The sequence below is a fragment of the Calonectris borealis genome, chromosome 7, assembly GCF_964195595.1.
Source record: "Calonectris borealis chromosome 7, bCalBor7.hap1.2, whole genome shotgun sequence".
In the NCBI taxonomy this organism is placed as follows: Eukaryota; Metazoa; Chordata; class Aves; order Procellariiformes; family Procellariidae; genus Calonectris; species Calonectris borealis.
Window position 1 is genome coordinate 24,878,619 of NC_134318.1, and position 144,179 is coordinate 25,022,797.

The following is a 144,179-nucleotide window of genomic DNA, read 5'->3' on the forward strand; positions in this document are numbered from 1 at the left end:
TGACGTCTGGGTCAACAACAGGTAATGCTTTCCTCTCTGTGGTGTGGGAAGGATATGGTCAGAGCACTGCAGAACCACACCGTGTATTGTACACACCAGGAATACACAGAGAGGCAGTAACACTGCTCATACTCTGCTGACCTGGCCATTGGCACTATAACAACTTTAAAACACACTTTTGTGCTATTTAAATTTTTTATAAGTTCATTTTCAGCACTGAAGTATCACAAACTAGGCATCACCAAAACAATATGCATGACTTCATTTGGCTCTTCGGAGCAACAGTCTAACAATAATAGAAATACAAGGTTTTGGTTTACGTTCGTGTTTTACACATTCATGACAGGCTTCCTCTTGTCACTGCTGGAACAGTTTTTTCTCATGCAAGTTTCAACTGCTGACATCAGATAAATGATCGATTGCACTGCTCCATCTAGCAGTTTGACAAGGAACACAATGTAACTCACCTGTAATGACCTTAATACCTCCAGGGTTGCAGGACTATGCATGTTGCTCCTCTAGGACTGCTGTAATCACAGTATCAGAGGAGTACAGTCCTTCACCTGGAGTGCCTGACCAGGCAAAGAACATATCCGGGAAGGGGGTTGTTTTGGTTTGGTCCCCATGCAAACAAGAATAATACCTTTACACTTTTACACTTTCCAAACCACAAAAATAATCAGAAACTATAACACTATGGAATTTAATGGGTAAGACAAATGATTTTACAGTTTGGAGGACGGTTAGGTGCCATGGTATAGTCGATGGATGGCCTTCCTATGCATGTATGTTCTTAAAGTATGTTCTTTAATTGAACCTTTATATACAATTACCTGTGGTAAACTGAAAACCCCACTATCCTCCTTCCTCTGCCCTCTTCTTCCACCTCCCTAATACAGCCAGCCAACAGTACAGGATATACTGTAACGGCATGCTGAGAGTAACATTTTCAGATCTGGTCACTAACATTTGGATCTACAGCCTTTGGCATCCTATAGCCAAGAGGACACAGCTTCCCCAACATCTCTGGAAATTAAGCCAGATCTGGAGAAACAGCAGTCCCTACGGTTCCCTCAGCTCCCCTTCGGCAGCTACAGTCCAAACCTTGCTGACTCCAAGGCGAAAAGGTAAAGTACTCACTTACCACTTGTGAGCGGAGGCTCCTTTCTGAAGGTGAAGGCAAGCTCTGTGGCTTACCGACGTACAGGGCTTCATCAGAAGATCAAAAGACTCTGATGAATTCCTCAAAATGCGTGGCTGTCTAAGTCATATATGGAACCTGGGTTAGAAAACACAAGGTGTGTAATTGTTATTCCATGGCCTCCTCACTTTTTACACGGACATTAGCAATTCCTGGAACATAAGACCATCATACAGCATCAGACCAAAACATGCACTTAAAGCCAGCTATGTTTCTAATGACACCCAGAACTAGATGCAGGTACATCTTGCAACCTATTTTGCCTCATCAAGCGTATCATCTTCCAGAACCTTTGGAAATTCTGGCAGAAATATCCTCTTTTTCTTGTTATAAACTAAGTATAGGCAGATCAATGCTTAATATTAGCTGAACAGGAGGATGATTCATCTCCTTTTAGTGATTACAAGCTTGACATTTCAAAACTCTTGCCTTGCTGCTGTTTATCTGGCGATTCCTTCTGGCCTGTCATTGAAATCCTTGGTCCGAGCACACACAGTAAGCTTTTTGGACACATTTTGATGCATGTATTTTAGAAAGATCAGCTCTCCAGCTAGCCAGAATTTTCCAGTGCAACAATTTTTCACTAGAAAACACAGATTCACCAAAACAAATGTTCTATGGAAATGTGGTTCTGTGGCTATATAAAGGCAGGAACTTTAAAAAAAAAAACCCTTGTCCGTCAAATGACTTTCTTTTGGCAGCCTGCTAGGCTTCCTGCTAGCAGCCTTTCTGGTGGAAAAAGGGAAATTTCAAAATGTCTAAATTTCATTTCACATCAGAAGAAAAACTTAATTATATGTTGGAATTTTTCACAGCATGGGAATAATAAATTTGAATTAGTTGTACTTGGAAGCAAGCCTTTGCACAGCCATTCCAGTCTCTTCCATAGCCACTTGTCTGTGGAGCAGAGGCTCGGGCTATTTCAATCCATACAGGAATCCGACACCAAATTCGGCCTGTACTGCTGCTCTAGTCTTGAGGAGAGCTAACCACTTCCATGGCTCTGCGACTTTTCATGGCAGTATGTTTTTGTTCTCCCTGCTGCATGACGAGTATGGCTTGCTGTGCTCTTCTGCAGAGCCGGTGTTAGCAGCTTGTCCTGCTCACCGTCAACACCCTCGCCTGCGCCAACTCTTGGTGAAAAGCACAAGCTGAAGAAGGCTGAACTGGGGTTCAAAGCCTGAAGGCAGCGCAGGTCGTCTTTATCCTATTCCCCAAACCAGCACGATACCAAGTGAAAGAAGATGGCGAGCCACCACCGATTCTCCACACCTCCACAACACGAAGAACCAGTCCCTTGGCAGGAATTGGCTGTACCTCAGACAAAACTCCGGCTGGCACTCGCTGACTGCTGGGGCTTTCAGGGAGCGCTCCTCACCCGTCCCAGGGTATGCCGTGCCTCCGGACATTTTTTCCCTCCAGCTCACCTGTAAAATGCACAGCTTAACAGCTACAACTACTTTCAATTCAGTTTTTACTACCTAGTTTTTGTATTTGTTGTGTTCGCAGGCTGGGGGAAGAGTTTCTTTGCTTTAAACTTTAATATACTCCTTTAAATAAAATATGCCTATTGATAATATCTACAGCAAACACAGAGTTAAACACAGAAACTATTGTCATTCCAGCCAGAGAGGAAGTTTGACAAGCATCAACGATTTCTGTTTTATTTGGAGATGTACCAGATCAGTTCCAGGGGCACTTATGCAAGACACAGCCTTACAGCCGATTTTTTTTTTTTTTCTTCACTCTGTGCGTGTGCAAGGTGGTTTTTTTCTTTTCCTCTGTCTGTTTGGTTTTTTTCTCTCTGAGTTAAGCATGTGTGGACAGAGACCTAAACCAGAGCCACCTAAAAGTACATCAGAAACTATCTGCTCTGGGTAGCAACATATTTTTTTAAATATTGCAACATTGACTCTCCACAGCCTTGCATTTCGGTATCGGGCTCGTGGCTGCAAAGCTGGACAAGCTGCTGCCATTCTGACACTGAGATGGTTCGGTTCCCTCTGGCCACACGGCAGTGGCTAAGCAAGGTGCCTTGTGGGTTCTCAGTGAGGTATTTTTAGTATGGAAATTCAGCAGCCCCTTGAAATGAGACGTACTTTGGAGAGAAGCCTTCCCCAGGGAGCCGGGGGCAGAGGGGTGCCGGGGCTGGGTACTGCACCGGCCTCGGGAGGGGCAGGGGCTGAAATCGGGCTGGCGATGCCATCCGGTGGGAAAAACGGCATCAGTGCCTTTTTTGTGCCGCCGGTACCGTTCGGTAGGAGGTGGTTTGAGGCATCATCCCTCCAAGGGCTAGCAGGTCAGCACAAACCAACCCACCCACCTTCTCACCAGGTTCTCCCGCTGTAGAACCACCCCGATGCTGTACGAGGTCTGCGGGCTCGGCAGTGGACCTGCAAAGGTAAGGGACGGCCATCTTTTGCGCAGGCATCCTTCACTGCTCTTGGTGATGAATACATGTCTGCATAAAGGCTTGAAGCCTAATCTTACCTGCTCAAGACGTGAAATTTAAAACCGTAAAGAGACATGGAACAATATTATCTACCATTTAATTGCTATAAGACTAATTTTATGACTGGTGACATTGATAGATTTCAGATTCAAGCCTGAGTAATATTTTACTAATTAAGGTGTTTTGCTTGTTTGTTTTTAAAAGCAGTTCTCTGATGTTTGTGTATTCAGCCTTTTTTTTTTTGGGGGGGGGGGGGGGGGGGGGGGGAGAGGGACAGGACAGAAGTTCCCCTCACTGAGTTGCTGGTCGTACACCATCACCTCCCTACCACAGCAGGGTAGGTGGAAAGGTCAGGGACTGAACGGGAACCGACTCTAAATTATCCTCTTTCCTCTAACAGGTCTGCAAGGCAAATAGGTTAGAAAAGGAAAAGCCAGTTCTTCTCTTACTCTTGTGAATAAAGAGATTTCAATCACCAAGCCTAACAATCTCCATACATAGGAAAGACAAACTTCTATGGTGTCTTCATACCAGTTGTCATGGACTCCACAGAGTGGTATTAGTAACAGCTCTTTTGCTCCTATGCTGATAAAAGCACTTAGAATTCCAGGGTTTGTATCTGAGAACCTTATAGTAATGTGTATAACATGAAACTTAAAAAAAAATCCCATAATGCTGTGAAGCAGATGTTCATGGAAATTTGACAAAGATTTTGCATCCTTGTCAAGTAAAAGAGCCAGAACAGGAATATAGGTTGTATGGCAGGTTAAAAATCAAGCATCTGATAGTGGAGAAAAATATCAGAAATTGAAAAAAGAAGTCTTCCTGACAGAAGCTAAGCTAACCTTGGTGATTCTTCCCATGAATAAAAGGGAAGTTCATTTTCAGGGGTTGGTGCCTCTTTTCTTCTGCTTATTTTTTTTTTGATGCAATTTCTCATGTGATGAGAGCAAGGGGTGGAGGGGAGAGAAGACTCTTATGAAAGTTCAGTACCTGAATATTTTCTGTCCTACCTGCAAAAGAGCAGCTGTAGTGTGAGACGGGTTATGGGTCAGCCTGCAGCCCTCATCAGAAAGCAGCTTTAGTTTCCCTTGCACCGCCCTTCCCTCTTCAAAGAAGAGGCAAGCCAGTGATGCATAGGGAGTTGCCACGCTGCACAGGCAAATCTGCTGGAGAGACGACTTCAAACCTCCTACATTTGAAGAGAAGAGAGAACTTACTTTCTAATCTAAAAAAGAAGTGACTAAAACACTGGGAAACATGGGAGTGGTTTTGGCTTATCTTGTATATGTTTCTGGATTTTTTTGTGCACAGGCTTTTGTAGCCAAGTGCAATATGCTGAACGCTAGCTGGGTAACAGCATGCTCCATGCTTCGGACATAAGAACAGCATGTATTTGTTCACTTAGTCAAATAACACTAGGGGTAAGGTTGCTCAAAAAACAAAACAATTCTGCTAAAAGGAACTAAAATATCTTTTAAGTACATTCAGAATTTTGTGATTCGTTTAGCCAGCCAGCTTGGAAAATGGAAAATTCATTTGTTAGTTTAGTTTTTTTTGAATTTATATGCATTACTTTACAGTTAACTTTTAAAAGTATTAGAAGAGTAAAAATAACTGTCAAATATAAGAGAGCGTTCTCACTGTTCAAATCCATTCCAATAATAATTTTTTATTTCAATCTTCAGGTGGAGCCTGCGCAACCTTCTCAGGGGAGAAGCTTCTCATAGCTTCAGTTGCCTTGCCCACATTATACTACTGCATTTCACAAAACAGGTGTTCACAGACCGCATTACTGTGCTGCCTCAGTTGCACACTGGGCTAAGGGTATGCCGAGAATCACGATATCCATGGGGTAATGCCAGTGGGAGGACAGAGGGGGCAGATTCAGTAGAGTAGGTAAAAATACTATTATCTCAACACAGTATTACATCTGCCAGTTGGTAATGATTTACCGATTTACACAAGAAAACTTCGATTGCAGTCACCCAACTGATGCAACTGTTATAAAAGCTTGTAGGAAAGAACCTTTTGATCAACAGATTTTTTCCTACGGGCTTGAGGCATATTTCTTGATCCTTACTGGCACAAACATATTCCCACTTCCACCCAGCCTAGCATTTGCATTCGGAACTCCTACAAGCTGAGACCAGCTATTTTATTTTTGTGCAATTGGCTAACACATACGAATGCAAAACAAAACCCCAAACAACAAAAAACCCGACCATGTCACAATATACCAGTGGCCACACCATCTTGTGGCTTGAAGCACTGATGTCTGTTGCAACAATCTTCTACATTATCAAACCAGTGGCTGTTCTTGATGAGGCTCTGTCTTGCTCTAAGTGTTTTTCCTCAATGCTTTCAAGGCAGCAGAGAATATGTATTCTCTTGCAAGGGTAAGTTCCTCTCACAAAAGAATTTAAACCAAAAAAGTATGCTACTTGGGAAAAGAAATAGTTCTAAAATATTATCTGAGAAAGTGGTAACATGGCTACCTGAGGCCACATCCTCATGGATGGGCATAAATGGAGATCTCAGTAACAGGGGTAAACACAACTCGGAACACACGCTGCCACGGCTGCTTTGGTACATCTTAGCATTTGTTAAAGGGCAACTTCTGCTTTGTACTAGCCACCATGTTCAGATTTGCTCAAACATCGAAGTTTGCAGAAAGATGGATGCGTCATCCATCCAAAAAGCTGGAAAACAGTGAAGCTGTCAACTTGGAAAGCTGGAAGTGCTCTGATCATCACAACAAAATAAGCAAAACCACTTAAGAACAGGGAGTGACACATTTGCTTTTTTCAGTACAACATGATGCCATTTCAGGCTGTTTGCCCTCCTTCATTGCCGTACATCAAACCTTTAACTTGGTGCTTCATCGTTGCATCTACAGTGTTTAGAAATAAAACAGGCAGCACCAAAGCACTCTGCTCCGGGGGCTCCGCTGGCTGCGCCACCCTGTCATTTGTAAGCAGCTTGGGGTTTACCGCGGGGGAAGCTGCAGGAGGCTGCTGACCCCTTGCTGCAACCAGCTGCTTTGCACAGCTGCGCACAACAGAGCAAATTGCTGAAGGCCAGCAGAAAAAAGCCATGTTTCTGCCAATATGATAGAACTGGTTTTGACGTAAAAAAAACATTCGGAGGCCAGTACATCCCCTACTGTGTCCTTCATGTACTGAGACAAGCAATGTGAGACCAGGCTATTGCCTGCACTGGAGAGCACACGTGCATCTAGACAGAGACCTAACGCTTCAGCACGGGCCGCTGGGTACTCTACACGGGGGTGCTCAACCCAAGTAATAACCATTAACTGCTTTAGCTCACAACCACCCAGCCGCACCCTCCCTTCACCTCAGAATTAGGAAAACACTGCCTGCCATTCTGTCATACAACCTGGCCTCTGCCACCCATCTCGCGCTGGTTGCACTAACGAAGAGCTAGTTTATTGCCTACCCTGCAGTGCCCTTCCCACCTTGTCCATGTCACCGCAGAAACCTCCAAAGGTGCTGCTGCCATGTCCCTTTCCCAGGCTAACTAGCTTCCCCTCGTCTCAGCTTTTCTTTACTCATTTCTTTTCCATCTCCCCAAATGCCAGTACCTCCTCTTGCTTGAGGTGAACCTCAATTCCCAAGGCAGTTAACAGGTTCTCCTAACTTTTACAGTTAGAACCACAATTTTTATTTGGCCTCTTTTTGTTGGGATTTTTTTTGGGAAGGCAGTGGGGGAGGTTTGAAGAACAGACACTTATTGCACAGTCCCCACATCTCTCTTTTTCTCTCCAAAACCACTAATAATCATGCAACTAGTAAGTTCCAATCAGCACCAGTAATACTTAAAGAATCAGAAACTGGATTCAGTTTTTAGGTTTAAACAAGCATTTATTTTCCAGGATATCCTAGATATCAGATGTCCTCTACCTCCCAGGTACTGAGAGGTAGCAAGAAATAAAACAGACTGTGGTCTTTTTCATAGCCTGTATTTCATTTAATCCCAAACTCAAAGACACCTTGTACTTTAAAAACAGATCCCAGCAGAACAACTCATCCAACTGGAAACAATCATGTATGTTTATTTTGTCATCAGTTCAACCCCATACGGTTTTCCCATCTCTAAAATTCTGCTGTGTCCTGCCAAAAATCACTTGCAAGTATCTTGTGACAGCCTACTGGGAACACAAGAGCTAGTAACAGTGAAACACCAGGACAGCTTTGCTGAGGTTGGAATGCACTGCAAACATCCCACTTGTCCTAGAAGTCAGATTCCTGTACTGCCCCCCCACACCCCATACTAGTCTTCTCTACTGAATCTGATCAAGCAAATACTGTATCTTAGTCATCTCTTACTCTTCAGCCAGCATTAGCAACTGTTCCCCAATAATTTAGTCCAAAAACTTTAAAACATAGACCCTTCTTCCTACAGGATGTAATTAGACTTTTTTGTCAAAACCATTAAAATTCGGGGTTTCTCGGGGGGAGAGAATGAGGAAAGTAGCATGTGTTTCAACAAGAACAGATGTTCGAGTCCAAAAGAAGCAGAACTTGGCACAACTGAAAGCAAGGAATCTCACTCATTCTGCTCCAACTTACCTTAATAATTACCTTAACATGTTTCAGAAAGAGGAGCTAGGTCAACACAGCCTAGCTTGTTAAGAGATCTTATCAATTTCTACCAAAACAAGTACTTTGAATACATACTAGATCTGCAAACTCACTGATCTTCCTTAGGGAAGTCTGCTCCTTCACCCTCACCATTCTCAAAACAAAAAGGTCCAAGGATCTCGGTATTTCTAGGTTCTCAATACAACTCTTCCATAGGGGTGCAACACAGCTTTGCTTGCTCAAATTTCCAGTTTGTACCAGTTATACGTAGTAAAGGTTCATCTATGTAGTCAAATAAGACTCTTGAACTGTTTTCAGACTCTTTAGATACCTGTGCAGGAGGAAGTCGGATAAAGAACCCTCCCACCAGATGAGTGTAGGCAGCAACTGGATGCAAAACACAACCAGAAAAAAAATCAAGATAACAGTGATGCTCTTAGAACAGCCCCAAAGTCCTTCCCTATGGCAAAAATATTGGAACAGTGCTAGAAATCAATCACACTGTCATTTGTCCATTACCTTAATTACGGAGGAAATACATGTGAGGAAAACAGGAGTTGGGATTAGCGAAGGCAGGCAAAGCCTAAAGGTAAAGAAGCAAATTACAGCACTAGCAGATTCATATGATGATGCTGGTGGGAAAGGAGAAAAAACAAAGTCAGCTGTAGATTTCAAGGTAACAAATACTTTTGCAGTAGGCTTTCCTCCCTCAGGAAAGGAAGAATTTAACTTACAATGTCATTTTCCTCTTACACCAGCCTCCTCCAATTTCTCCTACTTAGTGACTTCTCATAACTCTCCATCCTATTTAGTTTGCTAATATTTTTCCCAATCAAATGTACTCATTTGAGTAGTATATACTTCAGAGTATTTTTTTCCAGTCTTTTAACTTCGGCAACTTACCTATGAAGCATTTTAAATTTCAAATCAGCATTTTGAAGTTAAAGATTTATTTTGTGCTTCTTTTAGAACTGCTGTGATCAACTTAACTGACAGTCCCTGGAATCTTACAGCTGACGTTAGGGCTCCCAGAATTGTGCTGTCCTTCTTCAACCACGCAGCCTCAATTTGTGCATCTTTCATAGTCCATATGTATTTTCCTGAATTACTTGCTAGGGTTTAAAAAAAATTTTTTTTGGAGGATTAGATGATTTTAATCTTAAAAGAAGTGCTATTTCATATTTGTTTACTTAACATTATATTCTTCCTTCACATAACTATAAATGCTAAGAATGCAAGAACACCCAAGTGATAGATATTCCCACATCAAATTCCCTTCAAAAATTGACCAGGGAGACAAAGAATCTCTCTCTAAAATAAACAAACCAACCCCACAAATTGCCCCAAGCTCCACCACTTTAGCAAAGCATATTTATTGTCGATGTTATGCTTCCCTCTACGGTTTATTGTAAGAAGTGCAGTTACCTCTTAACATTCTGAAGTCTTCCTAAACAAAACAAAAAAAACCCAACACAACCAAAAAACCCACAACCAACGCCCCTCCCCCCCCCAAATCAACATACAAACCAATCTTTAGTTGCAGGCAAAACTTAGCAAATAAGCTTAAAGAAAGTTTCGTTTTGTTAATGGAAAATTGGGGGCACTGAGCAGAACTATCCCCACTTACCTCAAGCTCAATATTACATGAAATGTCAACTACAACATGCCAGTTGTCTCACGTTGTAGTTTACAGTCTATGAAAAAGTCAACTTCAAGCAGGCAAAAAGCTTCAAAGACCAAAGCAATGTAACAAAAAGTAAAAAACTGTCAAGAACCAAAGAATTATCATGGAAATAACTAGTGTATGTGTCACAAGACAGTGTTATGTATTTCACATAATTGATTTCAAGAAATAAATTGCAGAGATACATTAAAATCGTCAAAACAGTAGTGGTCTTTATTTCCATCAGACAAGTTAACACTTCGGTTAATATGAATTTATTTCAACATTTGGGAGATATGCAAATTAATGACTATTAAAAAAGTGAAATAAACCCCATTCCAAAAATATATTGGATAATACATGTGTCTGAATTTTATACTGTCCCTCTGATGAGCCCTTTACATTATGTGACATCACATACAGTTTTGCAAGACAAAATAATTTATGAACTGGTTTTCAGCCTCTTCTCTGTGAGCCCTCATAGTGTCTAAGAAAAGCAAGTTTACACATGCTACGCAGACACCTAACTACAAAGATTTCAAAGGGGTCTCAATTCAACTGGGAAAAAAAAAACATCTAGAGATGTCCGTAAATCAAAAAAAGGCAGAAAATACTGTGTTGGAATAAACACTCAAATCTTAGTGTCCTGGAAGGAAAGTTAACATTAGTTTAAAACCAGAAAATACATTAGTCAGTATTTTTCTAATTTTAGAAACTGGGCTTTGAATAATGCAGTTATCAGTTGTTCTCGATTAAGATCAAGTTAAAAATTGCAGACTACAGAAGAGTCTTCAAATAAATGAAAACAATTCTCCCTTTGTCATCTAACGCCAAGTATGTACCATATAAATAACATCTGTACTACAGAACTCTTCATATAGATCAGAGATTTTCAACAGAAACAGGATTTAATTTTAGTGTTAAGCCAATAACTAAAATTTTAGTTAGCATCTTTTTAAAAATTTTTAATACAGAGGAGAATTAGTCCTGCAAAACCAGTTAGCAGTCTGTTCCTGTTGCAAGTCATGACTACTGAAAAATTACAATCTTAAACCCGCTGCCCCCGCCAAGTTTTCTCGTAGTCTTGCCAAGAAACCCATATAGTCACAGAAAGCTTGTAAATTTTTTTTTTTTGGGGGGGGGAATGCTAAATAAAAAAGTGTCTCATCTAATGAGGAAAGGAAAGGCAAAAAAAAATCAATGACTAGTTTTCACAGTAAAATGCATCAGCTTTGTAGTTTCATTTGAAACCAAGAACAAATCATGAAACGTCATGAAAATAAGATAAAAAAATCTCCTAGAGTGATTACTAAATGAAGTTAAAATTACCACACTAATCAGTAAACCCCAGAAGAAAAGCAGATGCCTCATATCACAGGTCCTACATTAAACAGTATCCACTTTTTAAAATAAATCCATAAAATCTGTATGTTTGGCCACTTTGCACATTTTTCCCCTAAAAAATACAGTGTACAGAGAAAAAAAAATTTCGTTATTCCCAGTATGAATTCTGAAGTATAAGCTCAAAACCCAGAAGTTAAAGATCAGCTAAAAGGATTTTAAATTATTTACAAATCCAGCAGGTAGAACTACCATAATGGCTTCATTTCCATCCTTGTAGTGGCTTTCACTCTTATCCAGCAGCATCTGCAGTAGGAATCTCTTCAGACAGCTTCATCACTGATCATCTGTCATTTTAAGTAATTCTAGAAGAGCCCCAACAGCTCCAAAATAACCCTTTAAACAAGGCAAAAGCAAACCAAAACCAATCAAATTCCAAAATAAGACATAAGCATGAGCATCTATAGTCTTCAGTTCTGTTAAGGCAATTAAAAGACCTTTCTTGTAAGATCAGTCCTGCTGTGCCAAGTATTTGCTGTATCTGAATTATGATTTAACATGATCTTGTTTAGGTCCAAGAAAGGACCTTATACCAGGGGAAATCTTACACAGTTCTCCAAAATTATCAAAAAAGAAGAAATTACAGAACCACTATAATGATGCTGCAGGGCAGTTATGAACACATCCATCTGACAGTCACCTCAAAATTATGCTTAGAAAAATTAATTCTAGTTGAGGTTTATATACCAGACCACCAGACCACAAGTGAACATTGTTGGTACTAGGGTCAGAAAGCAAAAATAAGAGCTGTGCAACATTTAGCAACAAATACCACAAGATTAGTGATCAAGTCAGGGAGTGAACAAGGGGTATTTTCAAATGAATTTGTAATTAAATTATATTTATGCAGAACTTAGTTTCTGCATTCACTTCAAAGCAATGGCATTGAAATTCTCCCTTTTAACTTCACCAAGTCAAGAACCACAAGATTTTTATACTACAAATAAAAAGTTCAACATGTATTTCCTTACCTCATGTTCCAAAAACAGAGCTTTCAGCTGACCCTTGGACCAATAATCCATAGCATATGCTAGCACCTTCATAGAAATCATATTAATTCTGAGAAAGTTGCCAACAAATACCACCTTGTCGATATTCTGTAAAATTGAAAAGCAGACCAGCAAAAATTATATTCAGCTATATTATTTGCCTCATTCAACATGTACTTCTGCCTCCACTAAAAAGTCAAATGGGAATTTTGAGTTACATTTAAGTTCTCCAGGCTGAAAAGTAATAAAATTAAAAAATAACTGCAGTTACTGACTGCTAAATAGAGATGTTGCAAGGGGGGGGGGGGAGGGGGGGGCGAAGAGAAGTTTTATTCCAAAGAAAGTGAGAGGCTGATGTCACAGATGGTGAATATTTGCTTAAAAGCCCAAGACCTTCCCAACATGAACAAGATTATGAGTGTTTTGTTGTTTTGGTTTCTTTTTTTTTTTTTTAATTGTGTATGACATGGCTGCACTGAAGACACTTCTTCCTTCTGTTTGTTAAATGAAACAACTTTTCAGAGATCACTATGATTATTAAATCCAGATGGAGAACCTCTGAAGGATATCTGAGAAGGATTACATTAGAGATGGGAAAAAGCATCTTTCATTATCGATTATCTGGACTGTGGTTCCATTTTCAAAAATCAAGCAAAAGATGGCCTACATGATACTTGACATGTGTTGCATTCCTTTGTTTCAAAGCTCACTTGAACTCAGTTTTCACAGAGAAGCTTGATTTTTGAACAACCAGCACTATGCTGTGAGCAAGAAAGCCAGACACTGTCCTTACTTGTATGCACATCAGTGCATGTAAGCAACAGTTCTGGTGCTTAAACAATGCCCCTAACTATCTTACCACGCCCAGTTTTGCCTGTTATGCATAAACATTTTGAATTGGTGTACCATATCGTGTTCACCATACACCAGAATCGGTCCAGAAGATTCAGCAGGAGGCCAAATCCTGGAGACATAAGCTTTTACAGGAGTCTTGAAGGAGCCCTAGAAATGTATCTTCAAGAGTCCCCTGCTGAAAATTACCAGCAAAAATATGCATAGAGGCTAGAATTACCAAGTGTTACCTCTCTAGATTCACACAAGTCTATAAAGCCCAACACTTGGATCTGCAGCAATTACTTTGCTGCAGACCGCAGTTTTGTCGTATCCAGTACTATCCATGTGACATACCAGAGAACATCCTCACCTGAATACTCAGTACTGGAGAGTGCTGTTACCCAGGTGCAATAATTCATTTATCCAGTCTCCGATGACTGAGTGACATGTCTGATTGTCCTCAAACCAAACTTTATTTAAATAATTCAGGTGTATAGTCATCTATCCCCTTAGACTCTGCAGTCACATCAACATGCATTCATACTCATTCCTAGGAACTTGTATGGCTGAAAATAAAAACTTCTCAAATTTCAAAATGCTGCTATTACACATGGCCAAGAGCACTTTGCATCCTCTGACAAGGCAGTTTTGTCTCTGAAGTAATTTCTGACAAAGGAGGGGCAAACATGTAACTAATTAATTTCCTTTAATGCAATACCATCAAGTTGATTAGAATCTACATTCGATTTCCGTTAATTTTTTTTCTTTTGCTGAATATACATACCAAGCCACTGTTACCAGAAATTCAAGCAACCAGTATCTAACACTGAGTATAAAAATTACTGAAAAATTTAAATCTAAAAATACTAGTCATATCTACTAGAATAGTGGAGTGAGTATCAACATGCAAATTTCAATTCAATTTTATTTTCTAACATTCCTTGACTTGACAAGGTTAAAAATTATGTTAAAGATGTAAAGTTTCCTAGATTTTTGAACTGAACTAAAAACAGCTTTAGCATGTTTCAGGAGTCAGAAAACGAAGAAATGCTACTTTTATCTCTTAAGGGAGTCTTGCCAATTTACTTTTAAATTGTTCACTGTTGAAATATTCAAAGCTGAAAGACAGAAGTCTTGAACTGATGAAGGGATGGTGATGAAATGCTTACTTAAGCTAGCCAAATTGCAACACCCTGGAAAAGACATGCACCCTCCCACTCTGTCAGGTCTTGCTAAATTGTTCAACTATCCTGCAGTAGAAAGTTATAGTATAGCTTCAGTATAGAATATATAGTATATACATATATTTGCCAATTTAATTGAACATGGGAATCTGTATCAAAGATGCAATTAAAAAATTCTGCACATATTTTTGCAAGAAGCCTTGTTCAGATGCAACTTACATGTTCTGCTAGTAGGAAAAGGATAAACCAGGGAGATTGGTTTCCTTTATGCAGTTCTGCTGTGCCTAGGACAGACTGTTTCAAATGATGTGTAGCCAAATGGTTCCAGACTATGGAATTTTTCTACCCTACTGCCAACTTTGTGCAAGCAAACTTTGCTTTGAAGTTCTGCAGACAGAATATTTCATTTATTCCCCAGCCTCATTTTCTCCTGCACATATGCAAGTCATTTTCAACACAATATTAAAGCTGCAATCACTGGGGCGGGGGGAAGAAAAAAAGAGAAGAAAAGAAAAGGAAAAAGCCCCCAAACTTATCAAAACTCATGCTTCAAGGCATAAATTGATTTTGTCAAAGAACCTAAAAGTGAGCTTCACCATAACCCTAATCTAATACACACAAACTCCACAAAAGAATACATCATATTCAAGTTTTTTTAAGCTCTTATTTGGCCATTTCATTTATCAAGCTTAGTGAGAGTCAGAGCTGTATCTCCCAAAGGCAATTTAGGCATCTAGATTATTTAGCAGAATGACAGCATTACTTTTTCCCCCCCGAGAGCAAGCTATCCAGAGATTAGCTGACTTGCAATGATATATCACGTCCGCAATCTTTTTTAATAATATGTAAAGCTCCCAAAGAAGGTTTTTTTCTCTAAAGCTACAGAATAGATTTAGTTCTGTTGGAGAAATTCTACTTTGACATTGTCTGGGAAATGAAGAATACTTGACACATCAATCCGTGTTTCTCCACAAAATTCTATGGATCACATCCAGTTTTTGAGCAAGCCTGCCCACAAAACAAAGATGTTAGGAACTTTTTCACAATGACTCAGAAGCATTAGTTTCATTAGTAGCCTACTTCCTCCTCTGAACGCATCGCATGTGGTTCCCTGCTGCAACTCTCCATGCTTTGATAGCCCTGTACAATGCTGCTTGAACTCCATGCCACAAGGCAACACTGTAAAGAAGCTGAAAGCAAAGAGAACACTGAAAGAGAATCATCCTGACTGAAAGAGTCAAATTGCCAAAAAAAATAATGTCTGTAGCCACTTTTCACGATGAAGGGAGGTTATCAGTGGCATTTGATAGGGGCATACACTGAGACTTGTGCTCTTCCACATATTTTGAAAGTGCTCTAGAAAGGGATATTGGCAACAAACATAACATTTATTGGCATACAAAGTTATTCAGGAGAGTCAGAATAAAAAATGAACAGCATAGCAACGCTGAAGAGACTTACACCCAGCGACTGAGGAACAAAATGGCAGATGAAGTTTAAATTAAAAAAGTGAAGTGACACAAATGGAAGGGGGAAGAGACAGAGAGGCTTCAGTATTCGGACACAATGATAGGCTCCAAATTAGCCACCACCACACAAGAAAGACTGTGGAGTGACTGTGGATGGTTTCTGAAAAATAGGAGATCCATGCTCACAAAAATAAAATATTAAGAACTGTTAGTAAAGGAACTCAGAACACAAAATTTATCAATATGCCGTCACATAAATTCATTGTGCAACCACACTCTGAATACTGCATGAAGATCTGATCATTTGATCTCAAAATTAGAACCACAAAAAGATTAAAAAGACAAAATGAAACAGTGGAAAAGAGACACAGAGTGTCTTCCGTAGGAGCGGAGATGAAGTATTAGGACTTTCTGTCTTGGAAAGACCAAGAGGGAGATGTGGTAAAGGTTTATTTAAAAAAAAAAAAAAAAACAAGACAAAACAAAACCCACCAAAAGCACTAGTGATGAATTATTTCCTATTTCTCATAAAGGAAAAAGCTAGATAGGACCCAATAAAGTAATCAGATGGCAGTTTTGGTTTTGTTGGGGTTTTTTTGGGGGGTATGGGTGTGTTGTTGATTAAAAAATAAAAAAGAAGCACTTTCTTCTAACCACAGAATGCTGTGGAGCTAAAAACATCAATGTATTAAAAAAAGAGATTAGATAAATTCATTGAGAGCAGACAAAAGAGCTTAGTTATCACGTAATAGTAAAGGATGCAATTTGCAGCTCAAAACAAGTGTCTAAATGTTTGGGTTTTTTGGTTTTTTTTAAAACTGCTGGAAGCTGGAAAGGTGTATGAATGGAACAATCCATCCATAGTTATCATGCCTAAAGAAAAGAATGTAACAAGCATCTGATAGGAGTTTGAGGCAGGATAATGAACTATATTTTTCTTCTCTCTGATCCAATACAATGGATCTTCTATCTATCAAAACATTTAACAAAAAACACAGTTTAAACCCATCATGCTATGGAAACAAGGCAGGCAAGATACTATTTAAACAAAAAAATCTGTCATGGTATAGTGAGATCTGTTAATAACGACAAGGTAATTGAGAGTATTAATTTGGATTACAAAGGCGTTAATTATCTATATATAACAGCTTGAGAGCAACTGAACAGCTCTAGGCATCAATGGTTCAAGGAGACCTTTACAGTCAACTTTTCTCCCCTCTTCCTGACTTCTGAAGTGCAAAGTACCTTACACTTTGCATCAAAGCATACACATAATACAAATCACAACAGTTAGGACCCAACATTAAATATATGCATATTTACCAAGGCCAGTTACACACCTACTATACCAGCAATTTGCATTTTTGTATTCTGATAATCTTACTATGTTGTTTCTAAAAGTTTTAACCTTATAGTAAAAATATGCTATCTTACCTCATTCAATGCACACATGCGAGCAATAGAACCTATGTTGTTGGTGATGGTGACCAAAGTAGCTCTGGCCAAGTCCTCTTTACTGATGGAATCTCTCTTTTCTTTACTCATCATATGACCAAAGCTGTGTGAGGAAGATTATTCCTTTTAATGAGAGTTATTTAGGAGTGCTAAAAGGCTTTAGAAATTTTATCATTTAATAAGCTTGGATTTGATATCCATCAATTTGAGACAGATTTGAACATGAGAAAAGGGATCTCATTGGAAAGGCAGAACAATGAGCAAAGACACTTCTTCTAAAGTAACTATAATTTAAATGGAAGCAAACTACATCAAGCATTGCTTATACCTGTTTAAAAAAAAAAAAAAAAGAGTAAGAAGTAGGTGAAAGATCTAAGGACAAACCACATGATACATTCAGAGTGACATTTCCACATGGACATAGTGCATAGTCCAGGGATTACTCACTCAGTTCAGCATACACAGTAAGTTTCCCAAGGAACTCCTTAAAAACAGCTCAGTTAACACGTACCTTGATGCTACAGCAGACCCCTGAAGGCCAAACCGCTCATAGTCTCCTCCGTAAATGTCTTTCACCAGCTTATCCACATTGGTGCTGTCTCCTTTTGCGGCCATTTCTAGTGCTTCTTCAAACGTCTCACAGCCAGTCAGCAGACAGCACAGGCCCAAGAACGTTCCTCCTCCAAGACTAGAAAAGCACAGTTCCTTCAGACCAGCAGCTTGAGCCAGCTTTTACCACAGCTCTTCAGACTCCCGTTTTCAACATAGTCTACACAGTTACCACCTATATCTTGCAACCCGTCCCTCAGAGAAGCAAAGACAGACACCCTAAATTGAGTTTCTATTTAACACAAATGTCATCCAGCGTGGTTTTAACTGAACCACTCTTAAGTCTTTAATATTTAAATAAGAGAAATGATGCTAAATAAAGGGTTAGTTGAGAATAAGGTCCAATCCAACACCACAGATGTCAGTTTGCTATTTGTAGCACTTCAGCAAATTTTCCTTGTGCAAGAATAATTAGCCCGCAGATCACTTAAGTCAGTGATGAAAGAATAAACAGTGATCACAGCTAAATATCTATGCAGAGGCAGGCAGCCAAGACAGATCTTGTCCCCCTATCCAGTGGCAGGAAGCAGTCTGGTTGGTTCCCGTTCAAACCAAGGCTAGCATCAGCCCTGAATGTCTCAGCCCTCCAAAGAACTCTGAGCAAGGAGCAGCACTTTAGTATCTTGTATGGGCTTAAGTACAGTATTTACTGACTACAAATTTAGCAGGGAATATTTGACTGTGCCTAACAGGTTGCTAACTCATTTCATTAAAATTCTACTTTGGACTCTTCAGTCTTAACAGACATGAACTTCAACTTACTAACCTCTACATCCTTCCTCATTCTTTCTTAACCCTTGAGAAAGTTAGCTTATTTGCACTGATTACAGTCACACCGATTGGAGCCACTGTAAACAAGAGGATCAGTGAGACACCACACTTGCACTTCACAAAAAAGCACAGGAGGTCAGACAGGAACACCATTCAGTGAGTGCTCTGAATTATTAGGCAAGTTTTTCAGAACACACCTAGTAGCACTGTAATATATTCAGTATCTGAACAGTAGGAAGCTCTGCACACCATCCACAAGACAGTATTGATTTCATCACGTATAACAGGTCAGCAAGCCACTGCAATCATGTTTTTCCTTTCATAGTGGAAAGGATCAGAAGAACATCTACAGATATCAAAAGGGCTATGCTTGAAAAACAACCAGAATTGCAAGAAAACCAATACCTCTTCCATTCAACTTGCGTTCATCTGTATTGTATACAGAAAAACGGCTCATGGATACCATCGTGGCAAAGATATGCCCTAGATAAGGCAACAGAAGACATATATGCAGTATACAGGAGAAACTTTATTAATATGTACCATGCACTGAAGAACAGAATGCAGCTTTGGAAGGGACTATAGCAAATCCAAAAAGCTTCTTTGGTTGTTGTTTTAGAAGGGGATTTTTTTAGGTTTCTATTTTGGTGGTTTGTGTGTTTTTGTTTTTAAGATTACAAGATTACTAAAAATGAAGTATATCAATTTAGTTTAAATGTGTGAGGAAGAAGTGGGATAGATTTATTCGTATTTTTACTACTAGTCTGGATGGACACATTTGTAACTAAAGTGGTTTCCTATAAGTAAGCACTGTTGCCACATCTATAAAGTAAGCTTAAACAAGCCTCAGGCTGTTTTTTGGCCTCGAGAACAAAATTCTGCATTCACACTACTGAACTCCTGAATTCCTAAACAGAGTAGTCAGATTTAAATCTCTTACTAAACATAGGCCAGAAACCATTTCAACTCAGCTGTACCCTACAAATCATTTCAGAGAGCACTAGCTGACCCAGGCTGAAATCATGCTGAGGACAAAGTAAGAATACAGACAATCAGATTCTAGTCTTTACATGCTGGCATTCCTTAATTTACCAGCATGGTCCAAAGACTAGTACAATCAGTAAGGAAACAAAAGATCTAGTGAAATTCCTCTGCCAAAATCCAGTAGTAGCAGGTAATTCTACAAAGTTTTCCTATATCCTGGATACATTCTAACTACTAAGAAGAGGTTTGTGTTGAGCCCAATATTTTTATTTCACTGCTCTGGCTGTTCTAGTGGATCAAAGTAGGGAAAAGAAGATTCATTTACTGGGACAGCTTTATGTTGGTTGATTCACAGCAAGAGGCAGGAAGTAGGCAAGAACACCAAGAAGAGACTAAGGCAGCTCTAAAGTTGAATGGATCAATGATTTCCCTGATGTAGACCCCCTCTCTGAAGGAATCCTAGGATATTTCCAGCCTTGCTACTGGTGGGCTTTTAAAAGAAATAGGAAGACAAGCACAATTTGGGTCTGCACCTACTAGTCACACTGTCTGGTTCTAGCTGTTCAATTATTAAGGAGAAAAGAAAATAGAATTAAAAGAACATAGAATTAAATTCACCTGGATCCTGTGACTCTCTTATAGTTGTCCTTAGAATACACAGCTAGGATGCTGACCCCTGAGCCTATGTTAACCAGCAGCATAGGATATGGATTATCAAGGCAGTAAGGCTTTTTCTGGCACTGTTCAGGATCTGTAGGATTTTCAAAATAATAGCACTCTGGTTGGCCATTGAAACCAACAGAATCAACATAAAGGAGGCCCTGGATCAAACAGTCCAATTCATCCAGTTTATGGAGTTGTAGATCAGCAATCTGGAAAAGAACAACAAGAAATTAATAAACAAACATTTCCTAGTGTAATACAACACTGAGAAGGACAAAAGGCTCCGCTGAAGCACTTTGATCACTTTAATAGTAACACATTATGCTATTTAAACAGTACAAAGATCTGTCTAAGCATGAAGTCTGAAATAAAAGGAGTTTGCTATCTGCCTGACAACAGGTACCTCCCAAAACAATGATGTGCTGCGCAGTAATGTCATTTAGTTCCTTTGCCTTTGAGATATTCCCTGCTCTGCAAGCAGAAAACATTCCCCCCCCGCCTTCAGTATTCTGAAGCAATAAATTTCTTTCCCCTCATCCCCATCCCAAGAGGAGCTGCGTTTTGCAGCTTTTGGACAGTATCTGACACATGCCTGCACGACAGCATTCCTCAGGATGCAAAGTGCTTTAACTCATCATCCAACTACATTTCCCGGAAATTTAATGAAATATCCAATAGAAGCATTAAGATCAAGAAACTTCAGTTAAAGAACAAGATAGTTAAAGCCTTACAAAGTGTACATGCTTATGTTAATATGCATTAAATATGCAGTGGATTATGCTTAAAAGATTTGCGGGTTTTTTTAGTATTAGCTATTTCTTTAAGTTATGATGAGCATTTTAAAATGCCTTACGAAAAATAGGGTATTCCCAATGTTTGGTGAAAAACAATATAAAAAAACCCAAACAAAAATATTGTCAGGCCCACGCCCCCAGCAAAATGTTCATAAAAATGTAACTGTAACAGAAGGCAGAAAAACAATTATAAGAGCTTAAAAAGGACATTCCCCCTGAGATCTCACAGGCCACCCATGACTGTACTTAAACAGACATGTCTACTTGCCATAGCATTCTGTTTACTGGAATTAGAAATCACATCCCTTTCTCGAAATAGGATACAGTGACAGTCTGTAGAAAGTCTCCTTTCCAGATGACATTGAGCTTAGACTTGTGTTAGGGAGAGGAGAGGGAGGAAAAATAGTAAAGCTGCCTGTCCAAACTCTGAGGTCATTTGCATCCTCACACCTGCAAAGTAGGTCTTACCTAACTCCACTTTCTAGCAGAAAAAGCAACAGGGTATTAGGAACAAAAGGGAGTTACACAGCACAGAGCTGGTTCTTGAACATTTGCATATTGCAGGATGTTTTTATAGCAGCTAATGGAGAAGATTACCTCCACTCACTACCTCCTATTTTTAATTCTGGAAGCTTTATTAAGTCACTATAAAGAGGAAAGATATTTCTGTGGAACAGGCATGGCCAATAGGTTACATTCTTTTGAGCTATTTAAATCTCTCCCCTTAAGTTTTTTCTCTACTTGTACATAGCTCTAACTTGCCTTAACTGAAAGCTAAGACTCTTTGCGTCTGCCCTTTTGTTATACTTGTTAGTCCTCAAATCCTGGAACCATAGAAAAGAAATAAGACCAAAAAAACCCTAAACTAGCAGTCTCAAAGACCTCAGTATAGATCCAGTTATTCATAGGACAACAGAGACAGGTGGAGATCATTTCTTCTTGTTTCAGTATCTCCTCCTGTAACTTTTGCAACCCCTTCATATTTCTTTCTTGGTTACCATATGGCTACACAAATTACAATTACAGAAATGCAGCAAGAAAGACTGGAACCATTTAGCCAACAAACAAAAAAAATAAACGCAAATCAGGAGAAGAGGTTTTTAAAGAAATGTTGCAAAAATCTTAAGGCTGCTTTGCATATATCTTGGATTTCAGCAATTTGTTGCTATTAGACTGAAAGGAAAAGCTCCAATCAAGAGACATGCAATACAAGGCACTAACATAATAAATGCTTCATGCACTCTTTCTCACAATGGACATTGTATGGAGCCCACTAAACCATCACTCATTAGAGGATTTATTTATTTTGTTAAAACCCAGCTAACGCTGCACATAGCTAGTCAAAATAAGGAAAGATTCTATACTAACCGTGATCTTTCTCTAGGTTATGTGCTGTACAATCTCAATTTCCTTATCTTACTGTATACACTAGATGCAGCATGACCAAAAACGATCTAACACAGGTACAGCATGCAAAAACATCCTATGAACTAGAAGCCTGCTATACAAAGACAAGTCATTAGCAGATTTATGGCCCCTACTGTCAGAACCTCTCTTCTCCCATACGCCAAATACCCAGCCACAAGCTGCTTTTGTCTCATCCATGTTATGCTTTCATAAATAGGTAAACATCAGTGAGAGACCTTGCAAGACACGAGCAAGCAATACAAATCTAAGAGTAAAACACTTCTGGTATCAGTGCAAAGACACAGACAAAATCCTTGTTTCTACAAACTCTCCAGTCAGCCCACTAATTTTGTAAAGACAGAACAAAAGAAACTAATCAAAGGTTCTTTTTCAAGCACTAAGCATAGAAGTTCTATTAGGTCCAGCCCTCCACATATAAAAGACATACTAGAATTTGCTCTGCTTTTTATAGCTCTGTGCTATATTTAAGAGCTGATATACTGTAAGAAGAAAAGCCCTATTACTGCTTTCTTTCATGTATGATATCCGTAGCAGACTGAAAAACTATTTTCCTGCATTGTTGCAGCAGTCTGGTTTTCATTTTTGGAAGGAGCAAGACTGCCATCAGTATTCCACATCGATCTGCCTTCATTCAGAGAACGGCAAGCTCTGCAGCCACCAGACCTCTGAGGTTCCAAACAGCTTGGTGAGCCACCACTGTTCTTGTTTCTAAACACAAATCAGGGCACAGATGCAAGAAATGTAGTAACCCAGTCTTGTACAAGAAGCCATAATAAAGCCAGGGTCACAATTCCCAGTCCCTTTCCCTGCATATAGAACTGCCTTTTCTCTATCCGTTTCTTTGCTCACAATGACTCAAGCAGCAAAACTGCATCACAAAATAGATGTGCCTGTAAACATCGTAAAACATGGGTGAGTAAGTATTTCCACCTCAGCAAGGAAAACATGAAACAACCCAGTCCTTTAGAAGTCAGCTGAGGGCAGTCATGACATATATGCAGCAGAGTTGAAGCCTAATGGATCAACATTGGTGTTCAGACATCTTTTCAATGAAGCTCCAGCTCACTCATAAAAGATTTCACCCAGTTTGAATTTTCACACTATTACCGAGTTCTGGCAGGCGCAGGAATGTCCAAACCTAGATGCAGTTACGAGTTCATCTGTCTCTTGGACTTTCAATCAGAAATACAAATTTTTTTCTGTAAGAAACTGTTAGGAACATAACGTCTTGCAAGTTTTTAATTATCAATTACAACAGCCTCATTTACTATATCACTCTGGCTTTTATACGCCTTCTGGGCATTGCTCCAGTTTTTATTTCTTATAATAGCTTACAGTCTAGCTTTTCCTTCCATCTCCCTCCCATTACCCCTCCTCCACTTTCATAAAGACATACTTTGCTTCCTTTATATTTTGATTGTCTTCACCTCAACCCCCACCCCTGCTCCTTTCTGAGCTCAGATGAGGTACGCCCCTCAGCTCATTACACTCCCCAAGGCTGGGAAATATCCACTCACATTAAAAATAAGACAAAGTCTAATGCAAATAAAGGGTAAGCCCAACATTCGCTGAGGCAGAAGAGAAGACAGACTCTGCACCAGCTTTGGGCAAAAAAAGCGCTAGTCTGGGATGCTCTGCAGAGGATCTGCCCTCTCGCCCAGCTAGCTGTAAGGATCTCTTCCCTCTCTTGACAGGGAAAAGATGCACATTGCTTCCCCCCATTCCCTCAGTTTCCTAGCTTCTTGCAGCAGTGGTAACAGAAGGTATCGTGGTTACTTCACCTGTTCTCCGGATGCCACTTTCAACTCCAGCCCAGTCTACACACTACAGGCCAGCACCCACGGCCTGAGCAGCAGTGTCCAGACTCCTCAAGCAAGTGAGGTGCAACAAGATTTTTTGAGTGTCTTACACTAACACAGAGTTACATAGCTTACTCATCCTACAACACAGGACAGTGAGTTTGTTTGTTTTAAGATAAATACAGTCTACAAGTCATCAACAGGCATTCAGTTCATACCACAAAGTCAAGCCTTAGAATCAGCTACTAACTGGCACAAGGAAATCACTCTCCAACAGCCAGGCTTACTCTCAAAGCATTTTTCTTACAGGTTATGGGGAAGGTCAAGGCCTGAGTTTAAGGTTGTGTTGGTAACACATTTCCTTCCTCCCCTGCCCCAAATGTTCTTTATTAAGTGATTGATTTTTGGCCCAGGCCCTGCTTCCACTGAAGCCAGCAGTAAAATTTCTGTCAAGACAAGTCAGGTTCTGTATGTGTCTGTTCAGGAAAGGAATACAAAGATCCCACCTTTGAGCCACTGCAATCGACAGGAATTTTGCAATAGAGCAGGTTTTAGACAAAAGTCTGAATAGCCCTTTCTTCCCTCATCCCCCATGTATCCTTTACATTGAGTTGCTTTACAAAAACTGAGTGACAAACTTAAGAATTTATTCCGTATTACATCAACAGCATACTTCTGTGCAAGTAACATGTGTGTGCTGTCATGGAGATGTCACAGAGTATAAAGAGATTTATATTACAGGTACACAAGCAAATAAGTCTATGTACTCCTTACTTTTACAGAAGTGATGTTACTTAAGCATTTACAGACTATGCGAGGTGACAATATGTAGTTGGGGAAAGGAGGGAGGATTATCAGAATTAGGCGACAGATTCATCCATGCCTTAATACCACTGTTACCTGAAAATAAAGTCAGACAGCCATAAAGACCAGTCATTCAGAAAGGGAAAAAAAAAACGAATAAAAACAAAATGAAGAAAAAACACCCTAAGCTGGAAACAGTCCTTTTAGTGAATTACTTGCTGATGCTCTTCCATGAACATTAAGTATAACCATATGGTTGGTAAAATTATTTCTGTGATCTAGTTTAATGAATAGAGTCAGTTTTCCTACTTCTAGGGGAAGCATTCAGATCTTAATGAATCAAATGATTTGCCAGGCTACTGATCGTTATTACTGGCAGTCACTGAGCAGTTCATGGAGACTTCTCCAGGTCTCCTCCTATCCAACACTGTGGATCACATGAGAGGGAGGTCAGATAGCTAAAGCTTTGTAGTTTTAGTTGTCTTTCTATGGCACAGAAGACAGGCTTAAGGTAAACAGAAGATGCCTCCCTATTTTATTGTATTTTTTAATACACAAAAGCAACAGAGATGTCTAGATCAAACCTATAACTCATTTAGCGAATCAGAATTAGACACTGGAACAGGCAAGTAACGACAGGGTGTTTGCTTGACTATTTTAAGGAGAAAAAGCTGCTAAAATTTTAGAAGGATTTCTTCTTTGGGATTTGAATGCTGTTTTGCAATATGTTGCATCTTTTGTCCTAAATCTATGCAATCCTGAAAGTCCCATAAGCATTTAGAAATACCATGAAAGACAAATAACTTAAAAGCATGTACATAAGGAAATAAAGGGCCAGAACAAAAGCATATTACCTATATCAGTTTCATGAGTTTCCTAGCATTTAGCCAGATTTTTTGATGAAATTAACAACATTCACAAACATACTTTAGTTTTTCCACATTACTTCTAGGTAACAGAAACAGTAACATTTAAAGCCTCCTCCGTGTAAGGCATTATACAACATTGAATCCTGCAACAGCATGATATTATACTTGGCACATGTTCTCTACTTCTACAGGTGCATTAGAGTGATTAAATATTTGAAACAGACATTTCAATGCTTTGAGAGAGCAATCCTGAAGCTGTTGTCCAATGTCAATTTACAGTCAGCAGAACACACTGAGATAGCCAGCTGCTGTTACAATGGCTAACAAAGTGTGACAATTTAAGTGCCAGGACACTCAGCCCTTCGAGAGAGATTAAGCAAGCAAACCTTCGTGTAATGCACATGTATTTTGCTTCTGTAATACTCTATGGATATTACAGTTTGAGCCAAAAAATACTTGGTATAAAGGAAGGTGTGGAACTGGATTGCTGTAAGAAGAGGTGTCCAAAGCACTCACTCAGGTGTGAATGCACTTCACTGATTGCTCTACACTACAAAACACCCCAGCCAGCCTTTATAGCGTTTTTCTTAAACTACCTACAAGTGTTGCAGCACACAGAATGTTAACTAATACTGCAGAGATGTGGGATTTCATGCCTAAGTCCACCAGTAATTTGCTATGTGACCTCACATTTTTGTACAATAGCTAGCAAAACAGCCCCAACTTCAGTTGCTACATCGATTACATTGCAGCTGAGATGACAGAGACTGGTCCCTCAGTGTAAATTGCGTATTTACACCAGATAAAGCCAAAGCCATGGTGAGAAATGCCTAGCTGTGATAGCCACCAGGTAACTTCCAGTTCAACTCTACAGCTGTGGGAGCGAGGGACATGAACTTACCTACTAAGTAAGCAACTCTAGCTGCTATTACATGATGCAGGAGAGATGAATTTGGGAAGATTGACCATTCCAAAGGGATAGTCAGCCTCTTCAGAAAGTCTCAAAGTGACCTCCCATTGTCACTAGAAAACATGACCTGAATCATCCCCTGGACACATGGAAGGACGCTCGAAAACCTGAACTGAGGCCACACTGACTAGCACTAGAACCCATCTCCTACTGTGGTGCCAACATCCTTAGACAAATGCGAGATGAACTAAAACTTTTGAGGACTCAATGATCAGTAGACCCTAACACGTGAGGGACTTGCAATCAGCCTAAAGGACAAGAAATCTGGCACTAGTAGTGGACTACTACAGCAATTCAGAAACTTGATAGTCCTTCATTAGACTAGCTGCTTCCATGTCCAACATTTACTGAAAATGACTGCACAACAGTGTAACAGCTGGAATTCATGTTACAGCATTCTCTTTCCCCCTTAGGATCTTGGTCATCTGGTAGATGAGGGGTATTGACAAAGAAAAAACCTCTTGTACTGCAGGAATGGATGCTTGGAGTTAAAAATGAAGCACACGAAGCCAAGGACTGCAGTCAACGGCAGTTGGTAAATCAGTATGATAGCTCCCTAGACTGAAGCAGAGACAGAAAAGCAACTGATGTAACCTGTCATACCCAGCAGCCACCCCTCGCCCTCAAGATCAGGTCAAAAGCTAGGGACAGAAGTGTCAAACCTGCCTGCCAAGTAAAACATTCACATTAATCTTAGTAAGACTGCTCTGGTACAGGCAGACTAGTCATTCTTTTACAGAAAATAAATGGAGATATGCCCCAGTAGAGACATATACACAATAGGCAACTGCCTCCCGAATGACTATTTCTCTCTAATGCAGTTTGTACAACAGCTCTCTATGCCTCTGTTGCCACAATCAATTTTTGCAGTGCACTCTAGTGCACTCATTCGGCAGCTAGAACTCCTGCTGAAGTTTATACAAACAGCATTACTTCAGATTTACATCAGGTTCTGGAACTCCCTGCAGAGGTTATTTTTAAATTCTAGGGGATCTGGGACCTAGTCACCTCATGAACTGCCTTTCTTCACATGACATACTCCCAGAATGGAAATCAAAAGCTAGCTGCTATTGTCATGCTTCCATACACTGTTTCTCCCCCTGCTCCTTGCTTGGTCTTCCAGATTCTTGACTTAAGTCTGCTTGAAGATTAATACAAGGGGAAGGGAACCTGAATCTAATCTCCAGCCTGTATGGTTTAATTTCTGGTTTTCCAATAGATACCCAGTTTGCAAGATGAGTACTTGTAGTCTCAGCTGATTATGAAGCATCTGATCATCACAGCTGTACTCTAAGAAAACCCATTTACTGAAGACATCCTGCACAGTGATACTTCAGTAGAATCCCCAGCAAGTAGAATACCCTCCCCTGCCTCCTCCATGTTCTCAGCAATTCCACCAATTAACAAATGTGAATTGATTCTGTTAGTCTTAACCAGTTAAGGCGGACAAAAAAAATGTTATTTTCTCCGCAAGTTTTAATAGGACTCCCATGAAGTTTTCCCAAAGTACTTCCCACTGAACCTATATGAACCGTTCACATACCGTTCTAAAGTCCTCCTCAAACTTATAAGCTCCACCTCCTGTGGCACAGAGCGTAGTGTGCAAACTGGAGAAGTTCTTTTCACTACCCATCTGTATGAACCTGTGCATGGCACAGCTGGGAAAGCGGATGAAGTGCAGGTTTCCTTTGCGTCCACACATAGTCAAATTTTTCAGTTCAAGATGCACATCGCGAATGCCAGTTTTACCATAGGCTGTATTGGAGGTCAAGTATTTCCTAATGCTTTTCAGGTTTTCCACCTCCTCCTGTTCCTCTTCTGCCGTAATGTCCTTAGGTTCAAAGTAGACCAGTTTAACCAATGTTCCACCGATATCCATTCCAAACCATGGAAACGCTAAGGACAAGGGGGTTGGGGAGGAAGAAAGAGAAAGTCACTATAAATATACAGGTTAGCCATATCACTTAAAACATTTGCTGAACGACAATTCAGTGCAGTCACAGTAGCAGCATCTGTTCCTGAAAGCTGGTGGTCACATACATGTCCAATTCACATGTATTAAACTCCTCTAAGTTAAAACTTCATAAAGCCTCAGTTAAGAAAAAGAATAAAGAAAATCTCAAAATACTCTTCTCTGGAGAAGGAGGTTTTAATAAAATGAAAATCATTTTTCCCAGGAAAACATTTCACTCTTCAGTCAGCACCTCTTGACAGAGCATTTACTGCATTTCACCCCGTCTGACTCCCGGCACCAATTCTTAAAATAGCCTAAGGAGGGGAGGAGGAACAACCAACCAAACCGGAGGACAAGATTTCTCAAGTCACATCCCCACTGTGTAACATCTACAATTGCCTTTCCAAGACCAGTCGGAATTTCCACAGTCACAAGGCTCTGTCTGAAGAGCAGCAATACATAACTCTCTCATTATGCTGGGAGTCTCCAGACTTCAACCCACCAGAACTAGCAGCTCTGTTGGAACTACACCACCTGCATATATTAGCAGAAAGAGAATAAGCTGTTTTAAGTTCAGTATTTACCACTGACAGTCCTTTTCTTTGAGCACAGACTCCCTTTACTGGTATATGTGTTAGCCTATCATAAAACGATACAAGAAATGCCACTATTTGCTTCTCAGCATATATGTTTGCCACAGCCAGCCTAGGTCTACCAAAGCCTTTGTTCTGTTAATAGCAAGAGAAAATTACTATGGAGAACATGCAGACAGAAGATACTAACTGAAGCAAGTTGGTCTGCCTGCTCTGCTTATGTATACACGCATAAATTTTAAATAGTAAGCCAGGTAACTTTATGAAGCTTTAAGAAGCAAGAATACAAAATCTATACACAGGTACTGCAGAAGGAGGCAGCTAGTAATGTTTCTTAGAGAAATTAAATTAAAAGTACTGAGTATGTGGCTAACATCTAAGATACATTTCTAAAATAACGGTCACACGGTCACCTCCCTGCTTTTAAGGAGAATCAGGCAGACTTGCTAGAAATGTGATTCTACCAATTAGGGCATCCCAACTTAGTGTTGGTATGAACTCCAAACCATGGACACCATATGCATTACTAATTTTTTGTGCCAGTGAACCTAAATGTAAACAACTTGGGGCAAAAATTTTAGTAAGCATAGGAGGTACTGATCACACTATTCTTCCTCATGTAATCACAGATCAGTATTAAGTTACTCAACTTCAGGCTGAAAGGAGCTTAGAGTCTTTTACTTCTTACCACAAGGGTCTCAGCATCACTCTTGTCTGGCTAAATAATTCTAAAGTCTAAATTTCACAATTGTTATTACACACTCTCCTTCCCCCGAACCAATCCTTAAATGTCAGATGTTTAAAACGGTCATTTTGCTCCATTGCTGTATGCCAAATAATTGAATCATCAATTTCTCCCCCCTTTCCCTAAGAACAAGGGAGGCATAATGCATAAACTCCCATGAAGTAGCTTGCTTAAAGTTCAGTTTTTCTAAGAGCACCTACTCTTATCTGTTGTAAAGTCTAATTTCTTTTTCCATGCCCTACAAGGTGCAAGACACTGAAATGAAGTCAAATTTGAGGTTTGGGAAGATACATCCTATGCAGATGCATGAGAGCTCCCTGACATGGGAAGAATTCAAAACAAGCATTTTAAGATAGGCTTTATTTTAAAAAGGAAAAATATGTTGCCATACACTAACCTGTAACTCAAACACTTTTGGAAGTACAAGGTAAATATTTAAGCAAAAGTGGTCTGGTCCACACTGTACAATACTACAATGCAGTGGAGCTCAGAATGCCAATCCCATTAGTAATTTACCCAAATCTTTATTTAAGCTACTGAGAACTTTAATTACCTGTCCCACTGGAACAGTAAGTCTCCTCCTTTCATGTATCTTAATTATGTAAGCAGAAAGTTTAATTTTAAAAACATTATGGTTGGACTGTGCAATACAGAACTAGCCTGTAGCTAAGTGTAAGCCAACTTCCAATATTCTACATTAAGGGCATAAAATCTGCTACAATCTACCTGCACCAACAGTTGCTTTAAAGCTATAGTGTAGATTTAATCTTTAAGAGAGGAAAGAAGCATTACATCCTCCTATCAAACACAAGTCCAGCAATAAAAGCATAAAGTACTAATAGCTGAGAGTTATTCACAAATGACTGCCTTTATATATCTTTTATATCTTAATATTTTGAGAAGTCATAACTAAATCATTAACAAAGAATAAGTACTGTAGAAAACAACTATGAAGTTATTTCAAGTCTGTGTATCCCAAGAACTTGGGATAGGTACACATAATGCTCACATTTGAAAAGCACGCAGAAATACCAAGACACTTGTTTTTTCTTTTTAGTTTATTCTCTCTGTGAATCTAAGCTCCTTTCATTTTGTTGTGAGCCAAACGGAGAGCTGCAGAAAGAAAAGAACTTTGCTCTTAGAACAGCAGCAGTTTTATTCAGCACAAATAAAAAGCACAAAATCAGTCCACAACAACCTGTATGTAAGTTACGCAGAACAGCAGCTTAGTTTTCTTCACAGCTAACACCCGCTATCTGTTGAAATCACTTGCAATAAAGACAACTATTTTGACTGGTTGACCACTTAGGACAAAAAACAAGTTTCAAAGTGCCTGACAAGTCCCACTGAAATTCATATAAGTTCCGTACAACTGGAGTGACAGTAAAAACACTTCTGTATTCCAGTGATTATTTAATTTATTCATCGTATCTTTTGTTACTATCAATGTGTTCCAAAACAAAATGCACCACTGAAGCACCATCAGTTCTTTTCAGTATCAGATAACCCACCTTAGCAGGTATCTATACACTTCAACCTTTCCTGACGCCACTGAATGCGGTGCTAATGGCAGCATGCCTGCAGACTGCAAGGTGCTCCCGGGTTTTGCTGCCTCCCTGAATACGGGGAGTCAGACGATTCAGAGGCCACCAAAATTATTAGGGCTTTCACTGCTACAACCAGGAGGTATGAAGACGAATGTTTGTGTAGATACAGTCTCCACAGACTTGAGGGAAAATGGGGAGAAAATTGTGGTGTTTTTTTTTTGTTTTGGGTTGTTTGGTTTTTTGTTTGTTTGTTTTAAACTGGAAGCCCAGCATTTCATTGATAACCTGAATAAATGTCCAGTTTCTTGAGTTATTAAAAGCCAGGAAAGCAAGGAGAAGAAAGTGAAATCCATCACATCCACATCTTGGGCTGATAATAGTTATTCAAAACTGTGTGATTTACTATGAAAAATGAAGACACTGGATATGTTGCAGAAATGCTTTCACAGTGTAAAAAAAATTGTCTGATAAGACTGTTATGAGCTTATTTCTCTCTTCTCAGCAAAGTCAGTATGCAATGTACCTGTTGGGTCAATGCAATCTATTACTGTGGAGAAAATAAAACTATTCTACTGTATTGCTACACTGCAATAAATAATAAAAAATAACAACACTAAAATCTAGTTCTAGTCCCATAGAACTGATACAGAAAGCGTCAAGATGAATCATTCATTCTTAAAAGCCTAGCATAAATCAAAAGACTCCACTTATCTTCTTAAGAAAATTAATTCTCTTTATGTTAACCTGCACCAACTACTTACTGGTTTGTTATCTTGAGATAAAAATCTCCATTACTCCAAAATTTAGCTGCAGAAGCATGTGACAATACAAACAGGAGGCATCTACAGCATTGCATAATTAGGTAATCTGATGCACACCAACAGCTGTGCTATCTGGGGGAAAGGTTCACTCATGAGAAATTCCATGATACATTTTTACCTAGTTTCTGCACAAACTTTGAAGAGTATGAACCTATAAGGCTATTCCTATAAGGCATATTACATTCAGAATTGAACACATTTGATTTTTAAAAATCCTATGCTTAACATACAATATAAGGAGGGCGTGTGGAGAGCAAATATAAAATCACAACATGGACAAGATCAGGGGAAGCAAGAAAGAACGGGAACTCCTAGGTCACTAAGTAACATTTCCCCCCATTAAAGAGGATAACCAAGAGTAATCCTTTTCATATGTTTAAACAACCACCACATAAGGTTGTTAGCCGAATCTTTTTACTCCTCAACTCTTAGAAAGAGATTGAGTCTGAATCCTGCTGGTTAGAACCTTCTTCTCTCTACCTGGACACTAGATTTATCCATGACCAATTTGCAGCAGTTTCTTCTTTTGCCAAAACTGTTTCAGCTTATGCATTTCTCTTACAAGACCTGTATTTCCTTGAACACGGGTACAGTATCTCAATTTTTTAATCAATAATTTGAATGGTGGTATTAATACTTTGATATCTTAGTCATAACTATCTCAGATAAAATATCTTAGGTTCAGCTGCTTTTCTTCCTGGACACACATATGATGAAATCCTATTACTTCATTTACATGTTTCATTTGCATTTAATTTGCATTGCTTGATGAACTTCCTATTTTAATTGAGACTGGAAGAGAGGAGAGAGCCAAAAATAAGAACAGAAAAAAAAAAAAAATCAAAACAAGAGTCACACATAAGATGTGATAGTATTCTCACAGCTTCTGAAAGCTGCTTTCTAAAAAGCTGATAATAGCTTACATATATTTTTCAATTACTTCTCCCTATTTTGCAGTTATTTTGAGCAATCCAAACATGTTGTAAAATGGAAGCATTCATCTTCCTTTGAACAAAAATAGAATATATACCTTAAAAAATTAATTTGATCTGCTTAGTAATGGAAGTTTCTTCAAACCTTACAAAGCTAGAGCTAAACCATGTACATGTATCAGGCGAAGCCTTCCAGTTCATTTTCAGCAGCAAGGGCTTATTGAATGTCTACCTCCTCACCAGAAAATGAAAAAACACAAAACAAGCAAGCAAAATCACACCCCAAACCAAAAAACTTCAAACCCAAAAGCACAGAGCTGTTTGTTAAACAGTTGTGACTATTCACATTTATGTAGTCATATTATCACAAATTGATTTCTGAAGATAGCACTGGGAGACTAGGTCATTACCTAGCCTGTATAGCTTCATTAAAAACACTAACAAATAAAAGCCAAACTTACAAAGCTACAAGAAGCAATGATTAGCTATCTCATTCTTGGATCTAAGAGCACCCAGCCTGATGGAAGTGATTTGCATAAGTTTCCCATTCTGTTGGAAGCACGTTGTCTTGTTGATAAGGCAGATACGCCAGAGATGCTGAACCACAACACACCAACTAGTTCAGTTTGTTATGACCAGTCCTATGCCTTAGGCAACCCTCACTTCCACCTACATTAAAAGCAGTTGGAAACTAACTTTACACAGCATGTCGTCTGAAGAAATTCTTAAGATTAAAAGATTGTGGGATATTCCAATGCCTTGGACAAAATTTCAGTAACCGATAATGTTGTACTTATTCACTGTCCAACAATAGCAAGACCAAAACCATTTTCACTCCTGTATTCTTCACTAAAATATACTATATAATCATGGCATTCCATATTTAACATCACTGCAGATGAAAAAAACCCTAGGTTTTCCAGTTTCCACTACATAACCATGCTGCAGCCAAACATCGCAGTATAACAATCTAAATATTGGCCAAAAGCATTCTTTACTGTGAAGCTACAGCTTGGAAGTGTTTAGAAATTAACCATGGCAATTATAACGCATATTAGTTGTAAACAGTCATGCTGCCTCGAAATACACATTCTTTGATCCCTAACGACTACCAACTGACTTGGGGTGAGATGTAAGATGCTGATTGGAACAGAGACCCCAAAGTTTTATCTTAAGTTAAGAAAAACAATAGAATTAAGATGTCCAGCTGGCTTCTTCCCTATGTCTGATGTATAATAATGCTGTGAAGCACCAGTGTACTTAACTGCCGTGCTGAAATCTTTGTCCTTACTTGGCTACAATGCTGTTTCACCAGGATCGATGAAGGCATTTTAACTGCTCTTTTCCTTTCTTCTGTTCAAAGATCACATTTAAACTGAACAACATGACACTTTAGCAGGCCTTTGAAATTCGCAGAATTCACACAGTTTCAGTATTTTATTCTCTCCTGGAGCGCTTCACAGCACAAGGCATCATAACAGATACTTTTTTGTATTTGTTATGCAGTGCTGTGATAGAGAAAGGTAACGTAAACCCTAGTCTCACAAAGGGTCTGCACTAACGATTTGAAACAGAAAACTGACATAAGCCTAATATCCCTGACAACTCATCTAGTTCAACTAAAGAAAAAACAAAGCAAAGACAAGCTTCTCAGCAGAAGAAGCAGGAGGTGAGTCAAAAGGCTATAAAGTCAGTCCCCAGATCCTCTCTCACCACAGGCTAATTAGCAAAGCACACTGGTTTCACAGGGAATCTTCCCTTCTCAGAGGGGAAAAAGACTTGGGAATATAGAAGTCTACCTCACTTTGGCAGAAAGTAAAAACAATCAAGAAAACATATAATTTATAAGGATTTAAAGGAATAATTACTGCAGAAAGATAGGTTTCATTTGTTGAAATGTTGGGAAATGCCAATTATCTCATTATCTTTTTCACCACGCAAAGCAAACCCCACAATCAATACTGAAGTCTTACATGCCATGTGGCAACTGCACTTCATTTTGCAATGTGTCCTTAAGCACAGAACAAACATCTGCAAAGGCCAGGATTAAATACAAAAACCAGTAAAACGCAACTGTGTAGTACTCACTAGAGATGGATACAGTGGAAAGCTATGCAGTACCAGGAGAATTTGAGTATAATTTAATGAATTTTTTAAGCTGGTGATAATGTGCTATCATTTTTTCCTGCAAGACTAATACTAAATTGCAAATTTATTCTTGTGCAGAATAAACCATATAAATTAAAAAGTATAAGATCAGCAAGAATTCATGTATTTTATTCAGCACAGAAACTGCCCACGAAGTAGTTCCACAAAACAATTCCCTGACCTGCTGTTTTCATTAAAGCCTTATTTCATTAAAACCCCATAACTGAAGACTCGGTTGTCATACATCTTGGGCAATATAGCCAGTCACCTATGCTCTTTACTCTGATGGGCTCTTTTTCCCCTCAAGATGGGAGGGAAATTCCAAGTTCCTCATTCTTTCTTATTCAAGTGATTACATGAATCCCTAAAGCCTTATTCTTTACTTCAAAATAGTTTTTACTATTATGAAGAGTTTGATATGCAAGTGCTGACTCTTCTTAGTTCCACCAAATCAAAATGTAAGTCAATCCAAGTTCTGCAGTTTTTGTTCCTGAATGAAAATGTGAAGCTGGACAAAGACTACAAAACCAGCTTGTGACAGAGAATGATTTGGTCATCAATATGTTAAATTTGGTAGAGACTAAATTAACAATCAACAGGTACTGTAAGCACTACATGATTAATCAATACAGAGAACATTCTAAGGGAAAGTGATTTGCATAGCTCAGCAAAAACATTTAAAAAGCCAGAGAAGGCACTGGCTGATAAGTAGCCCTGTGAAAGCTGCAGCTCTTCAAGGCTGTTTCTGACTATTTTGCTCTGCTCATACAGAAAAGTTTTTTAAGCATTCATTTCAAAAGAAAAAAAAAATCCAGAGTAGCTGAATGCACACCACTTCCTACTGAGTAGAAACATCTTTAAATTTTGGCAGTGGCTAGCTGTGATCCTGACTACCCCTGATTACCCTTTCGGAACATGCTGAACTGTTAACAAAGAAGCAAACATTTGTTGGCTTTATTTGAAGGGCTAGTGAAGTGAGAGCGCAAAGAAACAGAGTACTTTTTCCATTGGATTGTTTTACTTGTAGAGTTTACCATGGAATTACTCAATAGCTCCATACCTACATATAAGAAGTTAGCTATGATCAAGTAAGTAAAACGTACTATTAATCAACAAACCTTACACGATTAAGTACATTACAAATACGGATGTCCGAGACTCACAAAACGAAGCAGCCAGCCAGTTCACTAACGCCTCCCAAGCCAACTAACCAAAAGCCACAGGCGATGCTCATAAGGAACATATTACAGATATATCGCGTTTGCGAGACACTCTTTTTTTTTTTTTTTTTTTTTGCACTCAGCTCCCAGGTCTACTTTTTTCTTAATTCTAACGATGTCTGGGGAACGAGCATGTCCCGAGACCACAGAGCCTTCCCAACGCACAACAGCACCCAGGTCGACCCCGCCCGGACGCCGGCCCGGGCGTTACTTACAGCGCTCCTTGGGCACGATGAGCTTCATGGGCGCGTCCGGGAGGCGGCGGAGGCCGGCAGGACCGCAAAGCTGGCGCCCGCCGCCTGCCTGCGTTTGTGCCGGGCCGCCGCTCCCCGCCCGCCGCCGCCCCATTGGCGCAGGGCGGGCCCGGCCCACGCGGCAGCGGGGCCGTGCCCAGACGCCGCCGCCGCATTGGCCGGCACCGGGGGCCCTCGCTCCGCCCGCCCGGCCCGCCGGCGGCTGGAGGGAACGCCCGCGGCGCGGGAGCCGGGCGGCCGCCAGCCCCGGCCGGGCGGCGCTCTGCAGGGGAGGCGGCGCAGGAGCCGCAGCCGCCTGACACCGGGCCGGTGTCGAGGCCCGCCGGGCCGGGCTGCGGCAGCGCCGCGCGGAGGGGGCCGGGCCGCCGAGCCGAGCCAGCACCGCCCCGCAGTGCCGCTGCGCTGAGCCCGCCGCGCTCATCACTTACGTGGCCTGTGCCGCCGGCCCGAGTCCACCCTCCGGCGCAGCCGGCATTTCTTGGCCGGGGAGCCGTGGCTGAGCGGCGGCAGCTCCGGGCGGAGCAGCAGCGGGTGCGACGCCTCCCCGCAGCCGCCGTTGCTCAGCGGCTGGCTCGAGGGGTGGAAGCCGTTCTGCAGCAGCCCGCCGAGCAGCGAGCAGGAGGCGGTGGCGGGCGGCGGCCCCGCCGGGACGGCAGGCTGGGCGCGGAGCTGCTCCCCCATGGCGGCAGCCTCTCCCCTTTGTCTCCCGGCTCAGCTCCGGCTGGGCGCGGCGCAGCCTCCGCTCATGCCGGCGCCCGTGCCCGCAGCTCCGTGCGCTGGGGATGCGGCGCCCGCCCCCCCGCCGGCGGCGGCGCACGGCGCAGGCGTCCTGCCCGCAGCGCGCTGCAGAAGGGCGGCCACCGCCCTCCGCCGGGGACGCGGCGACCCCCGCGGCTAACGTGCGCGTTCCCGGTCGCCGCGCCCGGCACCTGCGGGGGCTCCGCGAGCAGCCCCGGGAGCGCGCCGGGGCGGGGGGGCTCGGGGCGGGCCCCCCTGCCGCCCGCACTCGCAGGGGCACGGTCACGCTGGAAGCTGGCACCCGGTGCAGTTTCAGTGTGACTTCGCTCCCGTGACCCTGCTCGCTGGTGCACACCGGGCAGGCCTGCCCCGGTAACCGGCTGCGCTGTCATTTTCGCTCCAGGGCGTCCGCAGGCACACTCATGTGACTGGGGTATCTATGTCTGGGAGGCCTCTGTGCGAGTGATGCCTTGTACCTCACACAGCGATTTGTGCATCAGCATCAGCGTTCAAGTTTTTGTCTACATTGTCACGTGTTTCCTCAACAGCTCAGAGAGACTAGTGTGACCTTGAATGCATTTGACCTCGTGCTTTTTTAGTATCTCGGCTTTCCCTGCGCAGCACTGGTAATTTTGTGACTGTGATTTACTCCCTGACCACTGAGATATCCAAGTGTAAAAACACATTTTCTGAATGAAATGTATTAAATACCAAGTGGACATACAATAAAACTGGATGAACTGTGCTGCGGTGTCACGTGTATACTTGAAAAGAAACACGAACTGAATTTTGCTCTGCACATGAAGGTCATTTCTTTGTACAAACTGCCTGTCACTACATGGATAATTGTTCTTAAAATAAAAACAGGTCACATAATGGCTCCTCCTTAGACCTAAAATTAGTACAGGACATGGGCCCTCTACTGTAAAACACCTACAAAGAATGAAGAGCTATTCTAACTGCCTTCATTCTGATAGCTCAGGGGCTATCTGTCTGCTTTCCTTCTTATTTTGCAGAAGATAGAATTCTTCACCAAGCTCCATATCGTACACCTAAGCGACAATTCCAGGAACATATAATAACAAAATTACTGAATGTGAAAGTACTCGTGCATATCTTATGTCCTAAAAATTCTTTATCTCATTCTTCCTATATGGTTTGCCATCTTCACCTAGCAGACCTCCATGTGCAGGTTTACGCATCAATACCTGTTACTGATACTGGAATAGCGTGTATTAAGAAATTGCTTTATGAGAGGTAACGTGACATTCTCTCCACTTCTTGGCTGGCACCAGAACATTACGTTTAGGTAACTGGGAGCAAGCCACAGAAAAACATGCATATGAAGTTGGGGAAATGAAGAAAGTGTTTGAGAACAAAGGATAAGTAAAATTTTCTTCCTAAAAACCAGTAACCAATGTTCTGAAGATGATTAAAACACTCCAAATTTTCCTCATGTCCTAATGCATAAGCACTGCTGTAATTGCCAGCCCAAAAGCGATTGCCCTGAAGAGGGTAGGAAGGAAGGCAGGCTATATACATTTGCTGCTAGAAGGAGCTGTAGTCCTTCCAAACTGAAATTCTTTGAGAACTCTCTAACTTACTGAATTATGTTTAAACTAAAAACCAGAAGGTTGCTGACTGGACTGACAGGGACCTTCATACCACTTGTTGGCAGTTCTAGGCAACTGGCTGGTTATGCTTTATGAAATTTCTTTGTTAATTCAGACCTCTCAGGGCATGAGGAATCCTTGCTGCTACTGTCCCCAGCTGGCAACGGTTGTCCCCTTCTCCGTCCCCGACACAGAAACTGACTGCACATACAACCAGCCCGATGCACAACAGGGGATCATTCCTGCAAACCTGTTTTTCTCTGCAATTGCAGCGTAACTGGGAGCAGACACGTGGGCAGTTGCCATATCTCAGCTGAAGGGTGTCAACTTTTTACCTTACTCCAACAAAAGCAAGACCATGTTACATTTCCTTGTGGTAGGACAGCAGTCCTTCCACTGGCTCTGCAATGGAATACAGTATCTTTTTCAAGTACTGTAACCAATTTTAGGCACTAAACTGCTGGAATAACTAACAAAGGATTAAATGAAAACATCAAGTTTTAGTCTAGGAAATGAAAAATTTGAAGGGATATTCAATTCTGGAACAGGTAACAGCAAAGGAAATACATCACAGTTGCTGAGAAAAAAGAATGAATTCGTAAGCAATAACCGTAGTAAGGGAAATTCACTTTAGACTTGAGGCAGACATTTCCTAGAATGAAGCTAGACAAGCGTTAGACTGCACCAGAAGACTCAACTGTCCATTGCTCCAAGTTTTTAGGAAAAGTTAAGTATCTGTGAGGAACAGTCTAGGTAGAGCTGATCCTGACTTAGAGCAAGGAGAAGGCATGGCCTAGACACCTTTCTGAGGTTCTTTCCAATCTTCTATTTCTAATTAAATATTTCCCTAATATTTTGCTGTAAATATTGCGCAATTATGCCCAGGATAGAAGTGGACTAGACTGTGCTGAATAGAAGAAATAGGTCAGGAAAATACTGTTAGGATATGATCCAAATCACTGACAAGTTCAGGGGCAGTGTAGACCAATGGCATATAACAACAACAAATGTCACCTCAAATAATGCTGCAGAAAATATAAAAATGGAGAAATGCTAAAGACTGTCCAAATCAATTGACAGGTTTTATGTACAGGGACAGATTCACTTCTAAGTGTGCAAGTTGCCCTAATCTTGTAAGCTCTCCAGCAGGAATGGATGAAAACACTTTCCAAACTTTTTGCATTGCGTTGTGGAAAGATTAAGTTTCAAACCGATGTGCTGCTTTATCAAAACAATTTCAGACTCTTGTACTGATGAATATCAGTAATTGATTTCTGCACTGCAAAATACCACCTTTTTCATATTATTTCTGTTTACACTTGTTTAATTTTGGAATGAGATTTTAGAAAGGTTTTACATACCCTCTTCAGTTTTGATTTCAGAATTCTTCAGCTCTTCTGCAATGTAAACCAAGACAAAGGGAATAAAATTAGAATATGTTTGATGTATTATGTGATCATCTGTAAGGGTTTAAAATTAAGGAATCTCATGTCCTCAGGTGCATATAGCATTGCTTATTTTGGGCACAAGCAAACAACAGTGCAATCCATTTGGCATTCAGGGGAAAAAAATCTGAGCCTTTTGCATCAATAAAGTTGAAACTGGGAGCAGATGAACTGTTCATCCTATTCTGCATCAGCTGTGAGCCACAGGTAAAATCACAGCACCACATTTCATTAATTCATTGCCTGATGTAGTGATGTAGACAGCCTGTGCCCTTCTAATATTCTGCACAGGGGCTAAATTGGTGATGTGAAGGTCTCACATTATACTTAGTATTTGAAAATCTGGAACATCTCAGAAAACACAAATATGACAGAAGTGATCATGTCACCTTCTCAAAACAGGACAAAAAAGTAGAAATAAACTGTCCTGCTACTCTCACAGTTAAGCAGTTGGCTCCAGACCTGCTGGTTTTTTATCCATACTATTTATGAGACAACGCATCACAGCAGAACTGGCTGAAAGCAGGTATTGTTTCTAAGAGGTACTGCACTCTCTCGCCTTCATACCACATATACACATTCAGCGTGTTACTGCCTACTCTGCATCCCTTTATATTAATTTCTGTATATTTTATATGTATTTAAGTTGTTGCAAATCAAGAACTAGGTGGAACATACAACATCCGTCAATGAAATCATGGCATGTATTACAGGTTCAGTTTCTAACACTTTGGTGCAACCAAAGTAAATTTTTCCTCTTCCTTTTATCCTAACTTTCTGAACAAACTCTGTGAGCCAGTTCAGTTTTCAGTCTAACTTGCAAGACAACAACCCAGGTGGAAGTGCAGTACGGACAAACAAAATTGAGGATGCTTCCAGTTCTTTCAATATTAATGTTTAGTCAGTATTTCTGTCTTCCTTTCTGAACAGGAGTAGGTGGAAACTACTTGTTTATTTTTAAATATTTTTCTATATATTTCACTGTAAACCAGCAATCTGGTGGGAAAAGGACCACAAACACATAGTATGCTGAAGAATCCAGGACACAAATGGACTCAGAACAGTGAACAAGTCTCCCATACTGACTCACTGCATATTACACATTTGCACAGCAAACAGTTCATGGATTATTCCATACCTGCCTGCACTTCAGACACCCAGCTTTCTATCCCCTCTATTTATTTGTTTATAAACACGGAGAGCCAGACTGCAATTCTCTAACTCTATGAGTCAGCTTCAGCAAACTAACGACTTCCTTGTGGTTAAGATACTCTGCCACAGGATCAGAAGTGCTGTGCTGCAGCCCTTATAGTTTTAAAACCAATGGAACTAAAAAAAAAACCCAAACCAAAAACCCCCACCCTTTCAGGTATGTTATCGTCAGGCAACCTGGCCTGAAATTTTTAGGAGCCTATGAGGATTAGCCCCTCCTCTCTCATTCTGTGGGGCTCCCCTATCCCCGGTCTGAGGCTAAGCTAAAATAAGCAGCAAACAGGTGCAGTCCACATGTAAATTCATTACCCAAAAACCAAAAAAAAAAATCTTACAGAGCACCACTGGCGTTATTCTAATTCAAAGCCAGCCAGCTACAAAGCTTTGGTCATATTTTGGAGAGAAGTGGTAACGAGGAGCATGTACACACCATCTCAAATTACACAAACTGTATTATGCAATGCAAAGAGTGTAATGAAACAGACTTCTGGCATAGCTGCCTGCAGATTTATGTTCAAGGGGTTGCTGGCACTCTGCCATTCCTGTTTATATTTCCATTCAGGTTACTTCTATGTTTATCGTGTTTCTGTATTACAGGAAAGTCATACTAGTTCTTATTCAATTTTATCCCTTTGAAAATAAAGCAAATACAGTACAGCTTAATAAATTAACATAAAAATATTAAGAATGTTTCTTGCAAAAAATCAGATACTGTTGATTTGTTTTAGGTATATTCACATATCACACATATCAAAAGGAAAGTGCCAAGTCTCGGAGTCTAGAATTTCTGCCTAATTTCTTTTCAGAACTGGGAAGAAAACCATACTTTTTTGGGGTATGCAGGACCTTTGGTAGACACATGTTTAAAATATATTTTAATGCTCTTTTTCCCTTACTTTAAATTGCAGGGCTGGAAGACCAACAGTCAAACATAACTATATGACAAAGGATAGATGTGTAAAACAAATGGGACAAAACAGCTTTAAAACTGTGCAGAATTGTTATATGGAAAATGCAATTAGAGAGTATTTAAAAAGGGACCCAAAGGGCTCTAGTGTTATCAGTGCAATCACAGGAAAGCTAAGCCTTACTATGACAACAGCTAGCTAGCACGAGAATTCTGCTTTCCCCAAACACTAACGCATCTGAAAGGGGAAACCGATTGCAGATGACAGAGGAAGTGAAGGGCATAAACTTAGTCATATGCCTAAATCTTTGCCACATTGAGGCCGTGAAAGATTATATTGAGACCATCAGTTCCTTCCCTCCCCACCCACCTCCTGGTGCAGGCTCCTTTCAGTTATGCCTTTTGTGACATTTAAACAAAACCTGTTGATCTCATGAAGAAAAGCCCTGTTCCCCTGCACAGAGTTGAAGCTCATCTCCCCTTCACTTTCATCAAGGCAAAGAAAGATGGAGAAAGGCACTCTGTCTAAACAGGAACTTAGCTTTGGCGGTCTGAACAGCTCTCAGGAGGAATGTTCTTTGACTTCATTGATGACAAATAGGGCATAGATCTCCTGGCCCAAGCGCCAAGCTGAGTGTCCAGGCAAGGCAGTATGAATGCTACCTGTAAAAAGTTGTCTGGACTAGGACATGACTTACATATCTAATAACAATAGCCAAGACTAGGGAATAACAGTCAGAAGAGTAATAGATGTAGTCTGGTCTTACCAGCCTGCCCATCCCTGTGGCCAGACTTTGCAGTGGCCCAAGCGGTTTCTACAGTTATTCTCTGGCAGTTCTGAGATGAGGTTAGAGATTGTGGTTGCCGTCTTTCATCCCAACTGAAAAAAAGCATGCAGCAGTCACAAAACAGTGAGAACCTCTTCCTTCTAAAGCCTTCCCTGCCAATACCTCTGTTTCTCTGTGTCCAACTAGACACAACTTAATTTGCAGGTGCATTTACTCTCCACAACTTTAACTGATTCCTGGCGGAGCTATTGGTGCCCTTCTTTTATAGGAAACAAACACCTTCAGTGCCTTAGTTCAGACATTTCAAATAAAACTCCCCAAATTAGTAAACGTGTAAAATCTAGTCCTTGATTATTGCTTAGGAGTACAAGCCAGTGAAGATAAAGTAGGTGTTGGAGGTGAATCATCTTTTTTTTCCACGCCATAGTTTCTGCAGAGAGTTTGTAAAAAGGAAAAGCCAGGTAATGGATTCTAACTATTAGGTATGTAAAAAAGCTAAAAATCTCCTTTCAAATACACTCTCCTTTGCCACCGTCCACTCCATCTCGTACCTAAGTATTTGGCTCCATGTACTGCTGCTTATGTTTAACTATCAAACTTAAATATACAAAATGTAATTGGAAAACATGCAAGTTCACAACCCACTGATTGAGAAATACTGTTCATCATCATAAAAAAACGACTGCAACAAGTGGCAGAGCATTTGGCAGAGAAAACGATGGCCTTTCCTCCTGACTGCTCCCCCATAAACAATTACTCATGTATGTATACATACACATACCTCCAATGCAGACAAAACTGGCTTACTCTAACCCAGGAGGGAAGACACAGTATCAGTCAGAGGGTAGAAAGGACACAGAGCTTTTATTTGCCTTCTTCCAAACTAGTCCACAGATGGGAATCAGTGTAAAACGGAAACACACCACACCTTTGGTATTTCTCCTCAACCACCTTCAGTAGCAGGGAAATGTATGTCTGAATGAGCATTTAAGCACAGGGTTAAGTCCAAATACCACAACTAATCTGAAGTTAAAATTTTAGTACTTGAACAATATGACTTTGCTTTCAGATAGATAAACCAAAGATTTGTTTAGGTTTTTGATGCTGAAAAAACATTTAATAAGTCCTTGTGAGATTAAGCTGAAACCACAGACAGTAAAATTCAAATGCTAATCTTTTTAAAAATATCTTTTTTATCCATGTTTGCAAAGAATGAGAGTCTTGTGTAGGAAGGGGCTGTGCTATAAATGACAAATTTGTTCCTAAAGGCTCCAACTACCTAGTGACAAAGAAGGGAAACAACCAAACATTATTGCTAACATTGGGTTGGTTTGCCACAGTTACATCCTCTTATATTTCTGGGACGGGTGACCTTTCAAATATTACAGTGAATAGTCAGTTCTGTGCAATGCATTTCGTTCTGTTCAAGAGGCCAATTTAGAGCTTTCAGGTTTTTACAATGTTAATTCAAACTATGTACACACAAAAAAACAAAAACAGAACTATAATCATAGACTTCTGTCTTCTCATTAGATACATTGTGGAAAAAAACACAACAGAAAGTAACTTCCAGGGTCTCTCCTGCATAGAAGGCAACTTGCATTTCACTGCAGGAATCTTAGTGTCACCAAAATACTTGTTTTCTTGTAATAAAACATAACTGATACAAATACACACCTGGTCTAATGGGAATTTAAGACTCGAAGAGACCATCTGGGTCATCAAAACAAGTTCTTTGAATCAATGATTAACTTGAAAGGGTCTAAGAAACATATATGCCAAGTACCATGGAGGACAAAAGATTTTGTATTATCTCATAACATATGACTGAACACCTTGGGACCAAAGCGTTATTTTGACACTCACATGTAAAGTCCTAATTATACACATTTATAGTTCTTTTTAACCCAGAATGGTAAATCAGACTCCTTGATCTCATGAACACTGCTAACCAAATTTGTTGTATTTATCCTTAATTTTGACATGGAAGTCAGATAAAGAAGCCAGCGATTTCACACATGGGAAAAGAAACAAAAGCATTCTGTATCTCCTGTAAAACAGGAGACAAAGGTACCTTTTTTGTTTACAAAACTTCTGTATATCCACTGAAAACAGAACTGATAGGGCTAAGACATCAATCTCATACTTTTTGCCTGACTGCTCTAAAAGTAGCAAGCACCAATTGATTTGCTTTTCCTCTATTTATAAAATTTACTTCAAATACCAAAGGAGACATGTATCTTATCTTCATTCCATTTCCTCTTAGAAGGAAAGGAGAAGGAGGGGGGAAAAAAAAAAAAAAAGAACAAGCACACAAGTCAGAAAGGAAGGTACAGCTACCCCATCAGATGAAGGTATGAGGGAAATACTGCCGCAGTGGTTATGAGGCATCCGTGGTCAAGGATTGCAAATAAGAGAATCCCCACAAATTATATGACATGATCTAGTCTCCATTCACAGGCACAACTGAAATTGAGCATAAGCTAGAATTAATATGCCTAACCTAAAGCGCTAAACCAAGAAAAGTTGTCTGATTTATGACCTGCTTATCACTGCCAGGTTTCAGACCTGAGATCATCCCAGAACATATAAACCAAACAATGTGTACATAAACCAAATCATTTTTAGAGCAGATTAATTCCCACATTTTGAGGCAAATGCAAACAGCACTGGATTGACACATCATGACTGTTTTCATAGGATTAGCAAAAACTACCTAATCAATGAAAACATTTAAAAAAAAAAAAAAAAAAGAGATATCTCTTTCCTGCAGAGAGAAATCAGGCTGGAACCCTAGGTTCAGTGAACCAGAAAGTCTGTGGTTAAAACAAAAAAAAAACAATTCTCCGCCCCTATTCACCAAGTTTAAATTTGATTATAAGCAGATTGATTTCAGTCACAGCATAGACTGCCATAAGGAAAAAGGAAGAAGACATTAACACTGTTCTGAATTTAAATACTTCGCGCTTATGTAGTGCTCTGTACCCACAGATCTTCAGACACTTCACAAACTGTGAATAACTGCTCTTCTCACCTCCCATTTAAAGAAACAAAAGCAACAATGCTAAAACAAAAAGTAGTGAGAGAGCTGAGAAAGAACTTGCAGACAGGTCTCACCTCGAAACTAAAACCCGTATTTGGATCAGTTTGACCCAAAATGGAAATTAAAATACCCATGCCCCTGAAATGGAAAATTTAGTTGCAGTATTCCAGTCATTTTCAGATTTTTAACTTACTTGCCTAGGCAGGCTCCGTGCTGAAGCGGAAATCTGAAAGACTTCTATTTGAAAAACAGCAGAATATCTTAATTTTCTGAAAAGGAATTCCCATTTTTCTCAGCCAATCATAGATTCAAGAAACAGCTTCAGTTCCCCAGAAGTTGTATTCTCAGCAAAATTGGCTATTAATCTAGCAATGCTTTGGGTTGGCCAATTAGCAGTCAAACTTACATTTCATCAGACAGAACATGCTGTCTTCCATTTGATATGGCAGGGCCCTGGAAAGACACTTCTTGCTGCTTATTGAAAACAGGATCCATTTAAGTTTAAAAAACAAACAAACAAAAAAAACCCTTGCTTGCAGTTTCAGCAAATTAACTCATCAGTATTAGCTTCCTTTGTTGAAGCTCCTTGAACCTATTGGAAGCATACATTTTCACTTCACTGACATTTTTCTGTTCTGCTTGTGAAATTCAGTGAAAAGCTCCCTATTTATCTTTGCATGTACATCCACATAAGTTATGTCATTTGGCCATTACCAGTGTGAACAAAGTTCTAGGCACACAGGTTACTGACCTTAAAACACGCTGTTTGAAATCCTTGTTTGACATAATTTGTGTTATTCTCTATGTCAATAGTTATTTGATCTGTTGTCTACTATATTTACAACTGAACAAAATAAAGACAATAGAAACTACTACTCAATGCAGTTTTCTTAAGACATTCTGTCTCAGTACAGGAATAATTTCAGCTATACTAGCAAATAGCCTACTTTTAAGAAATAACCATGTATAGGTTTCTGCAATGAACATAAGTAACTTCTAATGTTATTAGAAACTTCAACTCCCAGTTTAAGAATCATAGTTGAGAAACATGAACATCTCACTAAAACGTGCCAGACTTTCCTCTTCATTACTTCAGCTTTCAGCATTCAGAACTATTACAATAAAATTGTGTTCCATTATTTTCATTGCATGATGAACATCCAACATGGAGGTAACATCTGACTTCTTTGGGGAAGTGTTTGTATGGTCAAATGAAACTGGGCTCCCAGCAACCAGTGACACTGAACTTCGATGTGAGTTAATGATACAGAGGAAGGACAGGAACAAAGGGAACTGGGGGAAAGGGGAAGATGAGCAACAGACTTACCTAGTAAGAGGCCAGCACTCCCAAGTTTGTGGTCTGTGTTCTCTTCCCATCATAGGCAGGCATCGGCATTAGTTGTGGTTTCATCAGATCAAACCCACGTTGTGATACCACCTTACAAACTGCAGCCAAGGAGGAGGGGGGAGGGCAGGGAGATAAAAAGAAAACAGAGAGAGAGGGTTACAGCCAACAATATGGTACTACATCCATAAGAAGATGGATGGCATCCAAGATGGCATGGATCTTCCCATCATCCCCATATCAATGTTCTCAATAATATTCATCAAACAATTTATTAAGAATTCTGAGGTGAAAAGTTTATTCATAGGAATGTTCCTGTGATGAGGCTTTAATAAACCACAGTTCCTGGATGGAAAGAAATACATACCATGTTAGATTTTCCTTGCCCAAGTTCACTGCTGAGATTCTTGGTGGCCATGGCTGCTTTAGACACCCACTAGCTAGCTACACCATCCACCTAAAACTGAAAACAAAACATCAGATAAAAAAAATTTGGCATGCGTAACACAACCTCAAGCAGCACTGTGGCATAATTTGCAGGGTATAGCTACATTTGTTATACCTGAAATTAAGCCTCATGTTTATTTGTAACAGCAATAGCCATCTGACTAAAACAATAATAAAACTGTAGCATCTATTTCTGAGTCACTTGTATTGGATAATTAATTTGCCAAGAGCATAAGTCATCCAGTTAGAAATTAGTTAGAGAATGACTCATTTCTAACTTTATACTAATATTATCCTTAAAATAAAAGGATTCCTCCCTTACCCCTAAATTGTTGCATGTTTTGGTTCTTTTTATAATGCCAAAATCTGCTTCATATAGAATATTTGGATTAATTGTTGGAATAATTATCTTAATTTTATAATGCCATTCGCCCAGAAAGATCTTACAGTGCTTTCTAAATGTGTGTGTATTCTTCAGTGCACCCACATATATGATGAAGCGTGGTAGCAGAACAGTACTTGGCAACACTATACAAAAGCATCTGACTGGAACTGCAGTCAGATCCTATAATCTGTTGAAACAGCAAAGGGAAATTCAGATACACAAAACTGAATTACTAACAACGGAATTTTCCCGTTTACATCTCAGTTTTTGCAAAATGGGGTTTATTATGGGGTAAGATCAGCCAGTGCTTGGTAATACTCATCATTTCAGTGGAAACCTTTCAGTTTCTTCAGATTTCAGCTGTGAGAAAACTTTCAGTAAGGAAGCCTGGCCTATTTCAAAACTCTGCTTATCCTCGGCTGCAGCACGTTGTGACAACATCAGGCAGGGCAGCATCAAATTGAGAACTATATGTTGAACTACACTTGGAAATACTCTCTCTAACTCTGCAAGTCTGGATATGCCCAAAGGCTGCAATCCAGCCAGTCACCTGCATATTTGATTCCTTGCTGAAGAACTGCCAAAGATGCAACTTCACAAGCAATTTAGCCAATCTAAGACTGCTAACAGAAGAGAAGCAGCCCTGCCCTTTTGTCCCACCAGCATTTCTGCCTGCTCTTCCGCTCTCCCAGCACCTGTTTGGCCATGTAGATCTACCTGCCAATTTGGCTGAAAATAATGGTATAAGAATGTGTTTAAAAAATAAGCTGCTCATTAATCCACTCTTTGAGAAGCAACTGAGACTTCATGAGTTTTTATCATCTTACATCTGCTGGTCCACTTTCAAGGAAAAAGACTGTGTTTCTCTTCAAGGACTGCAAAGAGCACTGTAGTCCGACTGTATGGCACAAATACAGCCCTTTCTCTTCAGGAGTATGACTTCATTCTATGCAGGGCAGATGCCTAGCGTATATTAAGCTCCCTGCCTTCTGTTTTTCCTACAGGATGGGCAATGCCCAGCCTGAAATACTAATAAAATATAAGCTTAAAAAGAAAAAAAAAACAAACAAAAGACGAGCTCAGACCGAAACAGGAAATGTCCTGGGCCAGGTGCTATTGTCAAAGAGCCATTATTTTCAAGTCCTTTAAAGAAAGTCACGAGTTAAGAAATTTGTTTTCTAAATGTTCATTCCTTGCCCTTTTATCATGCTGTAGGATAACTGTGTCACCCAATACTAGACATTAATTTTGATATCTAAACTAAGAGGCTAGTGAAGAAAGCAAGGTTTCTTCAGAGGGCAATTCGGGTTATGGTTACATTGCTTAGCTGTAACATGTAGTATAACTGCACTTCCAGAACAAGAATTTAACTTAGGCCCGAAACTATTCTGAGCATTTCTCTCCACTGGCTCTACAGGAAGCCCAAGTTAAAACATCTGAAGGTCAGTGGCGTGACTATCCCAATCCAATCGCATCCTCAGCTGAGTTCAAGGAGAAGCCCCAAGTGCTTAAAGCCATGATAACACTCCGAGGAACGGTACATAATGTCAGAGAACGGCACTAGCTTCTGAGGTCAAGACAGACAGTTGACACTTGCCAAGAATAAAAAAAGCTCTGTCTTGGGTGTCAGAGGCAGAAAGATGAGTAATCCTACACTGAAATACTGTAATGGCTATGCTGTAACAAACCCTGCTCCTTGGATTTAGCCCATGTTACAAGTGCAGTAAGCTGCTTGCTCTTGAACCACATCTTTTTGAGGCACCTGACATTTTTGAGACACAGAAGTGTCCAGTCTTCTGGCTTCTACACAGAACTTATATATATATGTATGTACACACATACACCTTTAGTGGAAAACTTTCAGTTTCTTCAGCTATATATCTGATATATATTTAGATATATCTTGGTATCTTGACCAGTTGCCCTATTTCAGAATTGCATTACTCTAGATAAGTATTGACTTCATGTTCCAATTTATTTATCTTGTTAAGTTTCTAGTAAGATGACAGAACAACAGTTGAGAATGTAATAATCAACAGAATGTCTTCGGTAAAATTTTCTGGGGCTGTTCTGAGGGCTCTGGGACCATTGGACAGCTATTTACAGCCTGTATTTTACGAAACAAAGAAGAAGAAACAGTATTCTCAAAAAAGTAATCCTGAGGATTGAAACTTGAATTTCTTACACCATGAAGAATTTCCATAAGCAGTCTGGAACTAAAATAAAACTTCTGAAACCTCAATTAAAATAAAACTCAAACACATGTTTCATTTTAGGAAAGTCAGTCCTGAGATTTTACCTTTAAATTATGGTTACCCATGTTGGTATTTATACAGCTCTTGGATGATTGAAAAAGAATCAAAAACACATGGACAGAAATAAAGTTTTACTAATAAGATTTGGAATTAATCCCCAGCCCTTAACCTGGAGGTTACAAGCTAACAGACTGTCTGCAAAGAAAATAATTAACATCATGTATGGCAAAAAGTGGCAACAGGCCTAGTACCAGGCTTGGAGCTAAAAAGACATTATGCAAATATTTGCAGAACTTAGGCAAAGGTTTAGAAATTTAAAAAAAAAAAAAGAGGGGGCATTTCAGGGAACCAAACAAATTTTGGATACAAAGTTCAAATACTCTTCATGAAATATAAGCAGCATATATAAAAAAACATTCTCTGAAGTAGCCAATGTTTCTGGACTGTATCTGTCCTTCTGTATCAACAATACTACCCCATTTTTATGTCCAAAGGATGTCCTGAAATCGATAGGAAAACTATGATGCAAGATCCTGGCTATGTGAAAACAGTGGCAAAACTCATACTGACTTCCCTAAGTACAGAATTCAATTGATTATTCCAGCTGTAGAGCCATTTCTAACAGTATGTCCTGAGACATCAGTATAATGTTGATTAGGAGGGAAGAATATTACACACCTAGTCAATACCAACCATCAGTCTTCCTGCTGGTGGATTCTCTGTCAAGCTTTCCAATTATGTGATTACCGCTAGCTCAAAAATGCCTGGTTTACAGGATTCAGCATGATCACAACCCAAAGTGAGACAGTGTACTGGGTCTGGTTGGGATGGAGTTAATCTTCTGGGGCACATTACAAATGCCCCAGAAACTATATTTAGCAACCATTTCTATAGAAAAGCCATCTATGCAGACTTGCTCTTAAAAACAATACGACAGCACACAACTTAAGAGTAGTCATCTTTTCTCGTATAAATACGCTTTCACAAAAAAACCTCTGACTGTATATTTTTTAAACAATCGTTTTACTATTCACAACATGTATCTTAAACGCCGGATAACTAACTACACTATTCGTGACATGACTATGAGTCAGTCAGACAAAACAGCCGATACATTTATAGGACAAATACTTGTGTCAGTGTGAAAACAGTTCTTACCATTTTCTCCAACGGAGGCCACTTCTGCTGCTATGTTGACTAATAAGATACTGTGTTGTTTGGCCTGATCAGCCAACTCATGTCTAAATGCTTCAGCCCCTTTCAGCAATAAAGCAGCAAAATACTTAGCCATCACTAGTGGTCTTACAGCATCTGTTGCCAGAGTTACAGAAAGACCCTAGAAAAGGCAGAAGAAAAAAAAAGTAGATTTTTTTTTTGCCCTCCAGTTAGTAAAGCTTCAGTTTCCTTTGGTAGTAAAACATATATAAACATATATACACACACAAAAAAAATTTCTCAATTATTATTCATCTTGACAGCCTATTAAATTTTACTCCAAACTGGCGGTTCAAATGAATAGGGTATATCATAAAAACATTTAAGAAACATATTTTATCATCATTTATGCTATGATGATGTTAAAAAGCCTCTGTGAGGTTAAGAATTCCACTATATTAGGAAAACATGAGTACAACTGCCTAATGGAAGACCCTCATAATCCTGCCTTGAAAAGCTTCCTGTTCATAATAACAAAAGATTTAAATATGGGTAGGTGGATGGAGAAAACATACAGCACACTAGTACTGAAAAAAATTAACTGTATTACTAATTCTTCAAAATATCCAAGCCATTCAACTTGCTTTAGTCACTAGAGCCAGTATAGGACACTATCACTATGAGGCACTTCGTTATACATTCTTATTAAAGAGCTGTGCAAATTAAAATAACCTGAGAACCTAAGTACACTCATACACGTGATAAGCATAATGATCCAAGACACACAATTATGTCTTCAGGTATGTTTTAAGCCTGGTGATGAGAGGTAGAAGGTTCTGATTTCAAAATGCTAGATCTGACCTTCAAAACCGTAATTATTTATACTACCATATTACAGAGAATAATCAATTTTGAACCTTTTTGGTTTAATTACAAGATTAAAAGGTTGGTTACAGCTGAAATTATCTCTTTAGCTCACCAGAGAATTATGCAATAATTCAAAAACGGATAAAAGGAATAACCAGAGGGTTGCGGGAGAAGCAGGAAGAAACAGCGATAGCTTTTTTGCCTCAGTTGCACTCTTTCCAAAGACTAAGTCTTGACTTAGGCAAACTGAGCAAAATACATCTCAGTAAATATACTTCAAATCTTCTCCTATGTAAGATAATACAGCTCCTGCTCAAGGAGTAATACTATGTTTGCCATGCACAGGTTTTCAAATGAAACTATGAGATTTAAAAACAATATGCTGATCACATGTAGCACATTTTCATTACACAAAATACTGGCGTGGGACCAAGTGGCCTCACTGCATCTATGAGAAGCACACACATGGCACTACCTAAACAAGCCTTCTTAACACAACTATGTCTCCAGCTGTCTCCTCTGTCCTCAGTGACTGACTTTTTAAACAACCATGACCACAGAGCACAGGCAACGCCAACACCATACTTGCTGAAGCAGCCAGCCCTGGCCCTGGGAAGCGGCTAGAGGCCAAGCATCAAGGCCCAAGTCCAGCACCAGGCGCTATGGCTTGCCGCCAGCTGCCCATCAGCAATCGCCTCCTTCTTCCCCAGGCTCCTGGCTGGCTATCTCATTCTGGCATGTGCTCCTCAAACCTGCTCTTTGCCAGGGGGTCTATGATTCATTTTCCAGACTGTATTTTATGCTCCCAGAGCACCTCAAGGGAGCGGCCTCATGAGCATCCGCAAGCTCCTTCCCGTGACAGTTCCTCCCACCCTGACTGAAATTCCTCAATTACTCAGTTAACCAAATTAGCCACGAAACAGCCGCAGCCCTCGCAGGCCAGGGGCTGGCAGAAAGCCCCGGCCCCCCGGCGAAAGGGCCCCGACGCCCCGGCCTCGCTGCGGCGGCTGGAGACACCGCCGGGGCCGGCTCCGGCGCCCGGCCCCGCAGCGCCGCTGGGCTCCTGCGGGCCGCCCCCGCCCTCGCTCCCCACCCCGCAGAGCCGGGCCTCGCCCGGCCCCGCTGCGATCTCCCGGGCCCCGACGCCGCCACCTGCCCCCTAGGCGAAGCCTCCCGAGCCGGCGAGCGCTCGCGGCCGCGCCCAGCTCCCACAGCAGCCCCCGGGCCGGGCCGGGCGCCTTCCGCCGGCGGTCGGCCCGAGCGCCCGGCGGGGTCAGGGCAGAGCAAGGCGGGCTGCGGCCTCGCTCCCCGGCGGGGCGGCCTCCGCCTGCGCTGTGGGGCGAGCGGGGCCGGGAGGGCCTCTGCGGCGGGGCCGAGGCTCCCGCTCTGGGCACGTCACCTTGTCTCCCGTAATTAATCTGACGTATGTTCATGTCTGCGAGAAGGAGGAAACGCGGTGCCGGGGTGGCAAACCTGAACGTTTGTTTGCTTGCAGGTGACCGGCTCTGTACTGCTCGGTTCAAGGGAAAGCTTGAACGTATGCACGCTGCAGCACAAAAATTACACTGACAAACCCAAGCCATTTTTCTCTTAAGTTTGTGCCTTTAAAGCTAGTCTTGAGCAGGAAACAAGCAAATAGGCAAAGAATCAGAAGTCAGCCATAGAATGAACTGGGAAACGTGAGACTGAAGTAGTAGCTCATTGCTTAAAAGAGATGATAAAGGAAAACATACCTATATTACTAAAGAAAAATAAGCAAATGAACAGCCTGCAAAGTCATGAGTTCATAAAATCAGCTGTGTGTGCATTAGAAATAACATCACGTGAAGGCAACTGAGTGGGAGTGGGAAAGTGAGGGTATCACCATATAGGTTCAAATTAAAGGAAGTGTGAAATGCATCCACAGGACTGTGCAAATAACAAGATAAATGACAAGCACTGCCCTGAGAGAGAGGGGTGAAAAGGGGCTGATGTGGCAGACTACCAACAAAATAACGCAAGGCACCATTTTCCTCCAAGACACCTGTGTGACAGGGAACAGGAGCTTTCTGTGCCGGTCGGCTCCAAACGAACCATGCACAAGAAGGACGGGAAGAAGGCAGCACTGTCAGGGCATGGAGAAGCACAGCAGAACCAGGAGGGCCGAGGGGAAACTGAAGCACTTTGTTAATTCCCTGGGGAAGGTGAGTTGAGTACAAAGAAGCTGAAGCCAGTCCTGGTTTGGCTGCTGCTTAGATGTGCTGAAGGATGCTGGGCCAAGTCCCAGCACTGTTGACTGCGTCTCTAATTATTTCTGACAGCAATGTAAAAGCTAGCTGAGATATGCTGTCTCATAGGGCATCATCTCATCTCTCAGATGAGTAACTATCCACAACTTTTGAATCCTGTCCCAAATATAAGAAGCATAAGCTTCTAACAAGTCATTTATAAAAAATCTTTTCCCTTGGAGAATAGCAACCTTGCCCCACAAGTATAAAGAATTTGAAAAGAAACATAATCAAATTTCAGGGGCGAATGAGTTAACAGTTTTGGCAGCAGATATTCTTGTTGCAACTGGCTGTCCTTGCACAAACCACTTTAAGGAGAATATATTGGTGGAAAGCCATAAAGGTTATTTACATAGATGGAGTTTCATCATCTCCCACTTCAAAACAGGCTGGGTTGGTTATGCTGATCTAATGTTTTCTTTATCATGGTTTGTATAAGACCAGGAGCACATGTTAGATTGTGTTTTAGTTTGCTCTTTTAGTATGCTGATGGTAGTCCTTTGAGATACTAGTTTAAATTATGCAGCATGTGCAGTATTATAAACACAGTTTCAGAAATCTAATCTTCAAACAAAACCAAAATATTGCTTGTATCATGAGCTTTGTTGTGCCCCAACTTAGCAAGAACAATTTTCTGCAGTATATAGCCCCCAACCTCTTTAGGAATATACCTTGCAAAATATTCTGAGAAGATCTTCAGCTTTGCTTTCCAAAAACTGGCAGAGAACAACTTTCAGGTTTGCTCCCAGGAGCTCATTTTTCCCTTTCTTTGAGAACCATTCTCAGTCCCCTCCTGGTATGAAAAAGGTGGTTTGGCATTAGGTTAGTTCACTAGTTTGAATTCACTGTTCTGTTCAGGATAGAAACTAATATACTTTTAAAAAAGTTAGCCTAAGCCTTAAAGAATGTCTACAAGAGCTTTTCAGTTTTATTTGGCAAACAATTTCAAATTCAACGTTGCGTCATATTCTGCAGTTAAAACAGACCAACTTTTGCAACATGGCCTGTATCCGAACCGAAATCAAGTATGCATCTTTTACTGATATGACACAGCCTCTGTTTAAAGAAGGATGGGATTTAATCTTAAAGACAACCTTATCAAAGCAGCTGATACATGATCTGTGTAGAATTATTCTTTCACAGAATTGCTTGCACTAGCTGGCATTCTTTTCTTGAAATGAAAGACAAACGTTTGGTTTTGGTAGTTACTGACTACTTTCAAGTTACTTTTCCTTTTTATTTCAATTTAAAGCAGGCAGATGTTCCTTATTAAAGTTCAAAGAATTCCGTCTGAGTCTAAAGAGAAACTTATGGTGATTTTTGTTACCAAAACCTGTAGATATCCACACCCTGACGTTCTAGAAAAGGATGATCTGTTTGACATTCACACTGTTTTGAAAATAAAGCCAAAGGATTTCTCTCATTGCTATTTAAGAAATTAAATCCCTATCATGCAAACCTGATACCAAACAATAATTTCCACCTAGGGAATGTTTTAAACAAAGATACCTTACTAGGTGTTTTCCACAGCTGTCACTCTGTCAGTATTGTAACCCAGGGTGAGGAACAGGCACAGCACGAACTTAAAACTGGAGTTTCCCAATTCTGCTGATCCCTGCTCTGATATAGGGCGTCTGCAGCTTGAGGTCACCTGGCCTCTTCCCTTTCACTACCTGCAAACCGCGATTATCCTGTTTATATACAGACTGCAAAGCCTCAGCTTGCCTCTCTGCCTGCAAAACGCCTGTGGAAACAGCATCACTGTAATCACCCGGAGTATCGACAAGCTCGCACTTACATATATCCTTCTGCCAGAACTGAGGGAGGCAACGCCCGGGCACTGCAGACGGCGAGGCGGGCAGGTGAGGGCAGGCCGCGGGGGAGGCCCGGCGAGGCCAGGGCGCCTTCCCATGGCAGTCGAGGTGCTGCTGGCCGCTGAGGGGGCAGGCCCTGACGGTTCGGGGTGCGCGCAATACAGAAGTCTCAGTAAACACCCCATCGTAGCCCATCCCCATTGCAAAGCTCAGCCGCCGCCTGAGAGAAAACCTCCCCCGGCAACCGCCAGCCAGGCGGGTCGGCCCCGCCCCGCCCCGCTTGCACCGCCCCGTCAAGACTACACTTCCCGTCGAGCCTTTCGCCGCAGCAACGTCCGCCCTCCCAGAAGGCCGCGCGGCGCCGCGCACTGCCATTGGTCGGATTTGAAAAGAAGCCGCGGCCGTGCCGGTTACGCTGTACCCCTGAGCGGCGGTGGTTGCCCGGACAGGTGAGGGGAGCGAGCTGCCTTCACCCGGCGGGGGCCGGCGGCTGGGCCCGCCCAGCGTGGCGTGGGCTCTCGGGTAAGGCCTTGCGGGGCTGCTGGGCGGGAAGGAGGTGGTGGTTGCGGCCTGGGGGTCGCGCAGCTGGCAAGCAGTGTGGGTGGCCTTCGTGGCGGGCGGTGCTGAGGCCTCTTCCCCTCGCTTCTCCCTGCTGCAATCGCGGTTACTAGCGTTACGCTGGGTGAAAAGCCCCGGGGGGGTGTGAGGTGTGTGAAAGCTTTTCGGTATTGCTGTGGGGCGTGCAAGTCGCGGGTAACGCCTGGCCCAGGGCCGTGGTGCTGACAAAGCCATGCGGCAGTGCCTCATAAGAACCGGAAGATAGTCAAAGCCTTGAAGTGAAAGACTGATATTTGCAGAGGGAAAATTTTCCTTTTTAATTTTTTTAATTGAAAGGGCTGATGCTTTATGTTTTGTATAAGCTGCCAGGCTTATTATGTGGTTTGGAGCCTTTTCTACCCGACCACGCTTTGCTGTGTGTGCCACTCTGGATCCCCTTCCCTTAGGGTGTCTGCAGCTCTGAACTCGATTGTCATGATAAGCAGAGTTACAATAACGTATCCCAGTATACAAGTACCTTTTAGTGGCTACAGCCAGCCAATATACGTGTTTACACCACAATATCTAAGGTAATAACAGTGCTGTATGGCAATGTGGAGACAGATTGGATAGTCTGCAGCTTGGGTTATGCATGCTGTCAGTGGTTGAACATTACTGGTCTGAGTGCTGGCTCATATGAAGACTTTCAGTTCCAGCTTTGCATACATAGTTTAATGTTTGTCTTTTCCCTTTTATGTGAAGAGGCACAGAATGAGAGCAAAATCTTAACAAATCACACTTTAAAATAAGCATATATTTAAAGCAACTAACATGTTAGTTATCTAAGAAATATGTTTCCTGTCAAGGCCTGATAAGAGTTTTGCAGTGTGACTTTGTGTAGCTGATGGATAAGACTTCTAGATTGTGACAGCACAGGTATGTTTCTTTCCAGTAGTATCTTATTCACAGGTCAGTGTTTGTTCAAGCTGTGATAATATTTCAGGCCAAGTTTTTCCTGGTTTTCATACAGTTGCCTGACAAAAATAAAAACTGTAGATTAGAAGAAACAAAGTAAACATTGCTGCTTAGTTCACGTATAGCTTTATCTCCTTTGCAGCTTGGTGATGTTTGTCTAGCTTTATGAAGTTCTGTACCTGCCTTTTACAGGCTAGATAGGAAGGCTGAGCTGTTGTTAAGTGTTGTCCTGGTTTTGGCTGGGATAGAGTTAAATTTCTTCCTAGTGCTGTGTTTTGGATTTAGTATGAGAAGACTGTTTATAACACACTGGTGTTTTCAGTTGTTGCTAAGTACCCTGCTAGTCAAGGACATTCAGTTTACATGCTCTATCGAGGGCTGGGAGGGAGCATAGCCGGGACAGCTGGCCCAGCTGGCCAACAGGGTATTCCATCCCACGCGACATCATGCGCAGTATATGAATGGTAGGTGTGTTCCAGGAAGTAGCGATTGCTACTTGGTTATCGGTCAGCGGGTGGTGAGCAATTGCATTGTGTATTACTCACTTTGTGTATTCCATTATTATTATTTCTTTTTCTGTTCTAGTAAACTGCCTTTATGTCAATCAATGAATTTTTTTTTTTTCTCCTCCTGATTCTCCCCCCCATCCCACTGCGGGGGCAGGGAGTGAGCGAGTGGCTGTGTGGTGTTTGGCTGCCTGCCGGATTAAAGCACAACAGTGTTTTGACACTGAAGTGCTGACACATTCCAGGTCTTATGCTGAGGTCTGTCCATCATCTTAATGAACACCGTGTGTTCTCCATTAGTATTTAGAGAGACAACGTATATGTATTGCTGTAGCATAGACACAGGAATGTAGTATTAGAAGACCGTTGAACCGTTGTGTCCCAAGCTTCAAAACTATAAGAGGCCATGTGGTAGGTGTCTAATTGCTAGAACACTTGCTGCCATAGTCTATGAGTAATTGCCCAATGAATTATTTTAAACTTAGTCTGTAACAGAAGCTGCCAAGTCACATCTGTAATATCACAGGAAAAAGCAATAGGAGAGTAAATATTTTGCAGACAAAATATAATAAATTAAATAAAATGCACTTTTCAAAGGTTATTTTGAAATTTACCTGTCTACTACCAACACTGAATAAATTTACTTTCATTTTCTATAGCAAATTTTCACTGCCCAAATTCTGAGATGCACAAAAATCATTAAATTATGGATTAAGAAATGAATTGCTGATCTGTAAAATGACTGAAAAAAAAACTGCTAAAAAGCAATACTTTAACTTCTACTCTGGCATGAGATCTTCTAATTTTCCAGTGTCCCCTTAATAGCTAAAACTACCTATTAGTCTTTAGAATGTTGCTGAACTCTGTCTTGTATTAAGCTACATTGAGTTATCTTTATAATACCAACTATTTGTCAGCTCCTGCAGAGATAACCATGAAGTTTAGGTTACTCCTGCAATGAGTTTTTATTCTAAATGGACACTATGATGTGATGATGGAGAAGTAGGTGTGGAACAATATGATTGTTTTTTCTAAAATTATATCTTCGTTGTCAGACATGGTTTCTAGCAAGCTTGTGGTATATGTGTAAGGTTTTTCACTGGTAAACAGTTGCTTTTCATTGAAAGAATAATGGCTCTTCTTGTTTCATCATGATGTGAACCCCTCTGCAGACCCTCTCCCCAGCTATCAGAAACTTGCTATGTAAATTAAGAATAGGATGAAGAAAGCTTTCTTCTTAAAAAATTGCAGCTATCAGTCTCAAATTGACTTGTCTTCTAAGGGACTTTTGAAGCTCTACATTATGTAATCAGAGAGCAAAAAATAGTTTTATTTTATCTTTCAGGATGGAAGCGACTTTGGATAATGAGAAATTTTTCAGACCATCCTACATTGCTAGTGTTGAGCCTCACAGAGCAGGACCAGTAAATGTGGAAGATATTAAAGCAGATCTCTCTGCTGAATTTTCTTTGGTTTCTTCAAGCTCAGACACAAGCCAGGTAAGAAAGCTTTAATGTTTGCATTGTTTGGATTTTTTTTTTTTTAAATAAACTTAGTCCTTTCATCAATAAGAATAATCAGAATTTTATAGAGAAGATTAAAAGCGTCTTCAGTATGGTTTTTAATTTTAAGGAGATGTATAGGATTAGACTAAGTTGTGTGCTACTGCATTGATACCTTGGGTGCATCAGTCTTCTGTGAATAAGGCTAATAGAATGTTTTTGTGGGTTTCATTCTTGATCTCTAGTTGGCCTGAATGTAGTTTGTATGTATATGTGCTGCAAAATTATTAACTCTAAGTTATCACAGCGAACGTTTGCAGAGGCCTAAACACTTGTAAAAACTGATGTAGTGAATTACTTTTGCTTCCCACGTCATCAAATAAGTCTGTTCAAAATAGCCTCATGGAAATAAAACTGCCTTAACATGCTAGCTGTCAAACAAAGAATCTAGTCAAATTTCTAACTTCTTTTTTTTTTTTTTTAACTTAAGAGAAGCAGTTTGGAGTCTAAGGGACACATACAAGTTTGCCTGCGTATTAGGCCATTTACATCGTTGGAAAGAGAAAATGAATTGCAGGTGTGACACTTCTTTAGTTTAAAAATACTTTAAATGTGTGGGATTTTTTTTCCTGTAAGCTGAGCTCTTTATACACTTTTCATGCCTGCGTTGCTTGTGCTTCCTTTTAATAGGACTGCATTTCACTTGAAGACTCAACAAGCATCATACTGAAACCACCCAAAAACTCTTTGAGTCGACTAAGTGAAAAAAATGCTGGACAGATGATACAGAAGTTCACTTTTTCACGAGTAAATGAATTGTCTTTAAAAGTTTTTAATTCATTCCTGCAAAAAGTTATTTAACTTAATACCAAACAAACTAGATTTTTTTTAACTGTCAATAGTCTTTAAGATTATAAACATAGAATTTAAAGGATTCTTTAAAAGTCTCTAATGATTGATCTAAACAAAATAAAGATGTTTCTTGGTAATGCTCAGGTGTTTGGACCTGAAACAACTCAAGAAGAATTCTTTGAAGGTACCATGAAGCAACCAGTGCAAGATTTCTTAGACGGATATAATCGTCTTATTTTTACATATGGCGTTACAAATGCTGGGAAGACCTACACATTCCAAGGTATAAGTAGAAATGTGTTCTCCTTGAATGAACTTCCTTTTTTCTCTTTTTAAAGTGAGGATTACTTCTAGCAGAAGTATTTTAACTTTTTCCTTTATTTAAACTGTAGGCCCTATACATTGGCTTCTCTTGAATGTTAATAAATAGCCTTTGAAAGTCTCCTTCCATAACAACAGTCACTGCTAGAGTTTACATAAACATATCACTGCTAGAGTTTACATAAACATATCACTGCTAGAGTTTACATAAACATATAGTGATATTGCTTTGGAAAGCCATAATAATTTCAACCATGTGTGTGTGACTTTTTTTCCCCTCCAACCATCTAGAACGTCAGGGAGGAGGGGGAGTTGGGAAAATACATCTTTTTGTATATCAGGATGTGAAAAGTGTGTAAGTCACTCTACACCAGACTAGCACTTTGTTTTTTTTTTTTTTTTTATTATTATTATAAAGGTCATATGCATCTTATATGCACTGTCTTCAAATAAGGAATAGTATTTGAGCCTGTTTCAATTACAGGCAGAGAATAAATGTTTTGAAACATATTTGATTACTTCCAAGTGTTTCTGTCTTGTCTCAAGTTTCTGAGCTTATGAGTAATATCCTAGGAGACCTCGCCTCCTGATGTACTATTTCTGTACTGTTAAAGCTCCATATCCTTTCTGGTCAGAAGATGTCATTCTTTAATTATTTTTTCAAAGCATTTTAACAAATGAGGTGATTTGATTCACATGGAAACAATTTCTCCTATAATGCAATGGCAGTTCTAGATGCTATACTAATTTTATACACAGAAATAGTATAAGGACAATGAATTTTGTGCCATATAAAATTAATCTTTATTGAAGTGACATTGTCTTCTAAGTGATCTTCTGTTAGATGAATTATAACTGAAGACTACTGCCAGTACTTTCAGTTATCATTAATCTGGGGCAATAATGGGATGCTCTTTCCTGTCCTAATAAATAATAGATAAATAACAAAAACAAAAATTCCAAACATGTATGGTCCTCTGTGCTTGACTAGTTTGGGGTATATTGTGTAGTGTGTTTTTTCAAGAATTTTTTTGATTCACATCTTTTCAGACTCTGGAGACTTTTTTATGGTATTACGTTTTTAGGACTTAACTATCAACTTGTGGTAAGAATTGTCAGGGCAGAATGTTGCCTACTGGGTGCCATGATTTCCTCTTCTGTTATTCCCAGTATTGTCAATATAGCCTTTCCACTTTGGCATTACATGGGAGCCTGTATTCTGTCAGTGGCAAAGGACTTAAGTGAAGGAGGAAGCGGTTTTTTAGGACTGTTCATTGTTTGCCAGTGACTGTTACTTTGTTCATGTTAAGTTGAATTACAAGTGGCATTACAATAAATAAAAAATGATTAGAGAAGAGAGGAGATGAGGAGAAACAAACATAATGCAACAGTACTTCAACTTAATATGTTATTTGGTGTTTGAGTGCCAAGGTTCTGACTCAGGCAACACAGCTAGTGCTGTAACTGATAAAAGTCCATCTGTCTTAAGAGTAGGAAAAATTTTCAGAGGCTGGAAGATGATGCTCTCAGAGTCTGAGACAGGACAGTAGTTTCTCTTCTACTCTCCCCTCCCTCCCCTTCTTCTCTCTGGTTTAGAAATCAATGTTCAGTGAACCCTTTTTAAACTTGCATCTGGGTTTAGAAAGATCAAGCGTGCACTGAGGCTTTTGTTTGACTCCTTTTTGCCTTTCAGGTGCAAAAGTAGTATGCTCTGAGAAGAGGGTTTGGGACAGGGAAAGGAGTGAGTCTTCACAAGGCTTCTAGAACTTTTTTTTTAGGGTCTGTGGAATTAGTACAGGACTAATTAGTACAGCTGAGAGATCAGTCATCAGTTGTATTTCAAGATTACTTCCTTGAGAGAGAGAGAGTGTGAAAGCAGTCTATAAAATGTGATTGAAAAACTGTAAACCTCTATTAAATCTCTGTGGTTTGTTTAGATTTTTTTTTTTTCCTTAAGGCGAAGCTTATGCAGAATACCCCAGCAGTTTTTGTTTTATGTTATGCCCCTTGCTGTCTAAGGGGTAGAGCATGAGCTGTTGCTGAAAGCCAAATACCTTTCAAAACACTCTAATGACGTTTCTGTGACCTTGAGAATACAAAAAACCACTGCTTCATGCTGTAAGTGGCCTCCAAATTCCTCATGTGTGCCTTGAGATTAGAATTGCTTCTCTTTCTGTCTTCATTTATCTGTATACCTTGTTCACGGTAATAACTAGGATCTTTCTTTTGTATGTTGCATACAGGGACAGAAGATGATGTTGGTATTCTGCCAAGGACTATGGATATGCTGTTTAAAAGTATTCAAGGAAAACTGTACACAGCAATGGATCTCAAACCCCATCGGTGTAGAGATTATATAAAGCTGACTAAAGACCAAGTGAGAGAAGAAACTGCTATTAAAAATTCAATACTTCGCCTAACAAAAGAGGTAGAGGAGCACTTCTTTCTATACTGATGAATACACACATATTTAGATAGCTTAATGTTACCCTCTTCATTTTTCAATGGGAAGAGGCTATCTGTATTTAAGCATGGATATGTCTATTTACTGTCAGCCAGCTATCCAGATTAGCAGTAAAGTGAGCAATAGAGCTGATGAACCCTGTTCTCCTGTGGATTTCTGTCTTGTGGCTGAATGCTTGATAGGATCTAAACTCTAAGCTTTTTGTCTATAGCTTGGGCACCTGATAATTTATCCTCTGGGGTTACTGGTGCTTAATAAAAACTGAATACAAATAGTCTTTCCGTCTGTAGGGATGCTAGTAGGTCTGCTCCTTTAAACAATTTACTGTCTTTCAGAATACTTGAAAGAAATTAATGATTTTGAGGTTGTTCCCCTCTTCCAGTTTGGCAAATATCCTCAAAGGAAGCAAAACCTTTTTTGAAACAGAAGAGCTATAAAGCCAGTGGACTTCCAAAGATTTGAATTAAAATGGGTTTCTGAGTTAGTTAACTGGACTTCTCCAAACTGGACTTCTCTGGTGTGGAAGGCAGGTGGCAGCAAAATTCTTCAAGACTTCATTTCAAAAGCACAGGCATATGTTAAATCTAGCTCTAGCAATCTATAAGGACTTCAGAAAAATGGGTCACGTATGTGTGTCTGAATACACGTGTATGCTCCCTCTAGTTTCCAAAACTGGTTATAAGAACAATACTTAAGCTTATAAATGTGGTGGCAAAGTTTGCATCTACTTCAACAGAGACAGGTTTGGGTGGGTGTTTTATATGTGTAAAGTTTAAACCTGAAAGTTTTGATTACATAAATATTTACCGGTTTCAGGAATCACTTATGGAATCCCAGCTTTATATGAAATATACTCTTGACAAAACGTTTAAAACAAACAAACAAAAAACCAAAACCAAAAAAACCCCAAACAAAAAAAACACCAAAAAACAAAGACAACCCAAACCACACCTGTTTTTTAATCCATGTTTCTTCTCTTAAGCATACTGGTTTTGGTAGATGAGTTGCACTTCTTTGCAGTTCTGTGCCTGAAAAAAACAGCCAAACAAAACTAAGACTGGGAATGGAATGTATGTATATGAACCTCAGAAGCTCTAGCTGTAGGGATTTGTTTTACCTTTTTTTTTAAAGAGCTCAGCAGAAGAAAACTTTCCTTCTCTTTCTAAAACCTAGCTTTATTTCAACAGTGAAAGATTTTTACAGCCTGTATCATGAAGGTAATAAGTTGCTCACTTAATTTCTTAAGTCAACGAGTGTTCTACATTTACCTCTGTTTCTGAGGGTTGACCTAGTAAGCTGTAAGATATGGAATCCCGAATTAGCAAAATACCAATAATAAAAAATTTCAAGACTCTCTAGATTCGCCAGGCTAAGAGTAATGTGTAAACTGCAACCGGTATCCTGCAAACCATCCTGTTAAATCACCCTGTCTCTGTGTGGGCTCCCACCTCTCTATTTTTCTGCAGCTAGTTTTCTTCTGGTTCAGTAAGATGAAATGCTATATACTGTGGTAGGGCCTGATGTAGGGGAAGCGTTGGGAGTGAGTGTTAAGGTAAGAACAACCCTTTCAATAGGACTGTACAGGTGCATTGAACCAGGCATGATGTGTAGCCAGGATCCCTGTATTGGCTTATTGCAACTACGCTGTATTCCTATCTAGTAGGACAATAGAGCTGTCAAAAAAGTAACTGGCGGTGTACTGGTGATGTACTGTCAACAATATATCTTAAAGTCTCTGTTCTCTTTTGTAGGTAGACCATCAAAGTAGCACTAACAACAAAGCACCAGTTGATTCTAAGGGTATGTTTTATATTAAAGAATTGCAATTAAAGCTGGCAAAGAAGCTTTCTTAAGGTCAAAAACTGACTTCGGGCCTATGTTAATAATAAAATGACTACTAGGCATTTTTATGTGCCTGTGAATTGGATAGTGAGCAAGTTGTCTGGGCAGAAAACACAAGGATAAAATGGTTAGAAAAATACCTGGATGGGCATTAAATGAGGTGAAACTATAGCAAGGAAAAATAGTACTACTTATGCTATGGGCCCTAGCGGTATCCTGACAGGCTTTTAGAGTACCTGTATGTAATTAGATAAACCTAATCCTAGCATTTAAAAGCTACCTAAACATTAGGTTTGCTTTAAAAAGTCAGAATGAAGTGTACTTGTCAGTTTAATTCTCTGTCTTTTAAAGACACTGAAGAGACTTGAATAATTCTAACTAAGCTGTACGTGTTTGATAGAATTTGCAAGTGGAAAAGGAAGTGGTAGAGTAGATGTCTCTTGCAAATAGGTAGGGTAAGCATGTGACATCCAGATACTTAAGAAAGGGGGGGAAAACTTCAATGGATTTTTGTCTGGGGTAAGTGTGTTTTAAAAGGCTGCTGTAATATCAATTTTCACTTATTAATTTTTTAAATGAAACTCACTTTACTAGGCCTATATTGACTTGTAATATTTTGTACTTGGCAGATTTAGAAGAACTCTTAGAAGTCTCGGAACAATCTAACACAACTGTGAAAAGTTACATGAAGTTTTCTGTTTGGGTTTCATTTTTCGAGATTTACAATGAATGTTTTTATGATCTACTGATTCCTATATCAAATGACAAGAAAAGAAAAACACTACGCCTTGCTCAAGACATCAAGGGATGTTCTTATGTAAAAGGTGATTAGGATACATTGCAAATCGCCAAATGTGTAATTTGTAAAAGTCAGTCTTCCTGTAATAATGTTTCTTTCTAGATTAGAAAACTCCTAAACTGCATTCACTGTGGCACTGGAAATGTCTACCTTGAATATGAAAGGCAACAATCTACATGCATAGAAGTATCTGTACCTCTAATAGCTTTTTCTCTTTATTCTTGACTGTAATTCTTAAAAGCCTGCGTTCACTCCACTACCTTGATATTTCTTTGAAATGGGTGAAATATTGAAAATTGACAGATTTGTTAGTGGTTTGGTTTTTATCCATTTTCTTAAAAAAAGACTCCAAAAGTTCTTAGCTGTAGTTATAATTGGGTCAACAGGTTTTTTTTTTTTAGTATTTTCTGTAGAGAAACAGACTTCAGAGAATATGTGAGAAAGTTCAGTCTGACTACAAATTACATTTTACAGTACTCCAGTTTAATCAAACCTGTAATGTAATTTGTCTTGGGTTGTGGGGGGTGGGGAGTTAACAGAATTCAAAATAACAGTTCAGTGTTTCTGGCCATGGAAAAAACAGGGTTTGAAACCTGTTTGATTTGTTACAGGTTCTTTGGACAATCAAGACACCAATCTAGATTAAAGGCTTTTTTGTAGGTGTTTGGCCTGCTGCTTTTGTCTTTCATATGCCAAGCTATAGATTCAAAAAGCTGAATTGGGCAATAAACCCAACTCCTTCATTTCTTCAAAGATTAGAAAATGTGTGAAGTAGGAAATAGTCTGCTTTGAGCTATGCTTTGGAATAATCTTTTTTTATAAAGCTTGGAAGTGTAAGGCTGTTCCTGATGTTATTGAGGAAAACCAGTTAATGATTTTCTTGTTTTTCTTGGTGACGGTTGGTATTTTTGCTAGTACAATTTTGGTGACCTCTAGTTTAACAGAGGCCATAATGTTTGTATTATAAGTTCTATTAGTAGGGTTGTAGGTATTTACTCTAGCACAAACCAAGATGACATGCAGTCATCATATTGCAGACAAAATTCTTCACTGATCTTTTTCAGTTAAGTTGATGGCCCTGAAAGATATCCAGATGACTTCACCCTCTCCCCCAAATTGTAGGCTAAAAGAGAGAAGCTGTCCAGGTAGAATTCTGCCTTGATGAATATGAACACATAGGGCTTTCATACTCTTATTAGACCCTACCTTTTGTCTTTTCAGTGCTTAGGCTAAGGCTGCTCACTTAATTTGGATGGAACGTATTTTAGTGTGCTAATAGGATGAAATGATGTGATATACTTGTCCTTCCTTTCCCATGGAAGGAGGAATCTTGATCTTATTTGTCATCATATCATTTCTGTCTGAAAGGCTTAGCAAAATGTTTGTATGTCTCAAGTAAACGTATTATTCTTGGTGTGCATACATTATCCCTTAATCCCTTCTTTCTTTTTGATAATGATATTTACAAGATTATCATCTTTGTTCTTCCTAAAGATCTGCAGTGGGTTCAGATTTCTGATTCTAAAGAAGCTTTTAGACTTCTAAAACTGGGGTTGAAACACCAGAGTATTGCAAGCACAAAACTAAATACTTGCTCCAGCAGAAGGTGAGAAACGTTTTGAATAACATTGGGCATAGGATGGTGTGTGGGAGGAAGGAGAAACTAAGATGCGGCTTGTGGCTTTTAGGAGGGGAAGTGGCTTTAACGAGGCCTAGATACCCAGGTTTCAGTTTTGGTGTCCTTTAGCAGTATGTGACCCAATGCTTTAAGCCAAAAGGATGAACATGTACAAAAGCTAACAGTGTTTTATCAAATATTCTCCTTCAAGCAAAAGCACTTAGCTTTATTCCATCTAAATGTCTGAGGAAAAAGCAAAATAAGTGCTACATAAATATCTCTTTAAAAGTTTGTATCTGACAGAGTATATGCTTAGATATGTTGACAGATTCAATGACATTTTGAACAGACATTGTGGACGCTAAAAACATTTTGAAGGTATTGGTCTACTTTATCACTTCTCTGCTGACTTAAACTTCTCCTTTTAGTCACAGCATATTCACAGTTAAGGTACTAAAAATTGAAGATTCAGGAGCACCACGAGTGACCCGAGTCAATGAGTAAGTTTAGAAGAGTCCCTCTCTTCTTTTGTGATCAAGTTGTCAATTATCCTCCATGTTGGTGTACTGGTACTGCACTATGCACCCAGTGCTCCCTGGTAGAGCCTTATACATGTATGGTGGTTTCCCTCACTTCCTACACTCATACAATACTTGGCCCTGTACCTCAAGCCATCATGTGGCAATGCCGTTGTATATCTTGTCCCCATTGTTCAGCACAAGGTTCTGATAGCCTGCTAGACTCCTGAACTCATGTAAGTCCTCAGAAGGAAGAGGATGGGGGGGGGGGAAATAGGAAGCATGTTGGGAAAGGGTTTGGCAGGAGGTAGTATGAAATTTGATTGGGGAAGCAATGTTGAAAAGAATGGAAGTGTTCATGTAGATGAAGATCAAGAAATTATTCTTCTAAGAAAAGTGATCATTTTTTAAAAGTGAATAATTTGTGCATGTTCTAAGGTAAATAAAATTAACTTTCCTTATCTGCTTTCAGATTGTCAATGTGTGATCTTGCTGGTTCAGAAAGATGTACCAAGACCCGCAATGAAGGTGACAGATTGAAAGAGAGTGGAAATATAAACACCTCTCTCCTGATTCTAGGCAAGTGTATTAATGCACTCAAGAACTGTCAACAGTCAAAGTAAGTCCTTTTACGAATTACAAACTGGTTGTGGTTTTTAGGTATTGCCCACAATGTTTAAAAGCTATTGTTTAAAATATGCAATGCCAACACTAAGTTTTTGGTAGAAAAGGTGTATAAACTTGTAAGGTCTATTCTGTGAGGTCTTGTTGATCTACCAAAGTTATCTTTAAACTTGTCTTGTTTGGCTCTTTAATTAAATAATTCAAATTCTAACATCCTTTAAACATGCTATCATAGATTTTAGCAATTTAACTTTCTTTTTCTGAGCTTGGCTTATCAAACAAACTTTGGAATAAGTTTAAAACCCCTTTTTCACTAATGTCATAGTAAGAGTCAAATTTTCAGCCTTTTCTTACTCCTTTGTGAACTAACTCAATTTTCCATGTACTTCTAGTGTAACATTTTTCATCAGCAGGATATTGCTGTGCTGTCATAGCTGTGCACTCTTTGACAAAATTTGTCTGTTTTGTCTAAATCTTGACATAACTTTCTCTCCTCCTGATCTAGCTAATCATATGCAGACCAAAGAAAGCCTTCCTGCTATTTACGCCCTAGCTTGGGGATCTAAATGAGAGTACAATAATTCAAAAAGTTAGCTGTCTAAAAAATGTACAATATATAGTCACAGATAGATGTAACTGTCCAGGAACTGCTTTCTCCACAGGTTCTCATTTGAAGATCTATTTCTGTTCCAGAAGTTAAATGAACCCTCCATCGGCTGATTGATATGCCCAGATGTGCTTTGCCAAATTCACTTACCCCCTAACACTGTTCCTGAAAGCCTATTCAAAGTCTGTCACACCTTAAGATGAAAAAGCTTTGCTAGCGTGTGTTCCTGATTAACCCTACGTTTTGTGAATTTACGGTCTTTCTTATCTTCCTGTCCTTTCCAGATAGGAAGGATGCATTAAAACTAGCTGCTACTTAAAGGGCTGTTAATGTATTCAGAATGTCTTTTTCTGATCCTAATAACTTGGAATTTTAACGATATAGAAGAAATGTTCTGAAGCATGATCTCTTGAAGTGTTAATAGATGCCCGTTGCAAGTTGAATAGGAAGCAGTAACTTTCTTAAAATGATTCTCGTTTATCTATCCTGCAGCAAAGCTACTTATGAGCTGTGTATGTATTCTGGCAGGAGTGTCACTATCTTGCTGAGTTCTGTAGCACTATTCATATAACTGAATAGTTGTCGTGTCCAAAATGCAGGCAACCTATTCAGTGGCAAGTGTGTGTTTAGTCGTGTTTTAGGAATTCTCATAAAATTTCCTACAAGCATCAAAAACTACATCGCCAGCTGTTAAATTCAAGGGCACAAATTCTGATTTAGGAAATGCCAAACTGCTGGGGGATTAGGGAAAAAATTCTGAAAAGCATCTCCATGTGTTTGTTGTATATTCATTTTTTTTGCCTAGGTACTTGCTATTGTCCATTCTCAGAGGCAGGATACTGAGTGAGAGAGATCTCCGATAATGTTGGATACTGCATGCCTAGAATTAGATATGTCGTTTTCATGAATGTGGAAAGGAAAAGAGAGAGGTGGGGTATAGTTTGATGTAGCATGAGGCTATGTGACCTACCCTAGGCTAAATATTGAACATGTTTTTTGTTTAAGTGCTCCCATTGATTGTATTGCTATAGTCTATCTGAGATAATGGCTAAAGCAGCTGTCACAACAGCCACGCAATCTCTCCACAAACAGCTGTATCTAGTCCAAAACAACTTTAATTGATTTAAAGACTACTGCTTTTATGAATTTTTAAGTCTTCAGGCTGGATAGCTCTTACACTGTCTGGAAATTATTAAACTTCTGGTCATCTGTTCTTTTGTCTTTAAAGGGTGCAGCAGCACATACCCTTTCGGGAAAGTAAGTTAACTCATTTCCTTCAAGGATTCTTCAGTGGAAAGGGGAAGGTATACATGATAGTAAACATAAGCCAATGTGCTTCAGCATATGATGAAACACTCAATGTGCTAAAGTTCTCAGCCATTGCACAAAAAGTAAGTGTATTGTAGTTTATCTTGTTGAGCAGTACTTTTGATTTGCATTTAAAAAGCAGGTTCTCTCACTTCTAAGAATATGAATTTAGTTACTGGATTTTTCTGTCTCGTGTTGCAATTATATTTTCTAATTACTCCTAGTCAGGCTTTATTTCATTGTAAAGCTTTTAAAAGCTTTGTTGGGACTTCTTCTTTTTTTCTTGGAGTGTGGGAGCATGTCCTACTGAAAATCCGTAATTCCTATAAAATGTCCAGCCTAACAAGACACTTGCTACATTTGGAAGAAATTCCCTGAGATCTAGGTAAATTTTTCTTCTGTATTCATAACATGCTCTCACCTAGGAGCAATTCTAGCTGTCCCATATACTACTGCTATCTTAATTTGGAATATTGCTCACCTGAAATATTGCTAAAATAGGTTGAGCACCAAAGAGAGTTTGAAAGGTTGCCTTTAAGTCCACAGAGGCTTCAGTGGGAAGGTGAAGGTTAAGCAGAATGAGTAGGAGTCAGTGCGGTGATATAACCCTGGCGAAGTTGGAAGATGAAAGTATCAGGGACCAGTGCTGCAGCCTTAATGGAAGCCACGGAAGACTTCTGTTGACAGTCAGATATGTTCAAAGGACAAATAGATCCGGGCCTTTGGAATGTGGGCTCATCTAAGCAGGTTAAGTACAACGCTAGAAGGAGCAGTCTGTAAGGGTGATACAGCTGTTCAAGAAATAGAATTTGTAGAATGACATTCGTGTAATGCAACTAGAAACTCAAAGTATAGGAAATACAGAAATCTGTTGGTGCATGAGGTGGCAACCCTCTTGTAGGTTGTCGAGCTTGTGAAACTTGGTGTTCTTGGGATCAAAAGAAGGGTTAGACTATAAAGTGAGTCCTTTGTACTCTAGGTGGAAACTTGTGTAAGTAGTGACTCTGAACAGAGGATAGGCTGGGGGAGTACTATGCTCAGGAGACCTAAAGTGCAACAGGTATCTCTTGGAAGTGCCAGTAGAGGTTTAAAAATACTGATGACTTTGTTCTTTACTTTCTGGATAGATTTTAGTTATGGACACATCTATTCTTCCCCAAGATCAATCATTTGGCCAGAAATCAGCAAGAGAAACATCACTATTTAGTGACACTAAAATGCCAATCCCAAGGAAAAGAGCTACTATCCTATGGGACAGGAGCTTAGAAGATGTGATTGAAGATGATGATGATGAGATGGAAGAACAGCATAATATGTCAAGAGAAGAAACAATGCAGAAACACGAAGAAAATAATGTTCTTATTGGAAAAGAAGAATATATGGTATGTGCTAGGGCTACTCTAAGAATTAGTATAGCATGAAGTCTTGAAGCAAGGTGGTTTTTTTTTTTTCCTGATCACCCTTATTCTACCTAAATCCAGCATTAAACACTAAAAATGGAATTACTCATGACTTAGTGCCTATTGTGGGAAAATTCTATGAAATGTGTCTAAATACAGACTGAGCATTAAGAATTGCAGATTTGGCTTTCTCTCCTTTTGGTAATATATGGTCAATGCACAGCAAGTATTACCTGGTTTTTAGCAATACAGAAGACTGTTCCTTTGTATTTTATGCACAAGAAAACTCTGAAAACCATTCTTTAAGGAACAGCAGTTTTAGTCTTCTAGGGAAGACAAGGAGGAGGAAATGGAGGACTAGACTGTTTTGTGGAGGTTTCATCAATATTGCCCGAAAAATAAGCATCTGGAAAACACGAGCCAAATCCTGTGGAGCTTAAGCCTGTTTTTTAAGACAACTTCAAGAGTTCTTGTAATAAACTTAATGTTCTTTATAAATGCCTACTCTATGCAAACTTATAAATTGCTGTGCTAGTGCCAAACAGATATTTAAATCTACTCATGAATCTTCCCGTTTAGGAATAAGCTAATAAAAAAAACTGGAAGAACTTTTGCCAGCTGGAAGTGTAAAGTGTTGTAGTGTTTGAGGAATGGGAAAAATCTCACTGGGGAACTATTTCTTTATGAAAAACTTAATACTAATGGTAATTCTAGGCGCTGCTGAGTCTCATAGAAGAGTTGAAGGACAAACTTATTACTGAAAAGAAGAATAAGTTACTGCTGGAACTAAAAATTCGTGAAGAAGTGACACAAGAATTTACCCAATATTTTGCAGAGCAGGAAATAGATTTTAAGTAAGTTAGCTTTAAGTTTTTCTTTAAAAAAAAAAAAAAAAACAAAAAAAACCTCTAAGCCTTTAAGGTTTTAAAGTTACTGGTTAAAAAAATGAAATGAAATTCACTTCATTTTTTAAATCTGTCTCTTGGCCATAAGAGACAACACTCTTCTGCTGGACTTACTACCTCTGTTAATATATCAGTTTCTGTTTGGCCTATGAGTTCAGGAACAATACTGTGTAGGAAAGGCTTTGATTTTTGGGGGGTGGGTAGGGAGGTGTGTGTGGAATCTGTAAGTTGTATTTGTTCCTGTAGAGTGCTCTCTAAGAGAAGAGCTTTGTTGATAGAAAGAGTCTATAGAAAGAGTGACATTTGCAAATTCTTTGGTTACTGCAGTTTTAGTGATATTCCACACAGGTATTCTGGCTCAAGAAGCTTAGAAAAAATGCTGTAGTTAAGTGCTATCCATAATCCCTGTATATATTTGTCTTCCCCTCATTCTTCACAGATATATGTGGGGGAAATATACTTCTGTTTTGGTGTAGCAACACTGTTTTGTGTATTGTTCTATTGTGTCAAAGAAAAAAACATCTTTGTTTATAGGCAGCTGTACTAATAACTTCTTAGCAGCTCATACTGGCTAGCTTTTAGCTGACTTATTTTTCCTACTATAGAAAGTGCCTTTCTCACGAACGAGAACGGCTTGAAGAAAATTCTGAAAGACGCCTGGAAATCTTCAAGGAACTTGTAAATGGTTGTACTAAAAACGCAGATGAAGAAAATAAATTAAAGGATCGGCCTTGCAGTGAGCAAGCTGGACCTCTGGTATTTTTATCCCCCCCAATAACATCCCTTTTACTAACTACCTGTTATGGTGATGGTATGTCTCAAGGATAAGAAGGATGGTTTGCTGTGTAAGGAATTGCATGCTGTGTAACTGTATCCTCAACAAGATATATTTATCACATTTAATCGTAGTTGCTGAGCCTATGCATTTAGGAATCTTTGGGGTTTTCTGCATTTCCGCAACACAAAGAGAAAATTACTGTATACAAAGGAATTGGGGGGGAAAAGCTGCAATTATGGTATAAACTCTGCTGCATTAAATGCCTATTTAAAGTACTTGAAGTTGACTTCCTAGGCCCCGTATATGGACTGTACTGGAGTGGTCCCAGAGACTTTTTCACTCTTAAGGCAATTGTAGCTACAACTGAAGAAATGAGAATTGTATATATACTTATGCTGTAACTAGACTCCTAACTTGAGGCTGGCTCTTGTGAATTTGGAACCCTTTGTTTTTAAAAAAACAAAGAGGAAAGATATAAAGTAAATGTTTTGAGTACAACTTAATTTGATAAATTACCACAAACTTATTTTGCCTCACAAACTTTTACTGATATATGGAAAATTTCAGATGTATTCCTTCTAAAACTGTTCACTTGCTGTGTTCATTCAATGTTCTCATTAGGTAAAAAAAAAACTAGCTTTTGTATTAAATTTGGAGGGGATGTTTTTGTGGTGATGTAAAAGGGAATGTGATGGTGGGTCATTAAATGCTATAAAAATAAAGTAGCTATTACTTGATACTGGAGACTTGTGTGTGAAGGTAGACAGAAACTAGCAATCAAATTGCATATGAACCCACAAGATGGCTTTGAAGCCAGAATTAACTGTACTTACATGCTTGAATTCATAATGGTCTTCCAAATTTTCTTTAGAAGTAATGGCTATTGTGTAATTATTTGCTATTTCTAAATGGATATACATTATCTTTCAGGATGAAGAATACAACATAGGACCAGGCACCCACATTGATCTTGAGGGCATTATTGATTCTCTGCAGAATGATGTCATTGATATCAAAAAGCAGGCAGAAGAAGCACACAGATACATTGTGTCCCTAGAGGACCCACAGGAAGCTATAGGTTGGCTTGAAAAACAACTGGGAAAAATCACCACTGAACTAACTAAGACCAAAGAAGAGCTGACAAAGAAAACCAATGAACTAATCAAAACTGAAGAAGAGCTGACACAGAAAACCAAAGGTGAGCTGGGTGTAAGTGTGATGTGAAAGGCAGAAAAAAGAAATGACTGACTACTGTAAAATAGAAATAATAATCCAGTTGAGCAGGATTTTGGAAGCAAATCATATGTATAGAGGTGGTAACCAATTGTTTTGTGTATGTTCAGGTTGAACAATTCCACAGGCCTTGGTTATTTCATTTTTAAGACAGAACTTAAAACTGTCAGTTGCAGACTTCTGAATCGTGGGATAAAATACCAACATTATTGATTCTTGATTTCATGGTTATACTGTAATCCCCGCACTTCTTTACATCTTGCTGATGCAGTGTTTTCAGGTATCCTGTGGAACGTTCATAGAGGAAAAAGTAGCAATACCTCATAATATGATTTCAGCAGAAGTCTCTTGACGTGATCTATATTTTATCCGGATTGTAAGGCCCAATTCTCCTGTTCAAAAACCCTAAAAAACTACTGAAAAGTGTCCTTTAAGTAGAAGTCAACATGGAAATAAATCAGTCTATTCAAAAGCTACTGAGGTACCAGAAGATCTGGAAAAATGGATTACTGCGTAAACTATGTAATGGCTGCTTATTTGATGCAGGCTTCTTTTCCTGTTACAGACTTTGAAACGCAGATGATTAAATTGGATGAGTCTGCTGAGCAGCTTAGAGAGGCAACTGAGGTAACTTTCTCAAGGAAAAACCTGTGCAAAATTATTTGCTTTAATACAAAATTCCAGTAGCTTAAAATACTATTATAGTATGCTTCTAGCTTTTATTTTTATATCAAGCTTAGCTTAACTGATCTTGCTTCTAAATGCATGGTATAGTTCAACAATTCAACACTGATGACTGAACTACTATTCTTTCTTTTCCAAGAAAATGAATACACAGAATAAAAGGATTCAAGAACTAATGGACATTGTGGAGCAAAAAGATGATGTTATTATGAGACTACAAGATTTGATATCCCATTTAGAAGAAACTGTAAAAGACTACGTAAGTCTTAGACGTCTCGATTTTCTTTACACAAAAAATCTAAATCTATGCTTATAATGGTCTTAACTATTTTGGAAAATTGAAATTTTCTGTAAGTAATTGCTACTTGCTTGAAATGGTAGCAGGTGAAGTTGGCATTGAAACTAAAGTTACAGCAAAATGTGTGCGGGGGTGTGTGTGAAAAATGGGACTTTCGAAAGCAGTGATCTGGAGTTATTACTGGAGGACTGTAGATGAGACTCTGAAAAGCCACTCTAAAGGAAAAAAAAAAAAACACCTCAAACTCAGAGGACTTAAGCAGTGGGAGTAGAGGGATTACATCACTCTGTCTTTATTTTTGCCTAAACGGAAAAGGAAGGAAAGGAGGTTTTGCTGCAGCAAAAGGTCAAATTTAATTGAAGTCAGAAGTTTAATAATGTGAGAAGGACAGCGGTTGTGTAAACTGGCAACAAAAATCAGCGTGTTCCACCCACCACTACCATGCACACACACTTTCAAAGGAAGAGCAATAATATGAATGTATTGAGCAGAGTTGGAACTAAGAGTGGATGGCCAGGGTATCTCTGCTTTTAACATGATTAATAAAACTTGCAGCTGGCTAATCTAGTGCTACCTGCTGAATGCCAAAAGACGAGCTTGGCTAAATATATATACAGGTATGTATGTATACAGGTTAAAAAAATTAAAACATGCAGTTAGGGTTTTTTTTTTGAGCCTGATGTCCAGTAACCTGAAGTAGTTCTGAGAACACTTTAAATGAAACTTAGTCAGCACTCTGATCTGTTTCTCTCTTCCACTGTCTTCCTCTTAAGGCTTTCTCTCTTTCCACTTCCACTCTCTTCCTCTTAAGACTTTGACCATACTTAATCTTCTATTCCCTCTCTCTGCCCCAGAACAACTTAGCTTTTCAATAGTATGAATGTTCTGACAGTGATAAGTTGTGATGACTGCTTCCTATTACTACTCCTTCCAAGAGCAAGCTCCAACTCTGTCCAGTGTTTCTATGAGACTGTGTGGCATGAAACTTAAAACATGACCACAAATCTCAAGTCTGTTCTATAGATTTTTTTTTTTTAATGAAGTACTTAAAGATGAGTAACTGGTCCTTGGCAACCAGCATGGCTTGCCACTTGTGTCATCTTGCAAGTAAAGAAACTTTATTCTTAGTCAAAACTGACTAGGTTTTCAAATTGCGTCAGATCTGTCATGATAAAAATGACCTGTGGCTTTGCTGATGGCAATTAAAACTCTCAACTCTACCAACTATGATAAGAAAGTGATGAACTTGTAGAGCTGACCATTTGCCCTTTGAACAAATCAGGAAATTCATCAGCTCTTTTGTCACTGGAAATTGTTTTCAGGTGGTAAATAAACTCCTTTTACTTGCAAATCTTGCATTTTGTAATTTCCTAGTCTCTTTCTCTGCTTTCTGTACAGGGCAAAGGATTGTGCTTATTAGTATCTGAAGGTGTACCTGCTTTTGGTTTAAGTAACTGATCTGCAACTGACTTGTTCCTCTGACAACCCCTATATATGTTACCCAGATAGTTTTGTAAAAATATTTGCATATAAAAGATTACTAAGCCTTTTAAGTGCTCACTTTGTAAAACTTCAAAGCAATTGATCTTATTTTAACACAGGACAACACTGTAACTACCATTAAAATAAAATTGGCAGAAAAGAACTCTAACAAAGTGATTGAAAGCAGCCAATTCAAGGATTGTGAGGAAACTGTATTGGAAGTGGGAAGAAAACGTTGCTTTGACAATAAGCCTACTATAGAAGAAGAGCCACCTACAAAGAAAGGTACAATTTCTACCATCACTCAACAGGGGGTCTTCCAAAAAAACTTGATTACTATTCCAGAACAGAAGCAAAAAGTTGTGAAGCGTAAACGTTATGTTATAAGGAGAAAATCTGCTATGTTAAACTGTAAATGGAAGTAACTGTTATGTAAATATCACCTGTTTTGCAGAAGGTCCTATACTGTTCACTCCTAAATGCTTAAAATAAAAGTTAGTTTTTAGACTCTTTCCTTTCTGCTGCTTTTTCTCATCTGTAAATGTACTTGCAGACTCAGCTGTGGTTCTTAAGCAATCTCTTAACAGTTGTTTTTGTGCTACACTTGCTGTTGCTGGACTTCTGGGAAAGTAGCATCTCCTGCTCAAGCTTTTAAAAATTGTCTAAGCAAGCGTCAAAGGTGTCAATGACTTACTGATTGTTCAGTCATACAGTATGTGCTGTGAAACTTGATGTTTCATTCTGTATGCATGCTGTCAACACACCAGCTCTGGTCAAGGTGATACTGCTGGCAAAGGAGAAAAACTTTTCACTTGAATGGAAGTAAAATTATTTTAAGTCCACAGATGGCATATCCTGTGCAGCTCTCACATTTGCACTTCCAATCTTTTTGTTTTCCTTGCCTTATCTGTGAGCTTACCAGTCTTTTTAGAATGAGGTGAGTAAACTAGCTGCAGTTGAAGGATAATGGTGAAACTTAAAAGGACGCCACTATTTGTTATCCATTTCATTAACGTCTATTAATCAGTGAGATTGAGCTGTATGGGACTGACTTGTGCAAAATGGTATTTGTAAGATCTGCCTGCCTCTAAATTGACTTTAGGACACAGCTGGGCTTCAGTTTCTCATAGAACTATAGAAAGCATATGCAAAAGGAGAACGAAAGGCCTTCCCTTAGTGTTCCTTACTTCCTTACCTTCTTCCTGCAGAATAGGTGCAAGTAAGAAAATCTTCCAAGCATTGTTTGGGTGAGGATGGGATAGAAGAAGAGAAATAAGATTAAAAATGGGAAGCACAAAATATCTATCTCCATAAAGAGGGATAAAACACGTTACAAGGAGACTTGTCAAATTCACGTGATCACAGAAAACTGAGGATACAGACGGTGAATAAGCTGAATGCTGAACTGTCATTCATCACATTCTGCAGTGAAAGAACGAGGGAACACTCAATCTAATAGAAGATAAGCTTAAGTTTATATAAGGAAGCACTTCATGCAGAAGTTCACGTGGGTAGTGAACTTCTAATATTTGCTGCCCTAGAAGGTGAGAGAGGCAGATAATTCTCAGATTCCAGGAGTGGTTAGACAAGCTAACAGCCAACCCGTTCATGCATAGATACTGAAAGGGTTAAGCAGGGATGTATTGTCTCATATTCCTCCAACATTCCTAATTTGTTTTATGTCAGGAAAGGTCCGTAGGAAGTGGCTGGGCCTACCAACAGTAGCAAAAGGAGGTAAAATATTAGGCTATGTCAACCAATGATGTGTGATTCAGTAGGGCATTTCTGATGTTTGTACAACTTGTTCAAAAAAGTGTCATTTGAAGTCTTTCTTAAGAGAAGCTTCTGTCTGTGTACCAGATGCATCTCTGATTTGTCTCTACCATCTTTGGTTGGGATGAATATTGGATCCTAACATGATGGTGCCACCTATATAAATGTTACACGAAGGGGTGGGAAATGAAGCTAATGTAGACTCCTTGATATACTAGATAGTGGTAGGTTTGTTACAATCTCATGGCTGAAGCTCATTTAAACAACCAAAAAATAGAAAAGTGATATGTCTTCTCAAACAAGAAATTAAAGTGGATAACTAACAGTGCCAATTAATGTGAGCGCCGAGATTTTTCTGTTGGGAAGAACAGACTATTTGGTCATGTTAAATATGTTTCTTTTGTGGGTATTGAGAATATAAGGCATCTGATTTGAAAACTGAGTTGTTAGATGCTCCGTAATGATGAAATTTATTAATATATACTTACACTTAACCATTTTCGTTAGATGTACTTGGCACAATAGAACAACGAGCACAGCTACACTGTGATGGCTTTCTCGTAGAATTTAGATATGGTAGTGGCCTATAACCAAAGTTTATTTTGGGAGAAGATAGGCTATCTTGTCTGGAAGTTCAGGTTTTTGTACTCTTCTCTAGGACTTGCCTCCCATGTTTTGGGGTCAGTCTCTTTCTTTCTTAGTACTTCCTACATAAAAAGTTTCTGGACTGAATATCATGTATCTTCTTGCACTAATATTTATCCTACTTGCTGCATGATTGTGGTTGTCCATACAAAACATCCAGATCACTTCTAAATCCTCTTGTGAATCATCATACCCTTCTCACCGTAGGTGTTGGGCTAAGCTCTGCTACTTTTTTCATCTTGCCACCTTCGATTACAAAGTATGTCTTAAGACACCTCAACGCCATTCCCTTTTAGTGAAGTACGTAAAATTCATGTCCAGTGTGAGGAATATGTAGTATTTTGTCTGATATATTTTTTTGGGACTACACAACCATCTCCATTCCAAAATTTTTAATCTTGTAGGATTTAGAAGCATGGCTTTACAAGCCAAAGTAAAGCTGCTATCTGACCTAGCAGGAGCACTTGATATGTCTAACTAGAACAAAAAAGAAAAGATGCAGAAAAGCAGGAAGAAAAAAGTGTTCTGTGGAATTTGATCACTCTAAAAATAATCAAAAAAACAACTATTGCTAATGCTTCAGTATGACTTTTAGTGACTCAAAGTTAGTGACTCTATAAAACTTGTTGCATCTGTTCAGAGGATGTTTCCATGTAGTACACGTGTACCCGTGTGCTTAATGCTCCCAAAGTGAGATGACTGCCAAACTCCACCTTGCTGTAGTTGCAGTACTCGCAAAGTACTCACAAGAATCCATAGTATCTCCCTGGAGCACATAGTTGTGATGACCTAATCCTTAGAGATAGTCAGGCTTGATTTTAATCCTAAAACATAGCATGCATGTTACTAAATGGACATAGCTGGATTCTAAAACACTTGTGTGAAATACAGCTGGAGTCAATTTTGAAGGTGGTGAAATGCATGTGATTTTAGTTAAATTTCTCATTACTTAGGGAAAAACCAGTCTTAAGCTAATAAAATATTTATGGAAATTTGCAGTTGTGATGGAATGTTGTACGTCTTTCTGGAAGAACTTCATATGTAACACATGAGGTGTGGGCATAAATAGTTATCCTTATATCTAATTTAGAAACTAATTGAAAAAAGAGAGGAAGGCCCCAAACACTAAGCAAAGAACTTGTGCTGGATTTTTACCTTCATTTTTAAAGTAAGGCGATATTGAGTATGAATGAAACTTCTCAGAAAAGTATACGATACCATTGCTTTTCTAAATGTAGAATGGGTGATTGCTGGCTGTATTAAAGGGATTGTTGAACCAGTGAAGGTGGAAACTAGATATAACTGTGAATGTTATTTAGCTTATACCTATTACTACATATTAGTAAAACCAGCTAGATTTTTCTACTAATGGTGCAGAGTAGAAGGCTGGAATAGAGAAGGCTGGAATAGCGCCATGGCAGTGTTCTTTAAGGCTCCTGAACACCTCTTGCTGCAAACTATCTTCTAGGTCTAGAAGCCTAAGAGGCACCTATTGCATGTTAAACCATTCAGAGGGCTTTAATTACTTCAAGACTTCAAAATGCCATATGATATGAGGGTGTGGCTTTCAGATGGTGACCATTTTCCATATAGTAATTGCAATTTGGTATGGCTAGTGACTTGTACTATTGATTTTAATCAACCTGAGCTGTATGTTTTGTGGGTTTTTTAGGAGATATGGAGGAGAGTTGGGAAGATGACTCTCTAGAGCCAGAGAGAACTGAGTATGTGAGAACAAATACTTCTGAGAACTATGCAGAAATACTAGCACTGAAGGAAAGAACTGAAACCTTGGAAGGTCAGATAGCTGCACTTGAAGAACAATGCAGAAGAGAAAGAAACAAAAAAGAAGAGTTCAGTGGGCAGATAACAAACTTGCATCTCAAGCTCTCTGCTTCCGAAGAAAGGGCTTCTGGCTTAAGTGAAGAACTTCAACAATGTCGAGCTGACTATCAGGAGCTTGTTTCTGAATTAGATAAGCAGAAAACTATAAATAGGGAACAAGAAGAAAAGATTATTCAGCTAAATAACGAAGTAGAAAGTGCCAAAAAAAATATAATTGATAAAGTGTCACAAATTAAAACAATGCAGTCCAAAGTATATGAGTTGTATAAATGTCACTTAGAGTCTTATGCTATGGATATTGATATAGTTAATCTAAAGGACTCCTTAGACTCTCAAAAAGATGAACCAGAGAGTGCTCAAATGAGTCCTGTATGCATGCAGTCCCAAACTGCTTCTACAGCAGATCTGAGGCAGGAGAGCTCCTTTCACTGCAGCATTGAAAGCATTTGGGAGGAATGCAAAAATATTATTAAGGCTTCTTCACAAAAAAGTCAGCGGATTCAAGAACTACTTCGACAAGTTGAAGACTTAAAGAAGGCATTTGGTGACCCTGAGAATTATAATAATCAACTAAAAATAAAATTAAATGAGATTGCAAATCAAGATTGTCAGTCGGTAAAGAAAAAGGATCTTATGAATCAGCTACAAGAGCAAATCCAGAAGAAAACCCAGGATTTTGAAAAACAGGCTGCAGAAGATCAGAGAGTAATTGCACAGTTTGAGGAGGAAGTTACCAGCTACAAGGGAAAAATAAGAGAGCTTGAATGCCTCCTGGAGGCTTGTAGAGCTAAAGATGACAGCATAACAAAGTTAGAAGTAGTACTTAAAGAAAAAGAATCTATTATTTTAAACCTAGAAAGTAATACAGTAGCTCTGCAAGAGAAATGTGCCAATTCAGACAAAAAAATGAAAGAATTAAATGATCAAGAAGCAAATCTGAAGGAGGAAATTGTGCAGTTGATGAACAGCTTGGAGAACATGAAACACTCTTTTCAGGAAAAGGAGAAAAAAGAGGATGAGCAAATACAATCTATAGAATTGTAAGTAAATAATGAGATAATTCATAGCCCTTTGAGAATAGACTCAAGTTAAAACCACCTTATATGAACATCAGTTTATTTTGACGTAACACCTTTACAAGTTTAACTTTATTAACCAAAATACTTCTTTAAGAAGTTTTAATACACTACTTGAATTTTATATTTGCATATTCTGTTGGCTATGTTTTCCTCACCTGTTTGTATATTCTTTCAAAAATATAGATCTAAATCATGTGGAACTATTGTAGGGGGAAACAGGAGCATGCAAGGAAATGAAGAATTATTTGGGGATTTCTGTTTTATGTTGCATACTGTTTCTGGAGGAAGTGACGTATAGTTTAATATTATATCCTGTAACTTGTATAAAAGCAGGCAACATTTCTTTGGAAAGGACTGAATGGTAAAAAGGAAGAGAAGAAAGAAAAAAAAATAGCCTAGGGAGTAAACAGTAAACAGCTGGTTTTGGTAATAGCTATTCTAGGTGAACACAGTGTACTGTAAGAACTTGAAAGAATAATGGGTGTAGGAGGGTAGAACTTCTTCTAGCCCCCTCTACTTCTTAAATCTTTAAGAAATAAAATTAAATGTATCTGAGAAATTATATTTGCTATATGGTAAGGAAATTACAATCATGTAAAAATATCTTTAAGATGCTATGTAGCCCTTCTCCTGACTAGGGTTTCTTTAGCACCGTATCTGTGAGTACCTGCATGTACTCTAAAGTACAATTTAGCTTGAAGGTCTGGGGATCCCCAACCCTATACTTGTAACGCTTTGAAAGGTTTTCCTTTCGTGAGACCTTGTTTTGTATTGCCAATTATAGAAGCTAAAAAAACTTCTATTAGTTAGTTTTAAAGTAAAAATCAAAGATGTCTTACTGTAAACTTTTTCAAATAAATATGACCATTCAAAAATAAACCCATCAAACTTCTTAATTACTTTGTAGCACTTGTAACAGCAGTACTTGCTGCAATGTTATTGTTTTTTCTATTTTCTTTTGATTTTTATTTATTTTGATCGTTACAAGGTCTAGGATGTAGATATCAAGCTTAAACTTACTTGATATTAACCTTGTTCCTTTTGTTACTTTGTAAGGACACCTAGTAATAAAAATGGTTGCTCTACTGTGGTTAAAAAAAAAAAAAATTAAAGAATTGCAGTGTTCAGAAGTGAATCTGAGCAGTTTGTTACTTCAGGATCATATAATAAGAAGTTGAAATCTAAAAGTAAAATTATAAAGCTTGTCATTGATCTGATAGATCCAGCAGTCAAAGAGCCTGAGTTAATGTGTAAAAGCTGTTTCTTTGAGATGTGTAACGCTGATGTTATTTATGTCTCTTAATTTCTAACACAAGGCTGCGTAAGGATCTTTCTGAGACCTCTGCCCTTGTACAGAGTTTGAAAAAAGATTTACAGAGGAAGGAGGAAGAATATACAGATTTGAAAGAGAAATTTTCTGATGCCAAGAAACAAATTCAGCAAGTACAAAAAGAGGTTGGTTACCATAGGCCAAATTTTTCTTCTGCAAGTTTATGCTTGGGATTCTGTTATTAAAACCTGTTTTCACAAATCTCAAGTTACAAATATTAAAAGTGATTCATAATAAGGCTATTTTGAGTGATACATTTAGAGTAACAGTGAATCTTAAGTTACATTGCTATTTAAGCTGTAAGCTAAAGATAAGACTAGATGCCAAAAAACAGATTAGTACAGATATTGAAGGAGGGAAAGTAAATTTTATTAATACACTTGAAAAAGGTTTGTGAAAACTATGGCTAATCTGGTTATGGAGAAGGACTTCACAATCTTTATAACAACAGTAACCTTACATTGTTGTTTGTGCTGACTTCGAAGCCTCAGACTTGTGGAAAATGCTGATCTCTGGGAGGAAAGGATGGATTAATCAGAAAAGGAAACCACTAACTCTTAGAGACTTTTTAAAATCTGAGGACAATTGAATTTGTAGTTTGATTAGGCTATTCTCTGGTAGTCTTGGGGTGGTTTTTGTTTGTAATTTTGTTTGTTTGTTTTCCGCCTGCCAAATGTAATACTCTGTTCTATGGTGAAAATCCTTCCCTAGGAAGGATGTACAGTATAGCGCGCTTCCAACCCCTGAAATTTAGCTGAGATGCTTGCAAAAATTTGACTCTTAAAGTATTTGGTTATTTACATAACTTACAGAGATTGTAAAAGGCTTATAGCTAAATATTAGCTTTGCTTGCTGTCTTTGTGCATTATTACAGGTGTGTACAATGCGATCTGAGGAGAAATCCCTGAGGAACAAAGTTAATGAACTTCAGAAAATTAAAAACCAGCTTAGTGAAGAATTAGAGATCAAACAGCGCACCATCCTGCAACTTAAAAAGGTATTTCATTTTTTAAATTTTACTTGCTCTTGATTTTTTTAACTAATCCATTAACGAGGCAAGTTTTCCAAGCAACAGGAGAAAGCTTATAGAAATTGGGGTAAAAATAAGAGTAGCCAGCTGAAATTAGTTTTAATGGATGAATGAAAGATATTTAAAGAACTTCTCACTGCAGGACATTGTCAAATTGTTTTAAATAGAGTAATCTGCCTAGTAAATACATACTTAATACCTGCAGATACCCTGATTCTGATTAGTGACACTTAGATATGTTAGTAGTAATGTCTTCCTCTAAACACTTTTTTTTTTTAATATCAGCTGCTCCTTTACACTATATGAAAAACTTATTTGTTCTGGACTGTTTGTCTTAAATACTTTATTCATTACTTATTAAAGCTCAGAACGGAAAGCTACTCATTTCTAGTATGTATATTTGTTTCTTTCAACACGTTTTCTTTAATTTGCTTTCAATGTGATACTTAGGAGCAGTTGAATAATGAGAAGCTGCAAGAAATCTCCAAACAGTACGAGAAAACACATAAAGGTCAGAAAAAGCCATTATTGTTCCATTTTTTTGGTGTGGAATAGCAACATAATGAGTTGTCATGTTGTTAATGAATTTGCAGAGTCTTGTATATTTATATTTTAAAATACAGAGAAACTCCAACCTGGCCATTCAAATGTTGGAGTCAGGAACTAATTTTTATTGGATCATTATTAGCAGTTATGTTTGAAAGCAAAGAAACAGTCTCAGAATAAGAAACAGAAAGTATGGATTTGCTGTATCAGTGTTAACTATTAAATGTTAGCATTTATTTGCCATTTTAGTTGGCCATTTAAACAAAATCACACTGAAACGTGAACTAGCACAATAACAGTTTCTGTAGGTTTGATAAACATTTATCAGTTGAACACTGGTTAGTTTCTCATATAATATGAGCCATACGAGTCTGACTGATGTTAACACTGAAATGCTTACCTAAATCAAGTTGATGAGAATCACTTAAGAGTTTTGGATTTGGACAGCTCAGTAGAGGTACTCTATTTCTTTCTAACAGAGCTTTTGATCTCAGGGAATGGGGGAAATAACTTGTAATGAAGGCACTTTAGGAGAGAATGATGGTAAATAGGAGGGGGCTCATCTGTAAATTTATTTTCAAATCTTCAGATCTGTGTGCAAAGGAAAAAATAATTGAAGATATGCGGATGACATTAGAAGAACAAGAACAGACTCAGATTGAACAAGATCAAGTACTTGAAGCCAAATTAGAAGAGATCAACAGATTAGTTTTGGGTAATCTCTCAGTGGAAAGGAAGCAGGGAGGCAAAATTGTTTTGGATGTATTGTGATAGCTGCTTTAAACTTCTGGTTTTGTTTGTTGACTGTTACTTAGGCATTAATTTTATGTGGTACATAACAAACTTCTAACAGTTAAAGGCTCTGTTGTCTCTTTGTGGACATAGCTGATAAATCCAAGTAACTTTAGTAGACGGATGTAAATGTGGTCAAATATGCATTTGAAACTATACAATATGTAACCTCATTTTGTGTACTGACTAGAAGTGGAAGCATGGAAGCAGAAATATAGAGAGCTGAATAACCAGAGCGATAGTGACTGGCAGCAAAAGATGAGCAAAAATGAAGAGAAAAACATAAGTGAAAACGAGGAATTAATAAAGCTGCAAAAAGAACTGAAGGTAAAATATGGTGACGTAATTCATACTTAGTTTTAAAGCCGTAACTTTCATTTAGGAGTCTAAATTCTTTTATGTCACTATCTTCAAGAGCTAGGGTGTGATATGGCAAGTTTTTATACTGGTAAAGGAAATCTCTAAAAGCTGCAGTGCACCAGTGCAGCGAAGTCTGGATGCAGTCTCTTTGTAATATATGGCATCACTGATGCCCCATAATGGATTGCACCCGTCCCTACGTTATGCTACCAAGCACAGTGCTTCTGTAGCTGAGCTTCTCTTACAGTTGTCGTAACCAATCCAACTCCTAATACCGGTTCTAAACCTCTTTTCTGTCAGTTGCTTGGGCAACTAAATGAAACTCTTTCAAAATCTTGTGCTTGCTGTATGACCTGTAAGCCCTTCCTGTTAGGCTGAGGACTTACCTCTAATTCTTCTTGGATTAGAAAGTAGACTTTTTTTCCAAGCAGCTTTTCAGGTGCCTTCTGTCTTATGTGGGAGAATGTCTGACAAGAGGTTTGATTGTGATAGAAAAGGAGCTAAAGCTCCTGTGGATTGAAGTGACGTTCTTAGGTACACACTATCTCTGCCTACCATTCAAATTGTACTGCATTCTTTGCCTTTCAGTCTTGAAGTAGAAGTAAGTTTTCTACATGTCCTGTAAAGCAGCATAAAAAATTGGGAATTTGTAAGTTAAAAGGGTCTCTTTACCATTACTTTTGGTGTAACTTATATAGTGTTTGTGACTTACCCAGAGCATTTTTAGAGGAAAAAAGTTCTGTTCCATGAAGACGTGCCAGTCTGAATAAGTAGTGCTGAAAATTGCTAATTTTTTTCAATAGAGAAGAACAAATGAGAGTGTACTTGCACTTGGGAATACGCTGGAGTAAAACTGTGTTAATATTTCTGTTACCTTTTTGAAACAAATCCATTTAATGGTAATCTGGATTTTAAGACTTTTTTTTTTTTGCTTAATAAAACCTATGGTTTTATTTCTGGTTTCATTAAAATAGGAAAATGAGGCAAAGTATCAAACTGATAGAAAGAAGTGGCTGGAGGAAAAAATGGGACTCATAAGTCAAGTGAAAGAAGCTGAGAGCCATCGCAACAGAGAAATGAGAAAATTTGCGGAGGATAGAGAACGTCATGTAGAGCAACAAGCAGAAATTGTAAGTGACTGGAGGTCTCAGCAGAGTCCTTTAGTGTAAGTCTTTAGTATAGAGCAAATATCAAGTGATAACAGTGGGGACACTTGAGGGTAGCTGGCCTTTGTCAAAGTCCTCTCGCTTTATCACATGGCAAAGACTAGATGAGATCTTCTCAATATGGAAAGGGAAGAATAAGAGGGTCACAAAATCAAAAAACTTAGTACGAAATGGAAGTTAACATGTCTGTTCCTTTCTATCCTATCACCCCCACCACCTCACTATGAAGTCTTCAAACTTCATTTCTGTGTGTAAAATACCAATAAGTAACCTACACTTAAATGAATTGCTACTTAATGAAGTTAAGAAAACATACTTTGAAAAACAAGATTTGTTGCTTGGCTTTTCAAAAAAAAAAAAAAAAAAGAAAAAGAAAAAGGCAAGCAGAAGTTGAAAAAAAAAAAAGCTTCTTTCCGGATATAGAGTAAAAATACTTGGTCAAAATTCTAGTGGTTTTGCTCCCATATCGCTTTCAAAGTAGAGTGACTGATAGTTAATAACAAGGTGGATATCTGCCTGTTCACTGGACTGTGTCAAGTTTGTAACTTCTTAAGCGTATGAAATTATTATATGAATCTATACAATCTAAAGCTATATTTGCACCTACAAGTAGTTAGCAATGACTTTCTGGACCTGCAATCAGTACAGGAGGGTGTTAGGAGCTTAGAATTACTTTCACTTTGTCTGTGACTTTGCTTAACTGAGACTTGTTAGTAATAAAATCACAAAGCGAGCAAACAGGAGTGGTGGTTCTTACCAAAAATTCTCTTCACAAAGAGTATAAATATAGATACAGGTTTTCTAACTGAAGCATGGTTTGCTTTTGCATATTTGTAGTGAAACTAGTTCTATGTGAGCTTTTTAAGATTTACATAGGCTCTTAAGTTTACTAAGGCCGTAAAATAGTACTAACTGTACAAAACCAAACTATCAGAACAGTTCAGATAGTGTGTAGAAGCGGTGTTCAATTCTAACCTTTTTTTTTCCCCATTTAGGAAAGACTTGCTGCACAGCTGGTAGAAAAGGACAGCAATCTTCAAAAGTGGCGTGAAGAAAGAGATAAATTAGTAGAAGCTTTGGAATTACAGCTCAAGACTTTGGCTTCTAACACCACACAAAAAGACAAAGAAATAATGGAACTGAAACAGGCTGCACTAAAGGATTCAGGAAAGGTCATCTCTCTCTCCCTCCCCTCCCCCCCCCCGTGTGTGTTTTTGTTATCCATTAATTATGCAAAACAGCATACTTGCTTTTTGCATTTTGGCTCTATTTTTTGTTCTTAAACACTGTCATATGGAAACCATTTGCAGCTAATTTTTAAAAAAAAGCTTTATTTGTGTTTTTTTGAAACTGAATTTATAACAGTAACTGAAGTTTCAAAATATTTAGTATTTCAAGTAAACACCCAACTCTATTTGATCCTTTGATTGCAAAGTTGGACTGGAAATCTGAAACAACTATCACATTTGCTGCCTTTTTCACAGCACCAAGGACTTAATGAGCAAAAGGAAGGTGAACTTCTTATAACTCTACATAAGTAGAGTAAAATAAAAAAATTTGCATTACATCTTCCCAGACTGTTTTATGACTTTTCTTCACTTTAAATAGTGGCCACTCATACATGAAACTATTGGCTTTTTGTTGGATAGCTGACTGTTTTAGCCTGCAATTCTAAAACTGGTGCTACCAAGTAATCGTAGTGGTGCTCGTGTATATGTTAATTTCTTTTGCCAATCCTGTAATTTGTGGCAATTTTTGCTATGTTTATTAGGATAAGGAAACTGATATAGAAGAACTAAGAAAACAGCTGGCTGAGAAAGATGACTTTATAAAGGAATTGAAACAATGCATTAACCATGAGTGTCTTCAGTCTTTGGCAGAAGTATCTTTACCTAAAGAAGGACAAGATAAAATCGATCAGTCTGTAAACGAAGAGGTATGTTTGTTATATTTATAGAAAGTATGTAGTAATAATATGTTGTTAATACTTGTGTTTTGTTTTCTCAGTATATATTTCAGCAACATTGGGAATCTACTTTTTGTAGTTCTTCATACTTCAACTGTATCTTCAGTTCTGAGTTCTTGTTCATTCTTTCCCTCTTTCATGCTCGCTCTTAGGAAAAAAAAGTACTTTAGTTAATAGAATACCACCTCTCTCTACATTATAGAACTTACATACCTGAGGGAAAAACTAGTTAACTAATGCAGGTTCTAGAGGTTTGAAGACATAATACTTGTAGTGTCATCTCAGTTTGGTTATGTTAGTGTTAAGGGGATTTTAGCTCAAACAACTTTCATGATATCACCTATAGTGTGGTAATAGAGATGATTGTGTAATGAGAGCTGCCAGCCCATATGGGGGTTCACAAGAACAAAACAGTATCTTGAATCCCACTGAAAACCAAAACAAAAATATATTCGAAGCTTACACAAAGAAAAGATCAACTTTGCATATTTCCTGAACAAAAATTAAAAGGCTTACAACTGTACTGAGATTCCTGATTCTGACTGAACCCTTGTGTGCTACATGAACAGTATTTAATGAGGTAGTTCTCCTGCTAAACTGAATTAATGCTATGTGGCTCCATTGCTAATTAATAATGAACAGGGCTGAACATGGATTTCCTGGCAGTCCCTCCCCTGGCTGCTAGAAGATGCGTTTCTCCTCTTGTTGCAGAACTGGACTGAATGCCAAAATGCATCTCTTCATCTCTTTCCTGTCTACTGCCAAATAAGACTGGCTCGTTTCTCGGTACTTCATCAATTCAGCTAGTGCCATATAGATAAAGCTTGTGATGTATAAGGGAGGACAGGATAGCTCTCAGAAGGGTTACTGCTTTATACATCTTTGTAATAGCAGCTACAAGAGCACCATAAAATTAGTTATTTTTGCTATAAAATTAGTTATAGAGAAGAATTGTTGTGAAGAGTTGGTGCTGAAGTATTTACCTCAAGCCAGTAGCAACAATACTTGATGTTATGAATAAGGAGAGGCTGCTAACAGGATTATCATGTGAGAAACTGTTATGGTGGTGTTGAAGTGAATGGGGTAAAGTTTTGGGGGGAAGTCAAATAATTCTCAGGAAAGACATAGTGGAGATAAAGAAGAAAAACTAAAGTGATCAAGGCGATATGTGTCTCCTGCCTTGCGAGGAAAGGCTAAGAAGCTGGTACTCTGATTAGGAGAGAGTTAAGGCCACTGCAGGGTTATGGGGCTGAGGCTTACAAAGTCATGGTTGTGATGGGTAAACAGAAGGCAGAACTGTCCTTCCTAAAATCCTGCAAGAACTAGGCAGCACTTGATGAAACTAATAAGAGATTTATTAGTTAAACAGTTAACATATTCCTATATGAAGCAGCTAGTGATCTTCTGGAGGTGGTGAAAACAGGTACTGTCAGCAGGGATTAGAAAAATTTGTAGTAGAAATCCATAAATGTATTCATAAATGGATACTCTGAGGATTAGGCAGAGGTGTACCCTCTGACGCCTCTAATGCAACGACTGAGAGTGCTGGGAAGGTATGGAGGGAACAGATGACGAGGTGGCCAGGATCACACATGTTATCCCTAAGTAGCATCTTCCTTTGCCACTCTTGGAGGCAGAATGTTGAACTAGATGGATTGTTGGTGAGACGCAGAGGGCACATCTTATGATCGTGTCGTGAATAGATGTTACTGACTTAAACTTGTGTTGTCTTTCAGCCCAGGTGTTCATTAGCTGTCTGTGTTTGAGCTTTCATATTGTAACTTTAGAAAACTCAAAATATTTTGAGGTTTACAGTCTAGCATAATCTTTACTCATTCTAAATATTTACAGTTTATGGAAAAACAAAGGATGACTAATCCTATAGCTGGAGAAAGTATTCCAATAACATATGATGAAGTTAAAGAGAATTGTTCATTATCTCAATGTCCTAGCAGTGCCTCTTCATTAAGTGAGGTTGGTATAAAACTTTAAATTTGAAAATTTTATGCAGTTTTATGGATTTTGCTAAATGCAGAATAGGGAAGAAAATGTATCCTGTTGCCTGAAGAATTCTAAAGTTTTATTCTGGAAATCCCTTTCTTGGTGATCAGATCACCTGATTTAGTGGCTTTTGGTAGAAATAAAAGCTGTATGACATAATCATATGAATAATTATATCTGACTTCAACTGTGTGCTCTTGAAAACTTACCTCTCACCAATGCTTATGAAGTGACTGATTATTAGATAAGTTACCTGAAAAAGAAATATATAAACCCTTTTAAGGGGATGAACAATAGCAGGGCAAATTGGATTTGCTTTCTTCCACTGCAGGGTTCCTGCGTGTACCTTTGTTAGCTAATGACACTAACCATTCCTATGTAACTTTTTGATTGTTAACTCTTTCATGAAGTAGCAGTTATAAAGAAAAACATTTTTATTAGCCAACTCCATTCTTGGGAATGCAGTGGTGCTGGTATTCCCACTCAAAATCCCAGCAGAGTCTGTTGAAGAAGGCGACTGCCTCTTGGCTTTCTATGAACTTTGATCATTTTTCTTTTTGAGAGGAGGAAGGTACCCTTCAGGGTGAACCAGCATAAGAAGCAACAGCAGCTAGTCTGTTTGGGACCCTACTAGAAGCAGTAGTAGCAGCCACCTGCCATTTCTCACCACCAGCAGCCCATCTTCCACGTTTCATTCAAACAGCTGCTGAATTCATTTTTGTATGCTAGTCAGCAGCTGAACTGCTGCCACAGAGATGCAGGAGCTGGGGAGACCACAGCTCTGACTTTCTTGCTAGTTTTGCTAAGAAAAATCATTGGAATTGTCTGTTAGAAAAACAGGGTTAGGTGGATGGTGGAAGGTAAGTGCTGCTGGGGAAGAAGAGTTGTGCAAACTGACCTTTCCATCCCACCCTCACTGCGCAGTTCTTGCGGTTTGGCTGTAAGCAGGTACAAGACAAGATCTTCAGCTTGCGGGCAATGGTGCTGCCTGAATGCCTGCTCTTCCTCCAGAGAACATAGTGATGTAGAAGTCCCTCATAGGTTGAATTTGGCTTGTAGCTTGCCAGTTGGACCTTGTTACTTAAACAATTAACTTCTCTAGTGTAGAAGAGGAAGGGAAAGCTCCCTAAAAATAAGCTAGAGAACGATTATACTTTTCTCCCAAAAGCTCCTATTACTGCCTAGTTCCTAGGGAGCAGCAGACTTAAGATGAAGAAAATCATGTCAATTCTACTACTGCTAGCTGTGAAAACCATGACTAGCTGTCTCTGCCCTTGAGGAAAATGACTTGGAAACAAAGTATCAGGCTGAGTTCAGCAAGGAAAACTAAGTTCTGTGATCATAGATAGAAAGAAATGTTAACTTTTTAAAATTTAACAGAAAAGTTTTAGAAAAAATAGTTGAAGTAGATTTCTTCACTTCTATTATAAGTGTTCCAAAAGCTAAGAGCTGGAAAATGGAATGCTTACTTTGCAATCCGCTGGAGAGGGATATGTGTTATAGTTTTTTAAGTCACAGTTATTTTAAAACTTGTTGTCTTAAAATTTCCATATGCTTGCAGGACCATTCAGAAATTGTCCTTGACTCTTCTGAAGTGTCCACAGAAAATGGAAAAACTAGTCGGTTCCCAAAACCAGAGATGGAAATCCAGTTCACACCTCTGCAACCCAATAAGATGGAGGTGAAGCACCAGGGCAGCACCTTACCAGTTACAGTTAAAATGCTCAAGCCAAGAAAGAAAAGGAAGAGTGAAGAGATGGATGAGGTATGACCTAGACCAACCGACAAAATATGTTGTGCAGTTTTTCAATGTATCACTCTGATCATTTGTTAAAATCCTATCTTTATCTTCCAATTCTCACTGAGATCCTAAGTATATATATAGGGTATATTTAAACCTCTTCCCCTCTGCCCCCACCACCAAGTGGTGGATCTCTGGCCTGTGTTGAATAAGGTCATAGACTTCAATTTATCCAGATTTGCTCTCTCTCTTTATCTTTTACGTTTCCCTCTCCCTGCTGGTACCATTTGCTCCTGTCTCCAGCTCTGATCTGTGGGATTACAGACCAGTTCTATAGAATTGCTTCTTTTGGTTTAGGCAATCATGGGTATCAATTATAATCTCTTCTAATAGGCAATTACAAGTTAAGCCCCTGGACTTCATCAATTTCAGAGTTTCAAGACTACTTCCTTTGACTTTCTCCAGCCTGTGTTTTCTTTGATCTTTTTGTACTTAGAGGGACTATACCAAACTAATTGCACCAGCACCTGAACCTCCCTGTTTTCTGTAGACCTTAATTCCTCTTTAATTCCTTCAGTTGTGCTAAGTTATACGCTCCAGCCTTCTTAATGTGCTGTGGTGTTTACATGTGAGACTAAGGTTCCACAGCAGTTCAAGGTAGTAAAAAATCTTCACTGCTCCTACCTGAACTGCATGTTCTTTTCCTATGCTTTTTATCAGCATTAGCACCAACACAGCTATCTCTAAGACACTTAGGCTATGAAACCCTAAGACCACATTGTGGTGGTACGTACATACTCATAAGACCCTACTTGGGGTCTTATGAATCTCTATACTTCTAAGGACTTTTGAAGCTGGCAGGTGAGTATAAGGTAGATGATCTGTGGATGATTTGGCTAGGTGGTAAGTGATCTCTTTCAGTGAGTGAGCTTGTCTCAGTTGGAGAGTGAAATATCTGATGCTTCTCTAGCATTTCTCATTCAAGCATTCCCAAGTGATAATTTTTTTAATCTCTTAGTAAAATAGTTAAGGGAAATAATCACTTCAGTGATTAGTGTTCAACAGTACTTCAATAAACTCATTTTGTTAAACCTGGATTGCAAAAGTAACCGTTAAAAGCTGTGTAAGTTAATTCCTCTGGAATTCAACACTTCATTCTGGAAGTGTCCAGAGTTGATTTAAGCTTCTTGTCTTGAACCAATTTTCTTCAAAAGTAGTATTCTCTCAGGCTTCTGGAAAAGTAGGTGTAAAAATAACCACCCTTCTGAAGGCACTGAAAAAGTACCGAACCTTATCTACAGATGAATATGTTTTATCTAACATAGTTATCCATGTTTTTAGAGAAGACTGTTTTACCAATCCATTTAAATCCTTTCATAGTGTAGTAGTCCATGTTCATACCCTTATGGGATAACATTTAGCTAAGTAACTTTTCAATAACATGGAACTAAATTTAAAAGTATCTTATTGCTCTTATATTCACCTGAATGTTACTCTTAAATATTATTTTCATGTTACGTATGCCAAACAGAAATAGATTATAAAATGATTCACTGACTTTAACTGTCACAAGTCACAATTTGTTTTTCAAATTTCCTAAAACTCAAAAGCACATTGTCAGCACTAAAACTAAGGACTGAGGGGAAACCTGTGGTGCTAAAATAACCATGTACTGCTCATCTCAAATTTAAAAAAAAACCAAAAACAAAAAAACCCTTGATCTTTTAGAAACAAACAAACCAAAATGTTTTGCAGAGACTCCCTTCTAATTAAAGAAAGAACAAAATCCTCTTTCCCTTTTCTAACACTGTTATCATTCAATATCAGTTATCTGAAATCTCTTGGTACCACTTCACAAGATAGAAGATGTCTTTTGATGACAGCTTAACAATGGTACTATGCTACCAACCTGTTTTTATAGTTGGCACTGGAAATCTGAATTTACATTTAGATTTACTGAGTTAATTTCAATTTGTGTGTTTGCTTGTCAAATACCTTAAAGCCAAAAGTATAGGAAATAATGGAGAGAAGAAAATAGTAAATGTCAGAATGGTTTGACTACAGGTATTTCTAGTTCCCTTCCACAAGTTTGTTTAGCGTTTAATTTGAATAGTTACCTCTATCCAGTAGTAGCCAATGCCTTCCTACTGTTAGTCATAGCATTTAAACAGAGGCTGTTTCTGTAATATAAATAATTGCTGTTCTTTCCAGAAGAATCCTAATTAAAATTTGTCATATTTATTTTCTTAGGATTTTGTGAAAAGTGAGAACAAGAAAAACGCAAAACCTGCTATGATTAATTCACCTTCTACAAGCAACAAGGAAATGGTTTGGTTTTGTTCTATTTCTGAAGTTAGTTTGGCCTTTTCTGTAAAGGTGGACTTGTGAAAGGAGCAAACATTCTTATGCAGCAGTATCTTATCCTTATCTATGTAGTTGAATAGGATTCTTAAACACTTACGTTGTCTTCCTGCTAAACTCTGTAAGCTAACCAAAGACAGCAAGTCTGTATTTGCCAAGAATGTGTACTAGCTGCAGTGTACAATGATTCAAAGGGAAGGATGTTGCATATTGAATAGTTATGAAGACTAGTTTGAATATACTACTAGTATATGTGATGTTATAGGCAATGCCTTTGAAGTAAAACTAAGGTTCATGTCATCTATATGCTTGACAATTATAAAAAGATGATTTTAGGCCTTAGTAGTAACCTGGGCAGGTTCAGAAGCTGGGTAGTAGATTTATTTTCCCCATCAGTTTCCTCCTGTTTTATTTATAACTAGAACAGTTTGTCTAGTGAAATACCCTACAACTTTGAATCTACTTTTTTTTTTTAAAGAAACTATTTGTTTCCTATATTACTCATGCCCTTAAATGTATTCTCTGAAACTTCGACATTTTTTTTTCTTCTGGGTATAAAATGAGATTGTCTACGTTGCTTGCTATTGTAGTATCGTTAGTATAATGAACAGAGGTGTCAGTAGCAAAGCTCAAAATGTCAGCTTGAAAATAACATTGAAGCCAAATAAAATGGAATTAAACTGGAAGATAAGTCAATTTTCAACTTAAACAATGATCTTGTATTTCTGTACAGATGTCTACTACACAATCATTTAGAAAAGAACGCCCCTCAAGAAAGCAAGAATCTACTTCAGGTAAAAAGTCAGCTAAAAAGAAAGATGGAACACTACAAAAAATTGGAGATTTCTTTCAAAGTTCTCCTACTATTATTCACTCTAAAGGTTTGTACAGAATAAATAAGGCTTATTCAATGTTCTCTGGGCATTCTAGAATGTCTTTTTTTCTACTGCAATCTATTAATGTATATGTTAAAGGACATGTTTGCTGCATTAAGTTGTTCTTTTGCTTATGAAATAATGGAGTCTGAAATGGGGCCTGCTATATTGAATCTTGCAGAGTAGAAAAGTCTTGATTGCAAGGACCAAAGTTTAGGTTAAGTGTGGAAGGTAAACCAGGTGGAATGAAAGGAGGCAGTGTGGAATATGTGCATACAAATTTATCATAAAAGCAATGGTAACTGTTAAGCTCAAAATGTCTGAGTTACTTTTTTCTTGCTTACAGCAAAAGAGTTAAAGGCAATTTCAGAAACTTGCTTTACTGCTCTAAAAAAAAAAATTGAGAGCTGAATCCAAACTCCAAATCTTACCTTGTTCTATAGGCAATCCCTCTTCCTCGTTCCCCCCTGCTTTGTTTCTGTGGAAACTGTATTAATAATTTTTGATGTACGTATGTGGGAGGGGAAGATTAGTTCTACAGAATCCGAAAGCCAGTGTCTCATGAAAATATTTGGAAGACTTCAGTAAACTGACTATGAAGCAATTAATGGATTTCATTAAGTTTAACCATAGCCTTGGGAAGATTAACTGCTAGGACATTCCATTGAAGAATATATTTCTATTCTTTCCTACAATAAGACATGATCTCTGAGTTACTATGTTTTTTAAAAAAAAAAGATTAAAATTAGCAGAGGGCACAAGGAATCACCAGTGTTAAATTCTAAAAGACATTATTACTTGGTTGGTTAAAACAAGGTCAGTCATTATTCAATGTGGACAGTTAAAATGAAGATCTTTGTATCAACTTGAAAACTTGACTTGCTACAGAGTATATCTTATTTATCTGCTGTAAGACAGTCTAGATGGTGATAATGGGATTTTTAAATTTTTCCAGGTTTGTCAGATTGGTTCCATGAGGACAACATATCATTACCAATGGAAGCCAAATTCAGACTACTCAAAATTTCACCCTGAAAATACTTAATTTGAGCAAATGAGTTCTAGTTTGTAATCTTTATTGCCATGTCCTGTATTTTTTTTCCTCTTTTGCATAACTTAGTATTGTCTGGAATTCCTCTTTCCTTCTAGCTCATAATATGCATACACTCATCTCTTTACAGATCTAGTACTAGTTTGATAAAACTATACAAGTATATAGAGAAAATTGACACTATCCTGTGCTTCTGTCAGCACAAAAAATTTAAGCCTATTGTTCAACTCTTGTTGAAGTGTTTAACTTCAAATCCGACTGAAATCCGAATCCTAATTGATTTTTAATGTGCTATTTAAATGTGTACTTTAAGCTTTTGCATCTGAAGCTATAGAAAACTGTTTCCAGCTATACAAAACTGTGGTAGTCAAATACCACTTCTGAACTTTTATGTTTAAACTTCAGACTACATCTGTTTCACTTTTGAACTGTTTTTAATAAAGCTCGCTTTATTCATTAATTTAGAGGCTCACAAAACCAGTAAGACATTGATTTGCGATAAAATTTTTCTTCTAGCAAAGAAGCTGATTGCAACAATAAGCTCTCCCAAGTCTGCAGAACCAGAAAGTGTCAAAGAAAATGAGCTCAAGCCAAAAGGAGCTAAGAGAAAGCTGTATTCAGCTGACATTTCTTGCCCTCTAGATATCCCTGCTTCTTCGGTAAGTGATTACAGGTTACTGTTCTGTCCACTGTAAGGTATTTCTGTAATCTTGGCTTAAAATAAACTACTAGGGAGATGGAACAAACCTGAAGATTTGATCAAGTTGCAGAAGAGGTTTGAAAGTACTGACTTATTTCTTGATTCTACCTAACCATTCCTTCTGGTCTTTTCTTTCTGCTGTTTTACTTCATTTCCTCCGTTTTCTCACCTGTCTCTTCTGTGTTTGACTGTTGACTTACTGTATAGATGATACAGCAATCACAGAGATATCTATGAATCCAAATTTAAAGATATCTTAACTGTGGTATGTGGAGGATTACTTTTTCCTCTACTACAGCAATTGAGTCTTAATTTGTTTTTCCAGTAGTTGGTGTTCATTTAAGTGTAGCGTAAAGGAAGAATAGAAATAGAGACCATTAAGGGATCCATAGATTTGGAATAGCATGATTGAAATAGCATGATAAAGGTCTGCATGTTCAACTAACTTTGCAGGGCAAGTGAGCACCTAAGGTAATTTCCAACTCCATTTATGCCCAGCTGATACTTGGGTTGCTTTAGGATGTGGATACATCCATGCTTTTCCAAAGTACAGTTTAGATAGCCTTCTGGGTTTGCTTAAATTGTGTTGCCCTGTCTAAGCCAGCCTACAGTGTCTTATAGGCCAGGGCTCGATGTATTGTTTCTGAAATCCAACTTTATGGTTTAGACAGTAACTATAGTGCTGAGCGTACTCTTACTCGGTTGGAAGTATATCTCTTCATTCTGTTTGATTCTTTTTTCCCTTCACTATGGTGAGTGTTTACCCATACTGAGATATCCTATTGAATTTTCTGTAAATTGTATGAATGGATGTGGCAGAAATCAAAATGCTGTCCATAGGAGCATGAAGAAAATGACAGAAATGCAGAGCAAAAGAAGCTAAGAAGCTTGGAAGTGAAATGAAAAGTGGAAGACTGAATCCTGGGAAAATCAGAGAAAGCTAAAGGAATTTAAGCTAAAAATGTTTTCTGAACACTTCCTGTTTCACAAAATGAGTATTAGAGATTACAAGTGAGAGCTGCTTTCATATCACATTTTTCTTTGGACTTTGATATTTGTTTCAGCAAAAATGGAATTTTGTATGTTGCCAGTATTTGTTGCTTATTATGATGCACTAAAATGGTCTCTCTATCCTGGAGACCTCTGACTAAAAGATAATACGCAAATTTTATTCTGAAAACAGCTTCTGGGAAAAAAAAAACATGTCTTACTGTATAGGTGATACAGCAATCACAGAGATATTTTTAAATTTGGATTCATCGATATCTTAGCTGTGGTATGTGGAGGATTACTTTTTCCTCTACTACAGCAATTGAGTCTTAATTTGTTTTTCCAGTCATTGGTGTTCATTTAAGTGCAGCATAAAGGGAGAATAGAAATAGAAAATAGAAATTTCCATGTTGCTGGTTACATGGGTCTAGAAGTGCATGTCATTTGTCACTGAAGAAATGCTGAGTAACTCTTGAAATACCATCTTTTTCAGATCTTTATAGAACAAAAAGAAAAGGAAAGTGATCATCTAATCATCAAGCGACGGCTACGATCAAAAACAGCTAAATAATCTTGCAAAAGCATGTTTGTATTTCCTGGTTAGGGCATATTTCCATTGTATGATTTCAGCTGATTGTATACAGGAAGTAATAGATACTTAGTTATGCTCCGAAGTCTGTATATAGATGTATAGAATTGTTCTGATGGTTTCCAGTTCTGACTCCATTAAAGCTGAAATACTGTTCAAGAAAGCTTGTGTCTGAATATTTTTTTTTTTAGGAATGGTGTCTTTGGAAGTGTTCATAATTGACCCATTGTGCAGTAAGAACTATGCCTGTGCGGAATGACTTAAGTTGCTTTTTTTTCAGGTGGCCAGTATACTTACTGTAAAATGAGTACACGTCGAAACTTGTATATCCTTAAATTCTTTAAAAAGATTAAGAAAAAAAATTCTGTGAAGGGACAAAATTAAGGAATTGGCACTATGTGGAGAAATATGTTTTTCATCACTTGTGTGGTTTTAATTGTCTTCCATTTACTCTTCTAAATTAAGTAATTTATAAGCATAATATTTTTTCCTTGGGGATTGTAATATCCATAAATAATTGTAATCTGCTATTAGAAGTGACCCACTCTGGGACAGACATTTGACGTTTTATTCTAACCATCCAGTTCTGCTCAACTAGAACAGCTACTTTTTATACATTAAGGTTTCAGCTTATAATCAGTGACTGAGTAAACATTTAAAACACTTTTGGTTTCATCAAAGTAGCATTTACTTAAGTCACAAGCAGTGACTGTATTTCATAGGATTTTGCATTGTTTGAAGAACAGCACTGGTCATCTTTCAGAAAGAGCTGAAATTACTTTGACAATGACCTACTCTTGACATGGATGAAGCAAAACAATCCCAGTTAAGTGATCATTTACTCTAACTTCTTGCTCATGTAACTTTCTTATTTTTATTTTCTTGAATTAGTACCAACCCTGCAACATTGTTTTTACTTGGACTATTGGATTGTTTTGATTATTACTGCATTTTGGTCTGTTTCACCCATCATATCTATGATTTTATGATATCTTTCTGTTCAAAGAGTTCCTTATCAATCTGTTTTGCACATCCATAGTGTTTAGCACCATAGGAAGAGTATCTTGTTTACAAGATTGCCTTTTGGGGTTTGGTATTGGCCTAACCACAAACATTTTTCAGAAGTTCTCTGTCAACATCCAGTCTGAGATTTTTCCCCTTCCTCCAAGCCATGCTGGTTCATCAGCAACAAACAGCTGGTCTGTAGAGGTAGCAATAGTTTGCTCATACAGCCAGATAAGTGCTACTCATTTTTGATAGTACAACTGCAACCTTACTGGCTTTCAGAAATTCCATGATTTAACAGTTAAGTGTTGTTTTGTTTGTTTGTTTTCTTGGACCGCTGCTCTGTATTGTCTTTTGTTTGATTGAAGAAAAAAAAATCAGATTGACTCTGACACAAACATGAGATTAAAATTGTTTTTCTTGAAAGAAAAAAAGTGACTTTAAATGCCTGTTGCAATTTAACTTTAATAACAAATAACCTTTAAAATGCAAATCAATGTGAAAATGGTCATTAGTCATTTCTTTAGTAGTAGTAGTTTTTCCTTTAATTTTTATGTGACTATAGCTTAAATGTGGACAACAATGCTGTGAGTTAGTGGCAACAAACTCTGCTATGGTTTTCTCTACTGTTCTCCGGTAGGTGTCTGAGCATGAAATGCCTTTTCATAAGGATAATGCATAGTTTAGTTCTGTAGATCCTGACTTGTAAGATCAGATTCTCATACTAAGTTGCTTCTCTAGTTTCCTGACTGTAAAACACAGTTGTACCCCTATACTCTTCCATATCTTGTCCTTAACAAAGCAAGATTGACGTTTTGTTCTTTCTAACTTGAAAGTGGTAAAGTGAGCCCGATTCACAAATCATTCAGCTCTTCCATTGTTTCAACTTCCCGTCTTCATCTTCTGTTTGTGTGAATGAGAACTTAGATTTCCTTTTCATTAGCTCATGCCTGGTATTGCCATCTTCTTTCTTCCCTCTTTTCATTCTGATAGAAAAATGTAAAATCCAGGTGATGCTCAGGTAATTCTAAATAAAAATAAACACAATGTCACTTAATATCTCTTCACAGGTAGGATTTTATACTTTAAGCCCCTTTGCCCTTCCCCAGATCTTCTGCTTTCTGCTATCTGTGGTCCAGATATCTGGACTGATCTCTTTCAGGGCTATAGAAGAGCACAGCAGTGAAGATTCTTACCTCATGTAGGTGCAAGTTGCTCATTTTACAGAAGTCTTATAGCTAAAGACAATAAATATACAAGGTGAAGTCATATAACAGTCTTAAACAATGGGACAGTACTTGGAATGTTTATTCTTTGTCTTTCTCAACATTTTGTCTAGGTTTTTTTTCCCATTTTTAGCAGATGTTCTCAGTCAGCTGTTCATCTTGACCCTTAATTTGTTTTTTCTAAAAAGTTTCAGTTAATTTTAGAACCCATTCAGCCATGTGCCTGTTTAGCTGGATTGTTCCTTCCATTGTGTATAACCTCACACTTGCCTGCAGTGAAATTCATATGCCATCGTGTTGCCTTGAATGACAGTTTGATTGCTTATCATTAAATCATCAAATGGCCTTATAGTTCTTATTTAACCAAAAAACATTTGCAAGGTAAAGGCAGGATTGGAAGGATGCTGAATTACTTGGTTTTTGCATGTATGATTTCTTTATTGATTCAAATGTGTGGAAAGTAATAGAAATATCTTCATCCGTTTGACGTCTCTGAAATTGCTGGTTGATAGTTTGTTCTTCTCCTATCAAATACAAAATTTCAAAGTTTCAAATAACTTACGCTTCTTTCTGATTTCGTGGGCAAATAACAAGTGACAAAACATTTAACAGTTTATTTCAATTACTCTGGTAAATTACAGTTTACCAGTCTGTGCAACTAACTAGGAAGTAGAATCTTTCTACTTAGTCAAGCCACTATGACACTCAGGAATGCTACTGTACTTCTAACTGTATTGCCAATTTTTCTAAGTTCTTGTATTAACTAAAATTTTAATAGTGTTGCTGAGCTATCTGGAGGCTATATGAAAACCTGTTTTTTCTGGAAGTCATTTGAATGGTTGTTTTCAATATAATCTAAGCATTAGAGTAGCTATATATACATGCCCAAAAATTTTGTCTATTTCACTTATTCTAGTTTTTTGTCCCTAGGGTAGCCTTTGCAGTTGCAAGAACTGCACTGAATTAACTTCCTTCATAGGTGTAGACTTAGTTACCAAACTCCATGGTTACAGATATTTAATACATATGGGAACAAAGCATGCTCCCTTTGCTTTGGTCAAGGGATTGTGATTTCTGTACTTTCTACAGCTCTTGGAGTTTGAACCTATATGTTGGTAGCCTAGAAAATGGGTCCTACTTTGTGTACCTCCTTTGTCTATGTCAGGATTATAAATTATTTCCTGAGCAGGAAGAACATGGGTGTGATATGAAGGGAAAAAAAGATAAACCAAGAAAGCAGGTTTTTTAATATTTTTGATACTATCACATATAAAGACATTCACTTCCAGTTCTTTGGTAGTAACGGGAAATACTTTTTTTTTTCCTGGTCGAGACTGAGGCTAGCTCGGTATTGTCCTCTCTTTCAGCTCCTCTGGAGAACGAAGCAAAAAGGTGTTTTAAGACATCATTTCCCTTTTGCCTTCCGACTCTTCCTGATAAGTACTGTAGCTAATTAAAAGTTGAGCATGACTATGCCTCCTCTTTATTTTATTCTTACCTAGTGTAAGGTTCAATTTGCTTGCAGAGCAAAGAGAATAGTTTTAGTCCATTTATGGAGGCAAGCTCAATTTTTTACTTAGCAAAGACTAAGATAAGCACCATTTCATGGAAATTTGGTCTATATTTTGACATGGAGAAGACATCTGGTAATACTTAAATTTTCCTTGTTCTCTTCAGAACTTTCTTGGCTGTATCCCAACGATGTTGTGTGATGCATGTATCACTGTGCGTCGTTGGCTGAAGAGGGGAATAAGAGCTTCTGTATGGGAAATTGGGTTATGCAGTGCTGATATCCTAAGAAAACTCAAATCCCACAAAGGAAAGTCTCCCATTTTGCTTCCCCCTCCCCCCTCCTTTGAGTAAATCTAGTTTCTGAAACTATCTGAAATAGGACAACCTAGTTCAGTATCAATCTCTTCTATGCACTGAAAAATTCTGATACTTAAAAAGAAGTTTCCTTTTCCCAAGGAAACAAGCTTAGATCCTTATAACTTTAATAACAGACTTTTAAGACTTGGCCTCACTTCTTTAGTGTTTTGTTTTCCCACACAAGGAAGGAAACTCTTCCATAGTATGAGACGGTTCTATTTCTGGTGTAACACCCAAATTCTGCAAAGTGCCTTGTACAGCAACACCATTGCCACGCTGTGAGTGAAAATTCTTAGAAAATAGCCCATGCTATACTTGTATCAAGCTGCCCCAACGGTTACAATAGTTAAACCTCACCTTGAAAAGACTATTCCTTGCTTAACTTCAGCTCATTTGGGGTGAACGCTTTTTCTCCTCCATCCTCATGGCACTCCAATTACAGACATAATGAAGGTTTCTGGAAGGAAAATATGAGGACACTACTTCATATAGATCAAGCTTTTCTCTTTGGCAAAAGAAAACGAGGAACAGTGGCACTGGTTGATCGGACAGTTCATGAAGTGAGGGTGTTTCTGGAGCTAAGAAAGCAAGAAAAGGGAGCAGAATATTTTTGGGGTGATTTCTCAGCGGTAGGATAGCTTTCTGTAGATAATGCAAGTACTTGAGCGTTCTTGAAACTTGATTAGTGCTGTGAGAGAAGAAAAATAAAAATACTTTAATAAAACATGCCTACCTGGGTCTCCACAAGCCCGTTGACGCGAGTGTCTCGCGCAGGGCAGCGAAGTCCCCAGGAGATGGCGCTGAGACACCGCTCGGGATCGCGAGTCGCGACGCTGAGCGCTTCAGCTGGGGCGTGCGGGGGGGGAATGTTTTACCTTGTTTTAAACTAACCCCCTTTTCACCCCATTTAGCCAAGCTTCATAAAGAGTTCAGAACGGGGCCTTGCGGGACTACATTCTCTTGGCAAAGTCTTGGTCCTCCACATCTTTTTTTCCTGCTACAGTGACACCGCTACCTATGCACACAAGCAATCAGCATATACCCTGTCATATAGGATTTTGTTTCTCGGGTTGGGATTCTGAGGTGAAGTATTGGTCTATATGCAGTGATGTCTGCTGTAACCTGTTCATCCATTGCTGCACACGAACATTTCATAGGAGTTTATATACTTTTCTCTTTTAATGAAGATAAAGGATATTTCCATTGAAAAATGCATTAGGCAGAACTAGAGGTCCTCCAAAGCTTAAAAAAAAGTATGAGATCAGATTTGTTAAAGAAGAGTTTGTTTCCAAAGTTGCTGGATTTAATGTTTATAGATCTTTGTATTGATGTCAGACTTTCTTTTTTTTTTTCCCCAGAGACGTTGACACTAAACAAAACCAGTGTTCTGCTATAGGGACTTAGGATGCCTTTCGTGTAAGTGCTATAACATCGTTTTATTTTTGAATTATCTATAAGAATAAGGAATCTTCTGAGAAGCAAGCTTTGGCTTATTTTATAACATCAAAATGCCAAATAGTACCTTTCCTGCTGTGCATTGAAGCATCCATGTGCTCTCAAATTGCTGCTGAAAGATGAGTTCCCAAACTCTTATCTGGGAACAAAGACAAGTTTTTTTGGAGTTTAACCCATCTTTTCAGTTCATTAAAAGAACTAGAAGAATTGCATAAAATGAGCTTGCACCTCTTTCAGTTCATTTCCAACTGTTTAAAGTGTGTTTTGCTTTTAAAAAGGAGTCCTTTTAATCATAGATGAATTGCTAATGTGATGCATCAGTGCTGTGTCATGTCAGATTGAAGAAAATAAAAAATTCTGGCTAAAAAAACCCCTGTGGATAAAGGAGAGGCAGCATGTGTAGATAAAATACCTCAGTACATTAAACAGCATATCTATTAGATCTCCTTAAAGTATTGTACCTTATGAGCAGGTATGCTTCATCATCTTGGAGACCTCATAAAGTAGATAATCCTGACTCTGTATGTTTGGAGAAAGCTATCTAGCTATGCTTCTGTGTGCATGACTAATCAAGGAAGATTTAGGTGTTCTTTCCTTGTCATCTGTGGTCAATAGCCCGTAAATAGTATCTCTGCTCTGATATGTGTTAATGTCTCAAAGCAACAATAAAAATGATTGCACAGGTTCTGTGCAAAACTCCAAACACTAATCCTTCCCCTCGGTGACCTTTAAAACTTTGGGTGTAGTCAGATGAGCCAGCTGAGAGGTTCTTGGCTAGCAATATGTCCCCATGAAATCTCATAGGTCCAGCAGTTCCTGTGGATTCAATTGCTCGAAGTATAGAAACATGGAAGGAATCTGACATGAGTGAGTACTTGACAGTGTTTGACAGGAGTGAATTGCCTTAAAAGTAGCTGGCAGTAGAATGGTATGGTTTTATTTTCTGAAGAAAACAGAATCACAGTATTTGCTGCTATACAAATAGGCTTTTTCCTTGCTTGTACATTTATGATATCCAGGTTTGTGTTCGGGAGAAAATGATTGGTGAAAAAATCGCAGAAATTGTGTTTATATTGAATTACCTCATTAAAAACTTGAACTTTGGAAGCTTAATTGCTTGGTGTTAGCCAGACACATCTGCATGTGGATGCCAACATGGAGGTTAGTACTGATCTTGAGAGGAACGCAACATTCATGACTCCCAGAGAGACAGGCAGCTCCTACACAAGTACCTAAACAAGGAACTTATAGAAGTAGGTGTGTTTCAAATTGCTGTCCTTACCACTTTCTAAGCTGTTCCGCATACAACAGGAACATGATAACACTGTTTGAACTTCGGCAGAAACCGGTTTTAAAAGTTTTATTTGACTTACTCTAAGGGGATGTGTGCGATGTCTTACTCTACAGGGAAATGTGTATACTATATCTATCCCATATTGCTTATTTTGGTTTGGGTTTTAAGATAGTATTGGAAAGAAAAAAAATTAATATTAACATGGGAGGCAAAAGTACCTAGAAAAAAGGAATCCAATCAGATAAAAACTGTTATCCCTTCCAGTATTAATGAGACCTGGAAGGTAGAAGACACCAGAAAGCTTTAGGACCAGATTACAAAATGAAACACTATAGCTTGAAATGATCGGTGAGGCCATTGAAGCTGACTCTGATTAACTGCAATCTGCAAATTGCTTGAGCAAATATTTCCATTCCAGAAATCTACGAGTTATTGACTATGGGGCATTAGAGGCGAAGGCATTGTAGGGGTGAGAGTGCATGTTGTGGTTTAACCCCAGCCGGCAACTGAGCCCCCCACAGCCGCTCACTCACTCCCCCCCAGTGGGACGGGGGAGAGAATCAGAAGGGTAAAAGTGAGAAAACTCGTGGGTTGGGATAAAGACAGTTTAATAGGTAAAAAGCCGCGCACGCAAACAAAGCAAAGCAAAGAATTCATTCACTCCTTCCCATCGGCAGGCAGGTGTTCAGCCATCGCCAGGAAAGCAGGGCCGCATTTAGTCCATGACTTTGGGCTCCATCTGCTATGGTGGTCACTCAGGTCAGCAGAGGTGGTGTGTTGTATGGAGTTACTGGGCACCAACGCCAGCTCAGGTCGGGTCCCTGCTGCACTTGCACTGCTTCTTGTAAGGCTTCTCCTCCATTGGTTCAGGTGGCTCCTGCTATAGTAATTCCTAAAATATGCAACTCAAATCATGGGTTACAACAATTTAAAGGTATATCCATTACAACCTCTACCCCTGGTCCCTTTGGACCAGACCACAGGGTTTAACATTGCAATGAACTCCTCCCCTTGCTCCTAGCCTGGCTAGAAAGAAGGAATATTAACTTTATCCCAGCCAAAACCAGCACAGTAAACAATTTGGAACAACAGGTGTTAACAGAGCTTTCATCTGTATCAAACATTCCATAATCCACAATTACATCACAGAAGCACTATTTTTTTTTTAAAAAACATAGCATTTTTATCATGAGAACAGCCTAATTTGCTAGCTTCCACTGTACAGAAAAAAAGCAGTAGTGCATTTACTATACTGATCTTGTGCTTTGCTGCTACAAAATTGACCTTTTATAAAATGTCACTTAGTGTTTGGTGAGTCTCAGACTTATTTGTGTGCATTTTCATAATACACAACAGGCAGGGAAAATATGTTGCTTTTTTTTTTTTAATTGAAACATTTAACATAGATGTTAAACTGATAAGACTGCTGACATTTAACTGCTGTGACTTAATAGGGTATCTTACAAAGCAACTGAAAATTTTTTAAGACACCATGTTGTCAGTGGGTTTCATCTGAGCTGAGGCTTTGCAAGGTGATGAGGGCAAGAGAGATGTTATCACTACACAACTTCTTTTCAGTACTGCTTTCTTACTACTAGATATTCCTAGCAAACTAGACAGCACTGGATCCTCTCTCTCTGCAACCCTCCGGGATGATACAGTGTTGTCATCCAGAGCCAGGCCATGGGTACTGCGTAGCAGTCAGCTGAGAAACAGATAAACTCGCTGGCTTGTAATTTCTGCAAAGCCTCTGAGCTCCCTATTGCCCAGCTGTAAGTGGAATGAAGTTACCTGCACTTACTCACGTTACTTTTCACGTTTTTGATGAATTATTCAGACCATGTCACTGACTTCAGTGGAACTGGGACTTGATTCTAAATGCAAGAGGTGTTTGGAGGTCTCAGACACTGCTCCACACACATGAGGTCACAACCTCCTCCTCTGAAATAGTTGTAACAGACCCAAGCGCTTCCTTGTTGGAAGAAAGCTTTGTGATCATCTGTGGGAACAGATAGGTTTCAGTGACAGCTGAGATGCTGCTGCACAGGTCGACATCCTCCCTTTCTCCCACGAGAAACGCTGGCTTTATGACCCATGCCAATCTGGACACATTTTATCTGTATATTTGTATTCAGGATTTAAGATGTTGATGAGGAAGAGATATTTGGAGAAAAGATGAAAAAGCCCATGCTTTTGGTCCCCACAGAAGGAGCACATTGCTTCTGTAATAGGGAAGTCTTTGAAAAGTGGCTTTGGAGCAATCTTATGTTTGAGCAGAGCTAGGTGTTGAAGTAAAGGCAACGACTGAATTCCTGAGGGAAGTGGTTTCACATAGACATCTCTGTGCTCACGGGTATTTGAAAAAGTCACTTATTTCTCTCTTGACGGGGAGGAATCTCACTAGCCCTGATCTCGTATCGTTAAATGTAAGGCTTATGTGGGTACTTAAATATGACGCATTCCTCTTAGGAAAAACCAACAGGAACATCCCAGGAAACGCTTCACTCAGACACATTCCAGCTTCTCTCTCGTTAAAGTGTTTCTGTCTTTCCTTAACTGTGATGGAAGGTCAGGAGAAAGAGCCTACTTTCCAATCACCTCTTTAAGCTGTCCCCTTATGAAGTGCAAATCACCTGGTACGCAGCTTTTGGAGCACTAAGCACTCTACAGCCACTGAGAAACAGTCTTGGTTTGTTTGCTTTCAGTGGTTCGAGGAATAATTCTGAAATTAGGGAAGTGATTGCTTTGTGGAAAGTCTGTGTGCAAGATGCTCTGGATGTCTGTCTTTCCAAGTGGTTTAGCCAGCTAAAACATATTATCCAAATAATAAATTTGAACAATCCTTGTTTATCAAACAAGGATTTCAAACATTTTGAAACAAATTCTGGAGAAAATGCTTTGAGCTTAATTTATGTCATCTTTTTAAGCATATGATATCAATGTGTGAAATGCTACATGGCATTTATTTCCTCTGGTGTCTATTAATAATGTTAAGATGATTAGACAGATACTCTCATCACTAATACTGACTGTTAAACTTCTGGCTTATGAAAAAAGGCCTGGTGAAGTGCTTGCTCCTGCAGACACTGCTTAAGTAAAGCTGGGGCACCAAGTTCCCAGCAGGAAATCTCTTGGACAATCTCACACAAAGAAAGTTTTCTCTTCCTTGTAAATTAAACTTCATAAACATAGTCAGACTCTAGTGATGCAAATGAGTAATAAAAAATGAAATAGCAAGTAGAGTCAGTCTCTTCAACTCTCATGACAGCTTTTCAAAGAAAAACCCTGAAGTTGAATTTCATTTAAGGAGTGACTCCTGTTTGTTAATGCAAGAAACAGAACTGATGAAAGTGGAAACTTCTGTTATACAGATATTGCCAAAATATTAACTACTTCATAACTTAAACATTTCAGTGTTCTGGGACATAGAAATCTACGTTCCAGTACAAGATATATGTAGATATATGCAAGGCATGTTTGCTTATTATTTGTGATTTACAGAAATGAAATGTTCTGCTTGACTTAAACACATTTATAATACTTTGTTCCCAAAGACTATTGAAATTTCATTTTTACTTTAGAAAAAATGGTTCAAAATCCTGTGTAAAATGACCTTTCTCATCTCTGCATTGCTTTAATGTTATAGCCACTAGGGAAAATATTTTGTTTATAGGTTAATGCTCCACAGACAAAAAGTAAGATGGACACTAACTGGTATGGTTATAGACTCCCTAACTTCTCCAGCAAACAAGATGAAGTCGGGGGAAAAAAGAGGGCTCTTTAATCATGGGGTATTTCAATCTAGCCAAGAATGCTATATTAAAGATTATATTTTGCATCAAATGCTGTCTACTTTTGATAGCTCTTTTGAATGCCTTTAGAAGTATTGATATCTACCTCTGTCTCACTGCCTTTCATTCTTCTAATTTGTGTTTTGTCTCTCAAGTCACTTTTATGGTTACCTGGTAAGCCTTGATATTACACGTATATTTTAATGTTCATCATTCCATTTGTTCTCCCTTTCCTAGAGATTAAAAGCTCTGTGCTGTGCACTGGTTTTATGCAGTTTTAGTCTCACATTCTTCCTCATAATTCAGACCATTTGAGTAACTTCTATGTAGAATTCAAGGATATGGTGCCTGGTTTAGTCACAAGCGTGATACTTTGTGCTGTTTTATAGCTTGATGGGAGTGTGCAACTACCTGCGGTTTTGACTATATTAATAGCTCTTGGTCTGAATAACTACATTCGCTGAGTCTCTCCTCTTTAGATCTGTCCTGTACCTCAAGGAGTAGGTGTCTCGCCAAACACAGCTCCCAGCCAGGGCTAATGTTTTTTGACTAGCACCTTTAATTGTTGCAGAGAGGCTAACTAACCCCACAGTGTTGAGGCTGCTCTGCTCTTGTAGATGGGGAGAAGGGAAGATGCCTATAAAGTACTGAAGTCATGCTGTCTTGAGAGAAAACGAGTGTCCTGGTAGATATCTTCTCTACCCTTCCTTCTTCCCCCCCCCCTTGCTTTTTTTTCTAATATGCCACAGCTTTCGAAATCGAGGCAGCGTTGTTCCACAGCTCATTCTGTTCCTTTATAAAGATTGATGCTCTTCATCAGTATTTTGGTTTTGTAGTTCAATAAAATATCATCTACAGTAAAACAGCACTTGAGGGTCCTGTTTACTACAGTTGGAATAGGCTGATGACTCTCAGTTCCCTTTTTATGTAACGTTATTTCACTTTACTCTTTTTCTTCCAGCCCACATGGGGAATCAAAATATCAATTTTGGTTTTGTTTTTAACTTTACTGACAGAGATCTTATTGCTAGAGGAAAGCACAATAACACTTCTCACATCTTTTTAACATACGATTTTTCAGATTTTGTAAACTCTATTAGTTAAAAAAATGTTATTGTTTAAATAAAAAACTGGGTTCCAGATGCAGTGAGTCACTAAACAGTATTTTTTTTTTTTAATGTCAACATTCAAATGACTGAAAAGGAATTAATTTATTACCACATGAACAAGAGTGAATTAAATTAAAACTGCGGGCAGAGAATTTCAAAACTACCTTTTACTTTATCTTTCTTTTGACATATTTTTCTCTAGGTTGCTGTCAATTATTCTTGCATTAACTAAAGACACTGAAACATGAGTCCATGTAATAGTAAGACTAATTGCAGATGATTTGGACACGCTCATGTGATAGACACAGTGATGGACAAAACCCCCAAAATGCTTTCAGAACTGAGACACTGCAGAACATCAGGTACTTGGATAACAAACTAGCAAACTGGAATCGCAGAGAATACCGATATGAGAATGTACCAGTTTTAAAATTTTAGATCATGGAAATATTTTTTCATACCTGACAGCTTTGCTTTCCAAAGCTGTGGTTCAAAGGTATGTACACTAAGGACTAAAGCAGAAAGAGGACACTATGTCATTATGTTAGGAACACACATACCTTTTTGTTAGAATGTCTTATCCCAGCTTGGAAGGTGATTTAATTTGTGAATTGAATTGGAACAAATTGCCTGTGTGATAAATAAAATGTCTGTATTAGCTACTATATTATTCAAGCTGTCCTGACTGACTTCTGTGTTAACTACCGTGTGCCAAAACCTGTCCTTAAATGCAATTGTATGTGATTGTGTTGGCTTCCATGGAAATCTGCCTGCAAGCAAAATTTAGCCCTGTGGCTTCATGAGGGACTGCATTCAGAAGCAAATACTTTAGGAGGTATAACCTCCGAGTTCTGAACGAAAAGTAAGAAATCTGTGGCTTAGAGTCTGCCAAAACAACAAAAAAGTTACCATTTCATGGACGCTGATCTGACAAAAGCTCCTAAAGCACTGAATTACTTGCTGGTGTTATCAGAGATTCATTGACAGGCAAATGCTGACAAGTTGATTTTGTTTAAACGAGGACCTGGAGAAGCTGTTAGCAGCTGCTACTAAAAGCATAGCCTCAAAATTAGCAGAAGCATAAAGTTTAGACTACCTCAGGTGTTTTATGTAATTTTTCATGAACTGGTGCTTAGTCTCTGCAGTGCCTCTTTGTAGCACTCCAAACAATGATGGGATGAAAAACAAATGAATTAAACAAAACTGCTACATTTCTAGCCTCCTGCCTTTAGTGAACACCACAAATTTCTTGACAAAAAGCAGTTCTACAAGTCTGTCTCCACAATTTAGCATCAACCTTCTCTTGCTCACAGTTAAGGTATCAGAATCAACAGGATCAGAGAAACCTCACGGAGCTCCGTCAGTGGCGTGTGAGAACAAAAACCAGCGTGGCAGAAATCTGAATTCCTACTTTTCCCTGGTCTGATCTGTGTTCTGTCAAAGCCATTACCTGAAAGCTGTGAATTTATCCATGAAACTATGAAAGGTAGGAACTTTAGGCTAAAAATCTGAGGTGGTATTATCTGTTGCCCATCAGCAAAAAGACTTTCTGTAGTCAATGATGTAATTTTCCTGTAACAGAGATCAGCAGTGTCTGCAGGCTGTTCAGGTATGATCTCTGTTAGAGGGGTGCAACAAAAACACAAAACAATAGCACATCTCTGGAAAGGATAAAGCTAATTTTTAACTTTAACAGTAGCTACAGTCAACCTTTGCAGGAAACAATCTTCAGAAAATGTCCTATATTGCATATCTCTGTGAAATTTATTTTTCCCTTTTAAACAACACAAACTTCAGAAAATATCTAGGCACAAACATTTCACATTTGTTTTGATCTTGCTGACTTCAAAGACCTTTTATGTGGTTTTTGTATTTTGAGTGTTTCAGTAAACTTAAAAACAGAAAATTAAGAGAAAAACAGGGTGGATTATCTCCATGAAAAGTTAGGGAAAGGATTACTGAGTGGGGTCAAAATGGCTTGAAGAATGGCCGCATGTAGTACTAGAAGTAAGAAAAAAGAAAAAGCTATAGGAATAAGAGACTGGAAGAGGGGTGGACTGGATGAGTTTTCCAAGAACCAGGTCGCTCTGCCGTATCCGTGACAGACAGTAGCCCCATCGGTGTCAAAGCCCTCCAGAATGGGAGTCCAGACCTTTCTGGAAATCTAGTCCAAGAGCTCATCCTCTTCACCCTTACATTTCCCTGCCCTCTAGATCTCCCTGCTGTAATATCAGTTCGTTATTCCTTGTTCTGTCCTCACAGGATATAACCCCTGAATAACTACTTTTACGTATTTAAAGATGGCCTTTCGTGTTCTCTGATGTTTAGCCTTTCTTGAAAGGTCATGTTTTCTAGATCTCTGCTCATTCCCTGTGCTCTCCTTTGGTTATCCCCATTTGGGGGAAGAGACCTCTCTCTCTCCTGGTCACCATCACGCCCCAGCTCCACCTGCTTCAGGTCTTCATGGCATGTTATGTTCTGGGGGATCTGGAGCCTATGCTAAAACTTTTGATATTTTTCTGTAGCTATGATGAACCAAAGACACAGGAAGAATGAGGTCTGTAAGTAGAGGTAATGCCTTTGAGATATTTTCTTAGGCTGACAGATATTTCTGGAAAGATCAGATAAGCTTGTGCCCACACAGACTCAGATCCTGCTTTTTAGTTACTGCTTCATACAGCAAATTTTTTTATCTTCCTTGCTATATCATGGCATGGAGATAGATAGATATATAGCACATATACCATCGAACATACAACATTTGTGGTAACCATGGTCGTGTAAGTATGTAATTGTCCTTATAAGATCAAGGAGGGTTTACATGTCTAAAGGCTTGTCTAATTCTTCCCTCTGTACAAATTAGTCTAATAAGTGACATTTCTTCTGTTTGTAATCCTTGTCCTGCATGAGAATTTAGAGCTTTTGTGCCCTATTGTGGCCACTTCACAAATTTATCAGATCCATGGTTGGGGGATGGCTTCTTGTTATTCAGTTACATTGAAATTACTCTTAACTCAAGCAAAGTTAAGGTAAAATGTAAATAAAACATCCCAAATAGAAAAGACAGGCCTGACCTACTCGTCTTACAATTAAATCAGAAGTTGCTGGATCTCCATTATTCAGGAACTGGTTGTAGGTTTTTGCCTGACATGGGAATGAATGTCCCCGACATTTTCTCAGAAGTTCAAGCGTCTCTTCACTGGTCAGGTGTCATCTCTCATTCTTCAATGCTGAATAACAAGTCCTTGGGCGAGAAAGGGGTACAACTCCCCTGCTGATCCAATGCACGCTTCACGGTCACTCTGCTTGATGTTGCCAGAGGGTAGGATTCAGTGGTGAAGGTGAGCTGATCTAGTGGCCTGTTGCTGTCAGACACAGAAGTCCTGTGCGCCTGCTGTCCCTCTTCTTGCTCCCGTTTCTAGTGCTGATACCAGCACCCAACAGACCGTTTGGGGAGCCGCAGAAAACTGCCCCAGGAACAAAGCAAATCGACCTTTCTGTGATTGAGGAAGGGGGATCGGCTCGGCGAGGGGCCGGACAACTACCACGGCTGCAGCAGGAGCGCAGACGGGCGGGAGGATGCGGCTGGGCGCAGAGCCCGTGGGGAGCGGGAGGGGTGGTCCATGGGGCCCTGAGCCTGCCCATCAGCTCCGCCGTGCTGGTGCACGGTAGGTACCCTGTGCTCTCTTTCAGCCTGGACTTCAGCAGGCGTAGCTGACATAAATATCTAACGGTGATAGCTGTCAGCAGCTTGTTACTGGCTCCTGCTGGAGATCAGACGTACTGATGATTGATTTGGAGGTGACTGCCAGCATCTTTCTTCCCAGAGCACTGTAATGCCTTGCCTGACACCGTGGGCTATAAAGGGTGAGTAGGGGCAGGGGTCTCAGCTCCAAGGCAATGTCTTGCCCTGTGGTACAACAGGGTCACTGGCCAAACTCAGAGGGCGTGAGAAGCATTGGCGGCTTCACAGGGGACTGGGGTGGGCTTAGATGTCATTTTGGATGTCATAGAATAGCTTCTTGCTTTCTCTGGGGAAGTTTAAATGTATTTTCTCTGGAGACAAATATTTCCTACATGGAATGAGATTTATGCGCTTTTAAGGAAAAAGCTAAGAAAGTAATTTTCATCTGTTTTTAACTATGAGATTCCAGGCTCTCCAGGGATACATAACAGTAAATAGAATCTATAAATGAACATAAAAATTGTCTTGATGAAGAGGTGAATTTTTACTTTGTGTAAACTGGAGCATAATTTTACTCTGTAATAATAAAAAAGAATTGTTGCAAGATGTGTTCCAGCCATAGTTTTCCAATATTAGCAGATAAAACTTAAGGTAAATTTTTTCATTAGAAAAAAGATCAGTTCTCAGCAAATGCTGTCACTAGACTCTTCTAGGACAGAGCAAGGTTATTCTATTAATTATAGTTCTGGTTACTCGTCTTACTAATGTCAAAGTCTTGGTCCACAAGATTCCACCTCGGTGAACAGAGCCAGCTGAAGATGAGTGATGGAGCAGATGCCTCTGCTTTCAAACACAGAACTTACAGTGAGCTCACAATGGATGTTTCTGGGCAGCTGTAGTGTGCTCCTACAAAACAAATCTTGGTTTGTCACACCTGAGATTCAAGACGTTTCAGCTAATAGTCTGCTGTGGGTGCTGTTGCATGAGATTTGGGTTTCTCCTGATTTAGTGAGCAGGACCAGCTGGTGACAGGGCCCCACAGAGGACAGAAGAGGACCGAGGGGCACAGCCACAAGTGCAGGGGAAGAAAGCCAAGGTGTCTCCTCCTGTCCATCAGTACTGAGCTCTGCTTCTGAATTAAGGCTGGAGTTTCATAAAGACAGTTACAGTCAGCAGCAAAGGCACATCTAGCCAAATTTATCTAGTCTGGTGAAGAGACTAAATGGTATGAAATGTGAAGAGGATCAAAAAGCCAGAGTGGAGGAGGAATGTGGGGATTACCCTGTACCAGTCACGTTTTCTGTGAAAACTAACACTGCAGTGTTACCAGCCTTTTCTTAGCATGCACTAAGTATATTGAAAGAGAGTGGAAATACCCTTGCCCTGGAAAGTTATTAGATGATCTGCCTATTATCTGCATCCTTTCCCTTTTTGCCAGGCTAATTTTCAGCTCTGGTTTTATTTTTCTGCCTGTAAGTCTCTGTCTAGATATCTGAACTGAGTCATACTAGAATTTCAGTTACAGCTTCGTGTAAAAAAAGGCAACAAAATTTTTCCCTGCTAATTTCTTGGTGGTGGATGACTAGTTGTGCCCTTGGTGTCTCAGGAGTTATGGGAAGAGGGTTGGAATTATCACAAGAATTCTAACTGGATGCTAAAAAAGTGCTCAGTGCTGAAATTGTTAATAAAGTTAATGGTTCTGAAGAGCTAATGTGCTCCTGGATTACTTGGAACAGCTGATACCCTATAACACTGTTTCTGAGGTGGAGGTAGACAACAGCATCTCTTCTTACATTCTTCAGGTAAGCATTGATATATTGATAAGTCTACAGAAACATTATATACATAGAAATGTAACTATGAACAAATGAAAACTGTAGATTTGTGGTAAAGGATACCTCTGAATATTCTTCAGGCAGTTTATTGTGAGATTGCAGCATTTGTACTGCCCTTCATAACTCTGTTTTGGGGAGAATTCTCCCTGAATTCTTAAACTTGTGGCTTGCTCAGTCCCTGCAGCATGCTGAAATCTCAGAATTTATATAGCTTAAGCTTGTCCCTCTCAGACCCCCTATGGAGTTAATCCGCACATTTCTGCGGAAACACAGCAAGCAGTCAGCAGCTGATGGTCTCTGAATATTTATGAGTGCTGAAGGCACATTCTTGTCACTAGAGTAAGTGAGAACTGCTAATCTTCTAGTGCCAAACTCTTTTGGGGATCCCAGACAAATTGGGTTATATGCAGCCCATCAGTGGTCCCTTCTTTGATTTATACTGGCCATTAATCAAGAGCTGTCTCCTGAGCTACCTTCTACACAACCGTGCAGAAGGAGGGAGAAATTGCATTAAACTCTGCAAAGAAAAAACTTTCCTTCAAATGCAGTTTTGCTTTAGTTGAAGTATGTTGAAAGTGTAAACAAAGCAAGGAAGCTCCTGCTGACATTGCTGGTAACACTTGGCTGAGTGGTTGCTCTATGACAGTGTTTGGGGATGGGATAGACATACCCCTTTTTCTACCTGGTTACAGGCTTTGCTTCTCCTTGGTTGTACCAACAGGCAGCTGGAGTGTGGAAAGGCCAGCTGAAGTGCCTTACTATGGCCTTACTCCGAGGTTAAGCCAAGGACTGTCCACTCTACCCAGATACCGATGGTTGCTGGTTTACTTGAGCTGAGGACTTAAAGCGTCCATTGGGCCCGTATTAGTGCCCATGGAACAAATGCTAAATTAAGGGCTCGTGTGGATCTAACAACTGTCCCTAATGTGGACCTTGGTCACTTATCTTAACTCTGCAAGCAAAAATACTCCAGAAGAGATCATACGGCTCTGCCTTCATCTCAGCCCATTTGATCTCTCTTTTGGAAGCTTGCATTAACTGGTATGCAAATAAAATTATGATGCAAAGCTCTGCACCAGCAAAGGATTTGCAGCTTACTTTATCTCTGTCTTCACACAATCTATGTACGAAGCATTTTTTTGGCTTGAACTCCCTTACAATCTGTTGTGTGCTGAGGTGTGCACCTAGGTAAACATTTTTCTCTTAGAAAACTTACAAAAAATGTAGGAGAAAACCTATCTTTGATTCAAAAAATAGACAAAAAGTGTGATGAAGTATAGCATCATTTGTTATCTTTGGCAGTATTCATGTTTATTATAACTGTTAATTAAAACTCCTAGAAAAACCACATGAGGCTCTCTTTGAAAAATCTAGGAGAGTCCCAACTCACAGCAAAACTTTCTCCTTCACGGAGTTCCGTGTCCCTATTTCCATTAATGAGTGGAAGAAAGGATTCTTGGAAAATGTTGATATGTCAAAAGGAGTTAGTCTGAGGCAGTTTATGGGTAGGATTTATTGGAATTTTCTTTAAATTCAGATTTTATGGAACTTCTTTTTACCTTCCAGGATGTTTCAGTATTAAAAAAAAGGTAAATAAACTAAAGTGTATGAATGTGTGCATTTGGGGAAGAAAGAGACTTTTAAACTCCAGATACTATTACAGTAGCCAAATCTTTGCTCTGATTTGTTAGCATAATTTTACAGCTGTTCTCAGTTAAGCCAATTACTCACAAATCTTTTAAACAACCCAGTGTCACAGAGCACAGATCAAGCTTCCTCTCATTTAATTATAGCTGCTACACTACATGGTATAATTGGATCTTCAGGAGAATTTCCCTCTATGTCATAAAGGATAGGAAGAAGCAGCCTGAACTCAAAATCAGGTGTAAATGATTAGAAAGGGGCTGTAACTATGTGTTATAATTTACTTTAAGAGTCTGAAAATTATAGATTCTTTCCAAACTTAATGCTCGTCCTGCATGCTGCTTACACCTTTCCACACAGGGAGGGGACGTGCCTTCTTCCACTGAAACCCCGAGTGGGAGCTCCGTCCTGAACACCGAGGAATTATCAATTCTTTTGGGGGAGTTTCTGTAACGTAAACCAATTAGCATTAAACTTCCTAACACTATAATCTATCAAATATGGGGGAAACACGGCAATCTACAGAAGAGTCTGCACCTGACATCATCTGACATACGGCTGCAAAGCAGGTTCTCCTAGCAGAGGAAAAATTGCATCTGAATTCAGTCTCTGATCAGCCCAGCAGTTTCTCTTTCCAGTTGAGAGAGAGTATCCCAAACTTTGTCTCAAACATGGATGCCAGAGCACATTATCGTACCAGACGAAGCTACCCTAGCTTGTTTATGGAGCAGTGTGATGTCTCTCCTATAGCCGATGCTCCAGCCCTGGGTTCCCATGCTCGTATCTCATTGTGTCAAAGTCTAACCTCTCCCAAGGCAGCCTGGTCTCGCCACGCTTGGGTAACCCTCACTGACCGGGGTGGTTAACTTCTGATTTTTGTGCCACTGTGTAAGGCACAGAAATTCAACTGTATCCTTGTGCACTGGTTAGTTTTGCGTTGTCATGAAACCCAAATCATCATCAGGTGAAAAGTCCTCTGTTAAAGTGCCTGTAGGACTCACGGATTAATTTCAGTCCCAAGCAGCAGTTCAAGTGGTAGCAGTACTTAGATGCTGAATATTTTAATGAGGGAGTTTAGAGATGCCCTTCGTTTATGCATTTTGCAATATCATAACACACCCACACACTTTTATATGAGAGAACATCCTGAGAAGGAGGCTTTCTCTTATGGACTGTAAACAGAGCTAGAGATGCTATTCAGTAATGTTTCTCAAAGGCATCTCAGCAATTTCTAAGCATCCAGGGACTTCACTGTGTCGCTTAACACAAAAAAACCCACAACAAACCAAAAACCCCAACCAACCAACCAACCAACAAGAAATAGCACTATATGGTAATAGCAAAGCCTAGGAGAAATGGTGTATGGACTGGCAGATCCCCAAAAGAGGTTGCTAGTGGAAAATCATCATTAAACGGCAGTATTTCCAATGGAACTGTAAAGACTAGTGCTAGGTCTGATACAACTCAGTGTTTGTTATAAACAACAGAGAAACGTATCTGAAATCTTTTACAAAGTTTCAGGTTGTTAAGTTATGTTGAAAGTTAAATCACAGAGCTAAGCTGAGCCCATGTAATCGAAATGTGTTTTAAATGCAAACAAATGCAAAGTTCAGTATCTAGCAGCAATGCATGCAAGGTCACACTCACAGAAGGGAGGAGTGCTTCTGGAATATAGTGTCTCTGAGTACCTTTGCAGGGTACTGCATCAGACACAAATATGTTGAGTTTAATGAAAAATGCAAGACCTGAAGCAATATTTAGGAGTGCGGAGACCAAGGCAATTCAAATGGGAAACTAGGCATCACTTTTGAGACCTAGAAGGCTTAAGCCATTTCTGGCATATCACTCCAGAAACAGATAAACTCATTGCAGATAAACTCCTTGCCCTTCTCGAAAAGGTGTTTTAGACAAACACAACTGAGTGGGTTGAGTTAAATACTCTGGCCTCTTCTAAGCAGTTTCAAAGAAATCTGAGACTGAGAAGGGACCAGTCAGTCTGATCTCCATATGAATCCTTCTGGCCTTGGTTCCCTTCAAACCTGAGGCAGGCAAACGGCAGAGTGCCTTTAAGCAATGGCTGTTGGTAACTGTGCTCTTCTTATTGGCAACGTCACGGCAGGACAGCACGTGATGCCATCTCAGGTGCTCCACGACAGGGGGTAGAAGCCCGCAGAAGATATTCTGTGATGTGAAAATATTTAGAAATGATCCTACTCAGCAAACCCTGTGTGGCAGTAAGGACGGCAAGTGGAATTCACAGCTCAGTTTGAAAAGGAGCCTCATCAACTCCCAGGAAAGCATAGCTTGAGTTAGCTCCAGAGTGACTAGGTTTGGACACACTGTTGAATATCAGTGGCCAGTTCCAAAGAGCTGAAATCAGTTTAAGCCATCCAAAGAACTTGTCTTCTACAGCCATGAAAGGAGGGGAAAACAACAGAAAAAACATGAAAGCTGGGAATAAGTGATTAAGAAAATAAAGCAATTAGGTTTATTGGAACAAGACTATACCGTATAATAAGGCAATTGCTGCCATTTCTATCATTCTGCTGTTTCTAGCTTGTAGGTCTTGTTGTAAAGGGCCCTGACCTTCCCTGCATTTGAAGTGGCTACCTGTACGTGGGGAGATAGTCTGAATTGGCAGGCAGATGTATGAGCTCTTCTAACTCTTTTAATCCTACGATTCTATAATTGTTCAGCATCCATCTGTCCTGAACTCTTCACAGCTTCTGAGCAGCAACGCTTTCCATGCATGTCTTCTCTGCCTCATCCAAATTTCTGCTCTCCCAAGGCTTTTGGATCTTTCTCATACAAATCAGACACTGGTTTAAATTGCCATGGTATACAGCTATTATTCGTATAATTTACTTTGGCTAGAAAATACAGGCTTAACTGTGTTAACAAGTATGGTATGCATTGGGTGGTAAGGTTCTCCTGAGAGGCATCATTTTATATTAAGAATTTTCTGAACTGTAGTTTGAATGAAGAATGTCTTTGGATGTGTCTGAAATAGCAGCTATTACGTGGTAGATAACAATGCTTTCGGAGGTTTGTATTCTCACAACCAGAAAGATGCCAGGCGTCTGTTCCCTGCTGTGGTCAAGGTATAATCACGTATAATGTTCATAGGAACTTAATTTTATAATAAATACAAGCAGTTTTCGGTAAGTGCTACTAAAAGAGGTTATTTCTCATGTAAATTAGTTTACCTCTGTGTCAATGACTATATTATAAACTGTCTATATAAAGTCTTCCCTATTTAAGGAAATCTGCAATTAGCATAACTGTCTTTTCAAATAAATTTATTTCAAGAGCTTTTGAGGCTCTTAATTATAAATAGCTTTACATTTCTTAGGAAAAGGAAGAAAATATAATTGTCTTTCTCCTTCCTATTTCTTATAGCTTGTTTCTGTTATGCCTAAGCCAGTTCTGGAGATCACCCTGTTTTTCCATTTAGGCCTTGATTCAGATACTTGCTTGTATTTAAGCAAGTGAATATGCAGAGTGATTTTTAACTGAGCTGAACACTCATGGAGAGTATCTTGGTGAATCTGCACTAAGGTTGCAAGAATAATATGGCTATTAATGTGATGATAATGTGGCGGCCGAATTGGGGAAAACACCTTGAAGATCAATATAGGATCAGCTAAGATCAGTTTTGAGTTTATTGATTCTGGAATAAACAAGCACATATATTACTTCGCATAGAACAAAACATTTTGCTTGATGCAAAGCAGAACATCCCGATTTGGGAGCACTTGTAATAAAGCCAAGGAAACAGAAGGCTATAATTACAAAATAAGAGGCACCAGTGGAGATTCCCTGCCCCAGATCACCTTGGTTAACACTTCACCAGTGGTCATGGGTTCACTTCTTTTCTCCATTTCAAAACAACTCAGACCTAATTACCATACCCTTCTCGGTTTGTCCGATTGACTTTTTTTCCACTTTGCAAGGACTGGGAGGGGTGGGGGTGAGAAGGAACAGGCAGATGGACAGACAGCCATGGGTGGTGGCAGGGTAGTGTGCAGGTCATGTAGTTTACCTACAGATCTTCATGTAGGTCATTACTGTGAATCACAATAAGAGTTATCTTTCTAGTATAGTTGTTGCCTATGTGCAATGGTTTGAAATGTCCACGACAGAGGACAACGTGCAGGTATCCAATGGTGCTTTTTTGTCAACACTCTGCTTTTTGAAGGACCCCTGTTTAACATTGCTTTCCACTTTTGGTATGAAATTGTCAGGGCTAGAGATACCCCCAGTTCTTTTCACTCACCAGGTAACTTACCAATTGCATAGTGGACATATTCCTTGACAGTAACATTTACCGATTTCAGCACCCAGTAACCTTTTTCTATCAGTTTGTGTCTTTTCCCATTTAAATCATCATCACTATTTGTTGGCAGCTACGAACCTGGGGGCAAATGCCCTATCACTTCATGATGTTGCTAGAATAGGACCTTTATGTCATTAAACATATCTCAAAATCAGTGGGAAAAGGTGTCTAAAGGAGGGGTGGGGGTGGGAACGTTGAAGTTAGAAAAGCAGTGCCAGCTGTCCTTGCAGCTTTGCTGCTCTCTTTGGGATCACTACAGGCACATTCTCTGGTGAGACACCTGAAGAAACCTGATGCAGATTAAACTGAAGACACAGAACCAGCTGTGTTTCTGCAGAATGAAAGCCCTCTGATTTGCATTGTGCCTGGTGCAAGGGAAGACTTGGTAATAAGTTTATGGGTCTTTCCACTTTCATTAATGTTTTCTTTTGCAGAACAGCGTAATGGTTCTCTCTTCTCTCCTCGCTGGCTCTGTCGGGGTGCAGCGAGGGCTGGGGAGCCGAGGGGGATCCCGAGGATGCCAGGGCAGGGCAGGGCTCATCCCCCAGCGTGGTGTGGGAGCAGGTCCTGGGGAGGCTGGTCAGGGCTGTAGGGACTATTAGAGCCCACAACGCCCTGACAGGCTCTTTGTTTAAGCAAGGGCAAATAAGATCCAGTTCAGAACTATTTCACTCTGTAATCCAAAGGAGAATCAGGCTTTAGTATTCTGGGAAATGGTGAAAAACATGGGAGGAGATGTTCACATTTCCTTATCTCAACTGATCCTGACTTCCTTTGAGAAGTTTTTGTGCAGCTATGAAAGGTGGTTTTTTAATAAGAGGCTGAGCTTTCACTCTGGCTGAAAACAGTTTAACTGAGTACAATATATCAGTGTGATTCTCTTCCATAAAGAGAAAAAGAGCTGAGGCTTTTTAACAAGGTTCTAGTAAATTTCCCACTTTGATTTAGGGCTTCTTTCTTTAGCTTCAGATGCCACTCTGAGATTTTTTCTTTTTTTTTTCCTTTTCTTTGTGACGTGTTTATCTGAAACACACGTAACTGTAATCTTCACAAAATGCTATCTGTTCTTGAAAGGGCTGAAGAGGGTCAGCAATGCTTGCAGAGATTGCCAAACTACAAGAGGACTGCACTGAGGCATCCTATATCTTTCTACCTCTCCTTAAAGAAACTTCAAGACTAAAACCAAAGCTTTTTGTTTGATTTTGGGGTTTTTTGCTTGTTTTCATACAAAGGTACAGAGAGGAAAGAAAAAGATGTCCTAAAGTGATAGGGAGTTTCATTATAAAAGTTCCACTAAGAAAAGGACAAAGGCGTGTTTTTCCAGGTTATGAGATGGTTAGTCTATTCCTTATTTACTACCAATATATATCAATAATTAGTAATTGCCATTGGCAGGTGGCTTTTATTAAAGTGAATTAAGTTTTTAAAAAAAATTGGGTTTGCAGTAATTGTGAGTTTATCCAAGAGCCTCTCACCTCTGGGGTTGAGCCTTCAGCTTTTGATTGAATTAGATGTTAAAAGAAAATATTCCAGTCTCTGCGCTACTGCTTCTTACAATGTGACTTGTGACTGAATATCTGCTTGCAGAAGGTAGTGGGGTTGTGAGTGGGGAGTATTGTGAGACAACATCTGGTACACTGAAAGAAAGGAAGGCAAAGCTTCCAGCAAGTCCATCCAGACAACTCCAGAGATACCTCAAAATGCTGAAATTTCCTGAACATGAAACTTAATCACAATTTACACTTTCTCTTTTCAAGTTCTTTCTCTCTGTCTTTGCCTGAAAGCTTAGTTTGCCTTTTGAGTCAGAAGTATTTTATAAATATTTTCATCAGAAGGAATAAACAGCATAAAATATGTTGACACCTGCCTAGGAAATAATGAAATCCTTCTTGTTTTCTTCAGTAAGCAAAGTAACCTATAGTGTGGAAAGATCCATCATTTGCAAGTCAACGTATCTAGAACTCTGCGTTTCTTGTGACACATAAAAAATGTACCTTGACAGCACATCTAGAGCACCTGGTCAGGGACCACTTCTGGACCTTCTTTAGGCTCAAAATTTAAAAACATGTGCCTGGTGGCTTGGAGGGCAGCCCAGCAGCAGGAGAACGTTCAGCAGAAGTGTGTTCGGTGACTGTGACAGTTGCGTGCATTTGCCTGGTGAGTAGATTTACACATGGGCATTTTAAGAAGATGGATTGCTCTGGTCCTGCAGGAGTTACCCACAGCTCTTCTGGGATACAGCCATGGCAAAGATCAGCTGTAGGTAAGTTATGATGTCTGCAACCTGGTACAGCAGCTGGTGGGTGGTTTTTCTGTGGTTTCCTGAAGAGACGAGACTTTATACAACCATTCCATGCAAGCGTGTCCACATCTTAACTGTTGAATCCATTGGCCAATTTCAGCCAGGTTTCGAAGACAGGCAGACATGTCAAAATTATTACATCTCCACAGGTGTCATGAGAGTAGGCAGCCAAGCAGGGGAGAGAGGAAACGACTGCAGAACGAGCTCATTCCTTACCAGATAATCCACGATATTGAAAGTCACCATGCAGTAAATCATACAAATCTTATTACTGCAACTAATAATACTTGAATAAACAGTATGTTGGTAATAAGACTGCTATACAGCTTTTTTTCTTTAACGAAATAAATGGGCTTCATACCCATTAGACTATATGTTAGCTCAAATAATGGCTAATTTCATGTCATTAAAAATACTGACATGAAAAGTAACTACAAAATCTTGTTATACATATCTATACTATAATCTTGCCATTATGAATTAAATGCTTCAGCAAGTTTGTGAGAACATTTAAAGATGATTTAATTCAGGAAAGCACGATGTAGTTTTGCCATAGCTGAAGGTAAGACTCTCTTCGCTAGTCTCATGCTAGATGTTTTTCCTTCTTAGAGCTACTGATGTGCCATGTTCAGAGCTCGCTTTTCTGAGTAGTTACCTATCAGTCTTTCGCATTGAGGAGTTCATGTTGGCAAGATGTAATTTAATGGCAATTAGACACAGATGAGCCACTTTTTTTTTAAGTATCAGCCTTTTGCTGAAGACTGATAATGAAAAACCTTCAGTTCAAAATAACTGCTTAGAACTTAAAGGGTTTTGTTTGTTTTTAATTGAAATGTAAGAAATAAAAAGAAAATCTGGCTTTTGCACTAAGAATAAAAACTAATTGACATAGCACAATTTGAAGTTTTTGGCTTATATTAGAACTAGAAATGTTCAACAGAAATTCAGTGGGCCAATTTCTTTAGGATCAAGTTCTGAACCCCTAGTAGATGTGAATTACAGCTGGCTGACAGAGTTTGCATTTGAAGAGAACCCAAGACACTGAAAGATTCTTCTTATGTATGTACAAAGTTCATGAAACAACTGTGCACATTGCAATGCCTACCCACCAATTCAGGCTTCGATTTTCTGTAAAGTGGGAATTGAAATTCTTCTGAGGGACGGTCTGGGAAACCCATGCTTTAAATGAAAGTGTAACGTGTCTCTTAAATCTGCCAGAATACTACAAGTAGAAGAGCTGGAAAGGTTAATCTTTGTTATCACAGCAGGAGTGTATGGGGCAATGCTTGGATTTGGGACAAATGCAGCTTCAGCTCCGGCTATTTGTCTACATCTCTAGGGTGATGTAGATTATGAGATTTGGTAAGTGAAAATTAACTGATATCAGGAAAAAGTGTTTCATGGCAGATCACTAGACCGAGTAAGGGTCTGGGATATGCAGATTATTTTAGAGGATCTCATACAAGCAACAGCCACAAAAAAATTAAGACTATTAAATCTCATGTCAGAACAAAAGGATTAACCAACTTCTGCCAACAATGATGCCAGTAACTTTAGGAAATCTTTAAGTCCAAACAGTGGTGCACAGCACTTTGAAGATTAGAAAGAATAGGTGATTAGTTAGAGGTGTTTGAATTGCATAAACATTGTTTGTTTGCTCACAGAGAAGTGGGAAATTGTGCTTTAAGGAGGTTTGTGTCATGTGAAACATGTTTGAAACACTACATGAAGCAATGATGCCATATCTCTGCTAAAGACAGATTCTCCCTCCTCTGTCCCATGGCTTGGAAGGCACGGAGTAACATAAACTGAATGCTTTTCTAGGTTCAGTTTTGTTTTTTGCTTTTTCAGTAGAGCCACTGTTTTGAATCAGCGTCATGAACTGACATGACCTTTTACCATTGCTTCTGGCAATTCATTAGTGGCAAGATGTGGAACACTACTTATTGCTGTTAAGGGTTAGCCGTAACAATAAATATGTTATTATTAACATAAACAATCCCAAACCTCAGCTCTAAATCTGAACTTTGCCAAAGTTCAGGTAGAGAAACTAGTTGATATGAACTTCCCCAGAACTCTCATTTCCTCGTTCTAAATGCATCTCTTGTGCCACGCAATCTATGCGCTTGTAACCCACATTCAAACGTGGTGGACAGGATCTGGCTTTGGCTAGTGTGCCAAAAAGATTAGGATGAGATAAGGATGTAAGCATTACTAGCTGAGACCCACGGGCTTTTTTGCGCTTGAGAGAAAAAGTCTTCTCAAAATGTTTCACGAAACCTAGCGATGTGAGCTGCATTGTGCTGGGACCTGCACTGGTTTCCCTTCCGAACTGTAGGGAACTGGCAAAACCTTCACACGCAGAACCAGCTGAGGGGATGGAGAACTGTAGATGCGGTTTGTTCAACTGATCTTTTAGAGAATAAAAACTTTGATTTTTTTCTGGTTTTTTTTCATTTCAAAAAATCTTTTTAATTTATTCAACAAAATTCTGGATCAAAATAGTAACAAAACATTGACAAAATAAACATCTCAACTGCCTTAAAGTGCAGCTTATTTAGAGATTAAGGTGTGACTTCGGAACCTTTCTGTTTGCGTGTTTTAAAGTGGAAAAACATATAAAAGCTGAAAAAGTCCCTTTCCCCCCTAGACAAAAAAGACTTTCCTCACAAATTTCTGGAGGCAAATATAGGGTCTTCAAGCAGACAGGGAGTGAGCTAGGCTCTGCTAATACTTATGGACTCTCAGCAGAATTATTTACTGAGGTAAATCCATTAAAGGTGTGAGAGTTCACAGGTGTCTCTGTAGGCGTAAGTTGATGCCTGAGAAGTTGCTCAGGCATTGGTGATGATGTCTGGTCTGAGAGATATTAAGGACAGCTGAAGTCATTAGCTAGATAGATCTTCTGGGGTTGGAGGGAAGGGACGTGTGGTGTGGAAGTACGTTGTGGTGTTTGCTCTGTGCTATGGAGAGTGGAAGAGAAGGACTTTAAGGAGCAGGTGTTGGTGGAGGTCTGCACTACTGAGCACAAGCTTAGGGCTCTGCCTGTTGAAGGCATGGAATGAACAAGTGCAGCCTCAGTCCTCTGCTAGGTAAGAACTGGGTGCTTATTTTCTTCTTTACATCTTTTTTTAAATCATTTTTTTCTCTAGTGGTTAATACTTTTCCTTATCTGTGAAATGTTTCTGCTATTTGTCTGGAAGATTATTGAAGTGACTTCTAATGTAGGCTTTGTCTTCTGTGGTGCAGAAAGAGATAAAAATACCCCATATTTTTCAGGTTCTCTAATCTTTATTTAGCCTGTGTTTTGTAAAACTTTATTTCACTTCAAAGAGTGCTCTGCTTACATAAGAACTGAAGTGAGCGGTTTTAAAGAACAGTTATTTCTGCAACAGACGAAGAGACCTAATGCTTCTCCTAGTGCGTCGGGCTGCGTGTTCAGTGCTGTGGAAGCGAATACTTGACTAAGAACTGCATTAAGTTTGTGTTAATCTTTGGGCTTTCACAAGTGCAATATGTTGGTTTTTCTGTATTTCAGCAAGCAGATTTTAAAATAAATGTGTAAGTAAATGTTATGGTGCTGTTAAGATATAAAAGAATATGAATTTAACCAAATATTAAACAGAACTCTTCGTTTTGCTTTTTTCACATAATTGTACATGAAAGCCAATTGTGTGGCCCCTCCAAACAAAATTCAGGCATGTTGTATTTTCATGTGAAAAATGTGATGTTTTTGCAGCCTCACTCTCAAGTTGTACAGTCATTTCCTTCCCCCCACAGATAACTTTGCAATTTCTATTCAGAACACTAGACAACTTAAAGGATTAATTCTGTATTACTCAAAATCTCTGTCTTGATTGTAAAGGCAAAAATCGAACCCTATGGCTTCAAGCGACTACCAAAAGTTTCAAATTTCAATCTTGAAACACAAACAATCAAAGATGTCTTTTAGCTTTACAGCAGAGCTTCGCTGTGCTAGGAGGCTCAGCCATGCTCTGATTGATGTGCAGGGCTGTGAGACGGTGAGTTTGATGTAGGTGTAGTGCCTACTAGTTTTTTGGTATACTGCACAGATTTTTGCTTCCATCTCTAACAGTGCTGGTGAAGGTGGCAAGAAATAAATAACTTTTTTTTTCTTTTTTTTTTTTGATTGTTGTGCCCATGCTCCTGAGGACTCAAATGCAGAGGCTAGAAGGAGAGGGTAGGGGTTGGTAGGCTGGCCTGATGTCATGCAGGTGGACCAGATGAGGCCAAGCAATGGGCTGCCTACATTAAAGGTGGTCTTGAGGTTTGCTGAAGCTGCTTGTTATGAGTTTGAGCAGGCAAATGACTTCATGTGTTTGCTTGTATGAAGACTGGCTTAGAACTACAAAATGTAGGGACACACTTGAAACAAACGCTTTGCTCTAGGAGAAATGTGCTCAAAACAGTTGCGTGAAGTGTAAATTACTTTGGGGAATTGGAGGATCCATAGGTGACTTTGAGTGTGGTTTTCTGTTAAGATTTGAGTTAAACCTGTTTAATTTTGTAACTCCTTTGACTCTTACTGCAAGCAGCCCAAGAGGGGAATAACTACAATTTTCCTTGAAATATGACAGTCTGAAATACTAAGTTGTTAGTTGAAAGCATGTTAGTGAAACACATGAGGTTTGCATGAAGGGTATGACTCCTTTGCCACCTGTCTCTTAAAGTGTTGTAAGAACTTAATTGCAAAAGTATGACAGCTAAGAGCTGGAATTAAAACTTTGGGCAGGTGGGGAGAAAGAACAGCTCTGCCTGTAAGTCAGCTACATTCAAAAAGCCATGATTGTTTTCTGTAGGTCTGATTTCTGTCAGTATGAGCCCTGCCAATATAAATTCAGGTGTTTCTATTCAGACTCTGAACTTCATTAGCTGTGTTCCCATCATGGCACCTGTGGATGGTACTTTCATCTGATTTAGCAGATGGCTAAAGCAAAACCTGTTTGAGATTAAGTGGTACAAAAAGAAAGAAATACAGCCAAGAACTGTAGCATGTGTTTCCTGAAATACCTGCGTCCCTGTGGAGGGACAGAGCTGGATCTGACAGAAGGATGTTTTTGCCTGCAGGTTGTTTCTATGAACATGTGTGCAGAAGGCTTTGTTGTTTGACTAGATCTGCCCTAACTCTGTTATCAAATGTAGTAAAAGTTGTTTGGTAGAAGCTTGTATTTATTCATGATATTGGTTTCATCAAAAATCAAACATCTGAAAATCCTGAAGTATACAGGGGCTTGCCCAACTTTACCTGCACCCTCCAAGCTGGTGGTGCATGCAGGTCATTCTGTTTGCATTGGATGTAACTGTGCTGCCAGATCAGTTAGGGTTGTATGGCAGTGCTGTGAGACTTGAATAAAAAGAGCTGCTTCAGGTTCTCAACTTAATGTTTTTATGCTTGTGTGCTTTGCATCTGAGAAGACCTGGTATGTCTTGCTTAAGCACTGGTTCCAAGTCCTCACTGCTGAGATGTGGAAGTAAGCCTCCTGTAGAACCTCTTCAGTAGTTAAAGTGGAGATCAGTAGGACCTCAGATGTAATGAAGAGCAATTGGGAAGCAGTAGTGTAAAGTAGGCTGTGATGGCATTGTGGGAATCAACGTGACTGTGAAGCTTATTTCCATGGGTAGAGGCAGGTGGGCAACAGAAATGCTGTTGGACATTGCTTAAAGAGACTAGAGATAAGAGAGGGAAGTGCAGTTTTTCTACTTGAGTACTGCTTAACTTGGCATCCTGGAAAAGTACTAAACATCACTTGGCAGTCTTAATTTTTAGTTAATAAAGCTGTTTAGATAAACTTTTCAGGGGAAAAAAGTGTTTTAAAAAGGAAGATCTTATACACTTATAAAATAATACATTCTGTAAATCACTGTTGTGTATGAGCTTAAAATGCAACTGTGACAATGTTGTGATTTTTATGTGACTCTTAAATATCCCACCTTGCTCATGCACACTCCTACCTTTAACAGAAGTGGTTAACACCATCTCTTCTCTGTGTTCTGACAATAGTACAGTCTGATATGATGGCTACACTGAACTGTCTTGGCTGTGCCCGGCTGGTCCCGAGCGCTGCCTGCTCATTCTCAAGGGCTGGAGAACTTTATATGTAAGCACAAAGCATTTTAGGTGCAGCTGCAATTCAGGAGCTGGATGTTTGGTCTGTATAGACATAATTTGTGTCTCTGAATTGTTAACAGATTGCCCAAGTTGAAGCACTAAGTTTTCTCTGGAAGTAACCACAGAGCCTGGTGGTTTGACAGAACTCTTCAAGGCAGCCATGGCTTGGCTTTAGGCTGGGGGATGAAGCTGAGTAGCTGAGCAAATGAAGATTAGGAAAGGCACTAAGTGTCTGTCTTTAGGTGTTGCTGTGCTTGTGGTGGTTTTGATGTGCTGTCAGCTGATGCAGTGCTCCTGCTGTTGCAGAGCAGGGTGGGGGAAGAGGGCAGGTGGGTACCTTCACCACCTGGCTCACACTTCCTTGCATACAAGCTTTTGGTCATAGAACTAGGGAAAGCTCCTCCTTCCTACCTCCCCTCTCCACCCTTCCTCAAGTCTCCTTCTCCCTCTGATACGCTGTGAAAACAAATGTTAAAGCCACCAGTTTCTCCCCAAACAGAACTCTTACTGTTTTGGCTAGTGGTGTTTTAACAGTTGACACTGTTATGAGAGGAAAATGCTTAATGAAAGGTCTCAAGAAAAAGAACAGACCCGGTGAGGAAGGGCTTCCTAAACTCTTACTATTTAAAAAAAAAAAAAAAAAAAATCTGTAAAAGTCAACAACCAGCAAGCCATGGAACAGGAATACTGGAAAATGATTACAAGCCAATTTCCAAACCATAATTGGCACTTGGGTAACAAAAAGCAAGGTATCTTTCCAAAGAGGTAAAAAGGAGAGGTGTGTCATCTCTTCATAATGGCAAAATAGAACAAGTTCATAGTGATTGGGTGAATATTTTAATAGTGTCTGATTTGAATGTTATGAATAATTAAGGTTTAGAAGTACAGCCAGACAATGAAATTGATTATCCTGGATTTAGGACATGTAGAGTAATTATCCAAATGGGCTCATATTGCCAGTGTAGTTATGAGCCAGGTTTTTATCCATTTTTAATATCAATATGGAATTAGCTGCTTCTATTTTCTACATAATTAGGGAGATTTTTCTGTAAATTTATGCAGTCTCTTTCTCTCACCTTGCCCCAAAAGCTCATGCACTGTCCTGTTCATATGCTCTTCAGGATCACAAGGTATTGCTCAAGACCAGGTTGGAAATGAAATAGGCAAAATTAACAGGTGACAGAGAGAAATACTATTTCTTTTTTTTTTTATTGCTTGTCCAGGACAAGACAGCTGTCCTTATTGAACCTTACTGACTAATTCACCAAACTTACTGAAGAATTATGTCCACAGTATGTTACATGATCCAATTAGCTCAGTCGCTCTCATTTCTTGAGAAAATTATAGTCTGACTAATTCCTTTGTTTTTCTTGAGGTTTTACAAGTAATTTAACATCTTGTAAAGATTAATGTCTCAGAAATGTCATTTTGTTCTTTGCTCCAATCTGATAACTGTTCTTTTCATTTTGCAGCAAGAACGAATTAGTGAATTTCAATTAATGCAGTAATCTGTCTTCCTAGGTACAAATTTGCCTTTGAGCGCTTTCTTTTGAAGCTGAAAGATTTTAACAGTAGTAAATATTACTGTTGAAGGAAACCAAATTCAATCATATAATTTCTCCGCCTACAGTACTCCATTACACAAGTTACAAGGGGTGGTTCATTTGACTGTTCCGTTAACTCTGAAATGTTTCAGTGCAGACCCCATTGGATTTTGAAACTGAATAGGTCTTGCCAATCTGACACACTCTTGGATGCTCTTAACAGATTTTCATGATGCGGTAATCTTATTTCTTGGTTTGGGTTTTCCTTGTTCTCAGAGAAATCTAAAATGCCAAGATGAATAAAACTCATTCATGAACCGGCTTTAGTTATACAAGACACAAATCATTCAAATGTTATTCACTGTATTGAAATAATTTTGGTGACTATTTTGGTCTAGGCATTAACGTCAGATGCTTTAAAGCTTTGCTTAAAGCAAAAGATGCTTTTTGTCATTTCTAATTCATGAAATAATATTTCATTTTTTTAAATGCACATTTTTGTGTATAAAATCTGACATTTGCCCCTTAAGACAATACTTATACATGCACACATATATATGATGGCTTCCATTAAAGAGACCTGAATAATTTCTGAAAACCCTCAGTTACTTTTTGTCATTTTACATGGATGAAAACCTAAATAGAAAAAGAAGCAGATGTTGCCTAGGTAACTGCAGTCTTCACAGCTCCGATTCTAAATGATACTTGACCTTACTGTTGCTACATATTTATTTATACTTTTAATTGACTCTTAAAATTAGCATTTATGAGTTGGGCTTTTTATGTTGGGTTTTTCTGTTTGGTTTTTTTTTTTTTTTTTTACATTAAAGGTAGACTGATCTCTCTGCCTATGTCCTCTCCTCTTCACCTGGATGCCCGTATGCATATGCATCTAACTTTGCATGACAGGAGTGCTAATATGACTGATGGGCTAAAGAAAGGTGTCTTCAAGTGTGCTGGGGTGGAAGTATAGACATCATCGCTTTAACTTTCTGGTTACCTCATACTAATGTATGCATTTATTATACATATGTTTTTGCTGGGGGTTGTTAGTGAGAGAATTAAGCAGGTGCTTTTTAAAAAATATTCTTACTAAACACAAAATTAATCTAATTGAGCTCAGGAAATGGAATTATATTGATTGCATTTCCTCTTGGGATGAAGTTGCTCAGATCCATATCACTAACGCCCTTCTTGACTCTGTCTGCAAATCAGTACTGCATAAGAGTACTCATTTTTCATCTCGAGGACTAGCACTGTTTGCAATATAGCTGGAGAAAAAGCTATAAAGTTTATCAGCTGTGTGAGGTACAGGGAGCTAGAAGAAAGCTGAGCCATTGGTAATAGCCAGGCAGCAAAGATCTGAAATGGGGCAAGTGTGAAACTTTCTAAATGAGGAAGAACACCTAATGCCCAGTCACTGGGCATAGAGGATCGCTTTGTTTCTCCTGCTTGTGTCTTGCCGGTATTTCCTGGTCCTCTGCCACATCACGAAAGATGCCATACGTGCATTAGCCTGTTGAAGAACTTGTAGGAGTACGAGGTGAGAGAAGTCGGTGCCCCTAGAAAGGGCTCAGTGCTCCAGCCTGGTGCGTGAGTGCAACGGGCTGCGGGGTCTGGGACGAGGGGGAAAAGCTCTGCCGGTGCTGCTGCTAAGGTTTTGTTTACTTGAGCTATTTCAGCCGAACTTTATTACCTCAGCAGAAATCTCACATTGAAAGCGAGCAGGCAAACAGGTTTGGGGGAGAGTTTCACTGAAGTGAAAGTAAACAACTGCTACTGGGCTTTTCGCGTTGCCACTGCTCAAATGCAAAGAGTAGGACAGCCTGCTAATATAGAGTGTGTGTATATACATGTTTTTATAATCAATCAAGTGCTCAAGTTTTTATAATTTGAATATATAAATCATTCAGCAGAGGCTGTTATATTTATGCTTGAAATGTTGGTAATATATGTTTTCATAATGTATGTTCCCTGGCTATTGCTGATTGAAGTGCACTAATCTCTTCTGTGTGATTCCTTTCATTATATCCTGTAAGTAAATTGCCTATTTGGAACCACTCAGCTCAGCTTTGTCACCATCTAAAGAGCTTCCCATCACCTGTATTATGTCCATGTGTGTCATAACTAGTACTGAGAAAAAAAGTCTATCATCTATTGCAGTCTTGTGTCTCTATGAAATGTAGTGAATTTCAATAGCTACAAAATAATGGAGGATCCACCAATGTGATTCTTCCCCCCTGCAGCAGCACCGTGCTGTTCTGCCAGGAGACTAGGGCTACTATCTTTTGAGATGCAATAGCTCTATAATGCCCCTGAAAAGTTTCTCATTAAACATCTGTCTCTCCTCTAAAATTAAACTCTCGAAAATGACAGATCGGAGTTATTAGCTCTGCATGTTCGTGGTCTGTAGGTCAGGCAAAAACTTCAGTTTTTCCTTGTGCTCTCTTCACCCTAAGCAGTGTTATGGTGCCTGATAAATTCTGTGTAAGCAACGCTACTGCACTGTACTTCATTTACCCTAATATAATGTAATAATATGAAGTAAAATTAAACTTACCACCTTGTACTCAATATATAATATCTCAATTTAACTGATTATGAAAAAAAAACATAATTTGGGGTGTTCTATGAAAACTGCTAAAGTAAAAAATAAAAAAAAAATGTCCCAACAGAACTGGGAGCATGGCTATAATAGTTGTCAATTTTGCACAAGAGTAGCTTATGAAATGACTTCTTTGGGTTCAAGACACCTCATACCAGAGGGACTCTGCAGTGATATCCATCTTCTCTTCCTGTGGACGGTGCTGTGTATAACATTAGCTTGATTCATGTGCCAATTAAGTGACTTACTATCGTAACTCTGGATTTTAGCCCTGTTGAGTAAGTGCATCTCCCTCAGCCAAGTAATATTTATTTATAACATGACGGTTCAATTTTCTCTTGGCCCAGAATTTCTTTTCTGTCTTCTCCAACTTATAACCAGTCTTTGCTGTATTGCACATTATTTACAATCCTGTGGCTAATCAGTTTTAAATCTAACCTTTAAAGTCCATGGCTTCATTGCCATGAGAAGGGATAGGAATGTTAGTCCCAGTGAGGAGAGAGTAGTTATTTATTGGTCTGTCTCAAGTCTTGGTTGACTTGAGTCAACCAAGAAAGCCGGGCTCTGGTTCTTTGAGAAGTTGCTAGAAGCTTTGCAAACCATTCTTTGTTATGGGTGCTCTCCTTGCAGCAAGTAGGTCCTTTGTTATGTCCTTTCCCAAGATAAGCTTTGGCCTTCCTGAGGTGTCTCACAAGCCATTTTCCATTCCTGCTATTTAAATGATGAGTTATTACTAATTTATGTAAATTTTATGCTATTTAAATAGCAAATGAAAAAACTTGTACCATGGTAAGATGGAACACTGAGGGCCTGTCTCTTTTTCCTGTAATGATTTGTGCCTTTGTCATGTAAAAAGATTATTGCCGTTCACTTTACTCTGCAAGACCCACAAGCTGAAAAAGTAATGCTGCAAATATAGTTCTGACTCAGCCGGTAGCCTGTGGTTTCATGTCCATTTTGAGCAGGTTGGTAGGTTTGTACGTTTCTTGCTGAGCTTTTGTTTTCAACTTCTCTGAGGAAGAAATGAACAAAAAATGAAATGAAAAATATCCTCCTCAAATCTCTCTTACCTCAGAGTAATTCTGTTCCACCGCAATGCCCCACCTGAATGTTCTCCCATGCTGCGAATGTGCTTTCACGAGACTATGGTGATATGATGCTGTTGACACCAGAATGATACTCAGCATGCAGAAATTTCAGTATTTTGCCACTTTGTCAATGTTTTCCATTCTTAATCTTACCAGAAACTTTCACCACCTCTGCTTCATTTTTGTGTAGGAGATGATAGCACGAAGAGCCAACTTGCATAATGATTACCATCATATGTGAATACTCTCTTATTTTGTTCTTTTAGCTTATTCTAAAGTACTTTTTTAAAGGGGCTCTGAGACTCGATAAATAAGTCATAAAAACATCACAACACAAAAACTTCCGTGTTTGTACGTATCTATAAAAGGTGGCATTAAAAATAAGTTGTTGTCTGGTACTTATTTTTAATAAGTTATAAAGTACCAATTGCAATGAGATCTTCTAAGGCATTGTCATATCACTGTTCCAGACTCCCTTTCTTTTCAGCTCCCTCCTACACATCTCATTATTTTAAATCTCAAATCCTTGCAATAAGAGTTAACTCTCCGATATGACTCTATCACTTCAAGGAAAAATAGACCATAGGCCATGAAAACTGGAAAATGACTGCAAAATGACTCAGTAGAAGAATACTATCAAAGATGAGTAAAGTACTAGTGCCAAAACTTGCATAAGTAGTCACCCTGAGATAATAGGAAGCCGTTATGGAAATTTTTCTGTTGTAGACAAGTCCGGAGCCAGCTGGCGCTCAGTCTGGTAGAACTGTAATGTAAACAGGTACGAGCCAGTGTGTTAATAATAAGAAAAAAAATCTTTCTGGTGTAGTGGTCAAACTTCTAGCTCTCTAACTCCCCCGAGAAATTAAGGGGGATGGTATGCTTCTGTATGCTACTTGGGGTGAGGGAAATAATGTTTCCGTTGTGGGGAAAACAGATAAATTTTTCCAAGCATATGACACAGATATTAGGGTAAAGTCTTTGATTAACTTTTCTAGTTCCAGAGACAGTTTAAAAAAAAAAAAAACCACAACAACAACAAAAACCCCAAACTATTTATCACTTGATGGGTGGGAAAGTTAAACATGAAAAAGGAAATGTTCAACCAATGTACCTCCATACACAACAAGCGGTATTGTATGTCTCAGCACTTCATCTTAAAATAAAGGGTTTGCTAATATTTGCCTGTCTTCCTTCAGCAAATTTAGTATTTGTAAAATACTAAAGGTGGAAATAGTCATACAATTGCCATCTGGGAGCAGCACTGAAAGGGGGGGAAGTAGCCATTTTGCCTCTAACTTTTAAACATTAGAGGCATGACTCATGTTATGGGCAATTACTTGGAAGAAAATAAACTCCTTTGTACCTATTGTCTGTTTTTTAAAAAATCCTAACTGGCTAGTTGTTGCTTTTTTTTTTAACCCTCAATATCCCTCATGTCTCATTGGGATGGCCTATGAGTAAGTCCTTACGCAGTCTAGTAGCCTAGTGTTCATGCAGAGTGTAACGAAGCTGGCTGTGCAGCTGGTATCTGTGATGTGAGTTACTGTGGTGAAGGCCTGGTTATCATAACAGAACATCATTTGCTAGCATCCCTTAAGCGTTAATGAGCTACAGTGAGTTTAGGCCAGGCTGTAGTAGAAGTGATGTGGAAACGAACCATGTCTTCCTCTCTAATACCTTACTGTCATGATTTATTGATGCTCCAAAACATACTCTGATTGTGGTCACTTCTTATCTGTACCACAGCCAGCTCTTCGTATCTCCTCTGGTTTTCATGTCTGTTTTCTTGTCTATCTGAATGATGATGATCTGTCTTATTGTTTTATCTCTGTGCCAGCCATACTTTTCACGTTAAATCATTTCCTTTGCCTTCTTGGTTGTTGGGTTCGGTCATCTGTTCTTCTACCTATTTCCTTTTGCTCTCTTTCCTCTGTCTCTTGGTGGAGCTGCCTTTGCACTATGTGGGACAAAACAAGCTGCCGTTGTTTTTGCCATTGCTAGCTCGCTCTTGCTGCACTCTGGTAGCTCTGAGCTAGAGATTATTTACCTGGATGGTTAGTTTTATGTCTCCTAGAAAAAAATAGTTGAAAACTCAGAAGAATGTGACAAACTTCACAATTTCACCTTCTCAGTCTTTTTATTTAAAGTGGGCCTGGAAATCCATCTTCTCAGGAGGCAGTGAAGTGAAAATTATTCCTGCTCTAATCTTTTGCTGCTTTTTTCTCCTGATTTTTGGATGACTGTATTAATAAATAGCCCAATAACTGGAGATTTCCCTGAAGAATCTGCTAAAAGTGAGTGTCAAAACCTGAAACTCTAAGCCTTGCCTTAAAACTCTTTCTGCCTTCACTCTCTGTGATCCATATAACAAGAGACCAAAGGTCTCTGAAGTTATTTGCCCTGAAGAAACTATTGATGGGGTTGTGGCTGCTGTTATAGGGTCCCTACGATGGACTTGTACTTTCCTCTGTGTTCTTAAAAGACACTTTTCTACATCTTTTGTTGTTGGCTTTCTTTTCCCTCAGTCGTTCATGAATAGAGGGTGATGCCATCTGTATTCCATCGGGTATAGAAAACTGGGCCTGCCCTCAGTAGAGGATAGTGTCTATAGTGCATCTTCTACAGGTTAGGTGGCAGCTGGTTTGAGCCCTGCTGAATCAGTAAATGCAAGTATGCGCTGCTATTGATGGCAGCAGCGAAGGCGTCTCTCCGAGTTGTTTCTCATTCTCTTTTGCAACTGAACCTGTGGGTATTGAAAAGCAATGGATGTCAACACTGTAAGGGAAAAGCTTGCAGCTTTATAGGTGCATATATAAAGCTGTAACCTGTTGTCTCCTGAAATAGTTTTCAAACTAACTACAATGTTATTCTGGTCTTAATAGCTATTTTGACACAGCAATCTTCTTTGGTTGTTTTGCCTTTAACTCTGATGAACTTTTTAAACAATTGATGCTGAAATATAATGACACATTTGCTGCCTCAGATATCTTAAAGTGTCAGATTACTACAATCATCTGGAAAGTGTCAGGGTGCACCCTCTGATTAGTTAAACTTGATGGCTCAGAACGTTTTAGCAAATGAAGTTGTTCCTTTGGAAGGGAATGGGAAATGCACTTAGGATTTTCATTAACTGTGACATCAAATGAGCGCTTAATGGTCAAGAGTTGGGAGGTGGAAAAAGATCATGTTGTGCTTGTCATTGTCTGACAAATATTCCTTGCTAAACACTTCTCTGCTTCCTATCTAGAGTTATGAAGACAAACACAGAATATTTCTGTTGCTGAAAATAACTGGTGAAATACAATAGATTTGCACAGCTGAGCTGAACAAATGGTTCAGCAATTGTATCCCCTTCAACCATGCAGAAAAAACTGCTTTGGAAACATATTGGGAAAATGAGTCAAATCTACATAAAGAATTTGAAAAAAAAGAGATTATAGCCTACAGACTTTTTTCTGAGACTTGACTTGCTGATGATCAGAAAGCTTAGTTCTATGCAGTGGTGCATTTTTCACCTTTGGATGTGGAGAATATTATACCTGTTTGGCATGGGTGATATTTTTTTTTGTGTGTGTGTTTTGGGTTTTTTTGGTTTTGGGGTTTGTTTTTTTGGGGGGGGTGGTTTTTTGGGTGCTGGTGTTGTAGGTTGGTTTCCCCCCTGCCCCTTCCCCCCTCCCCCCAAAAAAAAAAAAAACACCACACCTCTACAATAGTGCCTACTGGTGTCAATGAAAAGACTGACTTAAATGGGGCTGCATGTGGCTTTTGCTTTTTCCCTGTTTGAGGAGAAAGGCTGCCTGTGTTTATTATGCTCTGTACTTCACAAAATGAAAATATGAAGAAGTTACATCAGGCTTCCATCAAGACAAAATTATTTTAAGGAACAGCTTTGGCTCAAACACCATAGCATTTAAAACAGATATAATCAGTATTAATACTGTTTAAAAACAAACAAACAAAAATTAGTTCACGTGTAATCTACCATAATATTGTATATTTTAGCTTATAATTTTAGGTGCTTTTCGAGTTTTAAACACTTTCCAAGTAATTGGTCTGTGGCAAGGCAAGAGTATGACAAACTGTAAAATGGCTTGATGTTAGACTTATATGAAATTATTAGGAGTAACTTGAAAAAAATAATTCATGAAAATAGAATGTGAATGGTTTTAACTTCAGAATCAGCCTTTTCAGTCATACAGTACTGGGAAAAATCTGACATAATATTTCACCCTGGCTTGTAATAAGGCTCTCATTTATTCAAGTGAAGAATCATAAATGATGATGAATTATCTATTCATGGAGCAGAAGGAAGAATCTTGGGGGATTAATTAGTAATTAGAGTTAACCTGTGTTGCCTAAATAAGATGAATTTATTCTAAGTGATTTTCTGCTCTGTTGGGATTTTCTTTAAGAAGATAGGACTATGATATCAGCAAATATCACTTGCTATTATGCCTGGATATCTGTCTCGATGTCTGGTCTGGATATGCAGTATTCCACGCAGCTCACTGGAAAATTATTCTTCCTTTTCTGGTTCAAATGCACTTTTTCTACTGTGTCTCACTGTGAAATTAATTGATAACAACAAACTATTATACAGGGCTATTACCAAGTGACTTTTTCAATTAAGTCAGGTACAGCTGAAGCATTTGAAACACCATTTATTCCTTACACTTTTGATTGTGAAGAAATTGACTTTCTGTAGCTGTAGTCTTAGAGGATTTCAACATGGGTGTGTACCTTTGGCATTTTAAGGATACGTAAATGGATATATTAAAAAACAACAGCAACAAAACCCAAACCAATCAAACAAAACAACCTGATACCAAACCAAACAGCAAAATAATAACTCTGAAGGCTTGAGCAGAGTTTCTGCACCTTAGCAAGGTAATCCTGGGAGAGTTTAGCTTATTAAAAGCAAGAGAGGCAAACTTTAGAGTTAGCTTTTGCAAATCTTATCTTTCAATTATTTCTTTCGTTCAAAAAGTAGCTTATTACATGAGGTTTTGTCTATTTTGCTTACTTGGTTTACATTCCAGCTTCAATGATCCTCTTGATTCAATGTTTTCCGCATGAGAATGATCTGGCCTTTGCCCCTTCCTCAGTTTCGTGCATGCATGTGAACAGCAGTTAACCTTGGTTAAGTTATAAAATTTCCTTCCTTTGAATAGGTAGATATAGACAGTAACTTCACGTAGATGGTATCCCATTGAAATAGGAAGCATCAAACATAAAGAATAATTTATGTACCAGGTAGGCAGAGCAAGCCTTATGTCCTCAGATGACTTTCTCCTGACTAGTCCAGTAACAGTGCTATTTCTGAGGAAAGGCTAATGCAGGCAAGCAGGTCTTGCTCACAGATGTGAAACTAGTTGGATTATTCCAGTCCCTTCACAGGGAGCTGTAGAATAGCAGGTTGATTGCAGGGAGAATTATGTACCGTTCTCATTCAAGTTTGAAATTTGGCATGGAAAAGACTATAATCACTGTTTCCATTCTCTAGCTCTTGTGTGCGTGTATGGTTTTAATTTTTTGTTTTTTATTTGGTCCTGTGTCATCCCCCCCCGATAGTAACACAATGTTCTGGGTTCAGAATTTAGGTGTAAAACATTCTTTTTCCCTTTTTAGGACTACATGCTATAAGCTGTTTAGAGCAGTTCTACAGCTGTAACGGTGAGAGGCAGGCAGTTCGTTTCTGATAAGAAAACAGTCTTCATGAGGGAAAAAGTC

General features: G+C 39.0%; 2 protein-coding genes across 15 annotated transcripts; one reads left to right on the forward strand and one right to left on the reverse strand.

The window, feature by feature from the left end:
- Positions 1–10,133: 10,133 nt before the first annotated feature.
- On the reverse strand, positions 10,134–57,700 carry PANK1 (pantothenate kinase 1). 14 transcript variants are annotated; one of them, XM_075154663.1, is made up of 14 exons: positions 57,423–57,700; positions 57,134–57,297; positions 56,296–56,417; positions 52,494–52,671; positions 48,616–48,711; positions 48,231–48,349; positions 43,840–43,952; positions 40,870–40,905; positions 28,487–28,839; positions 20,235–20,488; positions 17,764–17,940; positions 17,232–17,355; positions 12,293–12,418; positions 10,134–11,657 (listed from the first exon to the last, which is right to left on the reverse strand). In XM_075154663.1, the coding sequence occupies exons 6-14, from the start codon at positions 48,281–48,283 to the stop codon at positions 11,598–11,600; spliced, it is 1,296 nt and encodes a 431-aa protein (XP_075010764.1). In that variant the 5' UTR covers positions 48,284–48,349; positions 48,616–48,711; positions 52,494–52,671; positions 56,296–56,417; positions 57,134–57,297; positions 57,423–57,700; the 3' UTR covers positions 10,134–11,597. The 14 variants fall into 14 exon arrangements, with proteins under 14 accessions (XP_075010764.1, XP_075010762.1, XP_075010763.1 ...); XM_075154661.1 differs by lacking the exon at positions 57,134–57,297; XM_075154662.1 differs by lacking the exons at positions 56,296–56,417; positions 57,134–57,297.
- Positions 57,701–57,828: 128 nt separating this feature from the next.
- On the forward strand, positions 57,829–101,694 carry KIF20B (kinesin family member 20B). The gene is made up of 33 exons (XM_075154676.1): positions 57,829–57,887; positions 60,802–60,955; positions 61,449–61,535; positions 61,649–61,765; positions 61,955–62,093; positions 64,375–64,559; positions 66,347–66,395; positions 67,067–67,261; positions 68,731–68,842; positions 69,283–69,354; positions 69,845–69,991; positions 71,832–71,994; positions 73,039–73,293; positions 74,026–74,165; positions 74,822–74,972; positions 75,925–76,192; positions 76,793–76,854; positions 77,051–77,170; positions 78,811–78,976; positions 82,782–83,994; positions 85,350–85,488; positions 86,238–86,360; positions 86,844–86,904; positions 87,529–87,654; positions 87,922–88,058; positions 89,066–89,221; positions 90,253–90,429; positions 91,029–91,193; positions 94,786–94,989; positions 97,216–97,293; positions 98,060–98,207; positions 99,769–99,911; positions 101,436–101,694. Exons 2-33 carry the CDS (start codon positions 60,803–60,805, stop codon positions 101,511–101,513), a joined length of 5,529 nt encoding a protein of 1,842 aa, XP_075010777.1. The 5' UTR covers positions 57,829–57,887; position 60,802; the 3' UTR covers positions 101,514–101,694.
- Positions 101,695–144,179: the final 42,485 nt, after the last annotated feature.

Bases quoted from the DNA above. Each gene is read 5' to 3' on its own strand.
- KIF20B (XM_075154676.1), top strand. From the start codon at position 60,803: ATGGAAGCGACTTTGGATAATGAGAAATTTTTCAGACCATCCTACATT. The intron at 61,536-61,648 runs GTGTGACACTTC...TCCTTTTAATAG, and splicing joins AAAGAGAAAATGAATTGCAG to GACTGCATTTCACTTGAAGA. The intron at 87,655-87,921 runs GTAATCTCTCAG...TGTACTGACTAG, and splicing joins GATCAACAGATTAGTTTTGG to AAGTGGAAGCATGGAAGCAG.
- PANK1 (XM_075154660.1), bottom strand. From the start codon at position 37,838: ATGGGGGAGCAGCTCCGCGCCCAGCCTGCCGTCCCGGCGGGGCCGCCG. The intron at 17,356-17,763 runs GTACGTGTTAAC...TTCCTCACACAG, and splicing joins GGGTCTGCTGTAGCATCAAG to CTTTGGTCATATGATGAGTA. The intron at 11,658-12,292 runs GTAAGGAAATAC...CCTTGTTTAAAG, and splicing joins CTCTGTTTTTGGAACATGAG to GGTTATTTTGGAGCTGTTGG.